The sequence below is a fragment of the Macaca fascicularis genome, chromosome 15 (assembly GCF_037993035.2).
Source record: "Macaca fascicularis isolate 582-1 chromosome 15, T2T-MFA8v1.1".
NCBI lineage: Eukaryota > Metazoa > Chordata > Mammalia > Primates > Cercopithecidae > Macaca > Macaca fascicularis.
The window spans coordinates 14,191,905-14,331,012 of NC_088389.1; the positions used below are offsets into that span (position 1 = coordinate 14,191,905).

General features: G+C 54.4%; 4 protein-coding genes across 15 annotated transcripts; 2 read left to right on the forward strand and 2 right to left on the reverse strand.

The window, feature by feature from the left end:
* Positions 1-6,213: 6,213 nt before the first annotated feature.
* On the reverse strand, positions 6,214-61,548 carry PRRX2 (paired related homeobox 2). 2 transcript variants are annotated; one of them, XM_045373898.2, is made up of 4 exons: positions 61,183-61,548; positions 9,280-9,467; positions 8,105-8,283; positions 6,214-6,671 (listed from the first exon to the last, which is right to left on the reverse strand). In XM_045373898.2, exons 1-4 carry the CDS (start codon positions 61,439-61,441, stop codon positions 6,536-6,538), a joined length of 762 nt encoding a protein of 253 aa, XP_045229833.1. In that variant the 5' UTR covers positions 61,442-61,548; the 3' UTR covers positions 6,214-6,535. The 2 variants fall into 2 exon arrangements, with proteins under 2 accessions (XP_045229833.1, XP_065386077.1); XM_065530005.1 differs by lacking the exon at positions 61,183-61,548 and adding an exon at positions 18,920-19,169 and having other exon boundaries at positions 6,222-6,671.
* A 24,206-nt stretch (positions 61,549-85,754) lies between these two features.
* On the forward strand, positions 85,755-93,274 carry ASB6 (ankyrin repeat and SOCS box containing 6). Of its 2 annotated transcripts, XM_005580652.4 has the most exons (6): positions 85,755-86,019; positions 87,172-87,353; positions 88,390-88,496; positions 88,588-88,696; positions 89,243-89,329; positions 89,445-93,274. In XM_005580652.4, the coding sequence occupies exons 1-6, from the start codon at positions 85,907-85,909 to the stop codon at positions 90,110-90,112; spliced, it is 1,266 nt and encodes a 421-aa protein (XP_005580709.1). In that variant the 5' UTR covers positions 85,755-85,906; the 3' UTR covers positions 90,113-93,274. The 2 variants fall into 2 exon arrangements, with proteins under 2 accessions (XP_005580709.1, XP_005580711.1); XM_005580654.5 differs by lacking the exon at positions 87,172-87,353.
* On the reverse strand, positions 92,303-102,219 carry NTMT1 (N-terminal Xaa-Pro-Lys N-methyltransferase 1). 6 transcript variants are annotated; one of them, XM_065530006.2, is made up of 4 exons: positions 102,087-102,219; positions 95,090-95,241; positions 93,573-93,825; positions 92,303-92,694 (listed from the first exon to the last, which is right to left on the reverse strand). In XM_065530006.2, the coding sequence occupies exons 3-4, from the start codon at positions 93,721-93,723 to the stop codon at positions 92,438-92,440; spliced, it is 408 nt and encodes a 135-aa protein (XP_065386078.1). In that variant the 5' UTR covers positions 93,724-93,825; positions 95,090-95,241; positions 102,087-102,219; the 3' UTR covers positions 92,303-92,437. The 6 variants fall into 6 exon arrangements, with proteins under 6 accessions (XP_065386078.1, XP_045229828.1, XP_073872407.1 ...); XM_045373893.3 differs by having other exon boundaries at positions 95,026-95,241; XM_074016306.1 differs by having other exon boundaries at positions 102,061-102,219.
* Positions 102,220-105,321: 3,102 nt separating this feature from the next.
* On the forward strand, positions 105,322-115,600 carry C15H9orf50 (chromosome 15 C9orf50 homolog). Of its 5 annotated transcripts, XM_015444444.4 has the most exons (8): positions 105,326-105,477; positions 107,805-108,508; positions 108,739-108,829; positions 108,933-109,049; positions 112,529-112,692; positions 114,265-114,406; positions 114,611-114,755; positions 115,387-115,600. In XM_015444444.4, the coding sequence occupies exons 2-8, from the start codon at positions 107,998-108,000 to the stop codon at positions 115,462-115,464; spliced, it is 1,248 nt and encodes a 415-aa protein (XP_015299930.3). In that variant the 5' UTR covers positions 105,326-105,477; positions 107,805-107,997; the 3' UTR covers positions 115,465-115,600. The 5 variants fall into 5 exon arrangements, 3 of the variants coding, with proteins under 3 accessions (XP_073872408.1, XP_073872409.1, XP_015299930.3); XM_074016307.1 differs by having other exon boundaries at positions 105,322-105,477; positions 114,265-114,766; XM_074016308.1 differs by having other exon boundaries at positions 105,322-105,477; positions 112,532-112,692; positions 114,265-114,766.
* The last annotated feature ends 23,508 nt before the right edge of the window (positions 115,601-139,108 follow it).

Genomic DNA, 139,108 nt, shown 5'->3' on the forward strand with positions numbered 1-139,108 from the left:
TCTTGGCTCACTGCAACCTCCACCTCCTGAGTTCAAGTGATTCTCCTGCCTCAGCCTCCCGAGTAGCTGGGATTACAGGTGTGCACCACCACGCCCGGCTAATTTTTTGTATTTTTAGTAGAGACGAGGTTTCACCATGTTGGCCAGGCTGATCTCAAACTCCTGACCTCAGGTGATCCGCCTACCTCGGCCTCCCAAAGTGCTGGGATTACAGGTGTGAGCCACTCACCGCACCCAGCTGGCAAGGCCACGTTAGAATTATATCTACCACACCGTCTCTCTTGTGAGTCCCCCTTCTGATTTCAAGGTGCACATTCCTGACTGCCTTATATCCCAAGCTCAATCCATTCCCACTTTTTCTAAGGTGTGAACTAAGAATTAGGAAGCTCTTGGAGAGCCATTATGCAGTGGCTCACATCCCAGCAGTTTGAGAGGCCAGAGCGAATCACTTGAGCCCAAAAGTTTGAGGTTATAGTGAGCAAGGATCTCACCACTGCACTCCAGCCTGGGAGACAGATGTTCTCAAATACACTGTTTCCAGTACCTCCACTGACCAACAAGTATCCAGGGGACACGTCCAGCTCTGTGAGAGGCACCAGGGGGACACAAAACATGGGGAAGGAAGCTTTTTTTTTTTTTTTGAGACAGAGTCTTACTCTGTTGCCCAGGCTGGAGTGCAGTGGCATGATCTCAGCTCACGGCCACCTCCGCCTCCCGGGTTCAAGCAATTCTCCTGCCTCAGCCTCCTGAGTGGCTGGGACTAGAGGTGTACACCACCACGCCGGCTAATTTTTGTATTTTTAGTAGAGATGGGGTTTAACCATGCTGGCCAAGCTGGTCTCAAAATCCTGACCTGTGATCAGCCTGCCTCGGCCTCCCAAAGTGTTGGGATTACAGGTGTGAGCCACCAGTCTCAGCTGAAAGCACATTTTTTTAACCTTTGAAGAGCTTATTACGTACTTGAGGCTGTTACATTGACCTGATTTCTTTTTAAAGATTGTTTATTTTTATATAAAGTTATTTTAAAAATATGGAGACTGGTGGATTGCGAGTCACCATAAAATTTAAGCTATTTGGCCTGGTGGGGTGGCTCACCCCTATAATCCCAGCACTTTGGGAGGCCCAGGCAGGTGGATTGCCTGAGGTCAGCAGTTTGAGATCAGCCTGGCCAACATGGTGAAACCTCGTCTCTACTAAAAATACAAAAAATTAGCCAGGCGTGGTGGTGCACACCTGTAATCCCAGCTACTCGGGAGGCTGAGGCAGGAGAATCACTTGAACTCAGGAGGTGGAGGTTGCAGTGAGCCGAGATCACACCACTGAACTCCAGCCTGTGTGGCAGAGCAAGACTCCATGTCAAAAAAAAAAAAAAAAAAAAAAAAAAGTTGACCCTGTGATCCCCACCCCAGGTGGCCCCACCTTTGTGTAATCCCTTCTCCTTGAGTGGAAACTGTGGCTTGTTTCTGACGAATAGAGTACGGCAAAGGTGAAAGGATTTTTCCTGGCCAACATGGTGAAACCCTGTCTCTACTAAAAATACAAAAAATTAGCCCGGTGTAGTGGTGCAGGCCTGTAGTTCCAGCTACTCGGGAGCCTGTGGCAGGAGAACCAATTGAACCAGGGAGGCGGAGGTTGCAGTGAGCCGAGATTGTGCCACATTCCAGCCTGGGCGACAGAGTGAGACTCAGTCTTCAAAAAAAAAAAAAAAAAAATTAAGCTATTCACATTTTGGCTTGTGTCTTTCCAGGTTTTTTACATTGCACATATAAAATATGTGATAGACATTGATGTGCACATTCCTTCCCCCGCCCCCCGATTTTGAGATTTTGATTATTTTTCAAAGTAGAGCTTAGAGATGGGTTTGCTGGGTGAAAAAGCATGCGAAAGGCTTCACCGCTCTTGGTTCCTGTTCCCTAACGCTTATGCTGATCTTTACGCTGGAACCCCTGCTGGTGGTTTGGGATTTGCTTGTTTCTTTGTCCTTCCAGAGGAGGCTGGGTCAGCAGCCCGCTGCCAGCCCTGGAGATCTTCCAGGAGAGCAGAGACGACGGGGTGTGTTCCGCCACATCGCGGGAACCCAGCCCAGGGCCCTGCAGCGGCCCCCACGGCGCCCTCCAGGGGCGAGAAGCAGAGGTGCAGGAGCCGGAGGTACCATGTTGATTTTGGTCCCCAACTGGGGCTCCTAAGGCGGGTGGGCATCAAAGGAACGGGGGAACAGCCTCTGGACCGGGTGTACCCCTTCTCTGGACAGAGAAAGTGCCATTTCACCCCAGGAAGGGGAGTACATACATTTCCTCAAACTCCATCCCTCACCCTGTGCTCCTCCACCGTAAACACTGAGGCACCCATTTATGGGGGGAAGCTCTGTGCCGACAGCCCTGTGCAGTGGGTTCTGTAATTATCCCCATTTTACAGACAAGGAAACCAAGGCCCAGAGAAGTGCCTTGTCCAGGGTCACAGGACCAGAAACGCTAGTCTTTATTTCTCTGGTTTGGGTTTTTGCAAGAGCTGACTGTCTTTCCTTCAATCTCTCTCTCTCCTTCCCCCTCCCTTTCTCTCTCAAGTTCTTTTATTTCATATAAAAAAATAAAAGCAGACACACGCAATACCCTCTCCCAAGCTCAAGCTCACTTAGCCAAATGGGCAAAGGCAGCAAGTTCTCCAGCCCGGGGCAGGGCCTTGGGTACCTTTGTCCTCACGGAAAAATGATATCCTGGGACGGGTGCCCAGGAAGCTGCCCACACAGCCCTGCAGTTAGGGCTACAATAGCGACAGCAGTGTTTGAATATTTTCTCTTTTATAGGGAGGGCCACCTCGACCCCTCCCTCAGCTTCCCGGAGCAGCATGTGTAAACGATTAAGCCAGTTTGTTTTCTCAAGAGCGCTCAGAGGAAGTGACATTGACATCCTCATGGTCCAACGGCAGGGCCAGTGCCTCCATGGGAAGGGCTCCGGCTTTTTCTGAAGCCAGCCTTCCTGGGATGGGCCTCCCACCTGGTGTGACCTCATCGCTGCACAGGTAGCCTCAGCCTGGCAGCTTCAGGGTGCCCTCCCTTTGGGTTGAAAAGTAGAAAGGCATGAGATGCCTGCACCAGGCCTGGAGCACTGGCCAGGGGCCTGGGTTGGGGGTGGTGCTGTCCACTCATGAGCTCCCAGGTTAGTGCTTCTTGGGGGAAACAGCCTGCTCTTCCTGGCTGCCCATGAGTGCTCTGCTCTGGGCCCCCATGCTCTGGACTAATTGCAGGTACAAATCCCCCAGATGGGGAAAGGGAGCAAGCTTTGTGCCTAGGAGGACACTCAAGCCAGGTTGGACCCCAGCTGTTGTCTGGGTGGGAAGACAAGCCTGCATCTTCCAGAGGCTTCCACCAGGCAGGTCCCATGGCCAGGGTCTGCTCTTCTTGGGCACTCCTGTGTTTCTAAGCCCAAACCGGCTTTTTTTTTTTTTTTTTTTTTTAAAGACAAAGTCTCACTCTATCAGGCTGGAGTGCAGTGGCCTGATCTTGGCTCACTGCAACTTTCGCCTCCCAGGTTCAAGTGATTCTCCTGCCTCAGCCTCTCAAGTAGCTGGGATTACAGGTGTGCCCCACCATGCCTCGCTTTTTTGTGTTTTTAGTAGAGACAGGGTTTCATCACGTTGGCCAGGCTGGTCTCGAACTCCTGATCTCAAGTGGTCTGCCCGCCTCGGCCTCCCAAAGTGCTGGGATTACAGATGTGAGCCAACATGCCCGGTCCCCAAACTGGCTTTGAAGGCTCCCAGTCTCCCCAGCCTATCACCAAGTCACCAGTTCCTGTTTTTTTTGTTTTTGTTTTTGCTGCATCTGAAACATCTTCCAGGTTTACCAGCTCTGTCCCCATCTGGCTCAGGCCACAGCCTCTCCCACCTAGACACCCGCCCTGGCCTCCGCAAGGGGCTCTCTCCTTCACTCTCAGCCCACAGTCCCTCTTCCACGTGGAGGCTCAGGGCACGGTCCTCCACCAAGCAAATCCCCTCCATGGCTCCCCATAGACAGGGTGACATCCAAACATCTAGTCCCGGCCACACAGACCTCGTTTGAGCCAGCTCCTGTTCCCCTGTTCCTTTCCACCTTCGCCTGGCACCACGAGATCCAGCCCGGGAACAGCTCTCACTTGCCCAGAGGGACAGCTTCTGGCCTGCCCCAGGGCTACACTCACACAGTCCCCTCAGCCAGAAACACTGTTGCCCCGCCCCCTCTTTGTCCATTGAACTCTTCATCCTCCCAGGCACACCTCCTCCAGGAAGCCTGCCCAGATGTCTTCAACAAGGTTTGAGGCCCCCTTTCTGTCCTCCCTGGGCCCCTGCAGCACCCCCTCATAGCCTTAGTGGTGCTGTAATTATTCCTTTGCCTTTGCTTACTCGTAGCGTGATGCAGCCTCTGTGGCCAGGAACCTTGTGTTTCATAATATTTTTTCAGTGCAAGAATGGCAAATGGAAGTCCAGAAAGCACTTACCCGAGGCAGAGGCCAAACTGAGTCAGAAAACACAAATCTGACTCCCCCTCCTCCCCGAGTCCAGGTCACAGGCCTCGCCCTCACAGTCGGGTGGGCCTGAGCAGCTGAAGACCTCAATAGAATCCCCCTCCCCTCCACCCCAGCCCCCACTGGTGCCCCAGGCTCTCCTGCTGGTCAGAGTCCCTGATGCGGCCAGGGAGGAAGCCGTCCAGCCACCAAAGGAGAAGAGAAGTCACACAGCGACCGGGCAGTCACTCTTCCCCAGGTGTATTTGCACATCTGAAGGGGTCAGGTCCTGTGGTGGAAATCCGGATGGAGTACGGGGAAGAGTATTCAGGGGTGTACTGGGGGCAGGTGGGAGGCGGTCCTCACTTTACTCACAAGTGTAGCTGCTATACCTTCTAACTAAAGTGGGGGCCAGGCATGGTGGCTCACACCTGTAATCCCAGCACTTTGGGAGGCTGAGGTGGGTGGATCAGGATCACCTGAGGTCAGGCGTTCGAAACCAGCCTGGCCAACATGGTGAAACCCTATCTCTACTAAAAATACAAAAAATTAGCTGGGTGTAGTGGCTGATGCCTATAATCCCAGCTACTTGGGAGGCTGAGGCAGAAGAATCGCTTGAACCCCTGGAGGTGGAGGTTGCAGTGAGCTGACTTCGCGCCTGGGCAACAGAGCAACACTCTGTCTCAAAAAAATAAAATAGATAAATAAATAAATAAAGGTGTCCCCGTGTGGGCTACTCATGTGTGGAGCCCCATGGCTGGTGCTTTAGGGGCACGGCGAAGCTGCGTGGGCAGGGTGGGGTATGGGAGAATCAGCCCAGCTCACTGACTTCATCGAGATTCCTTGCTGTGCCACCTGCCACCCCAGCACCCCAAGGGCCAGGGTTCTCACCCACCGCTGCCCAGGGCTGACTGTCTTTGTGCCCTCAGGGATGGGGGAGTGTTGTCCTACCTCCTGGGGGCTGGACTGGGGTGACTCTGAGCGGAAAGGCTCTCCTGACTTCCCTGGTGGATGTAGGGACAGGTAGAGGAGCTGGCTTCAGACCTTCCCTCACCCCGTTTTCTGCAGACTTCTCGTAAGTGGTGTCATTGGCTGGCGGCACCCCCAGTTACTGGCTGCAAATGGGTGGGTTGAGGGACTTGGATCTTCTACTGGCCTCAACTGTCATGGAGTACACCGCTGTCCTGGGAGGCTGGCTGGGACCTGCAGTCTGCACCTCAGTTTTCTGGGCCATTTCCCCAGCCCCTCCGTGGTCAAATGATCAGAGAGATCCCACACCTTCTGTATGCCCAGAAGCAAGGGACTGAATGTCGTTGCATATTTCCCACATACCGTCTGGCCAGTCTAGGAATCCATGATCACCGATCCTGCCCCGAAATAGGATGGGGAGACGCTCCCTGCCCAGGGTCACATAGCAAGGCTCTGCCCAAACATCTGGGTGTCCCCTTGGGGCTCAAGGTGGGAGATGGGGTCTAAGGTGGGTTTCTGTCCTCCTCTCCCAACCCCCACCCCCCAGCCCCCACTTCTGGGGGCTCTGCAGGGTGACCGAGGACTTTGTTCCCGGGAACAGTACAGATATGAGGGCGGTGGGCCTCCCATGGCTGCTGGTCTCAGCCAGGCCAGGGCAGTCCCCATGCCTGCTGCAGGGGGCCCGGGAAGGCCATCCAGCCCTGTGGGGTCCCAGCTCTCATCTCAGTCACCAATATTGTTTGCAGCCCTTACCCACCTTCCTGCAACCTTTTGGGGCTTTAAAAAATGGTTTTATTTCTTAAAGACAAAAGCTTTTTGGTTTTAATACACAAACTAAATGAGGTCCTTGGTAGGCTCTTCCACCTTCCGGCCCAACCCCTCCAAGGGTCGTGGGCTGTAGTCTCTGGCGGCCGAGGACAGAAGAGCTGGGCCCGGCTGTGGGGGCCTCAACAGCCTCGCGGGCTCGGGGGTCCAGGCTGGAGAGACGGGCCAGGAGAGCCCATCCAGGAGAAGGTCACTTCCTGGGCGTCTGCCCCCTTTTCTGTTGCTGTCCACCCAGGGAGGTGGCTGGGTCCTGGTGGGACTGGACGTCAGTTCACCGTAGGCACCTGGCTGTGGTGCAGGCTGAACTCCTTGGCCTTGAGACGGAGGCTGGCGATGCTGTTGGCCATGTTGACCCCCGGGGTTGCGGGGCCTGAGCTCCCAGGGCTGTAGGGTGGCACTGTGCTGAGGGTGACATGAGACACAGGACACATGGGTGCGGGTGGCTTCTGGGTGTCAGTGCTCGACCCCAGCCTCTGGTTCTGCCACCCCCCTCCTTAGCTTGCTCTCCTGGGCAGCCTTCACCCAGGATTGGGGGTGGTTTGGAGCTGCAGGGTTTGGGCAGGAGTCAGAAGTCCGCCCAGCTTGGTGCTGGGACACAGGAGCCTCCCTGTGAACCATGAGCTTCCTGAGGGTGGAGCCTGGGTGGGTCCTGTTGCCCCCCTCCATGAGTACCCCGGGCCTGGCTCACAGCAGGAGGGAGGTAGAAGGAACAGGCACCTGAATTTAAGGATGCCCCTTGGGGCCAAGCGTGGTGGCTCACGCCTGTAATCCCAACACTTTGGGAGGCCGAGGTGGATGGATCACCTGAGATCAGGAGTTCGAGACCAGCCTGGCCAACATGTTGAAACCCGGTCTCTACTAAAAATACAAACAATTAGCTGGGCGTGGTGATGGGCACTTGTAATCCCAGCTACCTGGGAGGCTGAGGCAGGAGAATTGCTTGAGCCCGGGAGGCGGAGGTTGCAGTGAGCCGAGACTGTACCACTGCACTCCAGCCTGGGTGACAGAGTGAGACTCTGTCTCAAAAATAAATAAATAAATAAATAAATAAATAAATAAATAAATAAATAAGGATGCCCGTTGGTTTTCCTGCCCCACGTAAGGATGAACAGGGAGGGAAGTCAGGAGGGCGGCGAAGGCTAAGATCCCTCAAGCCGACCCACGAAATTCCTGTCCCCCTGCAGGACTATGGCTCCAGCAGAGCCACCCTCACAGCCCAAGGAGCAGATGGTGCCTCTGGAGCTGTGGGTTATGGTGACCCGACCCTTGAGCACCTCCTGCCCACCTTGTCAGAGTCTTTCCAGCTTTGAGCCAGACAAAACTGCCCCAGAACTTGGCTCTGGGCCCCAGCCATGCCCACGGGCCAGGGAGATCATTTCCTCAGCCCTCCCAGCCTCAGTTTCTCTCCTGGAAGGTAGACACAGGGCGCTGGGGCCCCCGTGCCAGGCTAGGAATCTTTCTGCAGGTCTTCTGTTCCCCCAGGGTGATGCCTATACTTTGCTCCCCGTCCAGATAGGCCTGTTTTCTCCCAGCTCCAGGCACGCATGCTTGCACACTCCTTGGCATACGCAGGCACGTGCATGAACACTCACAGTCATGTGTGGACACATGCACATTGACACACACACGCAAACTCTTACAACATGAGCGTGCAGGTGCTCGTGAACACCCACTCATGGGCACACTTGCCACACATCACTTGGTGTGTTCCCCAGATCCCAGGGGCCGTGGACAACATTCAAGCTCTCTCCAGACCCTCAGAGTCCAGGCTGGAAAAGCTTCTCTGGAATTCCCCCAGCTGCCCGCTCCCGGCCTAAAGGTGTTCCCGCTCTCACCTGTAGGGGGACGAGGCTGTCCAGGAGAGATAATCCGGACTCAGGGCGGTGGGCCGGGGAGCCACGGGCTGCTCGATGGCGGCCTCCTGGCTGTAGGACTTGAGCAGTGAGGCGGAGCGGCTGGCCAGCATGGCCCTTTCGTTCCTGCGGAACTTGGCACGGCGGTTCTGAAACCAGACCTGCGGGTGGGAGGGTGAGCAGGGTGCAGCATGGACAGGGGGGACCCAAGTCCTTTTGGACCTGGGTGTGTGCCTGCTCTGTCACCAGCCCTGGGCTGGCGGCGTTACCTCTCTGAATCTCAGTTTTTTCATCTGTAGAATGGGGATGACAAATGACGCCTGCTGCTGGGTATGTGTTGGAGAATGAGAACACCAATAAAAGAAGGAACGAATGGAGGGGCATTCGGCCACTGGGAGTGAGGTGCTTGCTGAGCCCTCGGTGGGAGAGGTGCTTGCTGAGCACTTGGGGAGAGAGGTGCTTGCTGAGCACTTGGCTCAGTGCTGGCACAGAGGAAGAACTTGAAACTGGAAAAGGAGTTCTTTATCAGAACCCTTTGTGCTCTAAGCACTTTACGAAAACTTATTTTTATTTATTTGTTTATTTATTTATTGAAACAGGGTCTCGCTCTGTCACCCAGGCTGGAGTGCAGTGGCGCAATCTCGGCTTACTGCAACCTCTACCTCCCGAGTTAAAGCGATTCTCCTGCCTCAGCCACCCAAGTAGTTGGGATCACAGGTGCACGCCACCGCGCCCGGATAATTTTTGTACTTTTAGTAGAGATGGGGTTTCATCATGTTGACCAGGCTGGTCTCAAACTCCTAGCCTCAAGTGATCCACCCGCCTCAGCCTCCCAAAGTGCTGGGATTATAGGCATGAGCCACTGTGCCTGGCCGCTTTATGAAAATTTTAACTCTAATTCTTGAAGGACCCCTATAGCAAAGACCTACGTGATCCTTATTTTCCAGGGAGGCAGGAGCCTGCAGCACAGAGAGCTTAAGTTACTTGCTCAAGGTCACACAGCCAATAAGTGACAGGGCTGGGATTTGAACCCCCGTCCTCCTGGCCTCAGATGCTCCTGCTCTTAAACACCCCTCCTGGGCAGTTGTGTAATCCCGGGGTTCTCGCTCCCAGGCGCACGCTCCTACGGCAGGCCTTTCCCGGGACTGAGTGCTCACCTGGACGCGCGCCTCGCTGAGGTTGACGCGCCGGGCAAGCTCCTCGCGCACAAAGGCGTCGGGGTAGTGCGTGCGCTCGAACACGCGCTCCAGCGCCTGTAGTTGGCTGCTGTTGAACGTGGTACGGTTCCGTCGCTGCTTCTTCTTCCGCTTGGCGGCGCTACCGCGCCCCGGGCTAGGACACTCACCTAAGGAGGTCGAGGGGGCGGGGGATGGTCAGCAGGGCGGCCAGTGGCTACGTCACGGTTCAGCTCCCAACTCCGCAGTTTGCTCTGAGTGCTCTAGTGCCTCCCTCTGCAGACGGATGGTCCAGCCCCGCAGCCCGGAATGCATCCCTTTAATTCACTCCCTCATTCCTTCCGGCATCCACCCATCCATTCACTCTTCAACACATACTTACTGAGCACCTACTATGTGGCAGGCCCAGTGCCAGACTCCGGGGAGATAATGGTGAACAAAAGCAGCCACACCCCTGCCCTGTGGAAACCCCAGTCTGAGCCAACTGAGATGGGACCACGGCAAGAGCCCTGGGGACAGGTGTCCCCTCCACCAGGGACAAGTGACCCGCTCAAGGAGGGCCCAGGAGACACCTGACTGTCCTCAGCACCCAGCCCAGGCTGTGGGGCATGGCACATTCTGCATGGACACCTGTTGCTGACGTGTAATAATAATAATTAATATGTCATAAAGAGCAGTAGGAGTCAAGGCTCAGGACCCACAGATTCTAGGAAGCTCCCAGGAGCCCTAAAGATAGATGTCGCGATCCTCATCACTCCTAAGGAGGAAGAGTCAGAGAGGCTACGGTCTCGGGCCCAAGCTCAAGGGCCCAGTGGAGTCATTGTTGGGGGAGGGATCTGAACCCACCAATCGGGTACCAGAGTCCTCATCCTCTCCTATTTAGCCACTCAGGCAGCTGTTGAGAGCAGCGGTCCTTTCCAGAGGGCCTACTAAGCCAGAGGCTGTGCTGGGGCTGGGGAAGAGACGAACCAGACGGATTCATCAGCAGGGGAGGCAGACCCCGGATAAGCTTTGGTGGGGCCGTGAGGTGGGTCAGGGGCAGGTGTGGGCCAGGGCACGGGAGGATGCTCAGCTCTGGTGGGGATGAGGAGCTGGCCGCGAGGCCCCTCAGGAGAGGTGCAGCTTGCAGAGGGTTTGAAGGATCCCCAGGAGTTCTCCCATCAGCCAGAGAGTGAGGGAGGGTGTCCAGCCAAGGCCCAGCAGGGGTGGTGGAAGATCCCAGCAGCAGACCTGACCGAGGGTGGCGCTGGCCTGTGGTACAGAACTAGCAGTTCTGGTAAGGAGGGTCCAGCAGAACCCTGGGGAGGTCCTGGGGTGGCAGCCTCTGGGCCCAGCCTGTACCTTGGGGGATGGGGTGGGGCATCCAGCTACTATTTCCACATTTAAACTTTATCCAGGGGCCAAACGCCTGACCCTTCATCCTCTAGGGCCCAGCCCACTGTCCACTCCTCCAGGGTGCCCTCCCCGATCCCGAGTCCACGTGGAACCCCCTTCCCTCCAGCACTTAGAATCAACCAATGCTGCCGGGTCAGCACCTCCCTGTGTATCTGATTTTCTCATTAAAAATGTCTATTTTAATAACCAAGTAACCACACTGCTTGTCACAGTAACAGATTCAAACAGCACAGATGGGTATAAAGTAAAACAAAATACTTTCCCCTCCCCTATCCCACTCCCCACATTTTCTTTCTTTTTATTTTTTTATTTTTTTGGGGTGGAGTCTTGTTCTGTCCTCCAGACCGGAGTACAGTGGCACGATCTTGGCTCACTGCAAACTCTGCCTCCCGGGTTCAGGTGATTCTCATGCCTCAGCCTCTTGAGTAGCTGGTATTACAGGTGCCCACCACCACACCTGGCTAATTTGTGTATTTTTAGTGGAAACAGAGTTTCACTATGTTCGCCAGGCTGGTCTCGAACTCTTGGCCTCAAGCGATCTGCCCGCCTTGGCCTCCCAAAGTGCTGGGATTACAGGTGTGAGCCACCATGCCCAACCCCACTGCCCACATTTTCTAAGATTACAAATACAAGTTTAAAAAATGGCCAGGTGTGGTGGCTTACACCTGTAATCCCATCACTTTGGGACGCTGAGGCAGGTGGATCACTTGAAGCCAGGATTTTGAGACCAGCCTGGGCAACATAGTGAAACCCTATCTCTACTGGAAAAAAAAAAAAGAAAGAAAGAAAAGAAATTAGCCAGGCATGGTCGCAAGCATCTGAAATCCCAGCTACTCCAGAAGCTGAGGCACAAGAATCACTTAAACGCGGGAGGCGGAGGTTGCAGTGAGTCGAGATTACACCACTGCACTCCAGCCTGGGTGACAGAGCAATATTCTGTCTCAAAAATAAATAAATCAATAAAAGTTTAAAATAAAATAAAAAATTGACAAGCACACACTGGGGCTTCAACTTGCCTCTTTTTATTTAATAACATTCTGGATACTCTTCCATCTCAGTGAAACAAACCTAACCATCTTTATTGTGATTTTGTCATTGTTTTTCCAAAACGTATTTTCCCTCCTGTTTCCTCTCCCCTACTTTCAGGAACCATTTTAAGAGTGAGTTTTTCCTTTATCCCTCCAGCATTGCTTTTTGCAAATATAACAAAATATGTATAATATTTTCTCCCTTTCTTCTATCAAAAGAAAGCATAGCGGCCGGGCATGGTGGCTCACGCCTGTAATCCCAGCACTTCAGGAGGCCGAGGCAGGTGGATCACCTGAGGTCAGGAGTTCAAGACCAGCTCGGGCAACACGGTGAAACCCCATCTCTACTAAAAATACAAAATTAGCCAAGTGTGGTGGCTCAGGCCTGTAATCCCAGCTACTTGGGAGGCTGAGGCAGAAGACTCACTTGAACCTGGGGGTTGTAGGTTGCTGTGAACCAGTATCATACCAAAGCACTCCAGCCTGGGCGACAGAGTGGGACTCTGTCAAGAAGAGGAAAGAAAGAGAGAGAGAGAGAGGGAAAGGAAGGAAGGAGAGAAAGAGAGAGAGAGAGAGAGAGAGAGAGAGAAAATGGCATGTACAGTTCACTTTTTGCCTCACCTAAAGATATTTCCCAGGGATTCTACATTCAGCACACTGGAGCCCTCCATGTTCCTTTTCACAGCTGCATAGCAGTCTGCTGTGCCATTCTGCTGTTTATTCAACCAGAGCCCTATTGATGGGCATTTGGAGGGTTTCCAATCTCTTGGAACTAGAAGAATGCCACAATGCATAACCTCATGCAAATATGGTTTTCTATTTTTGCCAGTGCATATCTAGGACAGATTCCTAGAAGTGGAATTTCTGGGCCAATGAGTGAATGCTAGATGTGGCCAAACTCCCCCGTATGACTGGTCTTATTTTGCGTTCCCACGGCCAGGTTCGGGGCGATGTGTTTTGCCTACAGTTTGGCCAACAGAAGAGCTTTGGATTTTAGTCCATACCTTGTATTTGTGTTTCCCCAGTTACATGTTCCCATGTTACACCCGATGTTCTTTGCACAGTACTTGGGCATTTGTTCAGTGAACTGTTACTGAGCTTCTGGAACATGCCAAGCCCAGTGATGGGTACTGCTTAATATCTGCTTTTAATCAGTTCCCAGGTTAGGGGGGTTTAACTGACTCTTGAGCAATCAACTGATTTGATGTAAGGTTAAATTGTTCCATGAGACTGTAAATGAGTGTGTGTGTGTGTGTGTGTGTGTGTGTGTGTGTGTGTGTGTGTGTGTAGCGTTGTCAGGCAGGAATCAAGGAGGTGTCTGGGAGAAAGATGACCTGAAGCAGCATTTGGAACACTGCTTCTCAACCAAGGGCTATTTTGGCCCCATGAGACATTTATGATCGTTAGGACTGGGGAAGGGGTGCTACTAGGATCTAATGGTAAAGAGGCCAGGAATGCTGCTAAATATTTTATTTTTCGAGACAGGGTCTCCCTCTGTCACCCAAACTGGAGTGCGATGGTGCAATAGTAACACACTGCAGCCTCGACCTCCTGGGCTCAAGCAATTCCCCCACCTCGGCCTCCCAAGTAGCTGGGACTACAGGTGCCTGCCACCACGCCCAGCTAATTTTTCTTTTAATGTAGAGATGAGGTCTTACTATGTTGCCAAGGCTGGTCTTAAACTCCTGACCTCAATCCTCCTGCCACCACGCTTGGCCTTGCTAAATACTATATATATATATATATATATATATATATATATATATATTTTTTTTTTTTTTTTTTTTTTTTTTTTGAGACGGAGTCTCACTCTGTCGCCCAGGCTGGAGTGCAGTGGCCAGATCTCAGCTCACTGCAAGCTCCGCCTCCCGGGTTTATGCCATTCTCCTGCCTCAGCCTCCCGAGTAGCTGGGACTACAGGCGCCCGCCACCGGGCCCAGCTAATTTTTTGTACTTTTTTCTTTTAATAGAGACGGGGTTTCACCGTGTTAGCCAGGATGGTCTCGATCTCCTGACCTCGTGATCCGCCCGTCTCGGCCTCCCAAAGTGCTGGGATTACAGGCTTGAGCCACCGCGCCCGGCCTAAATACCTTTCAATACAGGCTCCCATGTCAATGAATTATCTTGTCCAAAATGTCAATAGTACTGAGGTTGAGAAACCCTGGTTTAGAGGGATGACTAGGAGGTTATGTTCAGAAGTTTCCCCCTTTGGGAAATACTTGCAAACACACGGGACCAGGTGGGGGCTGGGGGGGCCAGTGGTGAGGGAGCACGCAGTGGCCCTGTGCGAGCTGTTCTCATTGCCGGGACCGCTTCACTCTTCACTCCTCAAGCAAAGGTGAGGATGGATGAGAATGTCTGCTGCCTGTGAATGTCTTTCCACCCCCACCGCCTCGATGAGGAAGAAACTTTAAACCGAAACAAGAGCTCTTGCGCTGAAAACTGGGTGGTGATCAATAGCCTGAAAGCAGGGATGGAAGTTTCTGGAAAGCCCGTCATTGCAGGGGTGATTTCCACCCCCTTTCAGGCAATTCCTCTTGGGCACACACCCAACACAGGAGGCATTTCAGCCAAAAAAGGAGACATTTTCGGGAAGTTTCTGAGCAATTCAAACCTGGGGGTGTTTAAATGAAAACCATTTTGCAGCCTTCGCCTTGCCGAGCGAGCGCCTGAAGAAACAGCTCCACTTTCATGCCAGTTAAGCTGTGTGGCGACGTGGAGCCCAAACCCTCACGCAAAGGCATTTACCCCCACCCCAGCCAGCCCCAGACCGCCCCCAACACTGGCTGGCGTCCCCACTGCTTCCCAAGTCAGCTCTGCCCAGGGTCGTGCCAAGGCAGCTGTGATGTGATGCGTTCAGCCAGAGCCAGTTGGGCCAGGAGTGGTGCCAAGTGCTCCACGTGTGGCCACCCACCGTCCCCTGCATCCACCCTAGGAGGCACTGTGCCATTTTATTTTATTACTTTTTTTTATTTTATTTTTGAGACAGAGTCTCGCTCTGTCCCCCAGGCTAGAGTGCAGTGGCGCAATCTTGGCTCACTGCAACCTCTGCCTCCTGGGTTGAAGTGATTCTCCTACCCAGCCTCCCGAGCAGCTGGGATTATAGGCTGGAGTGCAGTAGCACGATCTCGGCTCACTGCAACCTCCGGCTCCCGGGTTCAAGCGATTCTCCTACCTCAGCCTCCCGAGTAGCTGGGAGTACAGGCGTCCGCCACATGCCTGGCTACTTTTTTTGTATTTTTAGTAGAGATGAGGTTTCACCATGTTGGCCAGGCTGGTCTCGAACTCCTGACCTCAGGTGATCCACCGGCCTTGGCCTCCCAAAGCGCTAGGATTACAGGCGTGAGCCACCAACTGCATCATTTTACACACAGGGAAACTGAAGCTGGGAGAGTGTCTTGCCCAAAGTCATACATCTGGAATTGAAATCAATGTCTATTGGCCATGCACAGTGGTGGGGACCTGTAATTCCAGCTACTTAGGAGGCCGAGGCAGGAGAATCACTTGAACCCAGGAGGCAGAGGTTGCAGTGAGCTGAGATCATGCCCCTGCACTCCAGTCTGGGCAACAAGAGTGAAATTCCGTCTAAAAAAGAAGAAATCAATGTCTGCTGGGAGGCTTGGCGAAGCCAAGGCTGTGAACCCCTCTTCACAGGGTTTCCTCCCTCTTCTACCTCGCTCCCAGGCTCCGAGGCGTAGGGGGCCTGTCACACGCTTGGTCCCAGCTCTCTGAACCCATGGGTGGGTGGGGTCAGGAGATGCCATGGTGGGAGGCCTCCAGCCTCACGTCACCCCTTCGATCTAAAGGAAGCCCTTACCCCTGGGAGGGTGTGGGACAGCAGCTTGCTGAAGGACACACCAAGCTGCTGTGAGGAGCTGAGTGTAGCTCAGTGCCAAGGACATAGTAATTGCTCAATAAATGGTCACTCCCCTTAACATGATTGCTTTTGTGCAGCCAGCTTTGTATGAGAAGACAAGGACATTTCTCCCAGCCTACAGCAGGAAGATGGGGCTGCACCCTGCCGTGGGCTGAGGCTGGGAAGGAACGCTGACGGGGAGAAGGACCCAGGCAGCACCTCCCCGGGGACCAGAACTCGAACCCACAGCTCTGGACTTAGCCGGGGGCTCTGGCGCTAGCCTCCGCCTCCGAGCGGATGTGCCGGATATGTCGCCCTAAGTTCCTGAACCACCTCCTGAGAAATGCATTGTGGTGGGCGTATGTGTTCCTCTGGGGACTCCAGGCTTGGGCTTAAAGCATTTAGGAAATAAATAAAATAAATACTCTGTAAGCCTCAGGCCATTGGCGCCGGGTCCCTGCCTTTTCACAGGGCCCCTCTCCTCCGGCCAGCAAGCCCTGGGTCTGCACTCTTCAAGGAGGGCTGTGCCCAGAGTTTCTTTTTGTTCAGGAAAAGTTCTGCTCTTCCCTGAGATTGAAACAAAGCATGAAAACGCCTCCCTTTGACCAGGCTGTTTAGCTGCTTTTGTGGAGGCCTGGATCCGGGAGAAGAGAAACGAGCTCAGATGGGGGAGGCCTGCCTCGTGCGCTCTCCTCCTTAAAACCAAAGCGACATCGTCCCCGATTACATTACGATGAAAAAATGACTGGTGCACAGTTTTCTGCCATTAAATTATTTCACACGTACCATTTATTTGGCTGACTGGGGGCTAAAGACATTTAAAAACTCTGCTCTCAGCCAAATGACCAACTGTTCCCACCGCCCTCCCCTGTGCCCATGGTTTTTCTTATTCCGTGTAATTTAAGGGTCTAAATAGTCTGGAGGGAATTAACTGCAAATTCTTCCTAAGACAAATAAACTCAGCCTCTTCGTTCCTGCCTTTCTCAAGCTGTTGAGAGACACACTCTGTTTGTTTTTGCTTCAAATAGTCAGTTTGCGCCTGACCCCAGGGCTGAGGTGAGCTCCAACCCAAATAAATAACTTTTATTAATTAGCATTTATTCTGACCAAATAAGCAGCCCTCCCCACCACCCCCAACGTGATCTCTGCCAACAGGATCACAAAAACAAACAACGGGTCCCTGGGACCTCGATGTGGATTTAACAAATTAACACTGGGCCTTCTCAGAGGAGCCTCAGAGCTGGAGAAATATTTACAGCTTGGAAACGTCTTAGGCAGGAAGTGGAGGTGGGGTAGGGTGGAGAGGCTGGGAGGCTTCAGTTTCCCCCTGGGATTTCTTGGTAGAGATTTGGGTTCCTTTGAAGGGCCCCTGGGAGAAGCGCTCAGGCAGGAACTCTGAAACCACATCCTTAGCCACTGCCTGGCAGCATCAGCAAGGACACAAGTGGCCCTGAGGGAGGCTTGAGGGACGATTCTTACCTCTCCCAGTAAGGAATGGAAGGCAGTACCGCCTAGTGGTTAAGGAGATGGCCGGTCTGGGTCTGGCTCTCAGGCAGGTTCCCTTCACTAGCAGAGCGCCGGGGGTGAACCTTTAACAGTTCCCAGCCTCAAGAATCTCACCTGAGGCCGGGCACGGTGGCTCACGCCTGTAATTCCAGCACTTTGGGAGGCCGAGGCAGGTGGAATGCCTGAGGTCAGGAGTTTGAAACCAGCCTGGCCAACATGGTGAAACCCCGTCTCTACTAAAAGTACAAAAAATTTAGCTGGGTGTGGTGGTGTGTGCCTGTAATCCCAGCTACTCGGGAGGCTGGGGCATGAGAATTCCTTAAACCCAGGAGGCGGAGGTTGCAGTGAGCCGAGATCTTGTCACTGCACTCCAGCCTGGGCAACGAAGCAAGACTGTCTCCAAAAAAAAAAAAAAAAAAAAAAAAAAAAAGGAGACAGAATCTCACCTGAAAAATGGGACTAACAGGAGCTACCTCATTTAACCCTCATAACAATCCGACACAGCTGGCCCCTAGTTCAATTTTACGTAGGAGGCACAGAGAGTTCAATGATGTGCTGATGCCACATGGCCAGGAAAGGCCAGAGCTGGGATTGAAACTCAGAGACCAGCACATAGTCCAGCGTCTTAGCCACTTCCCTACACTGCCGTCTGAGTCACCTCGGCATGGACAGCCAGCCCCAAGAATCCCCCTGCCCAAGATCCTCGCGGTGCTGGGATTCTGGGGGGGGTCTCCCTGGTGGCTTAAGGGTATATGGAACAATCAAAAGGAGGGAGGCTGAAGGCAACAGAAACATTCTTGGGGCTGCAGCACGCGGCTTCAGGCATGCAGACAGCAGGGCAGCGAGGATTAGAGACGCGTGCAGGCCTAGCCCCAAGCCCTTTGAGGGTAGGCCACAGTCAGGCCGGACACAGAGAGGGCTCAACAACATTTGAAGACAGAAAAGAAGGAAGGGAAGAAGGAAGGATAGAGAAGAAACATGGTCCCTGGGGCCTTATGGAGAAGGATGCTGGGGCTTCTAGACTATTCCAATCCCAGGAGTACAGCCCTGCCCTAGCCAGCACCCCGACCAAGGGACCCAAGAGCTGACTTTCGTTTGTTTTGTTTTGTTTTGTTTTTTGAGATGGAGTGTCGCTCTGTTGCCAGGCTGGAGTGCAGTGGTGCAGTCTCTGCTCACTGCAACCTCCCAGGTTCAAGCGATTCTCCTGCCTCAGCTCTCGAGTAGTTGGGACTACAGGTATCCACCACCACACCCAGCTAATTGTTTGTATTTTTAGTAGAGACGGGGTTTCACCATGTTGGCCAGGATGATCTCGATCTCTTGACCTTGTGGTCCACCCACCTCGGCCTCCCAAAGTGCTGGGATTACAAGTGTGAGCCACTGCACCCGGCCAAGCTGGCTTTCAATCAGGCCAAGAAATTCAGGGACCAGGGGTAAGGCACAAAGGAGGGTCTGAGGTCCTCTGGTGCGAGTTACAAGGCACAGGTCCATCTTCACCTCACTGGACCATTGCTGGATGGGGCCATCTAGGCCACTCCAGTAGGCAGAGCCAGGGCAGGTGGCCTCAGGGCTGCACAGCCGCTGTTCCAGGTCCCTGCCTCTTTGGGGTCACTGTTCGCATCACACACACCACGCCCTCTCACCATGGACCCCTGCCTGAGCTGGCAACGTCTCCTCCCTCTGTTGCTCACTTTCAGGTCTCAGCAGAGATGCTTCCTCCTCCCAGAAGCCATCCTGGACCCACAGCTCCCAGAAAGCCCTGTGCCTCTCCCATTGTAACTCTGTCACACTGTAGGGTAAGTGCGGGGTCATCGGTCCAGTAGGGGCTGGGACTTACTGTTTTCTGTCTCCTTGGAATGCATCACAGGGGCTGGCACAGGGAACCTCTCATCAATCTGCGTTGAGTGTTGAGTGTTGAGTGAAGGAGGAGGCATGGGAAGGGCCGGCTGAGCCTGCAGAGCCCGCCCTCCTGTGCAGGGGTCTAGGTTCCTCCCTCGGAGCCATGGAGGCCTGGCGAGGACACGTCCTCCGAGTGAGGAAGGGGCTGGAGGAGGCCAGCCACCACCAGCCATTGCCCTGCCACACTTTTAAGAATGTTTCACCTCATTAATTTTGAACAAAAACCCGTGACGCTGACACATTTTTATAGCTACCAGCCTGGAGAAGGAGAAACACATCCCGGGAAGGAAGGTGGTGATGGAAGCCGCAGTGGGGCCCGAGGACAGGTCCCCAGGGGGCCCCATCCTATGGCTTCCCCAGGTCTCTCCACAGCACACAAGAGCAAAAGGCATGGGCCACTCCACCTGGGACTGCCGTGCTCTGACCTGCTCCCAGTCCTGGGGGCCGGTGGCCAGGGTGGCTGCAAGAATGGTGGCTAGTGTGGCCTCCGCAGGCTCAGAATGACCCAGGAGTTTGGAGGAGTCTAGAGGAGGTTCCCTCATGTCCCCCACAAACCTCAGCAGAGCCTTGCTTGGAGACAGTTGCGGGGTATCTGGGTCTCTCTGGGATCGGGAGCCTCACCCCTAAATCCATGACATGCACACATTTCCATGGGGCCACCAGACCCGCAAGAAACCCTAGTGGAGGGGCCGGTGACCCAGCAGGAGCTGCCCCTGGCAGGGAGCACAAGCATCTTCCCACTTCTGGGCCTTGGTATCTGCTGTTCCCTCTAGCTAAGGCACCCTTCCCCCGTCCCCACCGCACCGGCTAAAGCTGACCCGGCCCTAGATTTCAGCCTCCATGCCCTGCCCTGAGAGGCCTTCCCGGCTCCCAGACAAGCACAGGTCTCCTTGTTATGGACTCCTAGGCCTTCTCCCTCTCCGGCACATCTGTAATTAACTAAAACAGAGAAATGACATGTTTCGGTTATCTGCTTCATGCCTGTCTATCCCACATTCGACTCCAAGATCGAGATGGGTAGGGACTGGGTTTTCCTTGTCAGTGCTGTATCCCCAGGACCAGGCAAGAAGTTTGGTTTCAAAAATATTTCTGAATGAATAACTATGTAAACGAAGGAGCGGCTCACTCCAGAAAAGAATCTGAAGTCTCAACTTCCAAAGCCAGATCCCTTTATCTTCAAAAGGGCCAGACGATGGCTGTTAGATGTGACACCAAAAACACAAGCAACTAAAGAAAAAAAGATAAATGGAACTTCATGAAAACTAAACAGTTTTGTAACTTTTATAACCATTAAGAAACTGAAAAGACAACCCACAGAATAGAAAGGTTATTTACACATTACATATTTGGTAAGGGACTTATGTTTAGAAAACATAAAGAACCCTTACAGCTCAATAAAAAGACAAATAACCCCATTTTAAAATGAGTGAAGGATTTGAATAGACATTTCTCTAAAGAAAATACACAAATGGGCCAGGCGCGGTGGCTCAAGCCTGTAATCCCGGCACTTTGGGAGGCCGAGACGGGCAGATCACGAGGTCAGGAGATCGAGACCATCCTGGCTAACACGGTGAAACCCCGTCTCTACTAAAAAAAATACAAAAAACTAGCCAGGCGAGGTGGCGGGTGCCTGTAGTCCCAGCTACTCGGGAGGCTGAGGCAGGAGAATGGCATGAACCCGGGAGGCAGAGTTTGCAGTGAGCTGAGATCGGGCCACTGCACTCCAGCCTGGGCCACAGAGCGAGACTCCGTCTCAAAAAAAAAAAAAAAAAGAAAATACACAAATGACCAATAGGCACAAAGATGCTCAAGATTATCAGCCAGCAGGGAAGTACAATTCAAAACCATGATGAGATAGACTTCACACCCACTAGGATGGTTAGAATCAAAAGACAGACAACAGCCGCACATGGTGGCTCAGGCCTGTAAGCCCAGCACTTTGGGAGGCCGAGGCAGGTGGATTGCTTGAGGTCAGGAGTTCGAGACCAGCCTGACCAACATGGTGAAACTCTGTCTCTACTAAAAATACAAAAATTAACCAGGCATTGGCAGGCTCCTGAAATCCCAGTTACTTCGGAGGCTGAGGCAGGAGAATGGCTTGAACCTGGGAGGTGGAGGTTGCACTGAGCTGAGATCACACCACTGCACTCCAGCCTGGGCAACAGAGCAAGACTCCAGTAGGCAGAGCCAGGGCAGGTGGCCTGGTAACACCAAGTGTTGGCCAGGAAGTGGAGAAACTGGAACCCTCATACACTGCTGGTGGGAACGCAAGGTACAGCTGCTGTGGAAAACAGTTTGGGAGTTGCTCACAAGGTGAAACACAGACTTACCATCTGACTCAGCAATTCTACTCTTAGGTACAGACGCAGGAGAAATGAAACATTTGTCCACACAAAAACCTGTACACAATGACATGTCCATAGCGGCCTTTTTTTTTTTTTTTTTTTTTGAGACAGAGTCTCGCTCTGTTGCCCAGGCTGCAGTGCAGTGGCCGGATCTCAGCTCACTGCAAGCTCCGCCTCCCGGGTTTACCCCATTCTCCTGCCTCAGCCTCCCGAGTAGCTGGGACTACAGGCGCCCGCCACCTCGCCCAGCTAGTTTTTTGTATTTTTTAGTAGAGACGGGGTTTCACCGTGTTAGCCAGGATGGTCTTGAACTCCTGACCTCAAATGAGCTGCCCGCCTTGGCCTCCCAAAGTGCTGGGATTACAGATGTGAGCCACCACATCCGGCCCTGGACTGTGCACTTTAAATGGGTGATTGTACAGTATGTGAAATACACGAAATAAAATCATTCCTAAGAACACACAGAAAAAGGAGGGGGGGTTGAGAGAAGCATTGAGATTGGAGAGAATGGCAAACAAAAGATATCTCCTGAGTCTCTGGGGGTGCCACAGGTAGTGGAGTGACAGGGGGTGAGGAGTGAGGTGGGCTGGGGTGCCAGGGAGGCCCCAGGAGGCCAGGGGCGTCTGGGCGAGGGTCTTTGGGGAACCCTCAGTGACACAGCCAGCAAGAGTGGCTCTTGAACTCCTGACCTCAGGTGATCCACCTGCCTCAGCCTCCCGAAGTGCTGGGATTACAGGCATGAGCCACCGCGCCCAGCCAGGAGTGGCTCTCGCACAGAATGTCCCCATGTGGCTCTGTCACAGCAGCAGGCTCACGGTAGGGGGGAACCAGAATTGGGGGCAAGTGCAGCCAAAAGTTCTTCTGAGCCCAGGAGCCTTGAGAAAAGGGGTCCTCAGGGCCAGGCACAGTGGCTTGCGCTTGTAATCTCAGCACTTTGGGAAGCTGAAGCAGGCAGATCACCTGAGGTCAGGAGTTCAAGACCAGCCTGTCCAACATGGTGAAACCCTGTCTCTACTAAAAATACAAAAAATAGCCGGGTGTGGTGGCACCTGCCTGTAATCCCATACTTGGGAAGCTGAGGCAGGAGAATCGCTTGAACCCGGGAGATGGAGGTTGCCGTGGGCCGGGATCGAGCCAGTGTACTCCATTTGCCTCCTGTTCACAGGCAATGAAAGGGTCAGCGGGGCTAAGGCCAGATGCAGCCAAGCGGCTCTGAGGCCCTGGCTCCCCAGCATTGCCCTAACAGGAGCCTCCCCTCATATCCCTCAGTCCCTGAGTTTTGGTGCCTGACTACCTCCCTCTGCACTAGGAGCCAGGGGTCCTAAGTCCAGCTCAGTCTCTCCTCTACTCCTGAGACCCCAAACCAAGCTCCAGAGAGTGGGGGCACCTGCTGGAATGGGGTACGGGGTGGGTGGGAGGCATGGAGTCACCCAGAAGGAAGGGGAGCAGCCCTCTGCTCGCGATTTGGTCTAAGAGAGGGGTTCGTGTCTGTTCTGTCTGGTTTTAATCTAAGGTTGATGGCCAAATGCCAGGTTTATTGTAAAGCCTACATTTTAATAAGGGGCTGGTATTGGGAGGAAAGCTGCCCTCGTTAACTGTTTCCAGACCACGATGAAGTTTTCTGCCCAGGGCCCAAGGTGGGTTTTTCTCTCTCATTTAAGAGCTCCTGGGCCTCCCAAAGCCTGCAGCCAGCTGGGAACCTGGGGTGAGGGCTGAGGCCCGGACACAAAGACCTTCCGATTTCATGTGGCTTGGGTTTGCAACAAACCTGCAAACAGCTCTGCGGTCTCAAACTTGTCATTCTTGTCCTCTCAAGGACTCAGGGTCTGAAGGGATCTTAGAGATCATCTGTCAAGGCCCCTCATTTTGCTGATAGGAAAACTGAGGCCTGGAGGAGCAGTGACTTGGCCATGCGCTCACAGCAAGGCAGTAGGTCCCCAAGATCTGACCGCTGAGATGTGATGCCTGCACATGCCCTTCCTTCCTGCTCCCATCTCTGTTCCCAGGTTTCCTGGGAGGATGCAGGAGAGAATATTCCCCACCCAGCAATTGGGTTACAGGGGCTACCAGCAGCCCGCCCAGACAGCAAACTCCTGCCTCCCCTGAGCATCTGAGAATGAGAAAAATTGCCCCGTGTGTCCTCAGACAAGAGGTGTCTCCTCTTGCGTTCTTGGTTTCACCATCTGTATTAGGACAAAACAGTATCTCTCCCTCCCTCTCAGGTGGCGCGGCGAGGATGGCACGGCCCAGGGCTCTGCCAAGGACATGCTCAACGTGGTGCTCCAGAAATGACAGCTAACCCCACTGTTATTTGTCCCAAATGAAGGCTAGGCTGGGCCTGGTGGTTCTTCCCCATTTTAATCACGAACCCCCCTCGAGAACTCGGAGGAACTCTACAAACCCTTCCCTAGAAAAACACAGGCGTGCATTCAAGTTTGCATGCAATGTTGTGGGGTGAGGTGGTTCACACACTCTGAATCCTGTCCACAGACCCCACCCTAAAGCGCCAGCCCCATGGAAGAGTTCTCTCTGCCCTGGAAGAACCTGCCCTTCTGCCCCATCTTGGGGTCCCCTGGCCAACCCTTCATGGCGAGCAACCCAGACAAGGGCAGTGCCTGAGAGGCTGACGGGACCTGCCGTGACCCTGGCTCTGGGCAGTGCTGCACTCCCAGAGAGGCTCAACTTTAAACATCGCCGGAGGTTTCTATGACCCATTTGTGAGTTCCGGGCAGTGCTGGAAAATGTGAGTCTGAGCCTCGCTCGGCGAAGCTCCAAGGGCGTCCCGAGTGTTTCTGCCGCGCCCCTCACCGCAGCGTGGGACTGTGGTGAGGCGAGAAGGGCTTCTTCTTGCACACCCTTAATTTTTTTTCTTTTTTGGTTTCCATTTACCCCACTTTATTATGCGCCTGGCACCGGGTTATGGAGCCCTGCCTCCTACAATGCGGAGGGCACTGTTATTAAGCCCTGTTCACAGTCAGGGGCAATGAGATTCAGAGAGGTAAAGTACCGAACCCAGGTCACACTGCCAGTGATCGGGGCGATTGATGTCCAGACTGTCTGTCCCCAAAGTGGCTGGTATCTGGATGAAAGCTGCCCTTGGAAAAGTTAACCATTTCCAGACCAGGTGAAGTTGCTGCTAAGGGTCCCGTGTGGGAGATGAGCTCTTCCCCATTTAAGAGCTCCTGGGCTGCTCAAAGTCTGCAGCCAGGACCTGCAGGGAAGCCAGGGTGAGTGCTGGTGGCCAGGCACGGAGACCATTCAGACTTCTGTGGCTTCACTGGCCACCCCTCTCTACATGAACAAGTCGGAATGCTCGGCCCACTCCCACCCACCTGGCTCCCCTGCTGTCTCAGCCTCCACCGGGTACCCACCAGCTGCTGTGCCCCGCCCAGGACAGCCTCACCAGTGGGGTGCACGCTCAGAGTCTGGGCACAGGGCCATCTTCGACATCTCCAACATGTTTCCAATCACATCGTTGCACAACAGCCAACCCTGGCTCTAGAAAATTCTCCATTACAGTGGGTCCTAGTCCGTCTCCCTGTGGTCCCCACGATATGCTGTGCTTACACTCTGAGGGGCAGCATACAGGACCCTCTTCCTGAAGACCACCTTGCTACTCTGAGGGCAGCTGTTCCGGCGCCTTTAGCCACAGCTCTGGGAGCTGACCTGCCCCCCTTGCCACACTTTGCCACGTGGAGATGTTGGCGCCATATCTTCCGCATTTCTTAAAGGGGAGTCCACTGACAATTTGCCTGGGAATTCCCCGGGAAATTTGTTAAAGACAGACATTCCCATCCCAAGGGTCCAGCTGGGAATGTGCAGTAGACACTCCCTTCCCCGCAAGTTTAGGAACCACAAGCTTCAGAGCAGACATCTGGGAATGACATGGCTCAGAATGAAAGACACCAATCCACACTCTAGCTCTGTACCATCCAACATGGAAGCAACGAGCTGCATGTGGCCATCTCAATGAAACTCTCATGGATTAAAATGAAATAAAAATACAAATTCCATTCCTCAGTTGAACAGGCCACATTTCAAGGGCTTAATATCCACACGTGGCCAGCGGCCGCCCCATTGGACAGCACAGACAGGAAACATTTCCATCATTACAGAGAGTTCTAGAAAGTTTTGAGACGGAGTTTCACTCTGTCGCCCAGGCTGGAGTGCAGTGGTGTGATCTTGGCTCACGGCAGCCTCTGCCTCCCAGGTTCAAGCGATTCTCCTGCCTCAGCCTCCTGAGTAGCTGGGATTACAGGCGCCCGTCACCAGGCCTGACTAATTTTTTTGTATTTTTAGTACGGATGGGGTTTCACCATGTTGGCCTGGCTGGTCTCAAACTCCTGACCTCAAGTGATCCGACCACCTTGGCCTCCCAAAGTGCTGGGATTACAGGCGTGAGCCACCTTGCCTGGCCTAAGGACATTTGAAAGGAAAAAAATCTCCTATAAATCCCACGACACCAGCATATCTGTTTAATTCTTTGCATACTTTTTGTTGCATGTCCACATGTATCTAGCTATTACATGAACCCATTTACAGTGTGCGTGAATATTATTTTCTGTTTTGGATGGGGCATGGATTAAGAGCCTAGGATTGTGATCAGACACACCCAGGCATGCTGCATATGGTTGCACAGGTTGTGCACTGCACAATTTCAGGAGTGCCATTCCCAGACTCCAGTGTGACTGGTGTCCTCTGCAGTTATGCAGTGGACAACCTGCCCAACCATATCCCACTTTCCTGGAAATAGCTGCATTCCAGTTCTGGCTTTCCATGCCAGTTCTGTAAGCTCTGTGAGGCTCAGGGTCCCCACTATAAGTGGGAACAGCGATACTAAAGTGCTTCGACAACACCTGGCACCCAGTCAGTGGTCAAGTAACATCAGCTATCGCATTGGTGACTGCCATGACCTCACCATTTTATGGAGCAGTCAATGTGACGGTGCAGGTAGAGTGCTTCTCGCTGTGAGCGACACACAGTGAACGATGGTCCCTCAAGCCCCATCCTAAACCCTCTGCTCTATTTCCGATCTTCTTCCTCACATCAGCGTGAGTGGCTGCATCACTTCCCCTAGTGGGGATGCCAAAACGGCCTCACCAGCCCTTCCCCTCTTGTGGGATAGTTAGGTCTCTTGCAATTTTCCGCTATTGTAAACACTGTGAAAAATGTCTGATTTCTTTGTCCTTCCGCTGGATTTCAAGACCCCAAATGCTTCACAGACGTTCTTCTAACAGTGCTCTCCTCTCCACAAGGAACCTTCTTGCCACCAAGTTGGTCAGAACAGGCCAGTCCACAAAAGAACACAAGGTGCCACAGCGGCTAAGCACTGTGGCTCACGCCTGTAATCCCAGCACTTTGGGAGGCTGAGGCAGGTGGATCGTTTCAGGACAGGAGTTTGGGACCAGCCTGGACAACATGGCAAAATCCCCATTTTTTAACAAAAAATACAAAATTAGCCGGGCATGGTGGCACGCACCTGTAGTCCCAGCTACTCAGGAGGCTGAAGTGGGAGGATCACTTGAGCCTGGGAGGTGGAAGTCACAGTGAGCCACAATTGTGCCACTGCACTCCAGCCTAGGTGACAGGTTGAGACCCTGTCTCAAAACAACAATACTGGCCGGGTGTAGTGGCTCTGAGATTATGGGAACATAATCTCAATGATCTGTAATCCCAGCACTTTGGGAGGCTGAGGTGGGCAGATCACTTGAGGGCAGGAGTTCGAGACCAGCCTGGCCAACATGGTAAAACCCCGTCACTACTAAAAATACAAAAATTAGCCAGGCTTGGTGGTGTGTGCCTGTAATCCCAGCTACTAGGGAGGCCGAGGCTGGAGAATCGCTTGAACCTGGGAGGTGGAGCGCCGAGATTAGGCCACTGCACTCCAGCCTGGGCGACAGAGCAAGGCTCCATCTGAAAAAAAAAAAAAAAAGAAGCCAACAACAACAAACCAAAAAAAAAGATACAGCACTGCAGTGAGGAAGAGCTGAATTCTGGCGGCAGGCTGCCCAAGTTCAACTCCCATCTTCACCGCTGTGTGACCCTGAGGAAGTTACAACCTCTCCATGCTTCAGTTATCCCATCTAGAAAATGGGGATAACCAGATCTTCCCCCCAGGGTTGTTGTGAAAATTAAATGAATGAATATATATATATAAGGTTCCTAAAGCAGCGCGTGGCACATAGTAAGTGCTAAATCACGTTAGCCATTAGTATATTTATCTGGAGTTAGATGCGTTTGCGTTCCCATCCCACACTTGCCACGTATTGGCTGTGCAGCCTTGGGGCAATTGACTTAACCTCTCTAGACCTCAGTTTGTAACCATCTAGGGGAGACTTGGGATGCTGAGAGGCAGAAGCAACCGTATGCCTGGCATGCTGAGGTCTCTCTGCTGAACAGCTGCTGTCGGTGCCTCAGAGACCAAGTTCTCTGCTCTCTGGGACACGTCCTCCCCAAAGCTCGCACTGACACACACAGAGCAGAGGCTGCCCTGAAGGTGCCCAAGGAAAGAGTTCATCCTTCAAGGATGCTTCCCAGAAGGCTGGGCTGGACCAGGCAGGAAGCCATAGCACAGTCACATACTGGAGATTCTTTATCTGGGCGGATGCATAGCAGGTCCTCAATAAATACTGAATGAATATGTACATGAATGAATGAATGAATGGATTTTGGCTCCTGATGGGAACATAATCTCAATTATCTGCTTGCCCAAACACCTGAAAGTCTGTATGCACTGTACGCCATTACAAGCCTTCTCCCTTCTGGACCCTCCTATCTGCAGAAACTAATATATTGATGTATATATGTACATACACACTATACACACACACACACACACACACACACACATATTTTTGTTTGTTTGTTTTGAGACAGAGTCTTGCCCTGTTGCCCAGGCTGGAGTGCAGTGGCGTGATCTGGGCTCACTGCAACCTCCGCCTCCTGGGTTCAAGTGTTTCTCCTACCTCAGCCTCCCAAGCAACCGGGATTACAGGCGCTCACCACCACGCCCAGCTAATTTTGTGTGTGTATATTTTAGATGAGATTTCACCATGTTGGCCAGGCTGGTCTAGAACCCCTGACCTCAAGTGATCCGCCCGCCTCGGCCTCTAAGTTCTGGGATGACGGGCGTGAGCCACTGTGCCCGGTCTATTGATGGCTTTTTGAAATGGACAGGCCAGAGCACGGGCTAGGGAACTCGCCTCCCACAGGGAGAGGCTTCAGCCTGGCTTTGCTGTGCTCATAGAGGAACAGACACAGCGGCCTTCCTGTGGGGAGGGGCCTCCAGCATGTCCTGGGAGGGAAGGGACAGTCAGGCTATCCTGATGGCCCTCCAGCTGGGCCAGCGTCCTCCCTCTACTTCCTAGAGTTTAGGGACGAACCACCTTGCTTCCTGAGCCCCCAGACGCCATAAGATTTGGTCCCAAGCCCAAGGTTTCATTTCTGGAGTCCAGCAGGCAGGGTGGACATCCTACCTTCTCCACATCCCCGCTCTGTGACTTTGAGCCTGTGACCGCTCCTCTCTGGGCCTGCTTCCCTGTGAAGTGGGCCCATGGGGACTCAGATGGGATGGTAGTGATGTGAGGGGGCGTCCACCCGGTTCTGACAAAAGGCCAAAGCTCTTGGCTGCCCAGTCTGGGTTGTCTCAACCTCTGCCCACACGCGCCTAGCAGGGATCAGTCTCTGCGTTGATGTGCATGGCTGACACCGCCCCCCCCGCCCCCCCCCCCCCGCACCACCCAGCATCCCAGCTCCCCTTTTCCAGCACAAGGAAAGCAGGCGTGGCGGGAAAAACCCGCTCTTGCCACGTGTGTTTTACCAAACACTGTCCTCCCAAGCATGAAGAAGGGCTGCATACCAGAGGGAACTCAGGGAACTGCTGAGTCCCAAGCCCTGGGCAGGCCCTCTTCTCTGCAGCCAGACTGCGTTGGCCTGGCCCAGCCCAGCCTGGCAGCACCACCGCCTGGTCCTACGCTTCCTTTTGGTGGAGAACCATGGAGGCAGAACCTAAGTGCCCCCTCCCCATCCAACCACCCCTTTTTTCTAAGCTCCCCTGCTGGAAGCTCCCAGCTCCACTGCTTACTTTATAGGCCCTGGGAGGGGGCCCAAAGAGCTGAAGGGGCTGGTCCAGAGAGGCAGTGCACCCCGAGGCTGCCTGGGGACGGGAAGGGTCGGTGCTGACAGCAGCCAGGGCCAGGGACCACCTTGTGCTTGAGGCATACTTGGTGCGGAGCTAGGACCGGCCTCAATGAAGCCCTTGTACTCACCCAGTGGGTGAAAAGCCCCCTTCCGAATCCCGGCGCTTAAAAACCCTCCAACCCCCAAGCTCCCCTCCCCCACCCACATTTTGGCGTTTCTCGCATGCCCCAAAGGCCTCATCTTAGGGGAAGCTCTGACTCAGAACTTTGAAAAATCTTACGCACAAACTTAGGAAAACAAACTTCGGGGGGCGGGGAAGCGTCCCCAGCCCTTTGTGGGGTGGAGACAGCGGGGGCGCTAGCAGGGGGGCAGGTTTCTGAGAAGCCATCTTTCCCTCCCCGGGGACAGGACCGAGGGGCCAGGCGGACCCCACCCGTCTAGTGGGTGGCTTTCCCATCTGGGCGGGGCGCTGGCTTGCTGGGCGGGGGTCTCCCCTCCGTACGCGCAGGTCTGGGGTCGGTCCGAAATCCGGGGGGTGCCGGGGCCGGCGCGCCAGCCGCCGCCGCCCAGCCCGGCCATGTGCGCGCCAGCCCGTGCGTGCGAGCGCGCCGCGCCGGTGGCGGCCAGAGCGGCGCCGCGGCACATCTGGTTCCAGGCGAGCCCCTGGCGCCTGCCTCGCCGCAGTCCCGCGGCCCAGACACACAGACGTTAATAGATCCCGCGCCCAGCCCCGCGCTGCCCGCGCCGCCGCCGCCCAGCTGCTCCGAGGGTGCGCGCCCCTACCGGGCGGGAGGGGGCGCGGCTTGGGGGAGGGGGAGCGGGGCGCAGCTCTCCCCCCCAGCCCAGCCGGCTCCCTCCTCGCCTTCCTTGCAGCTCAGACACCTCCCCCTTCACCCCCGCTCTCCAGGCAGGTCCCGGGTGGGAGCCAGGACTGACCGCTCTTTCCCATCCTGGCACCGAGTGCAGGGGAATCCAACCCCCGATTAGTGACAAAGGCAGTGCCCACGTGCCCAGCGCCGGCCAAGGCCAAGGCTAAGGGCCAGGCCGGGCCGGGCGCCTATGGGCGTGTCTTCAAACACGGTAACCCTATGAGGCAGGTACTGCTGCTACCATCCCCATTTCACAGCTGGGAAAATCGAGACTGGGGAGGGAGGTCAGTAGCCCAAGGTCACACAGCGAGAAAGTTGTAGAGCAGACATTCAGCTGGTCTACCGGACTCCGGCCCCAGGAGGGTCCGCGCTACACTCCCTCCTCAACTGCTAACGCACACACCTGGAACTCAAGGTCACCTTCACCCGGGGCGCCCCTCCCCTGCCCGCCCTCTGTCAGGGAGCCCCTCTGCACCTGCAACCCTGATCCCTTAGTGAGGGTCCTCCTACCCAAGCATCTGGGGGAAGTGAGGCTTTGTGGGGACTCTGCAGGAATTTGGGCAACTCCTTTCCTTTGGCAAGGCGGCAAGACAGCTGCTTATTTGGAATCCACCCCTTATCAAACCGGGAACCGAGGTTAGATTTGCTTTTTAAAATATATATCTATATATAAATTATTATTACTATTTTTGTTTTCGAGACGGGGTCTAACTCTGTGGCACAGGCTGGAGTGCTGCGGCGCGATCTGGGCTCCACTGCAGCCTTGAACTCTCAGGCTCAAGCGATCCTCCCAACTGAGCCTCTAGAGTAGCTGGGATGACAGGCGCCTGCTACCACGCCTGGCCAATTTTTGTATTTTTTTTAGAGATGGGGTTTCACCATGTTGCCCAGGCTGGTCCCCAACCCCTGGGCTCAAGCTATCCATCCGCCTCGGCCTCCCAAAGTGCTGGGATTCCAGGCGTGCGCCACCATGCGCAGCCAAGCTGCCCTGCTTTAGAAGTACCATTCTACTATTCAGGGGTGTGTGGCTTGTTTGGTTTTGAAAAGGGAGCTGTGAGCATTAGGACCCCCCACACTAGATTCCATGATAATACATCTGAGTCTTAGCCATTTGGTGAGTGGAGGTGGGTTTTGTCTTCCTCCCTCTCTTTCTGAGCCCCCTACCCTTTTTTTTTTTTTTTCATTTTCTTTCTTTTACTGTGGACTTTAGCCCCTATGGGCTAAGCATGTGTGCTTGCAAATTGCAAGTAATTTGTTGGCTCCAGATTAAACTTCAGCTTTCCGCCTTCTCAGAGGGGGCTTTATAAGGAAATGGGGCCACATCAAAGTGCCATGCTCACCCTTAAAACGGGAGAAGAGTGTTTTTTTCTGAGCTGCTTACATGACAGCAGCGGTTCTGTTTAGAACTTTCCTATTAATGCTCTCTGAATTCACTTGGGGGGGCTTGTTAACTTGGGCTGTCAGAAATTCTGGATTTTAGAAAAAAAAAACAAAACTCACTTTAAAACAGTTCCCAGCCTAAAGGTAATAAGGCTCATAATGGCCTAGTGAATGTGCCCAGGCGTCTGAAAGCAGCAGGAAAGTCCTTTTGACTTTCCAGCCACGTCTCCTGTTAAAGGTTTGGGGTGGCGGGGGCCTGGAGGAAGAGCAGCGTGGGGCAGGAAAGGGAGGTGCCTGCCAGCTGGGGGCTCCCGGTCCAGCTCCCAGCTCTGTGCCAGGCTAAGACTGGTCCCTTCCCCAGCAGGCCTGAAAAGGGGGTAAACCAACAAGGCTGTGGGGTGTAGAAAAACCAAACCAAACAAGCACATTGGTCAAGTGAAGCCCGGAGCAAGAGACCGGGAATTTGGAGGGAAGCTGATTCTCCAAGGCATCTGCCACTTCCGCAGCCTGTCTCTTTGAAAAGACAGTTTCCACTGGGGCTAAAGAGAGCTGGTGGCAATTTCGGGTCACAGAACTCTGTCCTCGTACCTTTCCTTCTCCTCCATGGCTTCTCCTCTGTCCCCCTTAGCCAGAAACCTCTGGAGGGGGTGTTGATTACAGGCCACCTATCCACACTCACAGACTGTGGGGTGGAGAAGGGAATAATCCTCCTAGAACTTCTAGAATGACCCTGAATCTTCATGAGGCCCTGGCCTTGGCCAGGTCCGGCCACCTGCCTGTGGGGTGTTGGGGTTCTCCCTGGACTGCTAGGTGACCCCAAAAGATTCATCAGTGGGTACTGGGACCCTGTCCCCAGACCTCTCTGAGCTGGCCTGCAGCTCACCCCATTCCTCCTCCATGGTGAGCCCTTTCATCTGGAAGCTGTAGGCAGGTGGGGCTTGGGGGGCTGGTGAGAGGGGAGCCGGTGGCTGAATCTCCCGGGCCAGAGGCCTGGCCCAGCCATGAAGCCTTCATTGGAACACCAGGGTCATGGCACACACCACAGTGTTTATCACTATTCTGTATGGGACTCCCTCCACTGCCCCCCATGGACTCCCCTATGTGCCAGGCACTTTAAACACACACACATGCACGCGTGCGCACACACACACACACACACAGAGCTTGGAGGAATCCTCACTCCTGCAAACCCAGGAAGCAAGTATCAACAAGAGGAAGAAACAGGATCTGTGGGGTCAAGTGACTTCTCTAAGGCCACACAGACAGTTTGGTGGAAGAACTGGGACTCATCCACATCCTGAAGCACCAGATTCCAGCACCCAAGCTCCTAAGCCCTGAACCACACTGCCTCCCTGCTGAGCACAAGACTCTGCCTTCACCTCCTCCCCAGGAGGCAGCCGGCACAGAATGTCAAAGTCAGAAGGGACTTCTGAAGGGCTGGACGCGGTGGCTCATGCCCATAATCCCAGCGCTTTGGGAGGCTGAGGCAGGCGGATCACTTGAGGTCAGGAGTTCGAGACCGGCCTGGCCAACATGGCAAAACCCCACCTCTACTAAAAATACATAAATTAGCCAGGCATGGTGGTGCACACCTGTAGTCCTGGCTACTTGGGAGGCTGAGGACAGGAGAATGGCTTGAATCCAGGAGGTGGAGGTTGCAGTGAGCCAAGATGGGGCCACTGCACTCCAGGCTGGGAGACAGACGGAGACTATGTCTTAAAAAATTACAGAGGGGAGGTGGGGTGTTTTTGAGTGCACTCAGGCCAGGGCTGGCTCACGGTGTCATCTCCCTGCCACTCCTGATCGCCTGCTAGTAGCTGCCTGGAACCCTGTGTTACGGAGGATTGGGAGAGTCTCTGGTTGGTGAGCTCTGTCTGCCATGGGCTCAGGAAGAGCTCCAGAAAAAGCCCAAGTGGGGACTCTGCCTTCACTCCCTGCTGGGGGCCCTTTCCACCTTCAAGGACACAGCAAACGATGTCACGTGTGGCATCGCCTTACCATCCCTTGTCCCTCGACATGCTCATTTTGGGAAGTTCCACATAGACCACAGAAGGACATTTGAAGAGAATGATGTTCAATTCTGCCTTTTAAAATAAACAAGCAGCAACCTGGCATTGCCAGGAGGCAAACCCTCGCCCCTCTTCCAAGGCCTTGGTGGTGGCAGGAAAAATTATCCAACCTCTCTGGACATATTTCCAATAGGGACAATATTCTGCCCCCTGCACATAAATACTGAATTAGCCAGTAATGATGGCAAGGTGAGTTTTGCCCCAAAAGAACAATCTTCTTTTTTTGTTGTTTGAGACAGAGTTTCGCTCCTGTCGCCCAGGCTGGAGTGCAATGGCGCAATCTCGGCTCACTGCAACCTCTGCCTCCCAGGTTCAAGCGATTCTCCAGCCTCAGCCTCCGGAGTAGCTGGGGTTACAGGCACCCACCACCATGCTCAGCTAATTTTTGTATTTTTAGTAGAGACGGGGTTTCACCGTGTTGGTCAGGCTGGGCTTGAACTCTTGACCTCAGGTGATCCGCCCGCCTTGGCCTCCCAAAGTGCTGGGATTACAGGCATGAGCCACTGCGCCCAGCTGAGAACAATCTATTTTTTTAAAGACTATTTACCATGAGAAAACTTTTTTAGCAAATTAAATTATAAACAACCTGATTTTAAAATGGAAGGAAGCCCTGAGCAGACACCTCATCAAAAAGGCAGACAGATGGCAAGCAAGCATATGAAAGATACACTGTATCGTGTATCACTTGGGAAATGCAAATTAAAACTACAGTGAGATACCACTACACGGCTATTAGAAGACCCAGAATTCAGAACACTGACAACCAGATACTGGCAAGGACATGGGGCAACAGAAATTCTCATCCACTGCTGGCGAGAATGCAAAATGGTACAGCCACTTTGGAAGCCAGTTTGGCAGTTTCTTACAAAACTAAACGCTTTTACCGGACGATGTGGCAATCACGCTCCTCGGTTCCTACTCAAATGAGATGGAAACTTCTGTCCACAAAAAGGCCTGCCCAGGGATGTTTATAGCAGCTCTGTTCATAATTGCCAACACTTAGAAGCAACTAACACGTCCTTCAGTAGGTGAATGGATAAACTGTGGTACATTCAGACAAAGGAATATTACTCAGCACTAAAAAAAAAAAAAAAAAAAAAAGGAGCTATGAAGCCATGAAAAAATGTGGAGGAAACTTACATGCATATTTACTAAGGGAAAGAAGCCAACCTCAAGAGGTTACATACTGTATGATTCCAACTATGTGACATTCTGATAAACTGTGGTACATTCAGACAAAGGAATATTACTCAGCACTAAAAAAAAAAAAAAAAAAAAGGAGCTATGAAGCCATGAAAAAATGTGGAGGAAACTTACATGCATATTTACTAAGGGAAAGAAGCCAACCTCAAGAGGTTACATACTGTATGATTCCAACTATGTGACATTCTGAAAAAGGCAAACCTTTGGAGATAGTTAAAGAATCAGTGGTTTTCAGAGCTGCGGGAGGGAGGAATGAAGAGGCAGAACCCAGGGGATTGTTAGGGCAGTGAAGCTACTCTGGGTGGTTTTGCAGTGGCGGATCCATGTCACTATGCATTTCTCCAAACCCACAGAATGAACAACACCGAGAGGGAACCCCAATGTTAACTATGGACTTTGAGTGATGACCGTATGCACTGTAGGCTCATTGACTGTAACAGATGTACCACTCTGGTGGGGGACGGTGGGGGTGGAGGTGGGGACAGAAGGTGGATGGGGAATCTCTGTACTTTCCACTCAATTTTGCTGTGAATCTAAAACTGCTTAAAAAATAAAAGTCTAGGCTAGGCGTGGTGGCTCATGCCTAGCACTTTAGGAGGCAGAGGAGAGTAGATCACTTTAGGTCAGGAGTTTGAGACCAGCCTGGTCAACAGAGCAAAACCTTGTCACTTCTAAAAAAAAAAAACAAAAACTAGCTGGGCGTGGTGGTGTGTACCTGTATAGTCCCAGCTACTTGGGAGGCTAAGGTGGAAGAATCGCTTGAACCCGGGAGGCGGAGATTGCAGTGAGCTGAGATCGCGCCACTGCACTCCAGCCTGGGCAAGAGCAAGACTCCGTCTCAAAAAAAGAGCTGGCACCGTAGTTGTGGTGCTAGTCATGTCTGTCCAAGGGCTAGCAGCCCCCAGAGCTGCTGCCTTTGGGAGGGCCCTCTCAGGCCCCCAGATCCTGGGTACCTTGATCAGGGTTCAGATCCTATCCATCGGTGTGATACAACCTGTGTGTCAACTCCATTACCCGTGCTGGGCAGCAGGGGCCTTTCTAAAATGAGTTGTTACCCTCAAAATTGTGCACAGAGGGCTGGAAAATCACATTGGAGAAAACTCGGGCCCCAACAATTAGGCCAACTCTCAGAGAGAGAATGATGCAGCCCTGAAAACAGAGGACCCCAGCAGAGAGGAGGACAGACTAGGTAAGGTGGGAGGGATGGAGGCAGCAGCATGGGATGGGGCCTCAGCCCTAGCTGCACAAGGCATCACTGGGTAGCAGTAGAGGGTGGAGCCTTTAAAAATAAGATGCCATTGACCGGGCACAGTGGCTCACGTCTATAATCCCAACACTTTGGGAGGCTGAGGCGGGTGGATCACAAGGTCAAGAGACTGAGACCACCCTGGCCAACATGGTGAAACCCCGTCTCTACTAAAACTACAAAAAACAGCCAGGCGTGGTGGTGCACGCCTGTAATCCCAGCTACTTGGGAGGCTGAGGCAGGAGAATTACTTGAACCCGGGAGATGGAGGTTGCAGTGAGCCAAGATCACACTACTGCACTCTAGCCTGGTGACAGGGCAAGCCTTTGTCTCAAAAAAAAAAAAAAAAAAAAAAAGGCCGGGTGCGGTGGCTCACATTTGTAATCCCAGCACTTTGGGAGGCTGAGGCAGGTGGATCACGAGATCAGGAGATCAAGACCATCCTGGCTAACACAGTGAAACCCCGTCTCTACTAAAAATACAAAAAATTAGCCAGGCGTGGCAGCGGGCACCTGTAATCCTAGCTACTTGGGAGGCTGAGGCAGCAGAATGGCATGAACCCGAGAGGCGGAGCTTGCAGTGAGCTGAGATCTCGCCACTGCACTCCAGCCTGGGCGACAGAGCGAGACTCCGTCTCAAATAAATAAATAAATAAATAAATAAATAAATAAATAAATAAAAATGCCATTAGCTGGACGAAGTGGCTCACGCCTATAATCCCAACACTTTAGGAGGCTGAGACAGGCGGATCGCCTGAGGTCAGCAGTTTGAGACCAGCCTGACTAACATGGCAAAACCCTGTCTGTAATAAAAATACAAAAATTAACTGGGTTTGGTGGCGCATGTCTGTAGTCCCAGCTACTCCGGAGACTGAGACAGGAGATAGCTTGAAGCCAGGAGACGGAGATTGCAGTGAGCCGAGACTGTGCCACTGCACTCCAGCCTGGGCGACACAGTGAGACTGCGTCTCAATAAATAAATAAATACATAAATAAGCAAAGTAAGATGCCAAGTCCCCGCCCCCACCCCGGAGAGTCAGACTCCACAGGTTCAGAGTGAGGCCTGGCCATCAGCATTCACTGAAAGCTCCCCAGCTCAGGCTACCGTGCAGCCAGGGCTGAGGGTCACTCACTGGTGCCACCAAGAGCAAGGCCTCTGGGCATCAGACCAGCCTAGAGTTGAGGCCCAGCCCTATGGCCAGGGACCACTTGTCCCAAATAAGCCTCAGTTTCTTCATCTGCAAAAGCGATACCTGCTTACAGGGTTGGTACTGGTGATAACTCCAGCAACCACGCACAGTGGGAGATGGGAGAATGGGAAATGACGATGGATGCCACTAACTCGCCTGGAGTGATTCCTTCAAGTGCGGCACTGAGCCAAATGCCTGGTCACACCGAAATCTGGCAGTCCTGGGAGACAAGCATTATCACTTATTCCCCTTTTCCAGATGAGGAAGCCCTGGCTCAGGGAGCATGGTGACTTGCGCAAGTGGCAGAGGCAGGACTCCAGCCGAAGCAGGCAGGCTTCTTACTGAAGACCCCTGTGCTCCGGGAGCTCAGAGAAGAGCTTAGGAGTGGAGAAGGCAGGGAAGCTTGAAGGAGGAGAGAAGTGCAGAGAAGACAGGAGTGTGTTCGGGAGCACAGGAGTGTCTCTCTGCGCCATGAAGCCAAACCAGCACCCCTAAGCCATATGAGCCTACCTGCAGCCAACGACACAGAGCATTCCTGGCCTTGTGCACACTTCACCTCTTTTCTGTGAGACCCAACCTGAAAATATTCTATTCTGTATGATTCCAGCAACAGGGCAGGCACTTTCCTTTCCATTCTATGAATGAGAAGCCTGAGGCTGCAGAGGAGAGGATGCTAGGCCTAGAGCCACCCAACCAGAGGGTGGTGCTGTGTGAACTGGTGAAGACAGTAAACAATGGGCTCCTATTCATCCTACAAGACCCAACTGGAAAAGCCCTCTCCTGATACCCAGAACCCCTATGCACGTCTGCTCCAGCCTCCTCACACTGGGTTCCAGGCTTGGTCTCCTGTCCTAGCTCTGCTAGGATCCCAGGTTTCAGGTGTCTTTTTGGGGCCCATGCCATTGAAAGGCAGGAGACAGAGTGACAGAAATGTGGACCCAGTGAGTCCTCCTGGCCATTCTCGTTCAGAGTCAAGAGACCTTGACCTGACATGGATGATGCTTCTTGGGAGAAACATGAGGTCGATACGCTACTGCGTGTGTTTGGGGGGTAGGGAAAAGAAGGCACCCAGAGCAGAGACTGTGGGACGGAGATCATGATCAGAGACCACACTGTAGACACAGGTCCAGAGTAGCTCTTCAAACAACCCCCATTACATCATGGGGCTCTACCCAGTCCTCAAAGCCATTTCTTGACCGGGCACGGTGACTCACACCTGTAATCCCAGCACTTTTAGGAGGCTGAGGTGGGAGGATTGCTTGAACCCAGGAGTTCAAGACCAGCTTGGGCAACGGAGTGAGATTCCCGTCTCTACAAAATAGACAAAAATTTCCCAGGCGTGGTAGTGGCATGTCTGTAGTCCCAGTTACTTGGAAGGCTGAGGTGGGAGAGGCAGAGATTGCCATGAGCCACGGTAGCACCACTGCACTCCAGCCTGGGTGACAGAGAGAGACCCTCTCCCCCCTACCTCCCGAAAAGCCCTTTCTCATCCACCCTCAGTCACTGTGCAAGGGGGGTACTGTCATCAGGTTGCTTTAGAAAAGGAGAAACTGAGGCTCAGAGAGCTGATGCTGCCTGCCTAGGCCTGCCCGAGGGTGTGAGCCAGTCTGTCTGCCTGCCCTTGTCTCCCGGGCCATGCTACCTTTCTATTCTCCAAATCTCGGGTGTGATGAGTTCCCACGCCAGCCAGGCTGCTAGGATTCCACGGAGTTGGCACAGCGACCAAAAGGGTGTAGTTTGTGAGTCACTCATTCATCCAGGCAGCATTTAGTGAGCACCGCCCTCGTGCCAGGCGCCACTGCTGACACAGCCCTGAGCGTGCAGAGGGAAGCTGGCTGGTGCCGCACAAGCAAGTTAAGTTAGTGACGGCGGAGTGGCTGCGGGCCCTCCCTCTGGCACTCGGCTCCTCCCCTCCATGCCTCAGTTTCCCAGCCACTCGTGGATCATTGTAAGGATTCTGAGATGATGTCTGGAAGGTGGTCAGGTGGTGGGACTCACAGGGGTCCCTGGGGCCTTCCACACCCCTCACCAACCCCAAGGGACCCACTAAACAGGCCAACACCCCTGCCAGGCCTCGAGGCCACTTTTGCCCCTTTCCTTCCACGAAGCATCTGTGCATGCTGAATGCAGCCCACTTCTTTTCTTCTTTAATGTTTTATAGAGTCAGCGGTCTCATTTTGTGGCCCAGGCTGGTCTTGAACTCCTGGCCTCAAGTGATCCTCCCACCTAAGCCTCCTGATGTGCTGGGATTACACCGTGCGGCCTGCAGCCTGCCTCTGCCAAAGAGGAGGAGGGCACCTGAAGAAGCAGATCTGACCCCTTCACTACTCCCCCACCCCCTCTGCAGGGGGCTGCCCTGTGGATGGCTGTCCCTCAGCCAGCGCCAATCAAATATGGAAAAGAACCTGCCTCCAATTGCTTAATTCTCCCCTGCCCAGGGCCTACCCCCACCCGGGCTCCTCTGATTTCATTAGCATTCTGCTTGAGCCCAGGAGCTCAAGAACAGCCTGGGCAGCCCAGTAAGACTCCTTTTAAAAAAATTAGCCAGTGTGGCACGTGCACCTGTGGCCAGCTACTTGGGAGGCTGAGGCGGAAGGATCACTTGAGCCCAGGACAGGCAGACTGCAGTGAGCTGAGATCGCACCACTGCACTCCAGCCTGGGTGACAGAGCGAGACCCCGTCTCAAAAACAAAACCAAAGTAAGGAGGCCTGTGTCCAGATACCTGCACTGCATGGGCCCAGCCCTAACCGCGGACGCCTCCTTGCCTCTGCTCCTGAGGCATCTCAGGGTTCCCCCAGGCTGGAAGACTTTTCCCACCTCTTCACAAAGCCCAACCCAGCCCTCACCTCTCTTCTTAGACAACACTTCCTGTAGAAACCCTTCCCTCACTGGCCCAGAAAGGCGCGGGGGTCTGGCTGCGTCTCCACCTTCACTAATTCAACCTGTTTACACTGCACCAAGAACCGCCCTCTGCACCCTCAGGGCTGTGTCACCAGTGGCGCCTGGCACATGGTAGGTGCTCAGTAAACACTGCATGGATGAATGAATGAATGACTCACAAACTACACCCTTAAGTCTTTGGGTGCACAATACCTAAGGCGCTGGGGCTTTTTAAAGGCCCAGGAAAATGGGAGACTGGAAATTGTTTTTAACTTAGCTCCCAAGTACAGTGAAGAAGGGAAACTGGCCAGGCGCAGTGAATCATGCCTGTAATCCCAGCACTTTGGGAGGCTGAGGTGGGAGGATTGCTTAAGTCCAGGAGTTCAAGACCCCCATCTCTACAAAAAATTTAAAGAATTAGCCAGGTGGGTGTGGTGGGACATGTCATCCAGCTACTCAGGAGGCTGAGGTGGGAGGATCAACAGCCCAGGAGGTCGAGGCTGTAGTGAGCTGTGATCGTGCCACTGCACTCCAGCCTGGGCAACAGAGACCCTGTCTCTAAATAAATAAATAAATAATAAATAAATAAATAAATAAAATGAACCAAGTGAGTGAAATGTGGACTGCCTGTGATGGCGCAGCAAGCGGACAACCACAGTCCACCCTGCTTTTGGCTCCAGCGTACTTGCCACAGTAACAAGTACTGTGTTAATGTAACGTGAGGAGGATGCTGCCACTGGTAGGGGGCCCTGGGTCCAGCCAGACCCCAACTTGCCCTGCTCCCTCGTCTGGGCAGTCCCTCCCAGGCCTGTGCTTGGGACCAGGTAGGGTGATGATTGACCCCTCCACAGCTTCCTGAGCACCACTAAGCCCACGGGGCTCACCCTGGCCAGAGTGATGCCCTGAGCCTAGGGAGAGGGCAGGAGGGGCGTCAGTGGCACACTGCCTGCCCTGGTAGAGGGGACAAGATGGTGGAAGGGTGGCCCAGTGCCAGCTGTCCAGGCCTCCTGGTTGCTTTGAGAGTCATGATTGACACAGGAACCCTGGAATGAGTTCCCTCAACTCCACCCCCAAGCTGAGTGACCTTGGAAAAGCTTCTTGGCCTCTCCGAGCCTTGGCTGCCTCGTCTATAAAGCAGGTACAATAACGGTCCCTCCGTGATTAGGTGAGACAATACATGAGATGTACTTGAAGCACTGCCTGTGCTGTTTAGAGAACTCTCTTTACAAATGTTGAGCTCTGTTACACCCAGGAGCACCACGTGGAGAGTAGTCTCCCTCCATCCTCCCTCCAAGGGGTGCCAGTGAGGCCCCACCCCACATAGCCCAGGCCTCAGCCAATCAGCCCTCTGCTTCTCTTGGCCACTATGATTGGTTCAAAAGTGGGCAGGTAGGCCGGGTGCAGTGGCTCAAGCCTGTAATCCCAGCACTTTGGGAGGCCGAGATGGGCGGATCACGAGGTCAGAAGATCGAGACCATCCTGGCTAACGCAGTGAAACCCCGTCTCTACTAAAAAAAAAATACAAAAAACTAGCCGGGCGAGGTGGCGGGCGCCTGTAGTCCCAGCTACTCAGGAGGCTGAGGCAGGAGAATAGTGTGAACCCGGGAGGCGGAGCTTGCAGTGAGCCGAGATCCGGCCACTGCACTCCAGCCTGGGCGACAGAGTGAGACTCCGTCTCAAAAAAAAAAAAAAAAAGTGGGCAGGGACCTAATCATGGCACAGCGAGACTTTTTCGGAGATTTCTGGTTTCTTTTCTGTTGGCTGTGTGTGTGTGTGTGTTGTGACTGTGTCTGTGTGTGTCTCTCTGTGTGTGTGTGTGTCTCCTCTATAGGAAAGGGTGAAGCCAGAGAGAGAGAGAACTGAGGGCCCAGTGCCATTGCTTAAGCCTGGATCCAGCAGTGCCTGAAGTCCCACCCTGGATTTCTAAATTAGGCTAATGAATATATCCTAGTTTTGCTTAAGCTAGCTGGGACCAGTCTTCTACCCACCATAGGTGACAGCCTTGACTGATACGATGCCAAAGCCCAACTATACCTGTACCCTTGTCCTCACCTGGCAGAACTAGAGTAGTGTCACTCCCACTCTGGGAACCCCTCACCCTCAGGTCTTCGGAGAGCACAGTGCCAGAGGGACTTGTGGACCTGCCTCAGGAACCTTCCCTCCTCTCCTCCCATCGCTGCCTCCACCACACGGGGTCCAGGGTCATGGGTCCCTCTCTGGGCGAATTTGGGATGTGAGTCTCTGCAGCCTGTTGGGAGGGGGCTCCCGTTAGCCACAGCCTTGTACAGTAAGAGGGTAGGGATGGGAGGGCTCTGAAGTCTGATCCTGGGCTTTAGCCTTCCCTCCGCAGGTGCTGGCTGTGCAGCCTGGGGGTGGCGCTCCCGTCTCTGAGCCCCAGAGGCCCCTGTGCTTCCCTTCGGTGGAACTTACCAGCACTGTAGTAAATTACCTGCCTGTGTATTTGTCAGTTACCTGCAAGCTCCCTAAGGGCTGGCAGGTGGATGTCTGCCCAGAGCCTGCACAGAGCAGGGGCCTCTCAAGAAATACGTGCTGCAGGAAGGAGCCTCCGTTTCTCGTATGTAAAACGGAAATGCCAATATCCGTCTACAAAGATGAGGGGAGATGAGATCGTGTGTGTCATATGCTTAGTCCATAGTAGGGGCCTCCTAAAAGGGAGATGATTAATTACTGCTATGAAGGGGGTCCCAGCAGGGGTTCCTGGTGGGCAGTGAATTCACCCAAGTAAGACTTAATGGTGGCCTGGCAGGAACTGGCATAGCCAGTGGAGGGAAAGATTTTTTATTTTTATTATTTTTTTAAGACAGAGTCTCACTCTGTCGCCCAGGCTGGAGTGCAGTGGCACCATCTCAGCTCACTGCAACCTTCGCCTCCCGGGTTCTAGCAATTCTCCTGCCTCAGCCTCCCGAGTAGCTGGGACTACAGGTGCACGCCACCATGCCAGATTAATTTTTGTATTTTTAGTAGAGACGGGGGTTTCACCATGTTGGTCAGGCTGGTCTCAAACTCCTGACCTCAGGTGATCTGCCCGCCTCGGCCTCCTAAAGTGCTGGGATTACAGGCGTGAGCCGCCGCGCCCGGCTGAGGAGGGGAGGATTGAGGGATGGGTCTGGGGTTTCCATGGTGGCGATGGAGGACCTCTGACCCCGCCACAGGCCCAGGCTTTTGTCTGTTGTGCCAAAGACTGGGTAGGGCCAAAGATACCTGAGCTGTTTCCGCGATGGGGCAAAGCCATTGCTGAGAGGGGGTGGAGACACTCCCTGTCCTCCTCCCTCCAGCTTCACCCTGGATCAGTCAAGAGACAAGAGAATAAACAAGTCCCTACTCTCGCCGCCGCACCCCAGGGTGGGGCTGGGGCCGGAGGGATGGAGCTTTTGCCTTAATATGGAGCTAGTTTGGGTTGGGACAGTTCTCCAACCCCATGCTAGAGAGATGAGCGTCCTTGGGGGCCTGCGGTTGCCAGGGGTATGGCTGGATCCTCAGCCCCTCCTCTCTCAGGGACCCTCACAGGAGTCGCGAACAATAGCGATGGCAGTAATAATAACATCGGCAGCACAGCGGCAGCGGCGGGGCCAGCTGTGCCAGGACTTTGTGAAGTGCTTCCCACGTCTCTGCATCCTCACCACCCACGCCTCTGAGTAGGTGCTGTCACCGTCCCCACCTCAAAGACGAAGAAACTGAGGTTGAGAGAAAAGAAGTCCCTTGCCCCGGGGAGCCAAGTGGGATCCATGTGACATCCTGGCCCCACTCTGGACCTCCTCTCCCTGGGGTACCTTGGGCACAGGAGGCGGCTACGGGCGTTTGGCCAACAGCTCCCCAGAGCTGCTTTCCTCCTAAGACCCGCGCCTCCTCCTCAGGGACCAGCCTGTGCCGTGGGAAGGTGGAGGGAGGAAAATTCTCGGCGCCACGGGCAGCCCTAAGCTTCCAGTCACTGCTGTGGTTCCCCATTTTTTTTTTTTTTTTTTTTTTTTTGAGACGGAGTCTCGCTCTGCCGCCCAGGCTGGAGTGCAGTGGCCGGATCTCAGCTCACTGCAAGCTCCGCCTCCCGGGTTCACGCCATTCTCCTGCCTCAGCCTCCGGAGTAGCTGGGACTACAGGCGCCCGCCACCGCGCCCGGCTAGTTTTTTGTATTTTTTAGTAGAGACGGGGTTTCACCGTGTTAGCCAGGATGGTCTCGATCTCCTGACCTCGTGATCCGCCCATCTCGGCCTCCCAAAGTGCTGGGATTACAGGCTTGAGCCACCGCGCCCGGCCTGTTCCCCATTTTGAATGAAGCAGCAAACATGTGCCCGTGATCCCCAGGGAGCCCAGAGGCCACCAGAACCTGGATTTCTTCTGCAGTGGGCTCCAAGCTGTCCCTGTGCTGAAGGAGACACATTGGCCTTTAGTGTTTCTGGAATGGGGCGCACTCCCCACATCGGGGCTCCCATCCCACACCATCCATCCTCCGCTCAGACCCATATTCACTTGGGTTTCCATCTGGTTCTGGTTTTCGGGGGTGGAGGGAGGGCGGGTTTAGGGAGGAGCAGAGAGCGGGCACCGGATGGAGGCAAAATCAAGACATTCACAACTTTTCTGGGTGCCCCACACACTGGCATCTCCCCACCTGCTGCCACATCCACAACCCCCAGGGCTGCTTTATCATCAGGGAACCTGCTTTCTTTTTTTTTTGAAACAGAGTCTTGCTCTGTCGCCCAGGCTGGAGTACAGTGGCATGATCCTGGCTCACTGCAACCTCCACCTCCCGGGTTCAAGCAATTCTCCTGCCTCAGCCCCCCGAGTAGCTGGGATTACAGGTGCACACCACCATGCCTGGCTAATTTTTGTATTTTTAGTAGAGACGGGGTTTTGCCACGTTGGCCAGGCTGGCCTTGAACTCCTGACCTCAGGTGATCCACCTGCCTTGGCCTCCCAAAGTGCTGGGATTACAGGCACGAGCCACCACACCTGACCAGGGAACCTGCTCTCTGATGGCTGCTTGGACCTCAGTGTCCTAGGCAGAAAAAGAGCCAGCACTGAAGCCAGCTCTCCCAGGGATGCCAATGCCACATCGAACTCAGCTTTGCCGGAGCCCGGGGACTGGCTCAGAGAGTGGGTGCGAGTGGGTGTGCATGCTCTAGGCATGCAGGGAGAACCCACCTGCAGTGCTCCAGGCTGCAAATCTGAACGTGTCAGCCTTCCTCCCCAAAGTCGTCTTAGCCACAGACCTTCTAGACGTTGTAATTAATCTCTAATTTGAATTTTTAACCTCAAACACCACATTATAAAAATAGTTGTGTTTTATAGATGGTATCTGCCACTATGTATGGTTACAATTTGTGCTGTGGAAAATAAAGCAAGATGCTTCCTTCTGCACAGGAGTGGCGGTCACATCCAGCCAGAAGCCAGGTTCAGTGCGGTGGATCAGCACTGTCCTTCCAGAGAGGGGATCCCAGGTCGCCAGGTAGGGCTGGGCAGGGGAGAGGGATCTGGGTCCTGTGTGCGGGCTGGGGGCGGGGTGCTGGGCTGGGTAACTTATCTCCCTTTTGGAAAGCATAGTTAGGCACCAGCAAAGCCATGAGGCAAGCTCCCGACACCCAGAACTCTGTTCCTAATCTCAGCTCTCCTTCCTGTGGGGCTTGGGGAAACCTCTCCCTCAGTTTTTCCATCTGTGAAGGGAACGTGATGGTCCTAAATGGGACATCTGCCCTTCCTCCCAGGTGTCAAGAAGGAGGGAGGGAAGGAGGGAGGGAGGGAGAGAGAAAAAATTTTTTTTTTCTTTTTTTTTTTTTTTTTTTGAGATGGAATCTCGCTCTGTCAGCCAGGCTGGAGTGCAGTGGCATGATCTCAGCTCTCTGCAATCTCTGCCTCCCAGGTTCAAGCAATTCTCCTGCATCAGCCTCCCGAGTAGCCGGGATTACAGGTGCATGCCACCACACCCAGCTAATTTTCGTATTTTTAGTAGAGACGGGGTTTCACCATGTTGGCCAGCTGGTCTCGAACTCCTGACCTCAGGTGATCCCCCCTTCTTGACCTCCCAAAGTGCTGAGATTACAGGTATGAGCCACCGTGCCTGGCTAAATTGGTGTTTACTGAGCACTCTTCAGGGGCGAGGCAGGCGTAAAGCTAAGCCCCTGCCTGCCTGGTCTCATCAACTCCTCTGCGCAGCCCAAACCCCAGGTACTATTATGATGATCATTTGGCAGGTGAGGAATTTGAGGAATCTGAGGCTCAGAGACATGAGTGCTTTGCCAAGATCACCCAGCAAGTGGAGCTGAGGTTGGGGCCAGAATCTCCACGGCAGAGCTGGGCCATTCCCCAGCACGTCCTGTCCCTGGAGAGAGGAGGCCCTGGAGGGGTGCCCTTGGGAGCTCTCTGGAGCTGGCTCTACCTTTCTCTGCCTGCATCACCACTGAGCTGCATGGGGGACAACAGGGGCTGCCCCGGCCCTAGCCTGCCTGTCTGGGTCAGGGAGCAGCTGTGGTTTCGTTCAGCAGCGTTATGGAACCTTCTCACCTTTCCCTTCCTAAACTGGCCTGCAGTGGCTGGGTGAGGTCGCAGTCAGCCCAATCCAGGGACTCGAGGTCGGCACAGTCAAGGGCCCAAGGCCTGCTGCCCCCATGTACTCACTGTGTAACTTGCCTTCCTGTGCCTCAGTTTCCTCAACTGGAAAATTGGGTCATAAAACTGCCTGCCTTCGAGAGGGTTCGGGAGGATTTAATGAGATGATCCATGCAGAGGGTGTAGCACTTAGCAGGTGCACAATAAATGGTCCTGTTGGATCACGGGGCTGACGATGATGGAGGTGGGCCGTCACAGCCACCTCCCCGCTGCCACCATCACCCAGCTTAACTGTCCCGACTCTGCGGCAGCACCCCCGACTCCCTCCATTTCTTGCGGAATACAGGATTCAAGGTCAGATAGCCTGGGATGGCATTCCTTCCTCATCTTGTGAACAAAGCTTCCGCCCCAGGGTCATCACGTGCCTGGGACACACAGCCCTGGTCCTGGGTCCCTGACACCATGAATTCATCATCAGCCATGGCTGCCCAGTGCCTGGCTGCCTGCACCCCCTTCCCCACCTCCCCGATTGGTGCTGCCATCCTGCACGCAGTGGACTATGACATGGGGCATGGCCACCTGCCCCGCCTCTGGCTCTAAATGGCTCCTGGAGCTTTCCCCCGCTGGCTCAGGATCTGGGCTTCTCAGGCAGTGCAGGTCTCACAGCAGCTGGGCCAGAGGCAGCCAGTTAGGGGCTTGTGGTCAGCTCCTTTGGAGACTGGGGCAGCCCAGCAAGCTCTGGGCAACTGAGACACAACTGTCATCCCCATGTCAGACACTGGCTTCCCATGTGACTGGAAGAGATGCTCACTGAGAGAGCCCCCAGAGAGGGCCGGAGTGAGTGGCCACTCTGGACACTCACAGACACACAGAACGCATCCCCACTGCTCTTAATACCAAAGTCACAAATCTCAAACGAGGTCTGCCAGATCGCAGGCCCCCACCGTGCTCTCCCACACTTTCTGCTCCAGAACGGCCATGTTCTTTCCAACTCGGAGCCTTTCCGTCTGCTGTTTCCTCCACCCGGCGTGCCCTCCCTGACCTCCTCTTCTGGACAACTCCACTCATTCTTGAGGTCCTTTCTGAAATTCTGCTTCCTCCAGGAAGCCTTCCCTGAACCTCCAGACAATGTAGGGGCCCATCGTCTGTCGTCATAGCATCCAGCATGTCTTCCTTCACACCAAGGACCACAGCTCCCTTGTTTCCTACAGGGGCCCCTGTGCCTGGCCAGGGCCTGGCGTGCAGTAGGTGCTCAACAATACTTGTGGAAGGAGAGAAGGGTTCACAGAATGCCTCCCCAACTTTTCCTCCCTTGACAGAGAAACCAGACCCTTGAAAAAGCCGTCCCCTAGGCTGGGGGCAGTGGCTCACACCTGTAACCCCAGCATTTTGGGAGGCCTTGGCAGGCAGATCACTTGAGGTCAGGAGTCCGAGTCCAGCCTGGCTAACACGACGAAACCCCATCTCTACTAAAAATACAAAAATTTGCCGGGTATGGTGGTGCGTGCCTGTAATTCCAGCTACTCAAGAGGCTGAGGCAGGACAATCACCTGAACCCGGGAGGTGGAGGTTGCAGTGAGCCGAGATTGCACCACTGCACTCCAGCCTGGGTGACGGAGTGAGACTCCATCTCAAAAAAACAAAAAAAGAAAAAAAAAATTGAAAAAAAAAAAAAAAAGAAAAGAAAAAGCAGCCCCAGCCTTGAATTTGCTGCAACAGCAACAGTTTTATTTAAACAGCAACCCTGCTTTCAGCTGGTATTAGATCTTTGCCTTTTCTTTCTTCCTTCCCAGTGAAACCAGAGTAGTCCGTTTTTACTTCTTGTCTCTAGCAATTTCCCGCTTTGAGCCCTGACACTCTCCTCCCCCAGGGATGTGGTGGTGGGGCGGCCGGCTCTGTGGGAGAGGCTGGCCTTCCAATTAAAACATGATGTCTCTAGGAAACATGAGCTTCCCTAAGGCAAGGGCCCCTCCCTGGCCACCCCCCTCCCCATCACAGCGAGGCCTGCAGCCTCCCCGCCTGACCATGCCACGGACCAGTGTCTGCATGGGTGTGTTCCTGGAAACGGGGGGCCTGGAGGGGGGCCTTCCTCAGGACACTGCAGAGGTCTCCAGGTGGGAACCAGGAGCTGGGAAGGAATCCCCCATCCCTCCTGGGCCTCCCCCAGAGGCAGAGCCTAGGCTGCTTTTAGCAAGAGAACCCTGCACGGCTCCTTGGCCATCTGAGGCACCGGCGTGGGGCGGCCAGTGTGATACCTGCGCTCTGGGGATCACTGCGTTATTTCCTAGGTCAAGTCGCTTTATCCTTCCGAGCCTCAGTTTCCTCACCTGTAAGATGAGGATGAAACTTCACCTCTCTCGTGAGACTGCTGAGTGATTCAGTGGGAGGCTCTGCATAAATCCGAGAGCTCAGAGACTGGTAGATGGAAAGAATGGGATCGCTGGGGGCGCTTTGTGCTGAGATTATGCCCTTTGGGACCAGGGCTGGCCTGTTCACTGGGATTTTCCCAGCACCATGCCTCAAAACAACACGCATGCGCGCTGAACAAACGAGCAAAGGAGGAGAATCCTATGCAGTTTCCTTGCAACCAAAATGCAGAGCAGGATCGTGGTGGGGAGTGGGGAGGCACCGAGTTTAACATACGGTCTCTTAGAAGGAAGGCAAAGGGGTCTCTTTACTGTGGCTTCATCATGAGGGGAAATGAAACAAAATGCCCATTTGTCTTTCTTCCCAACTTAGGGAGGTTTTCTCTGGATTTTTCTCCCTAGCCTAGGATGCAGCCCTTCCTTCTCCAGGTTTGAGGACAGAGCCCCTCTGAGCTGCGGGGATCACGCTTCGGGTTCTGGGGAGGCCCCGAGTCTCCCAGCACCCACACTTGGAATGATGGCTGCATCTGGAGGCCCCTCTGGCTTCCAAGCCCGCAGGGTTAGTGGTGGGGGCCTCGAGGGGTTGCCTGGCCTCAGTGAGGGCTGGGGAGCTCACCCTCTGCATCAGCTGTGGACTGGAAGCCCTCTGAGGGCAGGGGCTGGTTCACACCCACTTCTGAATGCCTCAGTCCCTGCTTCACAGTGTCCTGAAAGCACATGGGCTCTGGCTTCTCCACCCCTTGTGTGATCTTGGGCAAGTCACTTAGCTTCTCTGAGCGCTGGGTTCCCCAGCTGTAACCACGATTGCAGACACTCTTTATTCTGAGCACTGTCTGGCTGTCTGCTGAGCACTCCACTTCCATCATCTCCGAAATCCTTAAAACCTCCCTGCAAGAAGGTGTGACTCTTGTCCTCCCCAGATGACAAATGAGGAGCTTGGAGAGAAAGTGGCCACGGTCCCTTAGCGGGCCAGAGGCGGGGCTGGAGCTCAAGATCCGGCCATTGCTTCCCATGTTCTTGGCTATGTCACCCCTGATTCCCACCGTCCCAGGGCCCAACCCCTTGCAAACAGACCCTCAGACATGAGGTCTCAACAAGGAGCGGGGTGAATGACTTGAGCAGGAGGAAGGACAGAAGGAGAAGGAGGCTCCCAGGTCCGAGAGGGTGCAGATGGAGGCCTGGAAAAACGGGAGGGTGCCAGGCATTCCACACCCACCTGGGGTGGGGGTAGCCTCCACCTGAGGCTGGGTTACCCACCGGCTGCCCACTGGCTGGACCGGCTGCCTGAAGCACCATCTTGAGAGCATTAGGGGCTGCTGTTAACAGCTGTTTTCTGTTACGTGTTATTTGTTAGTCTAATGAAAGGAGGTGCACTGGCTTTCAAGACTTCGGCGTTCTGCGGGGTTTTATATGGGAGGCCCGCGCAGAGCTCTGGCGGCGAGAGAGGCCGCGAGGCCCCTGCCAGGCGCGCCCGCCCGGCGGCTCCCGCTTTGATTCCGAGGTTTGCAGCCATCCGCGTGGTTAATTCCAGCTCTGGTTAAATGTCATTTTTAATAACGCCATCTCTGGCGTGTAAACGTCTGCGCCCACGGCAAGAGGGGAGGCCAGCGAGGGGGAGACCAGCAGTGGGGGAGGACAGACAGGGAGGCGGGGGTGGGGGCAAGGCAGCTGCCCCCTGGGGGTAGTGGATCCCCATCCCCAAGGGAGCCCTTTGAGGGGAGCCCATGGAGGAGCAAGGGTAGCAGGGGGCAGGAGGGGCTGGGAGGATGGCAGGAGGGAGCTTGTCCAGTGGCTCCCGCTCAGCAGGGGGGCTTCTGACTGCCGCCCCCCCCACACCCTGACCCTGGCCACCGAAGCTAGAGGGGGTCAGGATGCTGGTGAGGAAGAGACAGGAATTGTCCCTATCATATCACCCCTGCATTCCAATCCCCTGGGCTGCCTTGGGCTGGTACTCAGTAGGTGCTCAATGGATGCTGGTGGATGGTCAAGAGCAAATGCTTCCTCCTAGACCCGGCAGTGCAGCTTCGGCACAAAATCCAGTCCCTGGGGATGCTAGGGCTCAGCCTCAGTGCAGCCCCCTCCCTCTCCCGTATGCTGGACACTTCCGAGCCCTTCCAGGTCCAGAGCCAGCCTTACGCATCCTGCGCAGCTCTGCCCAGCCCCTCCGTCCCCTCGAGAGGACCGCTTTCCACTCGGGTAAACTGAGGAGGGTGATGGAGGTAGAGTCAGCTCTGGAGGAAGCCCACAGCAGGGTGCAAGAATCACCAGGCAGGGGTGCTACTGAATGCAGATGCACAGGCCCAGGCTCCAAGTCCGATCCGGTGGGTCAGGGTGGGGCCTAGGAACACGCACCAGCTCCCTGGGTGATTCTAACGTAGGGACTCCTGGGACCACAAGAAATATGCCCGTAAACAAATGTCCAACCTTCTTGTCTTGCAGATGGGGACGCGGAGGCTCAGACCAGCGACAGGGTGTGTCTCAAGCTGTAGAGCTGGGCAAGGTGAGGCCAGAATCCCATGTCCTGAGTCCTAGGCTGGGGCCCCCCTCACTGCCTCTTGGGCAGCAGAGTTACGGGAGGTCACCTGCCCTCACCTTGTCAAATCTCAAGCAACTGAGGTATTCGCTCAGCTCTGGGGGGAGGGTCCCTCTGTGGAAGTCTCCAGGCCTCACAGCCTGGGCCTCCTTCTCTGTCACTGTCTCACTCCCAAGCCTTCTCCAAAGACTGCAAGTTTTGCAGCTCGCAGCCTGTTGCCCGGTCTCCAATTCTACAGGCCTCAGCTCCTTGGCTGCTCCATGACCCGTCGCCCCCACTCCCTCCTAGCCCCTCCCACCACCCCCAAACCGGAAGGTCCAGGCTGCCCATCCCACGCGCAGAAAAGCAGAATCGATCACAGAGATAAACCAAAATAGTATCTTCCAGAGCCTGCTTCATTTTTAGGACACAAGAAAAGATATCATTAGCCATCAAGGGCCCCATGTGGACCCATCCTGTCATCTTGGTGGCCCCCCAGAGCCTGGCTGGGCACAAACAGCTTCCGTGATGTGGAAGGGACACAGAGCAGGGCGGCTACACCCGGGCTCAGGGCAGCGAGAGCAACTGGGGACCCAGTACTTTCTGGGTCTCCTAACAACCTTTGCTTCCAGGACTTGGTGTGATTCCGTGGCTCCCGGGTTCTGGCCACAGCAGGGTGTCCCGGCAAGCCCATGCTCCTTGGGAGGGTCAGCCGTGGCCAGCTCTGCCTCTCCCAGGCTGGGCATGCTCTGCCACCTGCTCCGCTGCCCGTGTCACCTCCCTACCTGCCGGATGCTGACCACCGGGCATCCCATCTCTTCGTCTGTTCAGTGTGAGAGCCTGCGAGGTAACTTCCCCAACCTCCCTCTGTCTAAACAGGAAGCTCCCACAGCTCTCTCCTACTCACCACCTCGCAAAAGGCACTTAACCCTTGGCCCACACGGGTGCAGATGCGTCTGCCCATCTACTCTCCAGCCGCTGTAACCGCCCTGACCACTAACAGCCAGGGCTCCATCGGGGGCCAGGCTGGAGCCCTCATGATGGCGGGGGGTGTGGGTCTGTGTGTGTCTTTGTGTCTGGGGGTCCGGGAAAGCCAGACCATGTGGTTCCCAAATGCCAGCCTAGAACAAAGTTTTCACCAACAAAATGAGAAAAATAGGGGCAACGAGTGAGCTTTTTGTGAAGCTAAATGAAGTCAATTTTGGGAACCTTTGTTTGTTTAGTTTTTTTTTTTATTTTTTTGAGACAGGGTCTTGTTGTGTTGCCCAGGCTGGAGTGCAGTGGTGTGCAGCTGACTGCAGCCTCAAACTCCTGGGCTCAAGGGATCCACCTGTCTCAGCATCCCGAGTAGTAGCCGGGGCCACAGGTGCATACTACCATGCCCACCTAATTGTTTTTAATTTTTATTTTTTGTAGAGACAAGGTCTTGCTACATTGCTCAAGCTGGTGTTGAACTTTGGTCTTAAGTAATCCTCCGGCCTCAGCCTCCCAAAGTGCTAGGATTCCAGGCCTGAGCCACCTTGCCCAGCCAAGAACCGTTCTTTACTCAGAGATGAAGATACTAAAAGGTTCTTTCTCGGATGAAAGGGTGGGGACATCAGGGCTGTGAGTAAATGGCTCTTCTTGGCAAACCTTTAACACTGTCCACTGTCTGCCAGTTCCTCTCAGTTACTGGGAATTTTACTGGACTTGAAAACTGGAAGTCTGGGAACCACAGGCCGGCAGTGGAACTCAAGGATTGACACACTACAGGTGTTCGGAAAATGACTGTAGAATGAATGAGTGAATGAACGACCAAGTGCGGGAGCTGGGGACGGAGGGGGAAGGGAACCTGTCCTATTGCTGCTCCACAGAGACAGGGACCCTCCACGGCTCTCGTGCATCCGGGCAGCTGGAGACAGGTGACGGAGGCCATTCCAGTTGTTTCTGGGCAGGAGGGGAAGGGCATCCCCCCTACACTCCCACTTCAAACACTCCAGCCCCGGGCAGTCCCCACTCTCCAGGCCTGACCCATCTCCCTCACGCCTGGGACGTGGCCCAGGCCAGGTTGCTGGAGATATTGAGAAGAACCCTAGCCAACCCTGGGCCACCCCACGGCCCCCTGAATGCAGGCTGCACCTGCCTGGGGGTGGACATCGCCGGTCAGGCCACCCCAGCATTCCCCTGAGCCAGGGGCAGCTTCGGGCAGTGGTGGCGATCAGGGGCTTTGGACCAGGAAGGCCAGGCTGGAATCTTAAAGGAATGGGAACAGTGACCTTGACTTCTCTGAGCCTCGGTTTCCCTCTTCATAAAATGGGGATAATTGGCCGGGCGCGGTGGCTCAAGCCTGTAATCCCAGCACTTTGGGAGGCCGAGACGGGTGGATCACGAGGTCAGGAGACCGAGACCATCCTGGCTAACACGGTGAAACCCCGTCTCCACTAAAAAATACAAAAAACTAGCCGGGCGAGGTGGCGGGCGCCTGTAGTCCCAGCTACTCGGGAGGCTGAGGCAGGAGAATGGTGTAAACCTGGGAGGCAGAGCTTGCAGTGAACTGAGATTCAGCCGCTGCACTCCAGCCCGGTCGACAGAGCGAGACTCCATCTCAAGAAAAAAAAAATGGGGATAATCACAGGACCTTCTTCACATGGCTCGCAGGAGGACAACTCCAGTGAGGCCTGTGACACCCCAGCTGACACGCAGAGCACATGAGACTTCCTGGTCACTCTCACCACGTCCCCTCACACCTTTCTTCAGCCCCACCATGGCCACCCACTTCTGCTCCACTGGCACAGCCTCTGGCCCAGGTTGGCACATTGCTGTAGGGTGTGTTCAGGAAAGCACTGGGTCCCCTTAAATCACCCCCAAGGTCCCCTTCCACCCTGGGTGAGCCACTCTCCTTTAGGATCTAGGAAACCATGGAAGTGCCCCAAGTTCTGCCACGTCCAGCCTGACCCCACATCCTTGCCCAGGACAAGCCACCCCAAACCTTCCTTCCTGCCCCTACCCACTCAGAAACGCCTAACATATGCACAGGTCCGTCCCAGAGCCCTGTTCTGTGCCGCCCCTCTGGGCCTGTCCCTCCCACCCGCTTTAGTCCCCAACAAGCCTCAGCCAGAATCTCCCCAACAGCCAGGCGGGCTCCCCTTCCCTGACTCCTCCAGCCCAAGGAGTGTGCAGGAGAGGGAGGCCTGGACTTGCGATCCAAAACCAAATCCCTCCCCCGCTTTCACAGCTGTGAGGCCTCAGACAGGTTGCTTTGCCTCTCTGGGCCTCCAAAATATAGGGATGGCATCACCCGTCTCGCCAGACTCACAGGCCCTCAGAGAGCATTTCCAGGAGCTGCGGTGGAGACGCTTTACTGAGCAGATACTATGAACTAGGTACCCAGGACCCTCATCCACTCAGGGCTCACCAGACCCTACGAGGGATACCACAGCCCTCGTTCCTATCCCACAGATGGCAACACTGACTCTCCGGGTTATTCTCAGGCGTCAAGGGTAGTGTGTAAGCCGGCACTGTCACTACTGCTCCAAGCTACTTTTCTGGAGTTTTCTGGGAGGGGACAGTGGTGGCTCCAGCCTGTTGAGCTTCTGCCCACAGAGAAGGGCAAGCTGGTCTAAGCCTCCTGTGCCAGGCCCCCAAGCTCCTCCCAGATGATCTACTGGACAGAGGAGCAAGACATCCTGGAACCACGAACAATTAACCAACCCTCCCTGGCCAAAAGGAGGCCGAGATGCAGGCCACTGTCCCATCCCAGCCACGCTGGGAGGCCTAGCAGCTCCCAAACGGAAAGCCCCCTGGACACTCAGCCTCTCGCTCACTCCTCCTCCCTCCCTGCTCCCGGGCTCCTGCTGAGACACGGTCACCTGTCTAAGGGTCCAGGCACCAGGCCCAGCTCAGACCCAGGCTCAGAGACCCCACATCCTGGGGAGACATGTCCATCATGGGGTTCCCAAGCCTGGGTCAAATCATCATTTGTCGGGAGGGCCTCCCAACCCTTGTACGCCATCTCCCATTGTTCAGGTGGTGAGCGAGGCACACAGAGGGGACATGACACCCCCAAGGTCACACACGGAGAGGACGGCAAAAGCAAGGACCCCAACTGCAGCATCCCAGCCCCCCAACCAGTGCTCACTGACTGCATGACTCCCCTTGTCCCAGGAAACAGAGAAAGGGGAAGCAAGAGGAGAGGGGAGGGGGAGGAACACAAGCTGTCTTTCAAAGGCTGGGCTCTGAAGGGACCCCTTTGTCTCTTCCTCTGAAGTCTGGCTCTGGTCTTGTGATGACGCCCTGTTTCAGCATCAGTCACAGGGAGGCCAGTTAAAAACCGAAGTCAGCCGTAGAAAACAGTATTATGGTCCCTTACGGTGGCTCACGCCTGTAATCCCAGCACTTTGGGAGGCCGAGGTGGGTGGATCACCTGAGGTCAGGAGTTCGAGACCAGCCTAGCCAACAGGGCGAAACCCTATCTCTACTAAAAATACAAAAATTAGGCTGGGCGCGGTGGCTCATGCCTGTAATCCCAGCACTTTGGGAGGCCGAGTCCGGCGGATCAAGAGGTCAGGAGATCAAGACCATCCTGGCTAACAGAGTGAAACCCCGTCTCTACTAAAAATACAAAAAAAAATTAGCCGAGCATGGTGGCAGGCACCTGTAGTCCCAGCTACTTGGGAGGCTGAGGCAGGAGAATGGCGTGAACCGGGGAGGCGGAGGTTGCAGTGAGCCAAGATCGCACCACTGCACTCTAGCCTGGTCAACAGAGCAAGACTAAGTCAAAAAATAAAAAATTAAAAAATTAAAGGTAGAACTACCATAGGATGTAGCCATTCCAATGCTGAGTAGATACCCCAAATCATTAAAAGCCGGGACTTGAACAGATAATTGTACACCCGTGTCTACAGCGGTGCTGTTCACAGTAGATGGGAACAACCCACACGTCTGTAGGTGGGTGAACGGATACAATGTGGTCCATCCGTACACTGGAATGTGATTCAGCCTTCAGAAGGAAGGAGACTCTGATGCATGCTACATGGGTGAGCCCCGTAGACGTCACTTTAAGTGAAATAAGACGATCACAGAGGGGCAAATACTGTAGGATTCCACTTATATACGAGATCCCTAGGGTAGTCAAATCCACAGAGACAGGAAGCGGACTGCTGGGTGCCAGGGGCTGGGGGAGGGGGAATGAGTGTTCAAGGGGGTGCAGTTTCAGTTTGGGAAGATGAGAAAGTTCTGGAGATGGATGGTGGTGGCGGGTGCACGACAATGTGAACAGACTTAATGCCACCGGACAGCATTCTTGTAAATGGTGAAAATGGCCAATCTGATCTTAGGCATCTTTTACCGCAATAAAAAATAATTGAAGGTAGATCTGCCCGTCTCTTAACTCAGGGATCCCTTCAGACCCCGTGCTGAGCCCTGGGGACCCCCACCACAGACCAGACTCACCCCTATTAACAGATGCACCGACAGCCCCCCCGAGGGCTCCCACCTCACCCTGCCTTGTCCCGTGCCTTAGATGCAAGCACTTCATCTTCCCGAATCTATGGAAAGTGAATCCACGTGGGATCCCAAGGTTTCTCCTGCAGTGAATCCTGGGGTTTTCCAAAGCAGGTAGCAGCCCTGAGCACTGGCTGCCCAGCCTTCCCTGGCCAGAGGCCTCACCCCTGCCTGGCTCTAGGGACTTTGTTTATTTTCCCAGTGTGTCCACGTCCCTGTTTCCGCCCTGCCCACAGGAGGGAATGCTTTAAAGAAAATCTCAGTTATTAATGTGGTTTCTTTTGTTGTAAGTCATTGCAAAGGCAGCAAACCAGGGTTTGTTTTCCTAACGTGCTTGGCATAGCTCAGCGCCTGGTGCGGCCCTCAGCGCTGGACTGGGGAGGAAGGAACCCGCGACTCTGGTTTGTTCTGAGTCACCGTCGAAGCCACAGTCTTCCCGGCCATTTCTGGAGGGAGCCTGGTCTTAGAAAGTCATCGGCAGTGGCGGGCTTTATCTACTGGTGGCTTTGTGCAAACAAAAACTTTTAAATAAAAAAAAAAGTTTGAGCCTGCTATCCCACATATTAATTCCTAACTCATTGGTGTCCCCCATTAACCCTTATTTTTTTTCTTTCGTTTTTTCTTTTTTTTTTTTTTGAGACGGAGTCTCACTCTATTGCCCAGGCTGGAGTGCAGTGGTACAATCTCAGCTCACTGCAACCTCTGCCGCCCAGGTTCAAGCAATTCTCCTGCCTCAGTCTCCCAAGTAGCTGGGATTATAGGCACCTGCCACCACACCTGGCTAATAGTTTTAGTAGAGACGGAGTTTCACTATCTTGGCCAGGCTGATCTTGAACTCCTGACCTTGTGATCCAACTGCCTCAGCTCCCCAAAGTGCTGGGATTACAGGCGTGAGCCACCGCGCCTGGCTAACCCTTATTTTTCTTTTCTTTCTTTCAATTTTTTTTGAGAATGAGTCTCGCTCTGTGGCCCAGGCTGGAGTACAGTGGTGCAACCTTGGCTCACTGCAAGCTCTGCCTCCCAGGTTCATGCCTTTCTCTTGCCTCAGTTTCCCAAGTAGCTGGGACTACAGGTGCCCACCACCACGCCTGGCTAATTTTTTGTATTTTCAGTAGAGATGGGGTTTCACTGTGTTGGCCAGTATGGTCTCAATCTCCTGACTTCATGATCCACCCATCTCAGCCTCCCAAAGGGCTGGGATTGCAAGTGTGAGCCACTGTGCGCCCAGCCAAACCCTTATTTTTCTAATGGGGGCACTCTCTCTTTGGTGCAATCTCTTTTTTTTTTTTTTTTTTTTTTTGAGATGCAGTCTCATTCTGTTGCCCAGGCTGGAGTGTGCAGTGGTGCAATCTTGGCTCACTGCAACCTCCACCTCCCGGGTTCAAGCGATTCTCCTGTCTCAGCTTCTCCAGTAGCTGAGATTACAGGCATGCACCACCACGCCTGGCTAATTTTGTATTTTCAGTAGAGATGGGGTTTCACCATGTTAGCCAGACTGGTCCCAAACTCCTGACCTCTAGTGATCCACCCACCTCAGCCTCCAAAAGCACTGGGGTTACAGGTGTGAGCCACCACCACCGGCCAGACCATCTCTTTCTTTGGACCTGAAAACAACTCCAAGAGCCAGCGGAAAATCCACCTCCAAGCATGTCTGGATCTCTGGTGAGGGGCTGGGCTCTTCTTGTATGTCTGGGACTGGAGGATGACGCCACAGCCCAAGACCCAGCCCACTAGCCTGGGGTCTGCAGTCCCGGCAAGCCCAGCGAGGTTTGGCTGCCCACTTTCAAAGGGTCCAGGATGGGGAAAGAGGGATCCCATCTCCCCCACCTTTGGAGCCTTCAGGACTTGGGAGTCCACAGCAAGTGGCAGTGGTGCGGTCGCCTGACCCAGAGGGATGAGTGGGAAACTAGCGCCTGTCCCGCAGTCCCCTTTCTCCACCTTCTGCCTGCAGGCCCAGATCCAGACCACACCCCTGGCGGAGCCCAGGGACTCTCCCTGCCAGGCCTCCATCGTCCTCAGGGCAGAGCTAGGTAGCGTCCAAGACAGGGGCCAGCCCAAGAGCGCCTCCTGGAGCCTGGCTCAGATGCTATCCCACCTGATCCCACACCCAGTGTGTCCCAAGCATGCCTGAGTACCCCCAGTGTGCCCATGTCCCTTCTTAGGAGAAGGCCTGGAGGCCTCACGGGCTCTCCAGGAGGGTGGCTAGCCCCAGGTGGCTAACCGACTGCACACCCAGCTGCCCGGAGGCTGCCAAGGGCCTTGTCTAGGCGCCCACATCCCTAGCTGACACTAGTCGTTCTGGGATCCCCGGGGAAACCCGCCACCGGAGACCTTCTACACTGTGTCCAGGAAAATCACGGCCTTCCCTGTCTGTCCCCACAGCAGGGGTAGGGCAGAAATGGGCATCCCATCCCCTGGCCAGGACTGGAGTACAAGACACCCTTGGCCCCCCTTCATTCCCTCCTCACCCCCTCTCCTCTCCTTTCCTTCCTCTTCCTCTGTCTCTCCTCCTTCTCTCCCTCCTTTCCATGTCTTCCCCCTTCCTTCTTTCCCTTCACCTTCAAGTTGTTCCTCCTTCTCTTCCCAACCCCTGGAGTCTCCCTTCATCAGGATAAAACTGGGACCTCTCCTCTGTCCTGGGGTTGCAGGGCCGGCTGAGAGCCGCTGAGGTCCTCAAATGACCTTGGGCTGGCAGGGCATTCCCCCAGCACAAACCAGAGGGCACCTGCTTTCCTCCGGGCCAGAGTCAACATCTCCCTCCCCTTTTCCACTGGGGAGTTAAACCCCAACTCCTGGGAGGTCTGCTGGCTTCACACTCACCCCAGAGGGTGCAGCCAGCGGCCAGTCCACTGTGGCCGGTAAGTGGTGGCCACTGCCGTGAGGGAACCAGTGGCTTCATCTCAGCCATAGGCTGGCAGCAGCTGGGTGCACTCAGAAGGTGCCCCGTGAAAGGCAGGCGTGTCGCAGGCGTCCTCGTGGACGCACATAGTTTCAGACTAGGTTGCAGCCACCTCTGTTTTCCCTGCACCTCCTGTATCTGAAAAGCCGAGGAACGCAGCCACCAGCCTGGACACCCTGAGACCCGGAGGCTGTTGCGGGGAACAGGGTTCCCAGGAGCGGGTGGGAGGGCTGCTGGAATCAGGCGGGCACACTTCAGGGACCCAGAGCCCCCAGCAGGCCGGCCCAGCCCCAGAGCTAGGGGACAGGGGCCTGGTTTCGGATCACCCGGCCCCCATCCTCAGTATGTGTTGAGCTGCGAGGACTCCGGTCCTCCCCTCCCCCGCTGAACCGTCCAGGGCTGGGGCCTTTGCTTTTTCTCCATCTTCTCCCCGTCCCTCCCCTTCTTACCAAGGGCTCAGGACCCTGCCATCCTGTGTCACTTTTTGAAAAAGGCCACTTGGGTGGGTTGTTTGTTTTTAAAGCTCCTTCCTGATGACCTTTGACCTCCGCAGGGGAAGAGAGGCCTGGCTGGGCCGTTCCACCGAGGCAGCTGCTCCCGGGGCAAACTGGAGGGTGGGGGGTAGGCAGGCACCCTCGCCCCACAAAGAGCCCGACTTAAGACCGAGGAGGAGCTGGGGCGGCGCTCGCTCGTGCCAGAGGGGGCGGGTTTGAAACCCCAACGTGCAGCTCAGCGGCTTTGCCCGACTCAGGTCCCAGTTTCCCTAGTTGTAACGCGGCAGCAGCCACACCCACTTCCCAGGCTGTTGGGGAGCCGAGCACTGGGGAGCGAAGGCAGCGCACTTCCCCGTGGGGACGCACCCCAAGACCCGAAGAGGGTCCCCCTCCCCCAGCCCCGAGTGCTGGTTAACCGCCGCCCACCGTCACTTACACGCGCCCCCGGAGGTCCCGCCGCAGACCACGCGCCCTGCATCTTCGCCCGCCCCGCGCCGGCTCCCCGGGCCCCGCGCCCCGGCCCCACCGCCCCGGCCCCACCGCCCCGTTCCCTGGCTGGCCGCACTCACCGTCCTGCGGCGCCGCCTCGCTGCCGCTGCTGCCCCCGGACGGCTCCCGTGCTGCGCCCTCCCGCGCCTCGGCCCTGGCCCCGGGGCGTGCCGCCAACCGCCCGGCCGCCGCCACCTCCTCCAGGTCCAGGAGGTGGCTCACCGAGAAGTTCTTGCGTGCCTGAGCGCAGTCGCCCGGCCCCAGCGCGGGTGGCGGCGGCGGCGGCCCCGGGCCCAGCGCCGGCTTGTCCAGGGCGAAGGCGGCGGCCGCGCTGTCCATGCCCGCGAGCGGCCCCGGGGGGGCCGGCGGGGGTCTCGGGCGCGGGTCGGAGCGAGCGCCCCGGCCGCCCCGCGCTCTGCCCAGCTCCCGCCGCCTCCTGGCTCCGCGGCCCGCCCGGCGCTGACGTCGGGGAAACAAACTTTCCGCCCTCCCCTTCTTAGCCACGGCCGCTGGCTCGGGAGCCGCTGGTGCACGCGCTGCGCCGGCCACACGCCCCTTCTTGAAGCAAACCTCGCCCTCCGTCCTCTCCTCCGCCCCCTCCTCCCCGCGCGCCTCGCCCGCCCCCACCCCGGCTGCTGGCGCTGGGGGCGGGGAAGGGGTGTCCTCCCTTCACCCTCCCCACCCACTTTTTAGGGAGTGGGAGGTTCCGTGTTTTGTCGTTTTCCATCCCCCAAGTGTCTGGGAGGTGATGGCAGAGGGATTCCCCCCTCCATTTACAATCGCCTCCGCAGGTGGAGGGGGTGGCCCAGAGACAACGGGGAAGAGCCCCCAACTCCCAGCTCCAGCCTCACTCCCCCCAGCGCCCCCAACAACGGCCCCGCCCGCCCGCGCTGGCCAAGAGAGCTCTGTGCACTCCACCCGGCCCAAGGCCGTCTCTCCCAGCAAGCAGCGCATCCTCAAGCTCCTGGGGTGTACGCGACCCCCGCCCACCCCGCCTCTCCCCCGCTGCTCCCTGACAGGTCCCCCCACACACCCACACACCCGGTGCCCACCCCCCAGGAGGCCCCGGGCCCTTCCCCAAGGAAAACCAAGCGGGAAGGCAGGCGCTTCGCTGCAGATTCCTAGCGCACACACGGAGGACAGCCGGCTTGAGACGGGTGACAGGAAAGAAAGAGGCAGATTGGGTGTCCGCTCTTGTTTTTGTTTTGTTTTTCAGTGAAAGCACAGAAAAGATGTGCGGAGTGAGCAGAGCTGAGACCCTAAGCCCCCGGATGCCACAGCTCTTTCTCCAGGGCAGCCGCTCACCGGCCCATCCCTCTGTCACCCTCACTACCAGGCATAAAGTCACATCAGCCAAAGTCGCCACCGGAGGAAGCCTTCAGGACATCCCTTCCCGGCTCCCACATGGAAAACCGGCCCACACACATCCCTGAAAGCCTGTGGACCATTATTTTTTATTTTTATTTTTATGTATTATTTATTTACTTATTTATTTATTTATTTTTGAGACAAGAGTCAGGCTCTGTCCCCCAGGCTGGAGTGCAGTGGCGCGATCTCTGCTCACTGCAACCTCCGCCTCCTGAGTTCAAGTGATTTTCCTGCCTCAGCCTCCCCGAGTAGCTGGGATTACAGGCGTGCATCACCATGGCCGGCTAATTTTTGTATTTTTAGTAGAGGAGGGGTTTCGCCGTGTTGGCCAGGCTGGTTTCCAACGTCTGACCTCAGGTGATCCACCTGCCTCGGCCTCCCACAGTGCTGGGATTACAGGCGTGAACCTCGGCGCCCATCCGAAACACTATTTTTAAGGAAAGCCTAGCAATACGTTAATCCTCACAGCGTGACTCGCTTGTGTTCCCCCCCACTCCGGAAAGGAATCGCCCTCAAAATGAGGTCAAGTAGGCCGGGCACAGTGGCTCACGCCTCTAATGCCGGCACTGTGGGTGGCCGAGGGGGGAGTGGATTACCTGAGGTCAGGAGTTCGAGACCAGCCTGACCAACATGATGAAACCCTGTCTTTTCTAAAGATAATAATTTTAAAAAATTAGCTGGGCATGGTGGCAGGCGCCTGTAATCCCAGCTACTGGGGAGGTTGAGGCAGGAGAATCGCTTGAACCTGGGAGGTGAAGGTTGCAGTGAGCCAAGATCACGCCATTGCACTCCAGCCTGGGCAACAAGAGTGAAACTCCCTCTCAAAAATATATATAAATTAATTAAATGAAAGAAAAAATAATAATTTAAAATGTGAGGCGGAGTGTCCCCAAAGTGTCTTTAGCCACAGCAATCCGTGCAGGCGCACACATGGGTAGGGAGGGTTTGGAGATGACGGGGTTCTCCTTCCTTGGACCTCTGCCCCAAGGAGTGTCCAGCAAGAAAGGCCGGCAAAGAGACCAGTCTCCCTCATCCTAGGCGGCTGGCAGGAGCCCAGTCTGGGCACCAGGGCATACCCTGTGCTGCCCACAGTGTGTGTGGCTGAACCACTTTCTGAGGAACTGAGCAGAGCGGGGCCACTACTGGGCTCAGGGTGTCTGGGAGGACCCTGCCCCTGCACCCAGCAAAACATGCAGAGTGAAGGGGTCTTACCCAGGAAAAGGACAGCCCACCGATTGGAGGCTTCATCCCAGAGGCAGAACAGCTTTGTGTTGGAGATGAGGTTCCAGCCCCAGCTATGTCCCGTAATGCCATGTGGCCTCAAATTCAGCACCTTGGCCGGGCACGGTGCCTCACGTCTGTAAACCCAACACTTTGGGAGGCTGAGGTAGGTGGATCACCCGAGGTCAGGAGTTCAAGACCAGCCTGGCCAACATGGCAAAACCCCATCTCTACTAAAAGTACAAAAATTAGCTGGGCATGGTGGCATGCACTTGTAATCCCAGCTACTCGGGAGGCTGAGGCAGGAGAATCGCTTGAACCCAGGAGGCAGAGGTTGCAGTTAGCCGAGATGGTGCCACTGCACTCCAGCCTGGGCAACAAGGGCAAAGTTCCATCTCAAAAAAAAAAAAAAAAAAAAATTGGCACCTCCCCTCTCCAAGCCCCAGCTCCCTACCAGTAGAAAAGGCATAACGGGCCGGGCGCGGTGGCTCAAGCCTGTAATCCCAGCACTTTGGGAGGCTGAGGCGGGCGGATCACAAGGTCAGGAGATCGAGACCACAGTGAAACCCCGTCTCTACTAAAAATACAAAAAATTAGCCGGGCGCGGTGGCGGGCGCCTGTAGTCCCAGCTACTCAGGAGGCTGAGGCAGGAGAATGGCGGGAACCCGGGAGGCGGAGCTTGCAGTGAGCCGAGATCGCGCCACTGCACTCCAGCCTGGGCAACAGCGTGAGACTCCGTCTCAAAAAAAAAAAAAAGAAAAGGCATAACGAAGAGCCTGTCTCCTGGGCACAATGGGGACTCCATAGTAGGTGAACTCCTGGGCCCATGGCCTGGAACACACGGAGGATGACAGATGGGAAAACTGAGGCCAAAAAGAAGGTGAAAGCTCTTCTAGAGCTGGGAGAACCATGGAAATAGTTTGGTCTAAGCCCTTTTGTTTTACAGGTGGGCAATGCGAGGCCCAGAGCCAGGAAGTGCCGTGTTTCGATCTCTCGGCATGGCCAGTGGCCACATTGGCTTCTTCCACTCACTCCTGCAGTTACTCATCCTACACATGTTGAGAGGTAACTCTGTCTCTGAAGCATGATGGCTGTCTAGCACCAGCCTGCTGGGTGTAGATCAAGACCTTGCCTGATCTTTGAGCAATCTACTTAGCCTCTTTCTCTTAGGGGCCTCAAATGTAAAATGAGCTGACTGGGTGTGGTGGCTCAGGCCTATAATCCCAGCACTTTGGGAGGCTGAGGTAGGAGGATCATTTAAGCCCAGGAGTACAAGACCAGCCTGGGCAACACAGTGGGACCCTTATCTCTAGGAAAAAAAAAAAAATTGCTGGCATGTAGTCTCCAGCTACTTGGAGGCTGAGATTGGAGGATTGCTTGAGCCTGGGAGGTTGAGGCTACAGTGAGCTGTGATGGCACCACTGCACTCCAGCCTGGGCATCAGAGTGAGACCCTATCTCAAAAAAAGAAAAAAAGAAAATGAGCTGTTAGGAGGATTAAATAAGCTGATGTATAAATAAAGGATACCTGGTACCTAGTGAACATTTAATACATGTTAACAATGATTATTTTTTCAACATCTGGCTGGGTGTGGTGGCTCATGCCTGCAATCCCAGCACTTTGGGAGGCTGAGGCGGGCAGATCACCTGAGGTCAGGAGTTTGAGACCAGCCTGGCCAACATGGTGAAACCCCGTCTCTACTAAAAATACAAAAAATTAGCTGGGCATGGTGGCGGGTGCCTGTAATCCCAGCTACCCGGGAGACTGAGGCAGGAAAATCTCTTGAACCCGGGAGGCAGAGGTTGCAGTGATGCAAGCTCTCACCATTGCACTCCAGCCTGGGCAACAAGAGTGAAACTCCGTCTTAAAAAATAAATACATACATACATAAATACATAAAATAGATAAAATAAAAAACATATGTTCTGAGAAGTAGACAGGGCAGGGATGGTGAACTCAGACTCTGCAGCTGAGGGGCATGGGTGTGAGTCTACCCACTGCCATTTACTGGCTGCGTGGCCTTGAATGTGTCCCTTGCTCATCCTCTCTGAGTCTGTCCCATTGTCTGTAAAATAGGGATAGTAGAAGAACCAATCCAAAGCGTTCTTGTGGATTTGCCATCATTATTGTTGCTGCCCATTCCCTTGCCCAGCCTGGGGATGAGAGCTGGGGTTGGAGCAGGGATGGCAGGGTGGGGCAAGGGGCATAGGCTGTTGCACTATGCAATAAGACAAAGCAGTAAGACAAGAAAAATGAATGAACTAAAAAGAATTCAAATATATCTTTGTAGCTTATCTCTATATATCTAGATAGATGAAGAAAGTCCTATAGTATACAGTCCTACATATAGTTTTATGTTTAGGATTGTATACTATAGTCCTATGTTATAAAGGTGGAAGTATGTTTACCACCTGTTTTATAACCTGCTGAGCATGAGCGTCAGCTCTGATCCAGCCTGGGAATACACCCAAGGAAACTTCAGAGAACCCCAGGAGGGCAGAACTCAGGGACTCATCACCCCAAAGGGATATGGATAAAAATAAATCATTTAATAATGATTTTGATACATCTGAGAGGCTAACACGGAAGAGAAAATGGAGGGCAAATAGGATTCCCATTCGGAACCTCTCAGATCAACTTGTGGTTACTGAGCTGAGCACTGCAGCCAGCCGGGGAGAAAGGGAAGGGAAACCAAGAGGGCCCCTGCTCACCAGACGGGATTCATGGAGAAGGAGCTGATTATTTACTGGTGGTTCCATCTGAGGCTAAGTTCTAGGTCTGACCTTCAGTGAAAACTCATATTTGCCTCAAAAGCTCACATGTTAAAAATGAAAAGGTAACTTTTCTTATTGCAGAAGTAATATGTTATGGTTGAAATTTTAGAAAGCATCATTAGGATTAAGAGAATAAAAATCACCTATAACCCATTCCTAAAGGGCCTTAACACACACAGGAGGCATTCAAGACTTTTTCTTTCTTTCTTTCTTTCTTTTTTTTTTTTTGAGATGGAGTTTTCTCTTGTTGCCCAGGCTGGAGTGCAGTGGCGCAATCTCGGCAAACTGCAACCTCTGCCTCCCGGGTTCAAGCGATTCTCCTACCTCAGCCTCCCGAGTAGCTGAGATTATGGGCATACACCACCATGTCCAGCTAATTTTTGTATTTTTTACTAGAGACAGGGTTTCTCCATGTTGATCAGGCTGGTCTTGAACTCCTGACCTCAGGTGATCTGCCCACCTCGTCTTCCCAAAGTGCTGAGATTACAGGTGTGAGCCACCACGCCCAGTCACTGTGGGCTTCCATTAAGGCTCCTAAACTCTTTTTTTTTTTTTTTTTTTTTTTTTTGAGACGGAGTCTTGCTCTGCCGCCCAGGCTGGGGTGCAGTGGCCGGATCTCAGCTCACTGCAAGCTCCGCCTCCCGGGTTCACGCCATTCTCCGGCCTCAGCCTCCCGAGTAGCTGGGACTACAGGCGCCCGCCACCTCGCCCGGCTACTTTTTTGTATTTTTTAGTAGAGAGGGGTTTCACCGTGTTAGCCAGGATGGTCTCGATCTCCTGACCTCGTGATCCGCCCGCCTCGGCCTCCCAAAGTGCTGGGATTACAGGCTTGAGCCACCGCGCCCGGCCAAGGCTCCTAAACTCTTTAGACTTCAGTTTCCCCATTTTCTTTTTCCTTTTCTTTTCTTCTTCTTTTTTTTTTTTTTTTTTTTTTCTTGAGCAGGCTCTCACTCTGTCTCTGTCACCCAGGCTGGAGTGCGATGGCGCCATCTCAGCTCACTGCAACATCTGCCTCCCCATTTCAAGTGATTCTCCTGCCTCAGCCTCCCGAGTAGCTGAGATTATGGGCATACACTACCACGCACGACTAATTTTTATATTTTTTAGTAGAGACGGGGTTTCTCCATGTTGGTCAGGCTGGTCTCGAACTCTGACCTCAGGTGATCTGCCCACCTCGGCCACTCAAAGTGCTTGGATTACAGGCATGAGCCACCACGCCCAGCTTCAAGACATATTTTTAAATTTGGTTTAATGAAAGGGGTTGGAGATAATCATCTTACTTATTCAATATTGAATTGAAGGCCTAGAAAAGGCAATAAGACAAGAAAAAGGAATGAGCTAAAAGCAATTTGAGTCTAACTTTGTAGTTTATCTCTATATATCTCGATAGATGAAGAAAGATAGTCCTATAGTATAAAGTCCTAAATATAGGATTGGTACTACAGGAATTATGTTTACCTCCTGTTTTCTTTCCTTGTCCTCAAATTCACCACTATTTTTAATGAAAGCCTAGCAATACATTATTCCTTATTGCTATACATGCACAGTTATTTTCTTAAGAATAAATACCTAGAATAGGGTGTGGTGGGCAAATAATGACCTTCCAAAGGTGTTTATATCATAATCCCTGGGACCCGTGAATGTGTTAAAGGGGAGTTAAGGTAACAGATGGAATTAAGGCTGCCTATTGGCTGACTTTAATACTGGGAGATTGTTTTGGATTATCTAGCTGGTGGGCCCCATGTAGTAATCACAAGTGGAAAAGGGAGGCAGCAGAGTTGGTGTCAGAGTGATGTAATGTGAGAAAGACTCTGTTGGCTGTTGCTGGCTTTGAAGATGGAGGAAGGCAGCCACAAGCCAAGGAATGCAGGCAGCCTCCAGGAGCTGGAAAAAACAGGAAACAGGATCCAGAAGGAGCAGCCCTGCTAGCACCTGGATCGTAGCCCGGGACTTCTGACCCCAAGAAAGCTAAGATAATCAATATGTGATTGATTGATTGATTGATTGATTGATTGATTTTTGAGACACAGCGAGCGCTCTGTTGCCCAGGCTTGAGTGCAGTGGCATGATCTCGGCTCACTGTAACCTCTGCCTCCTGGGTTCCAGGGATTCTTGTGCCTCAGCCTGCCCGGTAGCTGGGATTACAGGCGTGCGTCACCATGCCTGGATAATTTTTGTATTTTTAGTAGAGACAGGGTTTCACCATGTTGTCCAGGCTGGTCTCGAACTCCTGACCTCAAATGATCCACCCGCCTCGGCCTCCCAAAGTGCTGGGATTACACGCATGAGCCACCACGCCTGGCCCAATTTGTGTTTTTAAAATCATAGGTTTGTGATAAGTTGTTGTTTTGTTTTGTTTTGAGACGAAGTCTCATTTCATTGCTCAGGCTGGAGTGCAGTGGTGTGATCATACCTCACTGCAGCCTTGACTTCCCAGGGCCCAGGCCATCCTCCCACCTCAGCCTCCAGAGTAGCTGGGACTAAGGTGCAGGCCCCCACACCTGACTAATTTTTTGTAGGGATAGGGTTTCACCACGTTGCCCAGGCTGATCTCAAGCTCCTGGTCTCAAGTAATGCACCCACCTCGGCCTCCCAAAGTGCTGAGATTACAGTTGTGAGCCACCTCGCCAGCCTGTGATATGTTGTAACAACAAATAGAAAACTAACACACTGGGCTGGGTGCGGTGGCTCACGCCTGTAATCCCAGCACTTTGGGAGGCTGAGGCGGGCGGATTGCCTGAGCTCAGGAGTTCAAGAACAGCCTGGGCTACATGGTGAAACCCTGTCTCCGCTAAAAATACAAAAAATTAGCCGGGCGTGGAGGCGTGAACCTGTCATCCCAGCTACTCAGGAGGCTGAGGCAAGAGAATTGCTTGAACCTGGGAGGCGGAGGTTGAAGTGAGCCAAGATTGCGCCACTGCACTCCAATCTGGTGACAGAGCAAGACTCTATCTGAAAAAAAACAAAAAACAAACAAACAAACAAAAAAACACGAACACACTCCGTCAAAGATTCTGCACAGATTGAAGACTTTTGATAATATTACCACTTTGTCTTCAGAAAGGTTGTATCAACTTCTTTTTTTTTTTTTTTTTGAGACGGAGTCTGGCTCTGTCACCCGGGCTGGAGTGCAGTGGCCGGATCTCAGCTCACTGCAAGCTCCGCCCCCCGGGTTTATGCCATTCTCCTGCCTCAGCCTCCCGAGTAGCTGGGACTACAGGCGCCCGCCGCCTCGCCCGGCTAGTTTTTTGTATTTTTTTTTTTTAGTAGAGACGGGGTTTCACCGTGTTCGCCAGGATGGTCTCGATCTCCTGACCTCGTGATCCGCCCGTCTCGGCCTCCCAAAGTGCTGGGATTACAGGCTTGAGCCACCGCGCCCGGCCGGTTGTATCAACTTCTATTCCTGGCAGCTTCTCTGTATCCTTGCTAGCACGAGCTACTACAATTTACTTTAAATTTCAAAAGGTATTTCTCTGTTTCAATCTGCATATCCGGAGTTATTGCTAAAGGTAAGTGTCTGATATTTAATGGCCACTTGCGTTTCTCACTTGTGAAATGTCTGTTTATATTCACTACCCATTTTATTTTATTTTATTGAGATGGAGTCTCACTCTGTTACCCAGGCTGGAGGGCAGAAGGGAAATCTCAGCTCCTGAAACCTCCGCCTCCTGGGTTCAAGCGACTATTGTGCCTCAGCCTCCTGAGTAGCTGGGCTTACAGGCACACACCACCACCACACCTGGCTATTTTTTTTTTTAGTACAGACAGGGTATCGCCATGTTGGCCAGGCTGGTCTTGAACTCCTGACCTCAAGTGATCCATCTGCCTTGGCCTCCCAAAGTGCTGGGATTACAGGTGTGAGACACCACACCCGACCTCACTACTGATTTTCCACTGGAACAATTCTCTATTTCTCACTGAGTTATATTAGTGTCATTCTTTAACCATCACAACCTCTGCAAGACACTTGATTGTCAATGACTCAAGGACTAGGCCCATTTCACAGATGGGGAAACAGAGACCAAGGACAAGATGGAATCCTGCAGCCCTTCTGGTTCAGTTGATCAGCCCCTGCGGCCACAGACCTAAGATCCTGTTCTGAAGAAGGCAGTTGAGCAGGGATGGGGCACAAAGGCACACAGGCGAAGTCGTGCTCACTGCTGTGTGTCTGGAGAATCGTAAACACCGCAGGCTGATGTGACTCAGACGTGACCAGGCGTGACCGTGACGGATCACAGCGTTCTGTAAATATTGTGTCAGGCTGAGATTACAGCAGGGCTCCCTGCTCATCCCAGACCCACAGGCTACCCCCTGGGAAGCGGAGGCTGAGCCCAGTGGGGCAGAATATCTGGCTATCTCTCTTGGCTCGCTGCCCAACCTTTCCTAGCCTTGGTTTCCTTCCTGAGGATCTCCTGACTGGGATACCCTGCTGAAGTAAGTGACGGGCGCTCAGCTCTTGGTGAGCGTCAAAATAGTACAAACCTTTGAAAAAGGTTCTGACCTACTTGCAAATTCGAAGATAAAGATGTGCTCCATAATAGCAAGGTCCCACTTAAGGAGCCTTACTGTAAGCCCGGCAATGTATTCACACTAAGACACTTGATCGTCAATGACTCAAGGACCAGGCCTGTTTCACAGATGGGGAAACAGAGACCACTTGTCTCAAAGCCTCCTTATGACTCTCATGCAAGGAAGGGAAACTGAGGCTCAGAGAGCTTAAGTTCTGTGTCCCAGTAAGTTTGTCAGGCTCTCAACCATCACGCCAAGTTGTTCCATGAGAATTAAGGACCAGGAAGTTATCTTTTTTCTTGAAGAATTACAGTCTCTCCTTTAAAAAAAAAAAAAAAAAAGAACCAAATAATGAAACCTGGTTAACCTGGTGTATTCCCCTTTTTGCCTTGGCTACCGGGAAACCCAGAGCTAGTGTTACGACGTAATCACAGTAGCTCTATCTGTCCAGATGGCAAGTCAGTATATTAGCCCTCCTTTTCTTCTTCTCTCACATGGTTCTTTGTTTTCCTGTTTCTGTTTTCAATCTTTTGTAGGTGCTGGCCCTGCATCCGACATTCTCCCGCTGCTGGAGATTGAGTGGGTCACTTCACCTCTCTGGGTTTCAGTTTCCACCCCTGTGAAGCCATAGGTAATAATAGCACCTACCTGCTAGGGTTCTGAGAATCAAATGAAATGATTCACATAAATAAAAAGCCTAGCAAGAGCCCCTATGTTGAAAATACTCAGTGAACATCACCTATGGATGGGAAGAAAGGCTTCGAGAAAGCCAACATAGAGGGAGAACCTGTCCTAAGTGGGAAGATCCTGCTGGGTTCAAGGCCGGTCCCACTGTGGGCTTGCTGTGTGACTTTGGGTGACTCACTTCCCTCTCTGAGCCTCAGCTTCCTCACTGTAAGCTGCTTGCTGTGCCCTCTTGATGCTGTAGCTGAGAGTCCAGAGACTTTGTGTGTCCTTTTCACCATGAAGTCCCCCAAGCCTCACACAGGAGAAGCCGCTACAGGAGGCGGGGGCAGTTGGCACATAGCAGGGCTCCCTACACGGCGTGCCCAAGAGCGAGCATCTGGTTGAATGGTGGTGGTCAGAATCTCCACTGCCCACCTGGCAGGAAATGCCTGGCACCAGGGTGATAGACTGCACTTTGGCCAATGCTGTGGGGGCTATTAGGTGGGTTGGAATCCTGAGGACCCAGCAGAGCAAGGACAGGCCCAGATCTGGGTGTGGAAACAAATGACAAGCTACTTTTGGGCGCCTACTTGGTGCAGGGCTCCAGGAGAGCATGGCTATAGTCCAGGCAACCCCCTTGCTATCCCTCAGGGGCTGCAAGCTTCACAGGGAGCCCAATGGGAAACAATCCTGAATGATTCACACCACAGTGATTTATTGAGCACCTACTATACACTGAGGCATCCCGGGTGTGCACCGGGCCATGAACCCCAGTGGGCCTCTTGAGGAAACGCTATGGCCCAGCTGCAGCAGCCTGGCTACTGCAGACTGAACTCGGACGTGCTTGACCACTCTTCCAACAAAGACGTCTTCCAAACTGTGGGCTTTGGGTTTCTGGGACAGACACAGCTCCCAGGATGACCCTTGCTGGAGAACTCCCTCCAGTTACAAATGGGGAAACTGAGGCTCGGAGAAGAAAGGACTAACCGCAAATCCAGGACCCACCCCCAACCACTGTTCTCCAAACTATCTCCTGGCAAACCTTCCCCACTCTCCCCTGTCGTTCCTTCCCTGGGAGTCAGGGGAAGGATGCCTGAGGCGAGGGGCACAGGCTGAGGCCTGGCCAAGCCTTCCCAAAGCCTTCCGGAGCCCTCGGGCCCTGCCCTCCTCCTTCCCTGGGCCCTGCAACATCTTGCTGTGATTACCCTGTGGTGCAGTGGAGCTGTGTGAGGCTGTCCGCTGCACACAGCATGGGGGGCGTGTGATGATGGGGAGCACGGCGGCTGAGGACCAGGCGGGGCTGAGGATTGGGACCAGGCTCTCAGCTCACGGGCTTAATTGGGGATATAATAGTTATTATTATTTATAACTTACTCTTGAACCCTCGCCAGGAGGGTGTGTTCACAGCCTGCACGATCCAGGCAGGCGTTAAATAATTAAACCAAGGGCCTAATCGGCGGCGAAACTCCCCGTGGGCTCCCACTTCCTTAGTCCACTGATTGCTGATATTTTGGGGGTGAAATATGACCATGTTTACGATCAAAGAGATCAGAGTTCCAAAGGAAAGAAACGGAAAAAAGGAGGAGGGGGTGCGGACTCTTCCAGTTTTCTTTTCCTCTGACTTAGTGGTCTGGTAAAGTTTCTTTAGACATGCAAAGATTTACACACCTTTCTGCAGGGAGCCTTAAATTACTCCCCCATCCCTCACACATTTCCCCGAGCAGCGCAGGAACAGTAAGTCATTGAGAAAGGAATGGGCCTCCCCGTAATGACTCCGGCAGCCTTTGAGAAAGAGAATGTCTAATGACTTTTTTTGAAGTCGAGGTCAAGGTTTTTTAAATAAAACAATCTGTATTAATGCAATTTCCTTTTTAGCTGTGGCATTGGATTTTTTTTTTTTTTTTTTTGGAAATGGGAGGCAAGGCGGGGAAGGACATCATTTTTCTCTCACCAGACAATGCGTCCCTAATGAGATACATTTATTTAAAAATCTGTATATCATCACCCTGTCAGGGCCTCCAAGCGGGACCCTGAGCCTCCCCCTTGGTTTGTTTCAGATTAGCGGGACGTGTGAATGGTCCTGCAGTCTGGCTGGCTGTCCCGGCCACTGGTCTTCCCTCTCCCTCTCCCTCCCGAGTTCAGTGCAGAGAGCTGTGTTTTATGTCCCACCATACCCTGCCCCGTCAGATCACCCAGATCTCAGTACAGCAAGTTTGGCCTCGGGTCCCGGCCTCGGGTCTTCCACCCTCCCACCCACACCCCACCTGCCACCCGCTGCTCAGCCCTGAATCCTCAGATTCCTGGAGGCCTCCCTCCTTTGCCCCAGGAGGAAATAGTGCCAGTGACTCCGCCCCACACAGAACTGAGTTCAAGTCCCAGCTCTGCCTCTCACCAACCCACTCACTGAGCCAGCCCCCAGTTTCCTCAAACCTTCGTGTCTTGACAACAAGAGTGGGGTCCACTAAACAGCAGCGGCCACTATCTGGGACTGGGTGGGGCCCTAGGGATAAAGCTGTGATCAGATGGCCCAGACATGCGGGGAAGTCACTGAGCCAATATTGATAGAGAACGTAGGAGCAAGAAGATCAGGGACCATAAGGGAGGGCGAGAGAGGGGTATCAGGGAGGGCTTCCCTGAGGAAGAGGTATTCAGCCCACTGTTTTTGTTTGTTTTTTGAGACAGAGTCTCACTCTGTCGCCCAGGCTAAAATGCGGTGGTGCAATCTTGGCTCACTGCAACCTCCACCTCCCAGGTTCAAGCGATTCTTGTGCCTCAGCCTCCCGAGTAGCTGGGATTACAGACATGCGCCATCATGCCCAACTAATTTTTGTATTTTTAGTAGAGACAGGGTTTCACCATGTTGGCCAGGTTGGTCTCGAACTCCTGACCTCAGGTGATCCATGCGCCTTGGTCTCCCAAAGTGCTAGAACTACAGGCATGAGTCACTGCACCCGGCCTGTTTCTTCTTTTCTTTTCTTTCTTTCTTTTTTTTTTTTTTTTTTTTTTTTTTTTTTTGAGACAGAGTCTCACTCAGTTACCCAGACTGGAGTGCAGTGGTACAATCACAGCTCACTGCAACCTCCATCTCCCAGACTCAAGCGATTCTCCCACCTCAGCCTCCCTAGTGGCTGGAACTACAGCACACACCACACCTGGCTAACTTTTTTTTTTTATTTTATTTTATTTCATTTTATTTTATTTTATTTTATTTTATTTTTTGAGACAGAGTCTCTCTCTGTCGCCCAGGTTGGAGTGCAGTGGTCAGATCTCAGCTCACTGCAAGCTCCGTATCCCAGGTTTACGCCATTCTCCTGCCTCAGCCTCCCGAGTAGCTGGGACTACAGGTACCCACCACCTCGCCCGGCTAGTTTTTTGTATTTTTTAGTAGAGACGGGGTTTCACCATGTTAGCCAGGATGGTCTCGATCTCCTGACCTCGTGATCCACCCGTCTCGGCCTCCCAAAGTGCTGGGATTATAGGCTTGAGCCACCGTGCCCGGCCTATTTTCTATTTTTAGTAGAGATGAGGTCTGCTGTGTTGCTCAGGCTGGTCTCCAACTCCTAAGCTCAAACAATCCTCCCACCTCGGCCTCCCAAAGTGCTGGGATTACAGGCATGAGCCACCGTGCCCATCCAAGCCCACTCTTGCAGGTGGAGCTGCATTCAGTAGGTGTAGGAGGGCCAGGTCTAGAGGTGGCCAAGCAGGAGACCTAGCATGTGCAAAGGATCCTCAGAGCACCCGGCCTTACCTGTTTCCAGGGACTGCAACCCACAGTAGCATTTTTGGTCTCACTGTGCCTCACTTTCCCCTGCATGCCCAAGAGCTCAAGTTTTATATATTTTATATATATATATAAAAATTGATATATATTTTCTATTAAAATTCTGTATTTTTATATATAAATTTTATATATAATATATATATATATATATATATATTTTTTTTTTTTTTGAGACACAGAATATCACTCTGTCACCCAGGCTGGAGTGCAGTGGCATGATCTTGGCTCACTGCAACCTCTGCCTCTCAGGTTCAAGTGATTCTTCTGCCTCAGCCTCCCGAGTAGCTGGGACTACAGGTGTGCGCCACCATGTCCCGCTAATTTTTGTATTTTTAGTAGAGATGGGGTTTCACCATGTTGGCCAGGCTGGTCTCAAACTCCTGACCTCAGGTGATCTGCCCGCCTCAGCCTCCCAAAGTCCTGGGATTACAGTGAGCCACCGCGCCTGGCCTCAAGTTATATTTTGAAACTCTGCACGCACCAAGGTTATGGGACATCCTTTCCACAAATACGTACCAAGCTCCTTCCTCTGCTCACCCTGGGCTGGACACTGGGGACCAGGTGGAGTGGCCTCTGCCCTTGGGGCCACAGCCAAGAGAGGAAGACTGAAGTCGGCTGTTCCACTAGCACAGTGGAGGAGAATACAGGTGCCACGGTGGAAGCAGGATTGGACGTCAGTCACCCTGGCAGGATGGGAGCAGGAAAGGGTCCCCTGGCTGTCCGGGGACAAGGGCTCCTCTTGGGGCAAGTCTCTGCAGGGGCTGAAGCCAGCTTTGAAGCAGGTAGCAGGGCGCTGGAGTTGGGTTTTAGGAGCCGGTGTTGGGTCTTAGAGGGGAGAAGGTTACCCCAGAGGTTGCTTGCCCAGGCCAGAGGCCACGTTCACCGCCTGCAGGCCTGGCTGAAAGGCCTTTGGGAACCTCGTGTGGGCCTGGGCGCTCTGGAACCTGGGAGGAAACGGTACGCTTGGAGACCAGGGACAGATGGCTCATGTCATATGCTGGAAACTGGCTGAAAGAGGGGACCAGGACAGTGTCAGATAGCTTGGCCTTGGGGGTTAAGGTGAGAAAACCATCTACCTTTCCCAGGGCATGAACACCCACCCTGGCCCAGCCCAGTGCTGGGGCCTGGGGCCGGGAGGGTTCCCCCTCCAGAGGGGCAGAGAGAGAGGCCCCATTGCCTCTGCCCCCACCTCCTCTCTCAGTTCACTCCTGCCCAGGTGGAGGGCCCACTTCAACCACTGTAGACTGCCCAGGTGGGGCCGCCTTGCCCTGGCTCCCACTAGTACTCGGCACCTAGCACACCCCACACTTGCTGGAAGCTTCGGGCCCAACAGCCACACTGCTGCCTCCCTAGAGCCTAGCCCAGTGCCTGGCACCAGCAAGCACGAACCCCACAGCTGCCAAATGACATCATCACAATCCAAGCGACCCGTGCAGCATGTCTAGACAATACCCAGACAGACTGAGGACCAGATCCCCGCACTGCCACTCCTGGGCCTTGTCATCTTGGGCTAGTCACATCCCCGCTCACCTGCAAACAGGGATAATGACAGTATCTACACCCTAGGTGTGTCCGAGCGTTCACCCCACGAGGCATGTACCAAGCAACGTAGGGGCTGGATCAATGCTGGCCACCCAAGGGATTCTTGGCCTGGGATGTTGGTTTCTGCAGTTCTCCAGGACTTGACTTACTTTGTCTGTCTGTAAAATGGGTCTTTAACCGTTGTCATCGCTTACACCTTCATAACCAAATCCCAAAGCCCAGCCTGGCCCCACCTCCCCCCTCCTTCCTGCCTCTGCCTGTCTCGGTGCTTCTTGATCTGTTTTTCTGCCTCTCTCTGTGTCCCTCGCGGTTTCACTGTCTTTCATTTTTGGTTTCTGTCGGCCTTGTCTCTCTCCCTCTCAATCTGCCTGGAATTCTGTCCCAGAGGAACCGATACTCCAAGGCTCGACTACGTTCCCTTTTACAGCAATGCGATGGGAAGAGGGAGAGAGAGAGAAAGAGAAGGGGAAAAAAAAAATCAAAGCCCACATATTGGTTCCAGATGTGGCCCTCTCTCTCAGCCTTCTCCAGCAATTTAATTAAATTCCCCCAGACAGCCAGGAGAGTTTCTTAATGATCAAATTTCCCCAGTTCTCCTCCTTGAACAGCCCTCGTTCGGGCCCACTCCGTCTCCCTGACGGATGGCTGACCGGATTCTTCCTGCCGTCGGCTCTGCCGAGCTGGGCCAGTGGGGGTGGAGTGGGGGGCTTCCCAGGGAGCACAAAGGACTGTGGCCCTTGCCATTTCCAAAGGGGTCTGAGTGCTCCTGACCCCGCCCTGGGTCAGGCTGCAGTGGCTGGAGGGGTCCCCAGCGGCCCCTGCCACAGAGCTCTGACCTTGGGGCTGGACTGCCCGTGACTGATGCCAAGTGGGTGCCAGCAGGGGTGAGATGGGGGACTCTTTGGGATCAGGACTCTGGGCCCACTTACCAGCCAGAGCTGGGGCAGGCTCAGACCTACTGGGCACCCTCCCTGGCCTCCACGGGGCAGAATGAGCAAGGTTTAGAGAAGGCGGGCCCGAGCTAGGATCACTCGCCGGGCTGGGGAGAAGCGGGGGCAGGCTGACCCGCGTTTAGAAGGCGAAAGTCTGCCCCTGGGATAGGCCAAGGCGATATTTCTTGGAAGGCTTCCTGCTAGGCTCTCAGTAGTCCCCTTGACTTCCGGGGTGGAAGAAATTTAGGGGAACCCTGAGCCCACCCCTTCGTGTGCAGATGGGCAGTGAGGCTGAGAGCGAGCTAGGCCAGAGCCCAGGCCCCAGACTCCCTCCAGACGCAGGGCGAGACCCCCGGGGCGTTCAGCACCTTCCCACCCTGCCCTGGGCTGCTGACTTACCTCACCTGGGAGAGGAGGGTTCCATGTGGGCACGGGGGAAGAGCAGAGAAAGCGGGGTCCTGTGGCATCCCATCCCAGGTTCTGGGCTGCCCACCTGGGGGCTTCACCAGGGCCTGGCTCCACCCTTACCTGGCTGTCACAGGCCCCATCCTCGGACCAAGCACCGGGAACCGCCTGGCAGTGTCTGTGCCAGGAGTAGGGGGCTCTGGTCGGCAGGGCGGGCTTCCTGGTGGGGGCGGGTAGGGAGGGGAAGGCAAGTCCGGCCATCAGAAGTACAGAGGTCTCTGGGGCTTGTCGCCCTGGGGGTTGGGGCCCCCGAAATGCTTCCTGGTGATTCTTAGGATAGTAATCAGAATAAGGGAGGGGACAGAAAAGCCCTTCACTGGCCTAGCCACTGTCCTGCCACACAGTCCCTGCTCCAGCCCCTGCTACCTCAGTTTCTCCCCTGAGCCAACAGACACTGAGGCCTCTGGGAGCCCAGGAATCCAGCCCTGCCCCTCCAGCCTGAGGACTGTGGCAGGAACAGGCAGGCTGGGCCTCCTGCAGGGACACTCCTGGGTCATGAGGGTCGGGGGTCAGGGTGGGGTCAGGGTGTGGGGGGAGGAGGAAAGGAAAGGAGGGGGGAGCCAGGCAGGAGGAGAAGGGCAGAAGGGAGGGAAGCGGAGGGCGGCACTTCCATGACCACACTTCAGAAATATGCCCGGCCCTCGTCTGTCCTGGTGCCCTGGGGACCCGCCCGGGGGCTGAAGTTGGAGGCTCTGAAATGGTCCTTGTGGTGATGGTTACGTTTCTAAATATCTCACTTTATGGAAATGCCACCAATCGAAAAAAAAAAGAGAAGAAATAAAAGGGGGGGTTTCCCTAATTCTCCCCCTCCAGGGCCTTCTAAGGGACAGGACTGGCGGCCGACAGCCCCTCCTGGGGAGACAGCAGGCACCGTGGAGGGTGAACATCCTGGGATGGGGCCAGACCACTTCTCCCCGGAGCTGCCCAGCCTGGCACGTACGTGTGTGTGTGTGAGTGAATGGTATGATTACGTGCCTGAGAAAGTGGGTGTGTGAGAGTATGTGTGAGAGAGGGTGTGCATTTGTGAGGGTGTCAGAGTGTGTGTGTGTGAGAATATCTGAGTGTGAATGTGTGTGCAACTGGGTGAGAGTGTGTATGTGTTTATGAGCGAACATGAAAGGGTGAGAGCCAGTACATGTGTGAGTGTGTGTGTGTGTGTATGTGTGTGTGGTATGAGTGGTGTGTGTGAGTGGTGTGTGTGAGTGGTGTGTGTGTGAGTGGTGTGTGTGTGGTTTGTGAGTGGTGCGTATGAGTGGTGTGTGTGCTAGTGTGTGTGAGTGGTGTGTGTGTGTGTGTGAGTGGTGTGTGTGTGTATGTGTGTGTGAGTGGTGTGTGTGTGTGAGTGGTGTGTGTGTGAGTGGTGTGTGTGCTATGTGTGTGAGTGTATGTGAGTGGTGTGTGTGCTATGTGTGTGAGTGTATGTGAGTGGTGTGTGTGCTGTGTGTGAGTGTATTTGGTGTGTGTGCTATGTGTGTGAGTGTATTCGAGTGGTGTGTGTGCTGTGTGTGTGAGTGTATTTGGTGTGTGTGCTATGTGTGTGAGTGTATCTGAGTGGTGTGTGTGCTATGTGTGTGAGTGTATCTGAGTAGTGTGTGTGCTATGTGTGTGAGTGTATCTGAGTGGTGTGTGTGCTATGTGTGTGAGTGTATCTGAGTGGTGTGTGTGCTATGTGTGTGAGTGTATCTGAGTGGTGTGTGTGCTATGTGTGTGAGTGTATTTGAGTGGTGTGTGTGCTGTGTGTGAGTGGCGTGTGTGGAAGTGTGGGTGAGTATGACAGACACACGCACGCAGGACAGGGGCCGGGCAGGTGGTGGCTTCAGTAGGGGGCTCCAGTAGGGGTTGGAAGCCAGGCCCTGGGTGTGAAGCCCCCTCCCTGGGCCGCTCACTCGCTGACCTTGGCTTGGTCAGCTGTCTCTCCCAGACCATGACACAGGCGTCCTGGGGTCACTTCCTGGGGTGTCGTGATGAGCTGATGAGACTTGTTGAGCTTCTTATTGAATGCATGGGACTGGGACACACTCGGGCAGAGGCCACAGTTGCTGCTGATTGGCCATTCCTGCAGCCAGCCCAGGCGGGCAGGTGGGTGGACTCACGGCCACTCAGGAGGGAAGTGAGTGAAGCACTAGTCCAGGCTGGGGGACCTCTAGGGTGAGTGGCCTGCGTGCTGAGGAGGAGGCTGTCACTCCATGGGCTGGGAGAGGGAGAAAGCTTTATGGACAGGCCTGGGTCCCCCCCTGGTGTTCAGGGCCTGCCTTCAATCCCAGGAGGGGTGTCAGGGCCTAATTCTCTGCCCTGGGCTTACATAATAAGTCTCAGGTAAGACACACTCATTGGAGAAAAAAAGAGGAAATATATCCATGCACAAAGAAGAGTAAAAAGTCCCAGATCCCAACACCCAAAACAATCACCATTAACATCTCAGCATGGGGCCTTCAAGAATGATTCCTGCACACACACACACACACACACACACGTTTTCCTAAATGGGACCATATGGTACCTGCTATTCTGTAATGGGCTCTGTTGGATTGTTCTAGAGAAGGACCCCACGTGTTACCAGCTACCATCATTGTTGGACAACAGGAGAGGCTGAGTGTCTATCTCTGTTTTTTGACCATTTTTCATCCTTTGTGACTCACCTGTGCATGTCCTTTGCCTGTGTTTCTATTGGTGTTTTTGCCTTCTTGTTGTTGATTTTTAGCAGCTCTTTATATATTAAGGTCATCCCCCTCTGTATATTGGTGAGTCAGAGTGACTCCCAAACTCCCTGAGGACTAGGAGGCAGGGACAGGGCTGAGCTCTGGGTCCTTGTCCCCAGGACCCTCATCCTGCTGAAGATCCCTGGAGGTGGGTGGCAGGAAGGGGCTGGCCTGGCCAGGCAGTGAGCGGCAGTGGCAAGGAAAAGAGAGAGAAGTGGAGAGCTGGAACCAGAGGCTCTGAGTGACAGAGCCCTAACGGGAGGCAGATGGAGGAAAGACGGCTGCCCCTGCTGACAGGAGGGAGGTCAGGGGGCACGAAGCCCTCTAACGTTAGGAGCCTGGGCGGCAGGCAGGCAGCAGGGCCAGCTCCACAGGGTGGTGCCCCAGGGCTGTGAGAGGGTGGGGGTCACAGGATTTAGGGAGATCAGTGCACCAAATATTCAGCATATCTAGTGCCTGGCATACACAAGGGTCTCTGCACATACAAGTGGACTCGTGTTATTGTTAGTATAATGGTCCCCTCACTCCTTCTCTGTCGGCAGAGCCCACCAGCCACGTCAAGGAGTTCGTTATTGGCTCCAAGACTGTCAGAGCTGGGAGGGCCCTCAGGTTATAGGTGAGGAAACTGAGGCCCAGAGACCAGAAAGGTCATGCCTGGGGTCACTCGTGATAGTGGGTTTACATGTGCTCCCCAAAAAGATATGTTCCAGTCCTAGCCCTGGAGCCTGGAACATGACCTGGTTCAGAAAAAGCGGTTTTGCAGATGTAATCAAATTAAGACGTGGCCATAATGGATTTGGGTGGGCCCTATAAATCCGGGGACCCATGCCCGCTTAGAAAGGAGAGGGGGAGGCTGGGTGCAGTGGCTCATGCCTGAATTTGACCTTTCAGCCTCCAGAACTGTAAAGAAGTGAATTTCTGTTGTTTTAAGCCATCAGGTTTGTAGCCCCTTGTGACAGCGGCCCCAGGGCAAAAGTAGGGCTCAGACGAAGTCATCCCACCCAGCTCTGCCGGGACCCCACGAGACTACACCTCCCGAGTTGCTCACCATGCGCCCTTGGGTAAGTCAGGTCTCCGTCTCCTGAGGGCTGAGGGCCATCACACAGGTGAGGAGACCAAGGCCTGACTCAACACGGGCACGGTGTCATGTGATCAAATGTGTTGTGTGATCAACCAAGAGAGGGGCTGTGAAGACCTGGGTCTCCTGAGAGCGGCTGTACCGTTCAGGGCCTTGTGATCCATTGAGAGGGTGGGGGACCCTTCAAGCAGGGGGCAGACACTTCCAAACCCTCAGAGTCATGCCCAGACAGGTGCAACCAGGTCAAGTGTCCCATCCGGATGCTCATGGCTGTCTGGTGAGAATTTGGGCCCTTCTGATTTTTACAAGGCAAGTTGGAAATCTCCATTTCCGTGTGAGCAAAATGTCCCGATTTCACTCAGGAAGATAACTTCTTTCCCTCAGCAAGAATCAAGGCAGATGTGTGCGGGGAGCGGTGGACCCTTGTAGTCTGCAGTTGCTTCTGGGAGGCCCAAGCTAGTGGGTCTTGAACCCAGCTGCCCACCCCCACCCTTCCTTCCTGCTCCTTTAGGTAATGGAAGAGGAAGCAAACTGAGGCACTCTGAATGCCCGGCGTCAGGGGTGGTTTTCCGAGAGCCTGTCATTGGATCTGACAATGGCTTCCACGACCAGAGCCAGCAGTTACTAGCCACTGCTGCCGCACCCTCAACCTTGCTGGTCGAGCCTCGTTGCTGGACCTGGACATGCTTTGGGTTTCCTTGTACAGTTTGTTTTGCTCGTGGTAGAGGGCTTACTCTGCCCATTTAAAAATGTTTCATCTGGCTGGGCGTGGTGGTTCACGTCTGTAAGCCCAGTATTTTGGGAGGCTGAGGCGGGTGGATGACCTGAGGTCAGGAGTTCGAGAACAGCCTGGCCAACATGGTGAAATCCCGTCTCTACTAAAAATACAAAAATTAGCCTGGCGTGGTGGCATATGCCTGTAATTCCAGCTACCTGGTAGGCTTGAACCCAGTCGGGGGAGGTTGCAGTGAGCTGAGATCCTGCCACTGCACTCCAGCCTGGGCAACAGAGTGAGACTCTGTCTGAAAAGTAATAATAATAATAAATAAATAAATATAAAAATGTTTACTCCTGGCCGGGCCTGGTGGCTCAAGCCTGTAATCCCAGCACTTTGGGAGGCTAAGGCGGGCAGATCACAAGGTCAGGAGATCAAGACCATCCTGGCTAACACGGTGAAACCCTGTCTCTACTAAAAAATACAAAAAAACTAGCTGGGCGAGGTGGCGGTCACCTGTTGTCCCAGCTACTCGGGAGGCTGAGGCAGGAGAATGGCATAAACCTGAGAGGCGGAGCTTGCAGTGAGCTGAGGTCCCGCCACTGCCCTCCAGCCTGGGCGACAGAGCGAGACTCCATCTCAAAAAAAAAAAAAAAAAGTTTACTCCTAAGACGATTGTCTTGAAATGTGCCTTTAAATGTTTTTTCCTGGGCTGGGCAACTCTCGCTGTCTGGCAGGTGCCAGGGAGAGGGGCCCAACTTGGCAGAGCCAGGCCCGGGAGGCCAACGCTGTGATGTAGACTGCTGGGGTGGGAAACCCCTCTTCATCTTCAGCTTCCCAGAACCAAGAAAGGCATCAAGGCTCCCCCTCCAGGTGGGAGAGGAAGCTCAAATGCATGGCCCAAGGGGAGGTGCCTTGACTCCAGAAAAGTGGTTTTTCCAAGGCAAGCTGGAAATGTCCATTTCTATCTGAGCAGAATTTCCCGATTTCACTCAGGGAGAAGATATTTCTTTCCTGTAGCGAGAACCAAGGCAGAAATGTGCTGGCAGCTGTGGACTCTGTGACCTGGAGCTGCTTCTAGGCAGCCCAAGTTGGTGTTGTCCTAAAGGGGCTTAAATCTGGCTGCCCACTCCACCCCTCCTTCCTGAACCAGAGGGTTTTGGTTCCTTCCCACTGAATTCCACTTCCACCGACACAGCACGCTGGCTCCAGCATCTCAGGTGAGTGTGATTATACCTTTTTTTTTTTTTTTTTTTTGAGACAGAGTTTTATTCTTTTTTTATTTTTTTTTTTGAGATGGAGTCTCGCTCTGTTGCCCAGGCTGGAGTGCAGTGGCACAATCTCGGCTCACTGCAAGCTTTGCCTCCTGGGTTCACGCCATTCTCCTGCCTCAGCCTCCCAAGTAGCTGGGACTACAGGCGCCTGCCACCACGCCCGGCTAATTTTTTGTGTTTTTAGTAGAGACAGGGTTTCACAGTGTTAGCCAGGATGGTCTCGATCTCCTGACCTCGTGATCTACCCGCCTCGGCCTCCCAAAGTGCTGGGATTACAGGCGTGAGCCACCGCGCTCGGCCCGGAGTTTTATTCTTATCACCCAGGCTGGAGTGCAATGGTGCGATCTCCACTCACTGCAACCTCCGCCTCCTAGGTTCAAGCGATTCTCCTGCCTCAGCCTCCCAAGTAGCTGGGATTACAGGTGCCCGCCACCATGCCCGGCTAATTTTTGTATTTTTAGTAGAGACAGGGTTTCATCATACTGGCCAGGCTGGTCTGCAGCTTCGAACTCCTGACTTCAGGTGATCCGCCTGCCTCAGCCTCCCAAAGTGCTGGGGATTATACCCATTTTACAGATGAGGAAATCCAAGTTCAGAGCCAGGCAGTAGCACACTCCTGTGTTCCCAGCTTCTCAGGAGGCTGAGGTGGGAGGATCACCTGAGCCCAGGAGTTCGAAGCTGCGGTGAGTTGTGATCACTACACTCCAGCCTGGGAGACAGAGTGAGACCCTGTCTCTAAAAAATACACATGATTCGGGCCGGGCGGCTGGCCTGTAATCCTAGCACTTTGGGAGGCCGAGGTGGGCAGATCACGAGGTCAGGAGTTTGAGACCAGCCTGGCCAATATGGTGAAACTCTGTTTCTACTAAAAATACAAAAATTAGCCGGGCGTGGTGGCCGGCACCTGTAGTCCCAGCTACTCGGGAGGTTGAGGTAGGAGAATCACTTGAACCCAGGAGGCGGAGGTTGCAGTGAGCCAAGATCACGCCACTGCACTCCAGCCTGGGCGACAGAGCGAGACTACGTCTCGAAAAAAATAAAATTAAATTAAAAAATACACAAGATTCATTGAGTCCATCAAGGCAGAGGTGGAGAGAGCTGGCAGCTGTCCTGGCCAGGTGCTCCCTGGGACAGATAATAAGAAACTGAGGAGGGGACGTGCGAGGACCCTGGTCCTCATCATTCCAGTCAGCGGGCTGGGTGGTGACAGAGGTGGCCCAGCCCCTCTTCAGGGAAGGCGAGGGCCAGGCCGAGCCGGAAGGGGCAGTTGTCTGATGAGCTCAGCGCTCAGGGGCGCCCAGCGCAAGTGGGGCAGCGGCTGAGCTGGGGAGCACGACCGGCGGAACTCGGATGGCGCCCAGCGGTCGCGGGCAGGATCGCAGGGCGAAGCCGAGCCGGGCCCAGCCCTGGCAGGGAGGGGCAGGCCCGCCTGAGTCTCGGATCTGGCGGGCTCGATCCCCCACTCCCCCACTCCGCTGGGGCCGCCTACTGGACATCGCCCCAGTCGGCCTGGCAGTCGTGCCCTGGGACGCGCCGAGGTCCTCCGAGCCCGCAGGGGGCGCTGTCGCCATGCGGGCCACCCTCAGTCGGCGCGGGCAGGAAGTACGAGGGTCACTTCCGGCGGGGGCGCGGCTTGGGCTGAGGAGCGGACCCGGCCGGGCGCAAGGGCTGGTCCAAGGGAGCAGGTGGGTTCCGCGGCCGCCGGAGCGCTCCGGTCGGCGTCTGGGCATCTCGGCCTCGGCGGAAAGCGCGACCGCCCTGCTGCGCGGGGCCTGCGGCGATGCCGTTCCTGCACGGCTTCCGGAGGATCATCTTCGAGTACCAGCCGCTGGTGGATGCGATTCTGGGCTCCCTGGGGATCCAGGACCCCGAGCGGCAGGAGTCTCTGGACCGGTAAGTCGCCCCCTCCCGTGAGCTGGCCGAGGCCGCTCCGACCCTGCGGCGTCCCACTTTATCACCACAAGCCGGGCGGGGTGGATGCGTCCCCCTTGACAGAGGAAGGGACGGGCGGAAGCCGGGGTTGCGTGGCTCCGAGCTCGCGCTGCCCCGCGCGGATCGCACTCCCGCCCCTTGCATGGCGGAGGCGAAGGGCAGGGAGGGCCCGAGGGCGGAGGCTCGCGGGGTGTCGCAGGGCCTGCGCCTCGGCCCCACCCTGTCGCCTGCCTGTGCTGTGCCACCCCCCGGCGTGGCAGGGGAGCAGGGTGGAATCCGTGAGGCCTCAGATGTTACCCCAGAGCAGTGTGAAGGTGGGCTTTTGTAGCAGAGTTTGCGTTTTTATAGACAAGAGCTGGTCTGTCGTGGACCTGCAGGAAAGGTGTCGGGAGCGAATCCGCATTCACTGCCCATGGTACTAGGCGCCTGGGGTCCATCACTGGCTCAGCAAAATCCCCGCCTTGGCGCGTGTGCTCCAGAGGAGAGACTGACAAGTAATTGTGCGGCGGCACGCGAGGTGGAAGGGAGGAGAGAGCACAGGGAAGGGGCTCAGGTGTTTGCGGGGGTTGTCAGTTGGAATTTACAACGCGTGGTGATGAGTCGTCTCCCCATCCAGGGACTCGGGTGGAAACGTAGGCTTTCTTCATCATTTCAGCTAAAGGCCTCCATGTGAGAGGAGCGGGGAGGCTGTGTTGCTGTCCTGGCTGCAGGGGTTGCGGGGGCTGGGGTCCTACAGCTTTGAGGGTGAAGGGCTTTCTGAGGAAGGAGCATCAAAGTCGGGCTTGGGCTCTTGGCCTCCAGGGTTCCCTTCAGTCCCAGCAGCCCAGGTGTGTGAGGCTTTGTACCCAAGTCTGCGACCAAACTCTGGGCAACGCGGGAGGAGAGCGCAGACAGACCCAGCCCATTCTCCGCAAATCCGAGTCTGCTCCCGTCTTAAGAGATGCAGCCTGGCCCTCTCTCTAGTTCAGAGGTTCTGCCAAGCCTCTGTGACCCACAGAGCCAGGGCCCTGCTTGCGGATGATTCTAGCAGGACACTAAGGCCCACCAACCCACAGGCTGCCCGATCAGCCGGTCCCACAGCTGTGCCTACCCTCAGCCTCTCTTCTGCCCCAGGCCCAGTTATGTCGCCAGCGAGGAGAACCGAATCCTTGTTCTCACTGAGCTGCTGGAGAGGAAAGCCCACTCTCCTTTTTACCAGGAAGGTGTGAGCAACGCCCTGCTCAAGATGGCTGAGCTGGGGCTGACCCAGGCGGCCGACGTTCTCTTGCGGCATGGGGCCAATCTCAACTTTGAAGGTCAGCGAGAGCCCCGGGGGTGGGCAGGCGACTTAAACGTGGCTCTGCGCCGGGTGGGCGTCCATGTCCCCAGCCTTGGCTTTTACCATCCTCTGAGGAGTGACTTCCCCCCGCTTTATTTCCTGGGTGGCTGTGACTAAGGAATCTCCCATTGGGTGGCCTCCCAAATCCTGCGGGTTTTCACATGGCTCTCCCCACCTCTGTTCCAAGGGCGGGCGAGTGTTGCTGCTTCTACCATGTGATTGATTAGCAAACTTTCCCCAGCTCCCAGAGTAATCCCCACTTCCATTAATGCGAAAATGCAGCTACTGGCATTGTGCCCAGAGCTAAGGGAAGGTAATTTTCTGCCACTTACTCTGAGCCAATTTGTGTTTTTTTCCTCATGCCATAGGGAGAGGGGAAAACAGGCCGCATTAGGCATAAATCACCACAGAACACGCTGGCTTCCAGCTTCTGAGTGCGAGGGATGGAGATGGAGCCATGCTCCTTTCTCTCTGTTTTTCACCCCAGGGAGGGCAGGGTTAGTAGGGGGACAGGCAGGGCTGCCTTGTGACCTAATGGGGGCCTGAGACAGCCAGGCATGTCTCCTTTCCCCATCCAAAGACAGGCTTGGAGGCTGCTGGGCTCCTGGAGCCCAAGGAGCTGAGACGGGAGGGCCAGTTCTGAAGCCAGTGACTTGGAGACCAGCTTGGAGAACGTGGCTGTTACCACCAGGCCTACAGAGCGGAGCAGCCATGGAGGTGCTGTGTAGTGCGGCCTCCCAGCCATTCTGAGAGTGCGCGCCCCATTTTATGGTCCCTTCTTACAGAAGAGGAAATTAAAGCCCCAACAGCTTCAGTAGTGTGCCCACTAGAACACCCCGAGGGCCCTCTAGTATCTGGTGAGGACAGCTCTGTCCTAACCCTTGATGGTGACAGGAGGCTGGGCCTCTGCTTCTGGACACTTTAGGTGGGAGTTTGGGGCTGGGCTCTGGGTCCAGGGGCCCCATGAGAATACGGATAGGCAGGACCCACACGAGCTGCATCTGTGCCTTCAGATCCAGTCACCTACTACACGGCCTTGCACATCGCCGTCCTGCGGAACCAGCCGGACATGGTGGAGCTGCTGGTGCATCACGGCGCTGACATTAATCGGAGGGACCGGGTAAGTGCCAGGTCCAGCTTGTTTTGAAGCAGCGTTGGGCAGGGGCCTGAGCAGCTTCCCAAGCCAACCTGGCTGTGCTTGCTTGGCTCAGATCCACGAGAGTAGCCCCTTGGACCTGGCCAGCGAGGAGCCTGAGCGCCTGCCCTGCCTGCAGCGCCTCCTGGATCTTGGAGCTGACGTTAATGCCGCTGACAAGCATGGTGGGTGCCTCCTGCAGGAAAGCAGGACAGCTGGGCCCCCAGGCAGCGTTGGGGGGGACACCCAGGGTGCCCCAGGACAACAGCCAGGTGGGCTGACTGGATGCTGGCCCTGGCTGGTGGCACAGCATGGCTGGGCACACAGGGGTTCTGCTGACTTGCTGAGCTCAGAGGCTTGAGACAGACAGTGCAGTCACTGCCCCTGTGCTGGCCCTCAAGGGCCTTCCATAGGAAGAAATAGGGCACGTATGCACTCGGCTTCCAAGAAACAATGGCTTCCCATTGGGAGAGGCCTAGCCAACATTTCAGGTAGCATCCTGGGATCCAGAGAAATCCTGCTTTTCTGCTGGGGGCCTTTCTGCTCTCAGTTCTCTGGGTGGAAAGGGAATGACCAGAAGCCCATCACCCTCAGCCCTCACCCGAGCTGAGAGCTGTCTCTGAAAGTTCATCTTCTGATCCTGAGTGTCTGGATTTCTGCCACCTCCTCTGGGTTGCCCTGACCTGGGCTTCCTGGCCTCCTGCTCCTCCTCGCTCTCCCTCCCTCCCTAGGAAAGACTGCTCTGCTCCATGCTCTGGCCAGCAGCGATGGGGTACAGATCCACAATACTGAGAACATCCGGCTCCTGCTGGAAGGAGGTGAGGCTGGCGCGCTCCTGGGCCTTGTCCTCTCACCCGCCCCTTCAATGTGTGCCGTTGCTTTGCCGGGGTTGAAGACCTTCTCCCAGTGTCTCTTGTTCTATGGCTCTTCTAGGGGCAGACGTCAAGGCCACCACCAAGGATGGGGACACAGTGTTCACCTGCATCATCTTCCTACTTGGTGAGACTGTGGGAGGGGACAAAGAGGAGGCCCAGATGATCAACCGCTTCTGCTTCCAAGTCACACGGCTGCTGCTGGCGCATGGGGCCGACCCCAGCGAGTGCCCGGCCCACGAGTCCCTCACCCACATCTGCCTCAAGAGCTTTAAACTGCATTTCCCTCTCCTGCGCTTCCTGCTGGAGTCCGGAGCCGCCTACAACTGCTCCCTGCATGGCGCGTCCTGCTGGTCTGGCTTTCACATCATCTTTGAGAGGCTCTGTTCCCACCCAGGCTGCACAGAAGACGAGAGCCATGCGGACCTCCTGCGCAAAGCCGAGACCGTCCTGGATCTCATGGTGACCAACTCTCAGAAACTCCAGCTGCCCGAAAACTTCGATATCCACCCTGTGGGCAGCCTGGCGGAAAAGATCCAGGCCCTCCACTTCTCCTTGAGGCAGCTGGAGAGCTATCCCCCGCCCCTCAAACACCTGTGCCGTGTGTCCATCCGGCTCTACCTTCAGCCGTGGCCTGTGGATGTGAAGGTCAAAGCCCTGCCTCTGCCTGACAGGCTGAAGTGGTACCTCCTTAGTGAGCACAGTGGCTCCATGGAAGACGACATCTGACGGGTCTCAGGCTACAGGAACAGGGGACATGGGCAGCTTAGGTCAGCCTGTTGGTAGAACCTGGGACAGCCTTAGAGGAGGGTCTTTTTGATCTGGGAGATGAGACGGGATCCTTCATGAGAAAAGCCAGCCAGGTAGAGCCTGAAGCTGTGATCACTCCAGTGGTGAAGGGTGTGGCTCTGTGTCTTCCAGAGAGACTGCTCCCTTCCCTCCAGCAGCACTCCAGGTCCCACCCATGTTGGACAAAGGAACAGGGCTTGGACTGAAGTCATGTTTATACCCTCTGAATTGGAGGGCAGTGCCAGGGCATTTACAGAAGCTGGGAAGGACCAAGCCTCAACATCCCCAGGGCTGCGGGGGTCTTGTTTGCTGCACGTGGCAGTATAGCTGGAGAGGAAGCCTGGGGCGTGTCCTGTGTGGTGCCAAGACCCCACCCCTGCCCCTTTTCCTTCCAGGTTCTGTTGCAGCAGTGTTTCTGGTGGGCTCGGGGGGAGGAGACACTAAGGGCCCCACAGGCTTGTCTTCATGGTGTTGCAAGCCAAGCTGGCCCCTGCCTGTTCCTGTAGCTTTGGGGCCAGGTCAGCCATGGCCCCACCTACCAGAACTGTGCTCTGCCGGCAGCTGTGCTTGTGCCAAACCCAGGGCCTCAGCGACCATGACTTCTGCTAAAAAGCAATCATGAGTGCGCAGCTGGGGACAGACCTCTCTGTTGTCTCCTGTTGAGGGGCTCTCTTTGGAGCAACCTAAGAGCCGACTGTACCACCCAACTGTGAGCCCTCAGTCCCTTCCAGGATGCATCGGTCATTGTGAATTGTGGAAACGCCTCTGGGGATAAGCTGAGGTGACTAAATGATATATTTATAAGATTAAACTGACTTTCTTGGCCTTAACGGTCCTTGTATAAAATTTCTGCCCCAGCCCTCCACAGTTCAGGATAGAGGCTCCCACAGCAGCTGGTAAGGAAGGGGGTGGCAGGTGTGAGGAGATGCTGTGTTTGGGGGATTGCTTCCAAGTCCCTGCAAAGAAGCACCACTCTAGACTAGCGAGGTCCTCCACAGTGTTGAGGTCCCATTTTATTATTATTTTTTTCGAGACAGTCTGTCACCCAGGTTGGAGTGCAATGGTGCAATCTCGGCTCACTGGGACTTTTGCCTCCCAGGTTCAGGCAGTTCTCCTGCCTCAGCCTCCTGAGTAGCTGGCATTACAGGTGCCCGCCACCATGCCTGACTGATTTTTGTATTTTAGTAGAAACGGGGTTTCGCCATGTTGGCCAGGCTGGTCTCAAATTCCTGACTTCAGGTGATTCACCTGCCTTGGCCTTCCAAAGTGCTGGGATTACAAAGGCATGAGCTACTGTGCCCGGGCCCCATTTTATTTTATTTTTAATTTTTGGGATGGAGTCTCACTCTGTCACCTAGGCTGCAGTGCAGTGGCGCAGTGTCGGCTCACTGCAAGCTCCGCCTCCTGGGTTCACACCATTCTCCTGCCTCAGCCTCCCAAGTAGCTAGCTGGGACTACAGGCGGCCCACCACCACGCCCGGCTTTTTTTTTTTTTTTTTTGTATTTTTAGTAGAGACGGGGTTTCACTGTGTCAGCCAGGATGGTCTCAATCTCCTGACCTTGTGATCTGCCCGCCTCAGCCTCCCAAAGTGTTGGGATTACAGGCGTGAGCCACCGCGCCTGCCCCATTTTATTTTTTAATTTAATGCCTGCCAAGGAGCAGCCTCAAGCCCAGAGAAGAACAAGGGTTCAGGGAGCTTCCCTGCTGCAGGCTGTTGTCACGCTTTAAGGGTCCCAGGCTTCCACTGCCAAGCAGGACTTGGCACGTGAGCACCCCCAACCACAGCACCATCAGGCAGCACCCATGGGTTCCACCAGCCCAGCTCTGTCCCTCCCCTAGGTAAAGACCACACTGAAGTCTTCAAGTTCCCAACAACCAGGTTGGGGGTGGTTTCCTTCCTCTTCAGGCAGCCAGGCCCATGGCTGGAAGGCTACGCTGGAGGCCCAGGGAATCGGCTACTGATGTGACCACCGTATTCCCACATGGGGAGCCCTGGAGCCCCTTCCACCCCATCCCATCCCATCTCATCTCACAGGGCAGCAGGGTCTGGGCTCCTGCCTCACCGCTGGTTCAGCAGCACCCTCCCCCCACAGGGTCCCACCTTGCCTTTTGAAGAAGAATCTGCATAATGAGTGGACGGCAGACAGCTATATTTAGTGGTGCCTTGACACTCACGAACCGCCAGTGTGGCGCCTGGATCTTGCCCAGCTGCCAGTTCCCCCCACCCGGACTGTGGTTCCTCAGTTTCTCCTGCCAGCCCTGGCTCATCTCAGGGCAAAGCTATAGACGTGGTAGATCTCATCGGGGAGGTTCTCCTGCCTCTCCTCAGCCAGGAGGCTGAGGCCTGCGCTGCAGATGATCCTGCGGACCACATCAAGGTCCCGGCACACGCTGCTGTCCACGTCATCCAGAATCACGCCCTCCTGGGCCATGTTGTCTTTGATGACAATGATACCGTTGGGGCGGAGGCTGCCCTTGCAGCGCCGCAGGAACTCGGCCAGGTGCTGATCGGTGAGGTGGCCTGGGGAGGGCAGAAGCAAGGTTACCAGTGCACAATGCAAGGGGATGCTGGCCACCAGATGGGATGTATTTCTCAGCCCTGCTGAGCCCTTCATTTGTGCCCAGCATTTTGTGTGGCATTTAGTAAATCCCGACAGATTTACTAAACCCCATTTCATAGAAGAGGAAACTGTGGCTCTAAAGACACATTAAGCCAGAATTTAACTTGACGGGGTGACTTCCAAGTCCTGCCTGATACCTACACACCATGATGCCCCACCCCTGCCAGACTTGGATCAGAGGAGTGAACCTGGGCTAAGAGTTTGGCACTGCAGGAGCTTCTGGACAGACTGCCTTCCCCACACCAGAAGTCCCCACAGAGGCTTCTGAGACCACAAAATACAAGGCCAGACCTAGCGTGTCCACAGCAGGCCTGTGCTGCCCACCTCAGGAGGTGGCCAACTGCTGCTAGTGGCCTGCCACCAGGTCAGCAGCCCAGGGCACAGCGCTTGAGGTGTACTGTTAGGCTAAGAGGGTGCAGGGCTAGACACAAAGCTTAAACTTTTCATCTTATTAAAAATAAAACCCTTATAAAACTCTCACTTTGAATGCAGTAAGTTATTGGCCATTAAAATTTAACAAAAAACTGCACCCAAATGGATGGTAGCAGGTATTCAACTGAAACAAAACCTGGAAGAAATCGACCTTTTAGGCTGAGCCTGTCCCTCAGTCCTGGGAAGCACGGGGTGGGGGTGGGCGTGGGTGTGGGCGTGGGGGGATTGGAGAATCCTCACTGGCTTACTTGCTGCAAGAGCGCAAAGCCCTGGTCCTGACACCTTATGGGGAACCCGAGTGGCAGGAGACGTACAGGTGGGCAGGGAAGGGCGGCGGGACCCTCACCTATCACCCACTGGATCCAGATGACGTCGTAAGAGTCCGGCTCTGGGGTGAAGTCCTGGAGCCCACAACAGAAGTAGTTCCTCACCCTCTTGCCCTCCTCCCCCAGGTAGGTCTTGGCTTGAACCAGGAAGTCCTCCGTTATGTCGACCATATCCACCTCTCTGAACAGCGGCAGGAGCAGCCGCTTGGTGATCCTCCCAATGCCAGCTCCACAGTCCAGGGCACAGGACGTTCCTGTCTTGTTCGGGCCTTCCTGAAAAGCAGAGGCATGTAACCTATCAGAGAGACCCTGTCGCCGCACGTGGGGGCCCTTCCTCATGAGCCCTGGGACTTAGACTCAAGTCAGGATTCCAGGGCTCTGCACAAGCTGAGCACTGGTGGGGAGGTCTGTGCTGGCTGCCAGCTTGTACAGAGTCCTGATTCAAGGGGGTAAGCGTGGAAGGACACCCTGCTGGGCCACATATTCCTTTATCTTTGAAAGTTTTTGTAGAGACAGGATCTCATTCTGTTGTCCAGGCTGGAATGCAGTAGTGGGATCACGGCTCACTGTAGCCTCGGACCCCTGGGCTCAAGCCATCCTCCATCTTCCCGCCTCAGCCTCCCACGTAGCTGGGACTACAGGCATGTGCCACCATGCCCAACTCTTTATTTTTATTTATTTTTTGTAGAGACAGGGCCTCAGTCTGTTGCCCAGGCTGGTCTCAAATTCCTGGGCTCAAGCAGTCCTCCCACCTTGAAATCCCAAAGAGCTGGATTACAGGAGTGAGCCGCTGCCCCAGCCCTGGGCCACACATTTCTAAAATGAAAGCCAATTTCCACTTAAAGGTGATAACTTGAACAGGTACGCTAATCTCTCCTGAGTCTCCAAGTAAACAACGGCAGAGAGGAGCAGGGAGAATGGAAGTAGGACAATGGGTGAACAAGGGTGCGGAGAGGGAACGCGGAGGGAGGGGAGGCGCTGGATGGAGCAGGTGGCCAACAGCAGCCTCCAGTGCCAGCCATGAGAGACAAGAAGGTGGGGGGCTCCAGGCCCGGGGGTCCCAGCCTAGTACAGAAAAGGCTGGGGGTGGAGCAGAGGGTAGAAACCATGGCATGTAACTAGGAGTTTTCATCCAGAATGGCCAACACCCTCAGCCCAAACACCCATGGGCATGGCAGGAGAGCAAGGGTTTTGTCCCTGGCAAAACCCAACAGTTGAAGAGAAGTTTGCCCAATTCGGGCACCTCAGTTCTGCCTAACAGCCAGCTCCTGTCTGGTAACCTTGAGGCTAAGTCCACAATCTAGAAGTTACCCCACTGTGCCCACCCAGCCCAGCTCCTCAAGGCTTTGGGGTAGGTACCAAGAGACAGCCAACGAGCCTGCAGTGTTACATGTAAAAGGTGGCACCCCACATGGACTCGGCAGTGCCACCAGAGCCACAGCCTCTCCTGGAGAGCACGCCAGACCTGCCTACCCTCAAAAACCTCTGCAGAAACTTCCGGGAGCTGTTGATGTCGATGCTGGAGATGTGGCCATACCCCCCAAGCATGCCGTCCACCGTGGGTGGGATTTGTTTCCAGTAGGTCTTGGCCTTGGAATAGAATTGCTTCTCGTCTTCTATCACCTCGCTCGTCATGCTGTCACCAACCACGGCTCTGCTCAAGCACCAAGATCAGCACCCGCAACTCTCCTGGGTAAGGAAGGGGGTGTGAGTCAGCGGGCCGGGGACCTGGCAGAAAGGTCCCCGGGGCAGAGGGCCAGTCTCACTCCAGGCTTCACAAGTCACACATGCTGCTGAGTGCAGAGGGAAGTCCAGGGTCCCCAAATCTGCTTCTACCCCTTGGATAACAGCATCTTCTGTCTTTTGCACTGAGAGCGCCCGCCCCAAGTCCTAGCTTCACGTTCTTTTACATTTTCATTTTTTCTGGAGTGCAGTGGTGTGATCATAGCTCAATGCAGCCTCCAACTCCAGAACTCAAGAGACCCTCCCAACTCCTCCGGAGCAGCTAGGACTACAGTTGTGTGCCACCATGCCTGGCTAATTATTTTTTGTAGAGATGGGGTCTCACTACATTACAAAGGTTGGTCTCGAACTCCTGACCTCAAGAGATTCTCCCACCTTGGCCTCCCAAAGCACTGGGATTACGGGTATGAGCCACTGTGCCTGGACTGGCTTCAAGTTCTTGACATGCTTTATATGACACCTGACGCAGTGGCTTCTGGGCACAGAAAACCCTGATCAATAAAGAGAAAAGACCGCAAAGCAGAGAACACCAGCAGACCCTGGAGGGCCAGGGAAGTTTCCACGCCTCCCTGCCTCTGGCTCAGAGCACAGCAACAACTCACGGTGGGGTCCAGTCCTCCGTTAATGAGGAGTGGGGACTCTGTGCCAGGCACCAGGCTGTGAACCAGGCAGACAGCCAGGCAGAAAACAATTCTACAGACACAACCACACCTGCAGGGAGGGCTGCAGAGGAGAAGCACCAGTGCCAGCAGAGCACGGAGAGAGGAAGTGGACTCAGATGCGGGGACCAGGGAAGGCAACCCTGAGGAGGGGACTCGGAAGCTGAAACCGATGGATGGGCAAGAATAAATGCAGCCAGTGGAGGGCGACAGCTCTGCTCCCGGAGGGAAGGACAGACAGCCCTCGTGGCTGCCAGTTCCTGGTCTCACAGTCAACTCTAGCAATTTCGACTGCATCCTACAGAGCAACGAGTGTGAACCACCCTGAGGCCCAGCAGACAGTGGCCCGGGAAGACCGGTGCTTCCAAAGACTGCTGGCAGCAGTGGAGACGGCAGGGGGATGAGGAGACTGCTGCCACAGCAGAAGGAGAGGGAACTAGAGAGCCTCAGCTGGGTCCTGGCAGCAGAGCCCAGGCCCACCTTGCCCTTCAGGACAGGGATGACAGCTCAGCGGCTCCACGCTCCAAGGGGGGCCAGCCTGCCATAAGCTTCCCATAGGCACAGTGCTGTCACCAAGGCACACCACGCTTAGGGGCTGTTCTAGTTGCTGTGAGGCTTGCCAAGACCTCAGAGAGCTCTAGCCCAGGAGGACAGGCAAAGAACAAAGGGAACGAAAATACGCAGCAGAAAAATAAGATTCTCATGGAACCATAAAGTGCTAAGGAAACTCAAAGGGCAGAAGAATCCTTTCTGAACAGCAGACAGGGGCAGTGGCCTGGAGGAGGCAGCCCGAGCTGGGCATCTAAAGACAGGGAGTGCTGGAGGGGTGAGGCACAGACAGAGGGAGCAGCTGTGGGACAGCACGGGCCATCAGAGGGCGGAGAGTGGAGGCGGGGAACACAGTGTGGAAGGTGAGCTGGGAAAGGCAGACGGGGCCTGGATGAGGGCGGCCCCGAGTGCATGCTGGCACCAGCTCTCAGCTGATGTGCTTCCCACACTGCCAGGGCCTACCCTGAAGGGAGGCAGAGTGAGAATGGCAGTGGCCGTGCTGGCTGTCACAGGACAAACAGCAACAGTGGGAGGCAGGAATCCCAGCAGCAGCTGCTGCTACATCCTGATAAACCCATGATAAAGGGAAAATCTCCTCGGTGCAAAACGCGCAGCTGACTGGGAGCTGCAGCTCACCACCTCGCACGTGCCGCCTCCACACAAGGAGAGCAGGGGGCTTCTAGCAAATGCCTGTCGCCAAAGTTGACAAATCGTAGGTCCAAGACCGTCTGCCTGACCCCTGGAGCTACAGGGTCAACACGTAAGAGTCCACATGTGGAACTTGGGCACAGTCCTCAAACACAACTCAAAGCTTAAAACCCTAAGACCCAGGAATGCTCTAGGGGCTTCAAGAGAAGTGGTCAGAGGGAAACAGGAAAACGCCCTGAGAAGGAGCATGAGGCCTTCGGGAAGCAACTATGAGGAAAGAGAAGAGAAACTAAACACAAGACAAGCTGGAGAATTTTCTTTTCTTCTTTGTTTTTTGAGAAAGGGTCTCAGTGTCACCAGACTAGAGTATGGCTCAGGTGACCCTCCCATCTTGGCCTCCAGGGTAGCTGGGACTACAGGCACACGCCGCCACACCTGCCTAACTTTTGTATTTTCTGTACAGACGGAGTTTTGCCATGTTGCCCAGGCTGGTCTCAAACACCTGGCTGCAAGTGATCCACCTGCCTTGGCCTCCCAAGGTGTTGGGGTTACAGGCGGAAGTCACTGCACTCAGCCAAGATTTTTCATTGGTCAAATTTGTTATTGGCCCCCAGTACTATCTTCTGCACTACTATATTCTGAACCTGACCTGAAAGAGAAGGAACTTTCCAGAAGCAGCAGGCCCACCCCAGCCAGTCAGCTCAAGAATACTTCTAACGAGGCAGGGCGCCATGGCTCACGCCTGTAATCCCAGCACTTTGGGAGGCCGAGGCAGGCGGATCATGAGGTCAGGAGATCGAGATCATCCTGGCTAACACAGTGAAACTCTGTTTCTACTAAAAATACAAAAAAATTGGCCGGGCACGGTGGCGCGCACCTGTAGTCCCAGCTACTCGGGAGGCTGAGGCAGGAGAATGGCCTGAACACAGGAGGTGGAGCTTGCCATGAGCCAAGATCGCGCCACTGCATTCCAGCCTGGGCGACAGAGCAAGACTCCGTATCCAAAAAAAAAAAAAAAAGACGACTTCTAACGGATGCAATTCTCCTTCTGTAACTGGTCAGCCTTTTCCGGAGACCCAGCCAGCCAGCGGGGGCAACAGGGAAAGGCCTGTTGTGGCTGCTGAGAACAGAGGGGATGGGGTCCCTCCTCTCCAACACCGTGCCTGACTCCTTCAGCAGATTTGAGCTTTCTTCACTGACAAAGCCACACGCCAGCTTTCTGAGGGTCCAGAGAGAGCTGACAAGACCCATGTGCTCTACCGGGGCCCGGTTCTTCTTAGATCCGTGATTGGGTCTTTTCACCCTCAGCAGAACCCTTTGGCTGTGCCTAGAGAAGTCTACTTAAACCTCTCTTCAGATTCTTGTTTTTTTGAGATGGGGTCTTGCTATGTGGCCCAGGCTGGCCTCAAACTCCCGGGCTCAGGCCATCCTCCCTATTCAGCCTCCCAAGTAGCTGAGATTACAGGCGTATGACACTGGGCCTGGCTTCCCTCTTCAGATTCTTGAATCCACTCGCAGACTGACCCCTCACTTTACCGTTCACACACAGGGTTTGGGCCACAATGAAGAAAGGCAGCCATCACTGCACCAATCAGGGAGTCCTTTGGGGTAACAGGCTGGGGAGGACCTTAGTTCTACTTATTGCACATAACACCTTCCCCGCAAGCTGACCACAGAGCTCCCACACTGGTCTCCCAGCACTGGGAACAACACTGCTGGAAGAAGAAAGCAGCCTATGGCTCAGAAACCCGTCTCTATCAAAAACACACACATTCTAGTACCTCCCAGCTACTAGGGAGGCTGAGGTGGGAGGATCACTTGAGCCTGGGAGGTCAAGGCTGCAGTGAGCCATGATCCTGCCTCTGCATTCCAGTCTGGGCAACAGAGTGAGACAGTGTGTCAAAAAAAGAAGAAGAATTAATTCTTGTTCCCACCAGACCTGCCAATCCTCAAGACTGCTAGATCTGCCATGGTGGCTGACGGGGAAAAGGGCCACCAACCTGAATGTCACCATGTAGCTGGGTTTGGTGGCTGCTATGGTCTGACGGGGTAAGGACCAGGTCAGGTGGGCTGCCTGCCCCTCTGCCAGCAGGCACCAGAGCAACCATGTCACAGCCCTCCATCAGTCACTCAGAGAGGATGGCATTCAAAACTACAGCTGGGTGCAGTGGCTCATGCCTATAATCTGAGCACTTTGGGAGGCTGAGGTGGGAAGACTGCTTGAGCACAGGAGTTTGAGTCCAGCCTAGACAAGAGCGAGACCCTGTCTCAAAAAATAAAAAACACTTGGTGGCTGGGAAAATTAAAGACAAAGGTTAAAAAACGAAATACTACTCTTCCACACCATGCTAGCACAACTCCCATTCAGACTGGAGCACGGCGAGAGCAAGCCCGTCTCCCTCTCACCACCCACCAGTCTTGGTAAACTGAAGGTTTTGTATCCAGTTCTATCTCTCGCCTGGCCTGGGAGCTCCTAGAGAGCAATGGCAACATTTGAGATTTATCACTATGCTTCTCTTGCATCCCACGAAACACAGATATTCAACAGAAAGTTAATCTCTGATCAAATGAACAGAATAAATCTGAGGGCAAACGCGTATCGATTAGACCAGTGCCTGACACCAGGTGGGCACTGACTAATTGGTTGCCAAATAATACAATGGGCTTTGTGCAGCTATAGCCATTTTCCACTTCTAAGAAAATCCTACAGACAAAAGTCCAACCATTCAAAACTGGTAATACTGAAGGCTGTTACCGACAACATAATTTTGTGCTTTACCAAAAGCCTTGTAACATGATTCCTTTAAATGTCAGGGTCCCCCAAATAATCTAATTTACAAGAATTCCACCTACACGCAAATTCTAGGAAAAAGCCAGGGGAGGCACATATTGGCAGGGAAATAGCGAGCCTGACTTTGACATTTGTCCTAACAGCTGATTCATTAATAAATGGGATTCCTAGGGTCCTGGCTACATTCTGTCCAGATTGGAGTGGGGCAGGAGGAGGTCCCTAAGAGTCCGAGGGAACAGCAAGGTCGGTCGGCCAACAGCAGGAGGTCCTGCTACACTCTGCTCCAGAGGACAGATGCCATGTGGCTGCAGGGCCTGGGAGGAGGCCAGGAGCACCCTGGCTTTGTGTGAACTCTAGGCTAGCTCAGAGAGGAAGAGAAACCCCTCACGCCTGGTAAATGCCTGCTCAGCCAGTAAATGTGATCCTACATCCTTCACGGTCACCTAGCTGCTGCCTCCTCCTCCCCGCCAAGGTGTTCAGACCCACGCAGCTGCCCCAGTTACTGTGTCTCTTCTCCCACGACCCATGGAAGAAAACGGTGCTGAAACTGTCACCGGCAGACTTTTGCAGTCATCTCATCCTACTCATGTTAAGTCTCTACGGAAAAGCCTGCCTAAAAGTGACCTCCACCCTCTAGCAGCCTACAGGACAGAACCCATCCTCCCTGGATCTTTGTGGACAGCAGCAGGCCACATGCAAATGGCAGAGTGCTCTAAGAAAAGGAAAGAAGGGAGAAAGGGAGGGAAGAAGACAAAACAGGGGATACATTTAAAAACTAACAAAGACTCTGATGGAGTCGGATGAACCAGATCTGAATCTTGGCTCTGCTCACCAGCTGTGTAAGCTCAGATAAGACATCAAACCTCACCATTCCTCAGTTCATCTATAAAATGGAGCAGTAATACCGACTTTACAGAAAGCCTGTGATTAAAAGTGCACACGAAAAGCTTAAAGTGCTTTGCACAGTGCCAGGCACATATTCTCTCTTGAGCTTAGAAATTCTCCGTCAAACGAGATTCTTGTCAACTCTGCGCACTATGAGGATCAAATGGGAAAAGTGCCTTAGAATGCCATAGAAGCTGTACTGTTGGACACACCTAGGGGACTGTTACTGGTATGCTGGGCGGCCAATCCAGCAGACTCAAACAGCTCTGCAAATCAGCCAGAGTGAGGAGTGAGCTTCCTCTGTCTGTAAGCACAGAACCCCCACCGAGATTTTTTAGATGCTATCTTTGTGATCCCAGGGCTTCCGGCCTCCACCAAAACACTCCATGCGTTACTTCCAACCCCCACGCAGTCCTCAGTTTACAGAGAGAAAAACCAGCACACTAAAAGAAACGATGTGTCTTTAAACATACAAACAGGAAGCCTAGAACAGAATTAAGGAGGGATTCCAGGCTCCTTATCCCAGCCCTGGTTCCTCCCAGAGGCTCATCCCATCTCACTGGGCAATCATTCTACACACCACAACCACCGGTTACACTGTCCCTCCCCGCTGTCAGGGCCTCTGACACCAGCTGTGGCAATCACTTAACAATAGAGAGGAGAAACCGAAGTCCAGAGAGAGAGATCACACAGTTGGTGGGCAGCAAAGCCTGGGCTTTTCGATATGGCAGCCTCCCTGCAGACAGGCTGACCTTGGCCGCAAGGGTTCTGGGGGTGTCTTTTTTGAGCTGCACCTGTGTCGGGCTGGCGCTGGGGCGGGACCCAAGGTTAAATACGACGGCAACTTCTGTGCAACGGGCACTTCACTGTGCCAGGCTCTGAACTGGGCATTTTACCGATTCCTCCCATCCATCCTCCGAGTGGGCGCTCTCCATATCCCTGTTTCTCGGAGGGGAAACAGGCTCAGAGAAAGGGATTTGCTGCGGTCTGGGGACCCGGGTGGGGGAGTGCCCTGCCTGGGCTTTGAGTGCCTTGACTTTCCTCCTGTACCCCAACCCATGGACTGACTGCTCCGTAGTCCCTGCCCAGGTCCGGCCCGTGGACCGCTTGGGAACGCGCACGTGGGGCCCGTGCCGGCCCTCGCGCACGCGCCGGGTCACGTGACGAGCCGGGGCCCACAGGGCGCCGAAGCAGTTAGGGGTCGCGGCCTCCCCTCTCCCGGCGGCTGCCTACCCTTCGCACCGCCTCGCGCTACTCACTCCGCGCGGGGGCTCCCGGGACCGAGAGAAGAAGATGGGGAAGAGGAAGGGAGGGCGGCAGCGGCGGAGACCCCACAAGGTAACCGCAGCTCCGCCACACCACGACCAGACGCGACAGCTCGCGGCGCGCGCTGCCTTTGTCCGCTAACGTCACTTCCGGGCGTTTAGGGGCGGGGCCACGGCTGGCCCCACCTCCTCGTTCAGCTCGCCCCCCTCCCGCGGGCTCCGGATTTAGCCTGACTTCTTTTGAAAAATAATTTAACTTAATTTTTTTTTTTTTTAAATTGAGACAGAATCTTGCTCTGTCAACCAGGCTGGAGTGCAGTGGCGCGATCTTGGCTCACTGCAACCTCCGCCTCCCAGGTTCCAGCGATTCTCCTGCCTCTGCCTCCAGAGTAGCTGGGACTACAGGTGTGAGCTACCACACCCAGCTAATTTTTGTATTTTTAGTAGAGACGGGTTTTCACCATGTTGGCCAGGCTGGTTGCGAACTCCTGACTTCAAGTCATCCTCCCGCCTCTGCCTTCCGAAGTATTGGGATTATAGGCGTAAGCCACTGCGCCCAGCCTAATTTGACTGACTGCCTTCCTTCCTTCCTTCCTTCCTCCCTTCCTCCCTCCCTCCTTTCCTTCCTTCCTTTCCTTCCTTCCCTTCCCTTCCTTCCTTCCTTCCCTCCCTCCCTCCCTCCTTCCTTCCTTCCCTCCCTCCCTCCTTCCTTCCTTCCTTCCTTCCTTCCCTCCCTCCCTCCCTCCTTCCTTCCTTCCTTCCTTCCGAGACGGAGGCTCGCTCTGTTGCCCAGGCTGGAGTGCAGTGGCCTATCTCAGCTCACTGCAAGCTCAGTCTCCCGGGTTCCCACCATTCTCCTCCCTCAGCCTCCCAAGTAGCTGGGACTACAGGCGCCCGCCACCACGCCCAGCTAATTTTTTTTGTATTTTTAAAGTAGAGATGGGGTTTCACCGTGTTAGTCAGGATGGTCTCGATCTTCTGACCTCGTCATCCGCCCGCCCCGGCCTCCCAGAATGCTAGGATTACAGGCGTGAGCCACCGCGCCCGGCCTAATTTGACTTCTTTAAAAAAAAAATTAGAGACGGGGTCTCACCCTGTTGCCCAGGCTGATCTTGAATCCTGGCCTCAAGCAAGGCTTCCACTTTGGCCTCCCAGACTGCTGGGATTACAAGCGTGAGCCACCGCGCCCAACACAGGTTACAGCTCAAAACTTGACTAAATTGACTTTTGGGAATCTGGAAGGACCTCCCGAACTGAAAAGAGCCGCGGCGTTGCCCTCTCTTCATCCCCATCACGAACAACAGTTCGTTTGGAGGCTGCAGGCTGGGCTTTGAGTAAGAAGGGGAAAAAAGCCATTGGTCCTCAAATCCACCCATCTCCATTAGCATCTTAAAATAATACCGACCCCCCAAAAATAAAATAAAAAATACTCTTGGCAGTGCCATGGGATTCCCACCCAAATAAGCAGAACAAGCCCATGAAATTTCCATTCCAAAAGCATGGCCCTTCCCTCGGCTCCTCCCATGCAAAGAAATTCTGGAGCTATCTCCGAGGCAGCAGTGATGGAAACACGAGCTTGCAGGTGGGTAGAGCCTGTTAACATCTCCGAGCTTCAGTCTCCTGCCAGAAGAAGTGGAGCAATGTAATCATTACTCAACTTCTGATGCTCTGAGAGGATTAAACTTGTGGGACACTGCACACCAGACCTTCAGCTCAGCACCTGCAGTGGGTTCTCAGGAAATGGAAGCTATTATAATGACAATATTCACCCTAAGGTCATTTTTCCTAAACTATTAATAACATCCTGGTTTTGGCAGGGTGCAGTGGTGCACAACTGTAACCCCAGCATTCTGGGATGCCAAGGCGGGCAGATCACCTGAGGTCAGGAGTTTGAAACCAGCCTGGCCAACATGGCAAAACCCCGTCTCTACTAAAAATACAAAATTAGCCAGACGTGGTGGTGCATGCCTGCAGTCCCAGCTACTCGGGAGGCTGAAGCAGGAGAATCGCCTGAACCTGGGAGGTGGAGGTTGCAATGAGCCTAGATCACACCATTGCTTTCCAGCCTGGGTGACAAGAGCAAAACTCCATCTCAAAAATAAATAAAATAATAATATTCTGGTGTTAGGTTTCCAATGCCTTCCTCTGAGCAGTGCACACAGAAGGTGCTTAAAGTGTGTTTGCTCTAAATGTACTGAAAGCTACGGGAGAAAGGGGATGCCAAAAAGCCACATCTGCATTGAGTCCGCAGAACGTGTGTATGTGCATATTATTTGGCATCCCTTCTAGACTATTCTAGGTCCTAACTGCTACCCCTGGTCTGAGCAAGCTTCATTTTCTGTGTCTCTACGCAAAGGAATTGATCCTGGGCAATTTCAATTGCTGGGGGTGTCTGGAATCCTCCACCAGGGGGCAGCTCTGGTCCAAACTCTGCATGCCTAAAAATCCAGCCCTATCTTATTTCCTGTCAACAGAAGAGCAAGCCCCTTCCCCACACCCAGACTCCAAGGCCTTCCCAGGGCTGGCCAGCTCCCTGACCTCAAAGCCTCTGGCATCTCTGAATTCCCAAGCCTAGCACATAGTAGTTGCTTGATAAATGATTGCAGAGTGCAAGGTCTGGAGGGCTCTTTAGAAACATCTAGTTAGGCCGGGTGTGGTGGCTCATGCCTGTAATCCCAGCACTTTGGGAGACCGAGGCGGGTGGATCACGAGGTCAGGAGATTGAGACAGGAGATTGAGACCATCCTGACTAACACGGTGAAACCCCATCTCTACTAAAAATACAAAAAAATTAGCTGGGTGTGGTGGCGGGCACCTGTAATCCCAGCTACTCGGGAGGCTGAGGCAGGAGAATGGCGTGAACCTGGGAGGCAGAGCTTGCAGTGAGCCAAGATCACGCCACTGCACTCCAGCCTGGCTGACGGAGCGAGACTCCGTCTCAAAAAAAAACAAAAACAAAAAACCATCTAGTTAATCTGGTGTTTCTCAGCCATTAAAAAAAGTCACATACCCTTTAAATAAATACAAAAATATCTCCCTCCCCCACTCAATATTGTAGCTCTCCAAGAAAGTATGTCCCTCCATCCCTGGTGAGAAGCATTGACAGAAAATAGAATACATCTTTGGCGATGTGTCCTCTAGTGAGTCACTCTGTTATTTGAATTACAAAGTCGTTTCTTCATTTTCAAATTATGAAACTATGCCATGCCAGTGAAATACTCATGTAAATGACCTTTGTCTCCCACCCCAGCTTCACAATACTCTATGAGCTTCCTCTCGGCCCTCTCCCAGCCAAGACTCAGAGATAAGGCCCAGGGAGTCCTGAGAAAAAAGACACTTCTCCAGTATCACACAGCAAAACAGCAGACCATGGACTTGAAAGTGGGTATGTTAATTTCTTTCTTCTCTTCTCTTCTCTTCTCTTCTCTTCTCTTCTCTTCTCTTCTCTTCTCTTCTCTTTTCCTTTCTGGAGATGGAGTCTCACTCTGTAGGCTGGAGTGCAGTGGCGCGATCTCAGCTCACTGCAACCTCTGCCTCCCGGGTTCAAGCAATTCTCCTGCCTCAGCCCCCCAAGTAGCTGGGACTACAGGCACACGCTGCCACACCTGGCTAATTTTTTTGTATTTTAGTAGAGACGGGGTTTCACCATGTGGCCCAGGCTGGTTACGAACTCCCAAGCTCAGGCAATCCGCCTGCCTTGGCCTCCCAAAGTGCTAGGATTACAGGCATTAGCCAGTGCAACCTGGCCTCTTTTTTTTTTTTTTTTTTTGAGACAGAGTCTCAAATGATCCGTGTAATGGATTAGAGTTGGAGATGTCAGCATGAGCTCATGTTTAGCTTAATATAAGTACAGATGGTTACCTATAGAAATATTTATAGATCTGTGTGTGTAATAGTAAACACGCACATTTCTTTGTCTGCCAGCTGAGACTGCCTGAAACAAATGACATCTCAATAGCAAGAAGCACACCTAGCACCCAGGCCTTGAATCATTATTATTATTACTGTTTTTGAGATGGAGTCTCTGTCACCCAGGCTGGAGTGCAGTGGCATGATCTCAGCTCACTGCAATCTCCGCCTCCCAGGGTCAAGCGATTCTCCTGTCTCAGCCTCCCAAGTAGCTGGGATTATAGGTGCACACCACCACGCCCGGCAAATTTTTGTATTTTTAGTAGAGACGAGGTTTCATCATGTTGGCCGGGCTGGTCTTGAACTCCTGACCTCAGGTGATCTGCCCGCCTCGGCCTCCCAAAGTGCTGGGATTACAGGCATGAGCCACCGTGCCTGTAATTTCTAGGTCCATTGTATTCTGACTGCCTGCTCTTGGGGTGGAAGTTCTACTTCCAGAGCCACCCAGCCTGCGCCTCCCAGATCTGGAAGGCCTGGCTGCCCTGGTCAGAGTCCCAGTGCCCTGGGTGGTTACGGCCAGGGCATCTAGGACACAATAGCCTCACCCTCAGTCCCCAGGCCTTGGTGCCTACTGCTCTTCAGGTGCCCAGGGGTGAGGCGCGGATCACAATGACCCTGAAACAGCCCAGAGGCAGCAGGGAGGGGCTGGGAGAGGCACCAGGCAGGGATGATGGGCTCTCCCAAGGGCTAGCCTGCCTGTAGAGAGCTCTAAACTCACAGGACCTTCTCAGGCCCTGCCCAGAAGCCCACCAGGGTGAGTGTGACACTGCCCAGGAGCCAGCTCAGAGCTGACAACAATCTGGGAGTGGGGTATGGTGGGGAGGAAGCAGGCTCAGAGACCCCTCAGTGTCAGAGCTGGGAGTAGGACTGGGGCTCTGCCTCCCAAAGCGGAGTTTGTTAGAAGTCTGTGTCTTGGCCAGAAGTGGGGGCTCATGCCTGTGATCCCAGCACTTTGGGAGGCCAAGGCAGGTGGATCACTTGAGCCCAGCAGTTCAAGACCAGCCCGCGCAACATAAATACAAAAAATTTCCACCCCATTTCTACAAAAAATACAAAAATTAGCCGACTGTGGTGGCGTGTGCCTGTAGTCCCAGCTACTCAGGAGGCTGAGGCGGGAGGATCGCTTGAGCCCAAGAATTTGAGGCTGCAGTGAGCTATGATGGTGCTACTGCACTCCAGCATGGGCGACAGCAGGACTCCATCTCTTAGCAAGACCCCATCTCTTTAACAACAACAACAAAAAAGTGTCTTGGTTCCAGCAGAGACTTACTGAATCAGAATGGGGGCTGGGGGTAAGTCATCTGTACTTTCAACAGGCTCCCCACCCAGGGGTCTCTGAGGCATCACCAGGGCTGGGAGGCTGCTGGTCAGGTCTTTCTTCCCTCAAGCTGGTTCCAGGTTTCCTAATTCCCAGTAGAGCACTAATGACGGTAACAGCTTCCACGATCTGAACACTGCAAGGCAGGCTAAGTGCTCTCTCTACCAGTGGTGATGCCATTTCACGGCTGCAAAGAGGCAGGTGCTGCTATTATCCCCATTCTGCAGACCAGAGCCCCCAGGGAAGGCAGAGGGAAAGTTAATTGGCTTGGCCAAGGTTACAAAGCTAGTAAGTGGTGGAGCTGGGACTAAATCTTAAATAGTAAGAACTTTTAAATACTAAGAACGGCAGCTAGTCTATGTGTAAGCTTGGCCAGCGTGCCTGGCACTGTTCCGAGCTCGCTGTTCTAAGACTGGCATGTACGTGCTCATTTAAACGTCACAGCAACCCCAAAGCTGGCCACTCTTGCTGTCACCATTTTTCAGGTGAGGAAACAGAGGCTCTGGGAGCTCTCGCCTGAAGCCATTCGCTGTCCGCTGGGCCGGTGGCGCTCACCCTGCACCGCGCTGCCCTGCCCGGGGCACTATGGCCTGGGGCTGGACTATGCCCTCCCCACCTCACCCGGCGCCCCCCACCCACGCGCGCTGAGGGTGCGGTGAGCTGAGCGCGGGGCCAAGCATGTTCCGGCGTCGACCTCGCCCAGGGGCCCAGGAGGTGGCGCCCAAGGGGCTCCCTGGCGACGGCGACTTCCAACGCAGCAGCGACCCGCGGCTGCCCAAGCTGACCCCGCCTGCGCTCCGAGCGGCCCTGGGCGCGCGGGGCTCCGGGGGCTCGAGGATCCCGGGAGGCGGCGCTGCGTGGTGGCCGGAAGGGGACGCCGAGCCCGGGGTGGGCTTCGGACGCCTCCCGCCGCCGCGCCTGCCCGCCCTGCTCACTGCGAGCCGGCGGGCGGTGCGGAAGCGGGGGCTGCTGCGGTCCCTGCTGCTACCTCCCCTGCTCTCGGCCGGCGCGTCCCAGGAATCGGCGCCCAGGAAGCCCGGGCCTGGAGAGCGTGAGCGCCCCCGGAGGGGCGTGGCCAGGGAAGACCCCGACTTCTTGGGCGCCTTCCTAGGAGAGCTCCTCCCCAGCAGGTTCCGTGAGTTCCTGCACCACCTCCAGCAGAAGTGCGCCGAGGAGCCCGAGCCACTGAGTGAGGCCCCGGGGGGCGGGCCCGAGTCATTCCTGGTGGGGGGGTGGTCTCTTGTGTCCCCGCACCCAACACCCTCACCACACCGGCTCAGAAGGATGCTAATGTTAGCTGAGTATCTCAGAGCCGTCGTAACCCCTCCTTGAAGGCTGGCCTGCCATCACCCCGAGGCCATATGACTAGGAAGGACCGTCCCCCAGCCAAGGCTCACAAGTGTTTCCTCCTGGCTCCAGCATCCCCAGCACCACAACATCAAAGTGGTGTGTTAGAGCACTGCCCAGGGTCTCCGCAGTGTCCCAACTGTTCATTCCTTCCAGACCTATGGTAAGCGTCAGTTCCCTTCTTGGTGGGGACGGGGTTGCCATCGATGTTTCCAGAGAGGGACAGCCTGGTCACTCATGCCTGATGTGGCCTGTTTGTCTTTAAGGGGCCAGTCATCGCACCTCCAGGATAGTCTTACGAAGATTTCGCTCCATCAGACACCTACTCTGGGGTCCCTGAAGGGTCATCACTCACAATTCACCACTGTCAAAAAGGCCAACCAGTGAGTGATGGGAGGGATAGGGTAGGGTAGTGGAGGAAAGGGGCATTTCTTTCCTCCTTTCTTTCCTCTTTTGCCCATGAATGTATTCATCCATCCTTACATACATCTGTCCATGAATCAGATCTTCTATCAACCCATTCAAGATTCATTCGCCAGTTCATGTATGAATCAACCCATCCATTAATGAGGTCTTCTACCAACACATAATTCATCCATGAATCCATTCATATATTCATTTTCCCATTCACCCATCCATCCTTGCATCCATCTTATCCATGAACCAGATCTTCTACCACCTGTTCATGAATCTCTCCATCTATCCATCTTATCTTTCTATCCACCCATTCATCTATCATGAACCCATGACTCCATCCATACATATTTTCACTCACCCACCCACCCATGAATCAGGTGTCTTGTGGATCCATTCATCTACCTGGCCAACCAGCTAGCCAGTCATCCGTCTAAAACTCCCACACTTGTATCCATCTATCCATTGATCAATCATCCATCCATTGATCATCCATCCATTGATCAACCATCTACAAATCCTTCCATCCACTTGTAAACCTAGGACACTGTCCATTGCTAATCTAGTCATAAAGCCATCCACAAACCTACATACCCATCTACATAAAAAGCCAGCCACCCATCTGTCCATCTACCCATACATTCATACTTCAGTTCTATTCAGGCCCTTTCATTAACTCACCCCACAGTCCATCCACCCATCAACCCACCCACCCAGTCTTCCATCTTTTTACCCATCCCACCATCATTTGTCCATTTCTTACTCTAACTTTTATTAGGTTTTACTGTATGTTGAATATTGGGAGAAAAATAGGGATGGAGGTAAGAGAAGAGCCTAGGCATTGGAACCTACCTGGGCCTAGATACCACAGTTTTAACAGAGGGGGAAAAGAAGACAGAAACAGTTCCTCCAGGTTAAAATTCCCCCAGGCCTAAGCAGGAGTGAAGGGTGAATGACACTGCCCATGAGTTTAAAGACCAGGGAGAGTAAATATATCACATACATATCATTCCTCCTCATCTGATACCCATGGCAGACAAAACTAATGGATCATATTTCCCCACTGAGCCTCAGAACCCTTCCTTGCACAATACTCCAGGTAGACACGACTGATGGATCAGAGTAGGAACTAGAAATGGATCACATGGCCAAGCATAGTGGCTCATGCCTATAATCCCAGTGCTTTGGGAGGCTGAGGCAGGAGGATCGCTTGAGCCCAGGAGTTTGAGATCAGCCTGAGTAACATGGTGAAACCCTGTCTCTACAAAACTTACAAACGTAAGCTGGGCGTGGTGGTGCATACCTGTGGTTCCAGCTACTCGGGAGGCTGAGGTAGAAGGATTGCTTGAGTCTGGGAGGTTGAGGCTGCAGTGAGCCAAGATTGTGCCACTGCAGTCCAGCCTGGGTGACAGAGCAAGACCCTGTCTCAAAAAAAAAAAAAAAAAAAAAGTGAAACACATTTATCAACCTCAGAACTTTCAACCAATCAGGCCAAATATACACATGACTTCTCACAAGATATAATAAATAAAAGTTTGGAATTCATTCTCTCAAATGTGAGCAAAAGCAGAGACAGACACAGTTACAGACTTTCATATTCAAGAGCAAATACTTGAGCACCTTACTGTGTGTGAGATTCCCTGGTGGGCCCTGCAGGGGACACTGGGGTGCCTCAGAACAGGCTCCAGTGGCCCTCAAGGGGAGATGCTGAGATTTCAGGCAGGCAGGCAGAGCTGGGTTATGCCTTTGCCTGGCCCTGCAGCCAGCAGAGAGCAGGGGTTCCTGAGCACACAACTGTTGGATGACTAGGTCCCAAGGCATGTGACCAGGCACTGTCCTGACACCTCCTGACTGCTTGGCTCTTTGGGGGTTGATGAAAAACATTCCCTCCACATCTACACAGACATACAGATGTGGTCTGATGAACGGATGCAGACATATAAATACGTGCATTCCAACAGCCAGCCATGACCTTCCTCAATAACAGAGCTATAGGTGGGTCAAGCAGGCCTTCCTGCAGCCTTGCCCTTGAGGCTTTTTTTTTTTTTTTTTTTTTGAGACGGAGTCTTACTCTGTCGCTAGGCTGGAGTGCAATGGCGCAATCTGGGCTCACTGCAACCTCTGCCTCCTGGGTTCAAGTGATTCTCAGCCTCTCGAGTAGCTGGAACTACAGGCGCACGCCACCGTGCCCAGCTAATTTTTTTGTATTTTTGGTAGAGACGGGGTTTCACCATGTTGGCCAGGATGGTCTCGATCTCTTGACCTTGTGATCTGCCTGCCTTGGCCTCCCAAAGTGCTGGGATTACAGGCGTGAGCCACCTCACCCGGTTGAGGCTGAAATTAACAACAATAAATGGAACAATATTATCTATGAAATATACATATAACAGATACCCTTGATTAAGGCCAAACCCTGTGCCAGCCATGTCCTAGATGTCTCATGTAAGTCATCTGATACTCATCAAACCCAGGAGGATGGTATTATTGTGCCTATAATTTAAAGGGAAAAAAACTGCAAAAAAAAAATGTGGCTGGGATGGGGCATGATTGAGATAGACAGTTACAGTAACAGCTCAGCGGGTGGGGGGCGGTGGCTCACACCTGTAATCCCAGCACTTAGGAAGGCCTAGGAGGGTGGATCACTTGAGATCAGGCGTCTGAGACCATCCTGGCCAATAAGGTGAAACCCTGTTTCTACTAAAAATACAAAAATTAGCCGGGTGTGGTGGCGCACTCCTGTAGTCTCAGCCACTCGGGAGGCTGAGGCAGGAGAATAGCGTGAACCCGGGAGGCGGAGCTTGCAGTGAGCTGAGACCGTGCCACTGCACTCCAGCCTGGGCAACAGAGCGAGACTGTCTCAAAAAAAAAAAGAAAACAAACAAAAAAACCCAGCTCCCAGTTAGTGATGTTTCCTCTGGGCCCCACAGACCCTGGGCTGGATGCTTCTACGGCCCATTTCCTTTCTTCACAACACGGTAAAGTGGGCACAATATTCCCATTTTACAGATAAGAAAACTGAGGCTCAAAAGGGTCAGGACTGAAACCCAGGACTGCATGACTCCTGGGCTGGCATTCTTATCCTCTCTGCTAAATTGCTTTACGTGCGAGGGTGCCAGCTCTGGAACCAGGGTGCAGGTCTTGGCTCCACGCCTTACAGCTGCATGACTTTGGAATAGTCTCTGTGCCTCTGTTTCAACTATAAAATGAGAATGATAACAGCATTTCGTGGGGGCCATGTGCATTTGGTGGGATGGTGTACCTCCATGCTTGAGCCTGCCTGGCAGGTAGGAAGTGCTCCATTAAGGCTGGCTTCTGTGATAGGCGTTATCCATTTTTACAGACCAGTGTAGGGCACTTGTCCAGAATCTCACAGCGAGTCTGGGGTTGGTGGGTGTGTGCTGGGGTACGGCGGGGGGCTGTGAGCACAGGCTTCTTTCCCCTCTCTCAGCAGGCCCCACGGTGCACAGGTCCCCAAGCTCAAGGCTGCACTGACCCACAACCCCTCGGGGGAAGGCTCTAAGCCCCGCAAGCGGCGTTGCCCTTTCCGGGTGCGATTCGCTGACGAGACCCTGCAGGACACAACGCTCCGCTACTGGGAGCGCAGATGCTCAGGTAAGCGGACGGGATGGGGAGCCTCGAGACTCCAGAAAGTTCCAGCCAGGAGGGCAGAGAGGCTGTAGCTCTGGGCCCCTGGAGTGAGGAACTGGCTTGCAAAGGCCAAGAGATCAGTGACCCTGCAGAGGATGTGCCTGAACTGGCCACCCTGGAGGATGTCAGGGTGACCTTCGAGGACCAAGTAGAGGGTCCGAAGTCCAGTGGAGGTATTCCAACGTGGGCGGCACCTTGGACTGCTTGCTGCCAAGGGGTCCTCATACGCTGTATCTGCCCACCTTGAAATCCGTAGCCAGAGCCTCTGGAGCCTACACTTGCTCCCCTCCGCAGCCCCCATGGCCTACAGGGGCTGGAGGAGGTCCAGATGCCATTGGAAGCATCTTCCTTCGACATCCATGAAGGCAGCCCTCGAAGGCTGCCTGAGGAGGTACCCGGAAGAGCCGGAAGAGGAGACTTTCTCTCTCCTGGAGACAGCTGGCACTGCCTGGTCCAGCAAGGAAGCTAAGAGCCACCAGGCCCTGGATGTAATGGTGTCTGGTTTGCAGTTCCCAGTGAGCTTTCTGAAGTGTGTTTCGAGAAGCAGGCGAGAAGTCCCTGTTCTTACTCTGGTATAACCTTGACCAGGCTCCACCTTTTCCCGTGTACCCAGCCTCTTGTCTTCTCAGGATCCAGCAGCCCCCAGGGCCCCCAACAGTCAACTTCCTCTAGTTATTTATTGAGCACCTACTATGTGCAGTTTCAGGAAATGTCTGCCTCAAGGTCTAGCTGTGGGCGATGCCCTACAAACCTAGGACCTTCGCTGATTTGGGAGGATCTGACGCAGTCGCCTTAGCATCACAGGAAGCTGGAGTTAGAAGCTGTGATTTTTGCCCAACTTCTGTGTGTTTGGTGGGGAAACCAAGGCCCCAGAAGCAGAATGGGCTTGTGTGGGTGACACAGAGCCACAAATAGAAGCCAGAGTGCCCCCGGGCCCCTCTTGGGAATATAAGGCCAGGACAAGCCCAGGAGAAACAATTTCATGTGAATGGCAGCTGGTGCATACGGGAGATGATTCTGTGTCAGCCACTGGCCATAAGGAGCTATCATGGTGTCCAGGGCAGCAGGGTGCCCAGGATATGTGGGGGCCAGCCTGCTGCTTCCCAGCCCTTTCCATCCTGCGGCAGCCATTGGGGAATTCAGGGTCCTTGGACCATCTCACATGGCTGCTGTTGGACGGGAAGAGCCCCCAGCCCTGAGACAGCCCTCCCTAAAGCCCTCAGCACTCTCAGCATGGTTTCTGGGATTTCTATGATGGGGTAAGCAGTCTCCCCGCTGCGAGAAAGGGGGCACGCTTTTGGCTGCAGCACGAGTGGGGATGCGCAGGGGCACAGCTTGGGTATAACAGCAACAGTCACGCAAGGTGGTTTTAAAACCCAAGCCTTCTCCGGAGGCAGCCAGAAGGCACTGGGGAGCCTGGGGTTGCCATGGAGACAGGGCTCTGACTGGCCTTGCCTGCCAGAGGGAGGAAAAGAGGGTGGGGGCACCAGTGCCCTCCTCCTGGGCAGGGATCTCACCCTGCCCTCTCTCCTGCAGTCCAACAGAGCGTCATTGTGAACCAGAAGGCTGCCCTGCCAGTGGCGTCGGAGCGGGTGTTTGGGAGTGTCGGAAAACGGCTGGAGAGTTTGCCCAAAGCCCTGTACCCTGAGGCCAAGGAGGAGACCCTGGCCAGCTCCTGGTGCTGGGACTGTGCTGGCCTGTGTGGCTCTGGGGAAGGGGATGGGACTCGCCGACATTGCCAGGGCTCCCCACCCCGCTTGCTTACAGACCTCCCCACCCGGCAACAGGCGGGTTGTCAGTGTGGGTCCTCAAGGGCCCTGCCAGCCATGGGTGGGCCGGGGACTCAGAGTCCAGGAAGCTCATGGGGTCCTGTCTCCCCCAGGTCCACCCAGAAGACACAGGGCTATCTTTCTGAGGACACCTCCATGAACAGCAGCGTGCCCTTCTGTTCAGGGAAGAAGGGCGCTGCTCAGAGACCGCGAAGCGGCCTCCGAGCCTTCTTGGACCCGTACGGCAACCTGGAGCAGGTGGGCAAATGGTGAGCCCCTGCTGGCAGCTGGCCCCGGGAGCAGCCCTGTTTGGTGGGGTGGCTGGGGCTGGGAGTGGATCCTCCCTGCGAGCCAAGTCACCGTGGGGGCTTGCAGTGGCCACGCTGTGTTCCTGCATCTCCCTCAAAGTGCAGCAGTCAAGGGGCGGCTGTAAGCCAGGTGCCTGGGTTCCGATCACAGTTCCTTTCTGCATCTCCCCTTCCTTCCCCTCCCCTCCCCTCCCCTCTCCTTTTTTGAGACAGAGTGTTGCTCTGTGGCCCAGGCTGGAGTGCAGTGGCACAATCTTGGCTCACTGCAACCTCCACAATGGGGACACCCACCACCACTCCCAGCTAATTTTTGTATTTTTAGTAGAGACGGGGTTTCACTATGCTGCCCAGGCTGGTCTGGAACTCCCGACCTCAGGTGATCCGCCCGCCTTGGCCTCCCAAAGCACTGGGATGACAGGCGTGAGCCACCGTGCTCAACCTTGCATCTGTTTCCTCATCTTTTAAAATGGGCCTGGCAGCACTACCTGCCCGACAGGGCTTCAGCGTAGAATCCTGCTGGGAGCCCAGTCCCCTGCCCTGAGGTCCCAGTAGCAGCCAGCTGGTCCTCTGTCTCACTGCAGTCGGTCCTGAAGCAAGGCCGCCCTAAGGGGTACCATCTCCTCCTGGCCTCCACAACACTGCAGCCAGATCAGAGGTGAACACCCGCGAGCCCAAGGCCAGGGACACACATGGGCCAGGCAATGAGGAGCGTCCTTCCTTGCCCACAAATAAAGGCACATCCCAGGTGGCTGGGACCTGCCAGTAGGTCTCACACAAGCCTTTCTGGGTACCTGATTGCTGGTCTCTGGGGGTTCCTGGAAGGAAGGGGATGGAGACACAGCCAGGATGAGGCTGAGGGGTGGGGACAGGGTATCCCTGGGGTTCAGGACTTGTACCAAGTGAACCCCTCTTCTGGAAGGTGGGAGACCCTGCCACACACCTCAAACCTGGGAACATGCTGGGCACGATGGTCCACGCCTGTAATCCCAGCACTTTGGAAGGCCAAGGTAGGAGGATGGCTTCAGCCCAGGAGTTTGAGACCAGCCTGAGCAACATAGACCCTGCCTCTTAAAAAAACAAAACAAAACAAAAAACCTGGGTGTGGTGGTCCACGCCTCTAGCCTCAGGTACTTGGGAGGCTGAGGCGGGCAGATCACTTGAGCCCAGGAGGCTGAGGCTGCAGTGAGCTGTGATCGCGCCACTGCACTCCAGCCTGCGCGAGAGAGTGAGACCTTGTCTCAAAAATCAAACAACAACAAAACCCAAAAACCTTGGGACCAAGCCTTTGTCGACCTAGATCAGCCCACACCTGAAGCAGGCACCTGCTGGAAACTCAGCCTAGGGGTGGAGAACCCCCGCCCCAAGCTTCTGTCCTCCCCCTCCAAGCCTCCATCTTGACATCCACTGTGGAGTGAGGGCGTCCAGACTCCAGCCCAGGGAAAAGAGCCCTGTGTTAGTTTCCTGGAGGGGTTGGTACCCTCTGGTCCTGGAACGCAAAGCACCTGGGTGGGACGGGCTGGGGCCCGCCGTTTCTCTCCTAGTCTGGGGATGAGGGAGTGGATGTTCAAATCCATATCAGGAAGTGGCGAAAGACAAGGTGGCAGGCACTGACCCAGCACCCCCAGGCCACCGCCAAGCCCCTGCCCACCAGGTTTGCCCCTGCCGGTGGCCCCCAGCCCCGCGCCATTACCCAGGATCCGGGTCTTTCTCGCCACCTCCTGGTCGCTGAGGAAACAGCAGGGAATCCACACCCTGGCGCCTTAAGGGCAAAGGAATGGGCTGCAAACGGTGGGACTGGGCTGGGCGGTGGCTGGTGTGGGTCCTTAGGGCCCGGATGGGTTGTGTATCGGGGAGGCCTTTTGGGAGAGGCGCCCTGACTCCAGAAGGGCAACAGAGCTAGACAGTTTAGACAAACTCTGCGGGGATAGGAAGAAGACAGCGCTGCCACCGCCCCTCCACCGGGTACCTGACTGCTGGACTCGGGGGGTTCCTGGAAGGAAGGGGGTGGAGACACAGCCAGGACGAGGAGTGGCATTCTGTCCCTGGGACGTCCCCTCCCCTCTGTCTCCCTTTCTGGACTTTCACGCCCCGTCCCCTGACCCAGACTCTTTATTTCCTGGAGAGCCGGGGGGTCTCAGCAGGCCTGATTCTACCGCCCCTCCTCCAGGTGGCCTTGCGCAACCCACCTCGCCCTCTCTGAGCCTCAGTTTCCCCCAAGGGTCGCGGCAGGCCCCGGCCCCTGCTCCGGCTGCAGCGCCCCAACGCGCCCACGCGGGGGCAGTGTTGGCCTGGCTTTGGCTACGCCTGGCGCGGCCGAAACTTCTCAGCCTCTCGCTCCAGGGTCGGAAACTTTTCCCCTCGCGCGGCGCTGGCGCTCGCGCCCGCCGGCCTCCGCCTCCGCGCTGCTGGCTCCGCACAGCCCAGCTCTGGCCGCGCGACCTCCTGGCAGCTGCTACGAGCCCGCGGCCGGCCCTGGCGGGTGGGAGGAAACGCTCCGCCCCCGCCCCCCAACTTCCCTCTCTCTGGCTTTTGTTGTTCAGCCCAAAATTGCTAGGCTTGCAGCCGTGCAGCACCGCCGAGCACTGAAGCCGGAGTCCGCGTGGAGAGCCCTGGGCGGGTCTCGGCGCCCCCGCGGGCCCCCGCGACCCCGGACTCCACGCCCTTGCCCGCGCCGGGGGGCACCACGCTGGGGGGGGGGGGGGCTGTCGCTGGGCGGGGCTTTCAGGGAGACCTCCCCCCGCCCGCTTACGCTTACCCTTCCCCTTCCCCCCTTTCTCCTCCCCCACCCTCCTCCTCCCTTTCCCCTCCACCTCTCCCCTGTGGCTCGGCACGCAAGGCCCCGGGATCCCGCAGCGCTCCTGTCCTCTCCCTGCGCTGCCCACTCCCTCCCCGCAGACCACAGACGGAGGATGGGAGCCTCAGTCCCGCCGCTTTTGGCACTTACACCCACCACCGAGATAAGCAACCCGAGACACACACGGGCACACCACAGGGCCACACCCACATGGTACACAGACACAACACCCCACAGACACCCCCTTCAGACACACACACCACACAGGTACACGGACTCCTGCCCCACAAACAGACCGTGCACACAGGCCGACCTCACACATACACGGCCTCTCGCGGGGTCTCCCAGGGCCGCAGCCCCCACATTCGGGGTCACCTGCTGCCCTGGAGGCCCAGACGCCTCCCCCTGGCCCTCTGTAGCCCCTTGTCTGTACACCAGCATGTCCCCTACCATGAACTTAGGGTGACCAAGGACGGGATGAGGAAGAGAGGGAGCGAGGCATTCAGGGGATGGACCCATTCCCAGCTGTTCCCCGGGGACCCTCGGGGGCCCATCTCTCACCCTCTTTGGCAGTGACCCCAGACTGGTGGCCTCCCCAGGGGCCCCAACAGGGCCCTTTTCCGTGGGGCATTTCCACTCAGGGCTGGTGGGAGTGGGGGGGTTGTGGTGTGGAGGGCTGCCCCTCCTGGGCTTCAGGAAGCAGCATGTCGGGGAGGCCAGGAAAGCTCTGCTCCCCGCAACTCAGACCCATCTGAGCAGCTGGGATCAAGGCAGGCGCAAGCCCCAACCCCACCCCTGCCATTGGCCATGGGCAGTCCTGTGCCCAGCCAGGACAGGGGAGAATGGGAGCTGGGTCTATTTGGGTGGAGGGGGAGGAATGAGTCTGACCCAAAGCAGAGGGCAGAGCTGGGAGAGGCAGGAGGTCACTGTCCCTTTCTAGGTGTCCCCACCTCCCCACGCCTCTGCACCCCTGCAAGGTGGCTCCTTAGCCCTGTTTGCAAATAAGGACACTGAAACCCTGAGGGCTCAGGGGGTCTCACCTGGGTGTGCTGGTGGTGCCGACTGGAGCTGGAACTGGTCCTACAGATGTCCTGCGCCAGCAAGGCCTTCGGCCGCATGCACAGGAGCTCTCTCCTAAGCCGCTTTCTACAACCTTTGGCTGTTGGGGAAGCCAGGGCCCAGAGAGGCTCAACTCTTTCTCAAGATCACACAGTGACCAGGTGTTGGAGTGGGGATTCGCACTCAGCACCTCTTCACGGGGAAGCCCTGTCTCCCGCTGAACGTGGTCCTCTGGGGGCTGCTGCTTCCTCCCGCACACGGGGCCCCTCGGAGGAGGTAGGATCAGGGCAAGGTCAAGGAAGGAGAGGCGTTTATTTAGAGAGGGTGGAACTGGGCAGGTGCACAGGGTCTGGAAGGAGCTGGAAGCCTCAAGGCTGGTGGGCAGGACCCATGACTGAAGTGGAGAAGAGGGCGCTGGCTCCAGGCAGGAGCCTGGTGGGAGGGAGAGGAGGGAGCCAGGAATGAGCCATTCTGCAGGTGGCTCATTCAGCTCTGTTATGGACTGAACGTGTCCCCCCAAAATTCATATGCTGGAACCCCAGGTCTAATGTGATGGTATGAGGAGGTGGGGCCATTGACAGGTGATCAGGTCATGAAGGTGGAGCCCTCACACGTGGGATTCCTGCCCTTATAAGAGAGGCCAGAGGTCGAGTGCTGTGACTCACGCCTGTAATCCCAGCACTTTGGGAGGCCGAGGCGGGTGGATCACCTGAGGTCAGGGGTTCGAGACCAGCCTGGCCAACATGGTGAAAACCCATCTCTACTAAAAATGAAAAAATTAGCCTCACATGGTGGTGGACACCTGTGATCCTAGCTACTGGGGAGGCTGAAGCAGGGGAATCACTTGAGCCCAAGATGCGGAGGCTGCAGTGAGCTGAGATCATGCCACTGCACGCCAGCCTGGGCAACAGAGCAAGATTTCGTCTCAAAAAAAAAAAAAGATAAAGAAAAGAAAAAGAGGCCCCAGAAAGGCCTTGCCCCTTCCTCCTTGTGTGGATACAGCAAGAGGCCAGCAGTGTGCAACCTGGAGGAGGGCTGTCACTGGAACCCGACCATGCCGGCACCCTGATCTCGGACTGCCAGCCTGCAGCCTGGGAGGAATACATTCTGTTGCTTCGAAGCCGCCACCCAGGCTTTGGTCATCTGTTAAGCAGCCCAAAGAGACTCAGCCAAGTACCACACCCATGCTGGGCCCTAAGTGGGTACCTGCCCGGGCAGCCCCGCCCCCGGGAGCCTAGAGTCATGGGGAACGTCGCTCAGACTGGGCATTTCCAGGACACAGTGACAAGTGCTGGGATGAGAGGCCTTGGGAGCAGAGAGCAGAGACTCAATCCTCTATGCAGGGGATGGGGTGGACACCTGGGCTTTCTGACAGCAACCAGGTGGGGGCATGGTCAGAACTGACCAGAGGAACGCACGGAAAGGCAGGTGACTGCTACTGCCTTTCCGGTCCCACAGGAAGGCTGGTGATGCAATTCTCGTGGACCGGGGAGGAAACCGACATGGGAGAGCTGTTGAGCAGGCAGAGGGAAGGGCTGGTGTTCCCCTAGCCAAGATACACATATACACATACACACACACACACACCCCCTGCTTCACAGCCGTGTGGGGCTGCCTAGCGCTCATTCCGGCTGTTCTGCCTTTATCGGGGCCATTTTTTCGACCCCACCCCACCACTTGCCTGCCCTCTCCCATCATTTCTGCCTCTCTGGGTCGTTCTGTCTTCCCTCCCAAATACACCGTAAGCGACAGATGGTCTGCACCTTCCTGTTGGAGGCAGTGAAACCCTTCCATGGAGACATGTGACACCACCTCCGGGCAGCCCCACAAGCCTCAACATTCCCCTATGAACAGCACCAAGAAGGGGGATGCTCACTGCTGTTTCAACCCATCGGAGCCAGCTTTGGATGCTGGATGGTGGCTGGGCCAGAAGCAGGGATTGGACTCACCAGACTGGGCCAGGTGTCTCTAGGGCTCTGGAATTCTCCCAAACAGTCAGACTCGGACCCCAAGCACGGCGGCCTGGAGCAGCTCCTCTGCCTCTGCCATCATGGAGCCCAGGGATCCTTAAAGACTCACCCACCTATGTTTCCCTGGCTTATTTACTGCACCTGGCAGCTGAGGGGGCTTCAGTGTGATGCCCCCCAAACTCCCAGGGAGCCCCCCTGCCTGGCTCTGGGAAGACTTCTAACTCTCATGGCTGAAGAGTGTAGCAAACCCCAAAAGAATCTTCCTATAGGAACATCCTGGCCCATTCACTTCCCAGCCATCTCAATGACCCGAAGCATGTTCTCCAGGGGACGTCACCTCCCCCAGGCCGGCCACAAGTAACTTCTAGTAACTTCTAACACAGCCCACAGCTGTTCTGGTCATATTGATTATCTGGCCACGTTAATCAGGGCAACCAGGAATCTGTGAGAGCAAGATGAACCCGCGGCCTGACCTCATGGAGCTCAGAGTCCAGCAGGAAATCACAGAGGAATCATGATGAACGCTATGGAGCAAGTGCTATTTGCAGATGCTGCTCTAAACACTCCCGTGCTTAAAGCTTACCTCCCCTTGAAGGAGGGCACGACTCGGGAGTAGGCCCAACCCCTGCAGATCAAGAAACCAGGCCACAGAGAGGTTAAGTACCTTGACCAGGGTCACACAGCTGAGCTCCAGATAAGAAATCGTGTAAGAAAGGGAGGCCCAGGCACCTGTGCAGGGGAGCACAGAGCAGCTGCCTTCTCTGAGGCTGAGGTTTCCTCCTCTAGGAAGCTGGCCTAGATTTCCACTAGCCCAGCAAGGCCATGGACAGCAGGGCCATAGCCAGTATGTCCAGGCTGGCTATCCTGGCAAACTCTGTCCCAGGGAGCTTGTGTCTGGACTGGGGAGATACAGATGGGCCGGCTGCACAGGTGTGTGACCCCTGCAGGTGCACAGGGCCCCAGGCTTAGAAGGGCCCTGCACAGGCTTCCTGCTGTGCGGTTGCCATCTTGAAATTTGCAATACATCAGGAACAAGAGGTCCTGCTTTTCATTTTGCCCTGGGTCCCACAGATTTAACTGCCCCATACACAGGCACTAAACTACGGCAATGCTGAGCTGCGGCTGGGCGGAGGGCTGGCGGGAGGGTTGCAGAGGGTCTCCTGGAAGAATCGGCCAGGCAGAGAGGCCGAGGGGCTGGAGTGAGGCTGGTCAGATGGGCAGCTCCCTGGAGAGGACAGTCAGGAGTGAGCTTTGTCCTGCCTGACCCCAAAACCCTGCCGTGGCTCCCCAGGACACCTCAGCGCAGCTCCCTGGGAGCTGGGCCAGCACCAGGCAGGTCAGGAGCAGCAAAGCTCTGAGAGGACTTTTATTTTTATTTTTGAGACACTCTCGCACTGTGCAGAGTGCAGTGGTGCGATCTCGGCTCACTGCGTCCTCCACCTTACAGGTTCAAGCGATTCTCCTGTCTCAGCCTCCCAAGTAGCTGGGATTACAGGCATGTGCCACCACGTTTGGAAATTTTTGTATTTTCGGTAGAGACAGGGTTTCACCATGTTGGCCAGGCTGGTCTTGAACTCCTGACTTCAAGTGATCCGCCTGCCTCAGCCTCCCAAAGTGCTGGGATTACAGGCGTGCGCCACCGTGCCTGACCAGAGGCCTTTAAAAATACCCCTACACCTGAATATTGACTAGATAGCATACTTGTGCACAGCATTTGGAAGGCACAAACGAGAAACCAGTGGGAAGAAAGCCCCTCCCTGCTGGTCTCTCACCTAACCCTGGTCCCTCCCACTGGGTAACCCAGTTTCCTGTGTACCTCCCAGAGGTATTCTGTGCACACACAAGGAGGCCTGCGCATGCGTGGTTTTCGTATTTTCGTGAGGATTTCACGTACATTCTGTATTGTACACACTCTTCTGCACTTAGCTTCTCACTTCACAGTCCGACCAGGAAATCATACAAGGCTCTCTCAAGGCCACTGAATTGTATAGATGGAGAAACGGGAGCCCAGAGTGTCACACGGCAAGTGTGGGTGTTCTGGTGGTCCGGGCGTAGAGCGGGGCCTTGGCACAGTGGAATCCACGTCCTTCCGCGTGCTCACCAAACCCCCTCAGCCTCCTCACAGCTTCTCTCCTGCCCTAATTGCAAGGGCTGCCAAGGAGGGAGCCACAAAGGTACTGTGATGATTTCCATTTCCACACGAGGCTCCGAGAGGTGCAGCCACTGTCCTGAGGCCACACAGCAGAACCAGGGTGGGAACTCACCAAGCTGCAGTGGCCCCCCCAGGAGCAGGCTCATGTTTCCCCAGGTGGGCACTGCCCCTCAGCACAGACTTACAATCTCCCTGATGCCAGATGGAGAAGCCCCCAACTTCAGCAGGTGAGGTTTGGGCAATGGAGTCTCTCAGCCTGACAGAGCCACAGGATGGAGCTGGCAGGAGTCCCCGCTAGGCCTGGAGGATGGGTCGGGCTAGGTGGCTCGCTGGGGGCGTGGGGCAGATTTGGGGGCCTGGTCTCCTAGGCTCCAGCTGTACCACTGAGGCTCCTGGAGTGCCCCCTGGGCCTGTCTGGTCGCCAGGCAGGGCCAGCATCAGCTGGCTGAACGTGCCTGGGGCTGCTGCTCTGTTCACCATTTGGGTTTGAAGCATTATTTTAATTGTGTTTGTTTATCCAAAGCTCGCCTTTGAAATCTGGTTTTGTGCCTCCCTATCCTGGAGAAGGGCGCTGGTTTAGATACAAAGTGTGTTGCTGTCTCAGCCTTTAAAGAATTCCCGAGTGAAGGGGCTCACTTTCTCTGAGCACGTGTGGCCCCACTTGTGGGCGACTGTGGCAGGTCTGCAGGACAACTTGGGTCCTGTCCTGACTAGCCACAGGCAAGTGACAGCAGCCCCTCAAAAACTGTGTGTGGCTCACACCTGTAACCCCAGCACTTTGGGAGGCTAAGGCAGGAAGATCGCTTGAAGCCAGGAACTTGAGACCAGACTGATCCACAAGGTGAGACCCTCCCCACCCCCCGGCCCCAGCACCATCTCTTTAAAAAATAAATTAATTAATTAAAAATAAATAAAAAAATAAAAAGTTGTGTGGCATGAAACCTCCAAAGTACTGGAGGTGCCATCCACCCTGGTGCAAGGGACACAACCTTAGGGTGTCATGAGAATGCTGTAAGCTCAGGACCTGCTTTGTCCAGAAAAACACCCACCCCACAACAAAAACTTTACAACCAGTTCTAGGCCCTTCTAGAACCTTCTGAGACCCATCCTCGAACCCCTCCCTCCAGTTTAGAGCCCATTCCTAAAGAAATCTCATGGTCAGCCCTTTTGGAATAATAATCATAGTAGATAAAGTTGAACACAGCACTGTGCTGTGGGATTTCTCTGATTAACTCCATTACTCCTCACACTTGAGGCACAGAGAGGTTGGGTCACTCACCCAAGGTCACACAGCCAGGAAGTGGCAAAGCTAGGATCCAAGCCCAGCCAGTCCTGCCCAGTTCTGCACACCTAACCACACACGCACGCTTGCATACACACTCAGAGCACACGCATGGATGCATGGACACGCATGGCACCTGGCTCCTGAGTCAACCCGTGGGTTAGGCCCAGGGAGGGCCTGGGGTGGAAGACCTCAGGCGAGCTGCCCAGGCTTGGGGTCTGGTGAGCTGGGTGACTGAGGTCAAGTCCTTTGTGAGGATTAGGTGGGCGCCACCTGGAGATCCCTGGCCCAAGGCCAGCAGCGGGGAGGAGCTGATACCATTATGAGGGAAGTGACAGACAGTGGGGACACCCCTCCCCAGTGACTGCCACTCAGCACAGCTTCCTCCCCCTTCCTTCTTCCTCTCCCCCTCCCCTCCTCCCCTCCCTCATTCTCCCCTCCATCATTCTCCCCCTCCTCCTCTCATTTCTCCCCTCCCTCCACATTCTTGCCCCCTTCCTTCTACCCCCTAATTTTCTTCTTCCTCCCTTCTTACCCTTCCTTCCTCCCTCCCTTCTCTCTCCTTTGCTTTCTCCTCTTGTTCCCTCCCTCCCCCTTAACTCCCTCATGTCTCCCTCCCTCCCCTCCTTCCTTCCTCCCTCCTTCCTTTCTCTCTTCCCTTCCCCCTTCCTCTCTTCTCCCTTCTCTCCCTCCCTTCTGCTTGCCTCCTGTCTCCCTGTCTTCTCTCTGTTTTTCCCCCTCTCTTTCCTCCTCCTTCCCGCTTTCTTCTCCTCTGACTCCCTCCTCCTTCCTGTCCTTCCTCTCCCTTCACTCTCCTTCCCTCCTTCCCTAGACAAGGAGTAAGAATTGCTCACCCCTGGCCAGCTCGGTGGCTCAGGCCTGTAATCCCAGCACTTTGGCAGACCGAGGCGAGCAGATCACTTGAGCTCAGGAGTTTGAGACCAGCCTGGCCAACATGGTGAAACCCCATCTGTACTAAAAATATATTTTTTAAATTAGCCAGGTGTGGTGGCGCATGCCTGTAATCCCAGCTACTTGGGAGGCTGAGGTGAGAGGATCGCTTGAACCCGGGAGGCAGAGGTTGCAATGAACTGAGATTGTGCCATTGTACTCCAGCCTGGGCAACTGAGCAAGACTCCCTCTCAAAAAAAAAAAAAAAAAAAAAAAAGAGACGCTCACCCCCTTCCTCCAAGCAGCTGTCCATCCTACCAGAGGAACAGCCCATCCCTGTAAACAGCGCACTCTGAGAAGGACCAGACCACACCTGGGGGCCTGCCCAAGAAGGATGGGGAGGGGCCCACTGGCTGAACAGATACGGCTAGACCTTCCCACCCAGAGCCTCTTGGCTTCCCTCCCCCATCCCCAATGCTGGGAGGACAGGGAATGGTCTCTATGGGCCTTCCAGGCTGAAATTTCTAGCGTTCGTGAAGTTAAGACCCTAACATTATGAGCCGGGCATGGTAGCTCATGCCTGTAATCCTAGCACTTTGGGAGGCCAAGGCAGGTGGATCACCTAAGGTCAGGAGTTGGAGACCAGTGTGGCCAACATGGTGAAACCCCATCTCTACTAAAAATACAAAAACTAGCCAAGCGTGGTGGTGCACGCCTGTAATCCCAGCACTTTGGGAGGCTGAAGCGGGCGGATCATCTGAGGTCAGGGGTTCGAGACCATCCTGACCAACATGGAGAAACCCCATCTCTTCTAAAAATGCAAAATTAGCTGGGTGTGGTGGTGCACGCCTGTAATCCCAGCTACTTGGGAGGCCGAGGCAGGAGAATCGCTTGAACCTGGGAGACGGAGGTTGCAGTGAGCCGAGATCATGCTACTGCACTCCAGCCTGGGTGACAGAGCAAGACTCCATCTCAAAAAGAAAAAAAATACCTTAATATTATTTTCCGACAGTTTTTGGTGGTTTAATAGAATTAAGGGTAAATCTAACTTGCAGATTTTCCTTTTGATCTGCTTTTTCTTTTAGGAGAGAACAGAGCAGGCTTTAGAGCAAGGCTGGAGGCTGCTCCCTCTGCTCTCTTGCTCCCAGTAAGGACTCTCCTGGGGTTTGCAGTCCTGGGGTGTCCCTGAGCACGTCCGGCAGGATTCCTGGTTGCCAGCCTTGACTCTCCCTGCTTGTCCCTCCCTGGCCCTCCAGCACTGAAGTCCTGGGGACTCTTCTGAGCCCAAAGGCCCTGGCCTGTCTGCCTCCTTCCTCCTCTCTCTTTCTTCCCCCTCCATGCTTCCCCTCACACTCTGCAGCAGGCCTCTGGCTTCTCCTTTAGCTCCTGAGCCAAACTCCTTCACACCCCAGGGCCTTTGCACGTGCCCTCCTCGCTACCCAGAATGCTTTTCTACCAGCTTCATGGGTTCCCACTTAACATCAGGTCTCAGATGTCACCTCCTCAGGGAAGCCCTCCCAAATGAAGCCAGCTCCCCACAGTTCTCCTTCTGTGGCACTTACCACAATCAGGATGGAACAGCGGTGGCATTGCTGGCACACACGGACCATACTCAGTAGCCCCTGAGCTCCAAGAATGCGGAGACTGGACAGGTCCCTAACAGAGACTGCCACAGAGAAGGCCCCGAATGAACGTTGTGCAAAGGGGTGGGGGTCCTATCTGTGAGCATCTCCCTGCCGCATACTGTGCCTCAGTTTCCCTGCCGATACGGCAAGGGGGAGGGTCCCGTGCCTGCACTTGCCATGCAGTGCTTCTCAGATGTTCCCTCTGGGCTTCTGGCAAGGATCACATTCATTTCACGGTATTTGACTTCTTTGATTATCTGATTTTCCAGGGAGGAATTTTAAATCTCTGGGCTGGGCTGGCATCTGCTAGATACCTGGGCACCTGTCCCAGCCCACCAGCCTGGGTACATTCAGCATCTTGCTGGAGGCCCTTTAAAATTGCCCCCCTCTTGGCAGATTAGGCCCCATGCAGAGACACCCTTCCAGGGCCCTGGAACCATGCGATGTTTGGTGCGGTGGGTAAGCAGTACAGCTGTCTTTGGGCAAAGCTCTAAATCAAGTGCAGGGGCATAGGAGCCAGAGAGGCTGGGTTCCAATTCTGACTCAGTCACTTCTGGTGAGACTGGGGCCCGCCATTTACTTTTTATTTGAGATAGAGTCTCTTTCTGTTGCCCAGGCTGGAGTGCAGTGATGCGGTCTCAGCTCACTGCAACCGCCACCTCCCAGGTTCAAGCGATTCTCCTGCCTCAGCCTCCAGAGTAGCTGGGATTACAGGTGTCTGCCAACACGATGGGCTGATTTTTGTATTTTCAGCAGAGACAGAGTTTCACCATGCTGGCCAGGCTGGTCTTGAACTCCTGACCTCAGGTGATTCACCTGCTTTGGCCTCCCAAAGTGCTGGGATTACAGGCATGAGCCACCGCGCCTGGCCTAATTTTTGTATTCTTAGTAGAGATGGGGTTTCACCATGTTGCCCAGGCTGGTCTCGAACCACTGTTCTCAGGTGATCCGCCCGCCTCAGCCTCCCAAAGTTCTGGGATTACAGGCATGAGCCACCGTGCCTGGCCTCACCATTCACTTCTCTGTGTCTCAGTCCCAGGCCTGCACAATGGTCATATCACTGTCAGAGGTGTCTGAACCAGGGCAATTCCATGTTGAATGGGGCTGGGCAAAATGAGGCTGAGACCTACTGGACTGCTGCATTCCCAGACAGTGAAGGCATTCTAAGTCACAGGATGGGATAAAGGCTGGCACAAAATACAGGCCATAGAGACCTTGCTGATAAAACAGGTTGCAGTTAAGAGGCTGGCCAAGACCCACCAAAACCAAGATGAGCAACCAGAGTGACCTCTGGTTGTCCTCATTTCTAGACTCCCACCAGCTCCATGACAGTTTACAAATACCATGACAATGACAGGAAGTTACCCTCTAGGGTCTAAAAAGGGGAGGCATGAATAATCCACTCCTTGTTTAGCATATCATCAAGAAATAACCATAAACATGGGCAACCAGCAGCCCGCAGTGCTGCTCTATGGTGTAGCCATTCTTTTATTCCTTTACTTTCTTTTTTTTTTTTGAGACAGAGTCTTGCTCTGTTGCCCAGGCTGGAGTGCAATGGTGTGATCTCAGCTCTGCCTCCTGGGCTCAAGCGATTCTTCTGCCTCCTGAGTAGCTGGGATTACAGGCGCATGCAACCACGCCTGGCTAATTTTTGTATTTTTTTTTTTTTTTTGAGACGGAGTCTTGCTCTGTCGCCCAGGCTGAAGTGCAATGGCCAGATCGCGGCTCACTACAAGCTCCGCCTCCCGGGTTCACGCCATTCTCCTGCCTCAGCCTCCCAAGTAACTGGGACTACAGGCGCCCGCCACCTCACCTTGCTAGTTTTTTTTTATTTTTTAGTAGAGACGGGGTTTCACCGGGTTAGCCAGGATGGTCTCGATCTCCTGACCTTGTGATCCGCCCGTCTCGGCCTCCCAGAGTGCTGGGATTACAGACTTAAGCCACCGCGCCCAGCAATTTTTGTATTTTTAGTAGAGATGGGGTTGGCCAGGCTGATCTCGAACTCCTGACCTCAGGTGATCTGCCCACCTCAACCTCCCAAAGTTCTGGGATTACAGGGGTGAGCCACCATGCCTGGCCTATTCCTTTACTTTCTTTTTTTTCTTCTTCTTCTTTTTTCTTCTCACTCTGTTGCCGGACTGGAGTCCAGTGGTGTGATCTTGGCTCCCTGCAACCTCCACCTCCTGGGTTCAAGCGATTCTCCTGCCTCAGCCTCCCAAGTAGCTGGGACTACAGGCATGCACCACCAGGCCCAGCTAATTTTTGTATTTTTAGTAGAGATGGGTTTTCATCATGTTGGCCAGGATGATCTCGATCTCTTGATCCGCACGCCTTGGCCTCCTAAAGTGCTGGGATTACAGGCATGAGCCACCACGCCCAGCCTCCCTTTACTTTCTTAATAAACTTGCTTTTACTTTACTCTATGGACTCACCCTGAATTCTTTCTTGCCAGAGACCCAAGAACCCTTTCTTGGGGTCTGGATCTGGACCCCTTTCCTACAATGCCACCTCCCAGCTGGGGTTCTTGTGCTGATCAAAATGCTTCCCAGCCTGGGCCTGACACACAGTAAGTGCCCTGCCCCTCTCACTCCGGAGGCAGTGGCTAAACCTCAAGTCTCTGGGGCCTCCAAAATCTGGGTCAATACCCAGTTCTGTCCCTTGGCTGGCTTCACAACCTCCCGGTGTCTCTTTCTGGGTCCGTAAAGCCGGGGGGATACTACTCCTGCCCTTGCACACCACATTATGTCAATGTCCGCTTTCCAAATTCCCAGCCCGGACTCACCTCCCCTGTGACTGTTTTGCAATCAGCGGGGACCGTCGGCAGGGAGGAAGGTTGGAGGAAAGCCCAAGGAACTTTGTGTCAGGTCCCAGTTTCTGCCAGCTGAGACCTGGGGCAAGCGACACCGCCTCTGCCTCAGCTGTTCACCTAAAAAAAAGGATGTCCTTCATCTACGCATGGGGCTCTGTGGGGCTTGGGTGGGGCACGCGGACGGCTACAGAACGTCAGGCAGCCACTTCCTTATGGTTACACCAGAAAGGGAGAGTATTTCCCTCCACCCTTACTTTACCGACCGGGAAACAGGACGACAAGTGCGCTGCACCTCAACCCGGAGCGAGGGCATTCAGCCGCCACCCCCTCAGCATTCTAGGAAGCTGAGGCGCAGAGAGGGCCAGGCTGGACCACAGGTTACACTGCGGGCAGGGCTTGGCTGATGCAGGAAGCGGTTCCTCCCCAGTGGGATGAGTGGGATCAGGGGCAGGTACCCCAAGGAGAGCCCGGGCTCCCAGCTTAGCTTCCTGTTCCTATCGCAGCTGTCCAAGGGCCACTGAATGTTCCCAAATGCCCCTCCCCAGAAAGGTCCCGTGCCAGGGCTTCCTGGGCAGGGAGCAGGGCATTTAGGAAAGCTGAGGCCCAGCGACAGGCAGGGGCTGGCCTGAGGTCCCACAGCTCAGGCGGGCGAGGCCCCCAGTCTGGGCTCAGCCCTCCCCCGCTCAGCGGCGCGGCCTCGTGGCGCTCTCAGCCCTCCCTTCCCGGTCGCGGCCCTGCAGGGACTTGCCCAGCGGGGACGCGCCGGGCCTCCCCGAGGTCTGCGCCCGGCTGCAGCCGCGGGATGAAAGGGGAATCCGCCGAAACCTGCCTCCCTCCTCAGCTCGCCCGCCCCTCCCTCAGCCGGATCTGGCTGGGGGCGGCGGGCTTTGAAGTCTGCGCCCGCGGCCCCCGCGCTCGGACGGCTCCGGAGACTCCGGGAGGCCGACTTGAAAGCGGGAGCCGCGGGCCGGTCCAGCCTTCCCGGGACAGGGCCGGGGAGAGCGGGGAGGAGGAGGGTAGGGGCGGGAGGAGGAGAAGAGGGAGAGGGAAAGGGAGGGGGCGGAGGGAGGGACAAATGATCCTGCCTGATGCCCTCCCCAGGGGCCCAAGGGCGGCCCAGCCCCGCGCTAGGAGCGATGAATGAGTTATCCGGGCATTCAAGGCCCTGCCATGGGTGCCCTGCTGCGCCACCCGTTCCTTCCTCCCTCTCGGCCCCTTGGCCAGACACAACTGGTTCTCAGCTACTGCCTCACTCCGGCCTTAGCACTCCGGCCTTAGCACACGCTGTTCCTTCTGCCACGAGCGCCTTTCCCATCTTCCCCTCCCAGGCTCCAGCCTCAGCTCCTCCCTGCGGGGGATGGGAGGGAAGGGCGTCCTCTCTTCCTGTGGGGCCTCCCATAAACCGCCTCCCCACCAGCTTTCCAGGTGCCCTCCTCCCCGGTCCCCTGCCTCAGCGTCCCCAAGGCTGCTCAGACTCTGGTAATCTCTGGCCCAGAACCCCAGCTGTGAACACCTGGAGGGAATCCTCGCATCCCCCAGGCTGGACAGCTGTGGGTGGGCGCAGGAGACAGGGAGAGGGGGTCCTTCAATAATAGCGATCACAATACTAATAAGCCTTGGGTACTGGCCAGTGTGAGGGCGGCTGCTGAGAGAATTCCAGGGTCCTAGAGCCCATCGGCCCTGCGCACTAGAGCCTTATAGCTTCCAATGCACCCATGCACGCGCACCATAGCCTCTTTCTCCTCCCTGCCCATCAGATTGCAAAGCCAGGTGACCCGTCTCCCCACCTCCAGCTGGGACCTCTTCCTCACAGCAGAGGGCCCCCAGCTGCTGCCTCGGCCCTTGGGCTCAACCACTGGCAGCCCCTAGAAAGCTCCAGCCCCACCCCCAGGGTTCTCTGTTCTCAGAGTTCCAGGAAGCTTTGCAACTGTCTCCTGGAACCCTCTCCTCTGCCCACCTGTTGGTCTGATTGCCTGGTTTCTCCCAGCTCCCCAGAGCTGCTGGCTGAGGACTGAGTTTTTGTTCCAAGTTGCAGATGAGGACACTGAGGCCCACACAGAAGTCGAGGTCTCAAAGCTGGTGGGATTGAGGTGGCCATGCCGGCCCCTGAGGAGCCAAGAGAGAGGGGCCTCCAACAGGCTATGTCTGATAGGACAAGAGCCCCGCCATCTTCACAAGACTCCACCATCTTCAAGTATCGTTTCCATGTCTCAAAACTGTCCGCAAATGTCAACCCCGCCCATAGCTTCAACAGAGCATAAGGCTGTAACTGCAATAGAGCCTCACACAGTCCCCCATAGTCACAACCAGCCAGCACTTCCTCAACTCCTCCCCATAGAATCTTTCCTCAAATCACACTTCCAGGCCGGATGCGGTGGTTCACGCCTGTAATCCCAGCACTTTGGGAGGCTGCGGTGGGCAGATCATCTGAGGTCAGGAGTTCAAGACCAGCCTGGCCAACATGGTGAAACCCGGTCTCTACTAAAAATACAAAAAATTAGCTGGCTGTGGTGGCAGGCGCCTGTAATCCCAGCTACTCGGGAGGCTGAGGCAGGAGAATTGCTTGAATCCGGGAGGTGGAGGTTGCAGTGAGCTGAGATCCCACTATTGCACTCCAGCCTGGGCAACAGGAGTGAAACTCCGTCTCAAAAACAAAACAAAACAAAAAGCACACTTCCCCCTCCAGGCCCTTTAAAAAGCCTCAGGCTATATGAGAAGCTTGCTCCCTAGCCTGCTGGCCAGAAACCCTTCTCAGGTTTACTCTTAATAAATCCATCTCCAGGCCGGCGCGCGGTGGCTCACGCCTGTAATCCCAGCACTTTGGGAGGCCAAGGTGGGTGGATCACGAGGTCAGGAGATTGAGACCATCTTGGCTAACACGGTGAAACCCCGTCTCTACTAAAAAATATAAAAAATTAGCCGGGCGTGGTGGCGGGCACCTGTAGTTCCAGCTACTCGGGAGGCCGAGGCAGGAGAATGGTGTGAACCCGGGAGGCAGAGCTTGCAGTGAGCCGAGATTGCGCCACTGCACTCCAGCCTGGGTGAAAGAGTGAGACTCCTTCTCAAAAATAAATAAATAAATAAATAAATAAATAAATAAATAAATAAAAATAAATAAATCCATCTCCACTGTAGAGCTGCCTTCTTGCCTCTTCTTTCCTTCATCTTTCTATTCCAACACTTGCTGCTAAAACCCAGGATGAGTGTTGGGGCAGAGAACTCTCCTGCAACCCAGGAAGCAGTGGGCCCCGACAGCTCATCCTGGGCTAATTCTTGGATCCTGAGGGTTCTCTGGCTTCTCGCCTCGTCCTTCCACCCTTTGTCTTTTTTTTTTTTTGAGACGGAGTCTCGCTTTGTTGCCCAGGCTGGAGTGCAGTGGTCAGATCTCGGCTCACTGCAAGTTCCGCCTCCTGGGTTTATGCCATTCTCCTGCCTCAGCCTCCCGAGTAGCTGGGACTACAGGCGCCCGCCACCTCATCTGGCTAGTTTTTTTGCATTTTTTTAGTAGAGACAGGGTTTCACCATGTTAGCCAGGATGGTCTCGATCTCCTGACCTCGTGATCCGCCCGTCTCGGCCTCCCAAAGTGCTGGGATTACAGGCGTGAGCCACCGCGCCCGGCCCCCTTTGTCTTTTTTTAAAGTGATTTGCCTGGGTAATTGACTGACAGAACAGGACTTCGAGGCTCTGGCCAGGGATACCCCCGGATGGGTTCTCAAAATTCCGAGACCCAGAATTTTGCCTCCAACTGCTGGATCTGAGCAATTTACTTTCTGTTTCTCCCCCACGGCTCCAGTTTGAGAGGTCCTTTGCCAGTTCCTTCTACACCAGACACTAATTGGTAAGGTTTACCCCTACTTGTCTGTCCTGTGCTACCCAGGAAACTCAGGTCCGCAGTTCCGGTCCCCTGGGGACAATCAGGACCATCAGGGACCTTGGGAGGGTGATGTTCAGGGATGCCTGACCTCTCCCCTCAGTCTACCTCCTCTTGAGAGGATCTCCCATCTCTGCCCTTTTTCTGGGGATGCCTAGTCCAATGGCAGACACCCCTGACCTTCCCTTGTCAAATCTCAATGGGCTCCAATCAATCTCAAATTCCTCCTTCCTCCCCTCTAGGTTTCCTGATTTGTAAACTTTCTAAACTTGGTATAAAGGGGGACATTAAAGTGAAGTGTCTTATATTCTTTTGCAATACTGCCTGGCCTCAGTACAAATTGGACAAGGGCAACCACTGGCCTGAAAACGGTACATTCGACCACCAAGTTTTAAGGGATTTAGATAACTTCATTTATCGAAATAGCAAACGGCAAGAAGTTCCTTCATTTACCTTTGCTCACGTCTTTCCCTCTGCCAAGATTGTTCCCCACAGCTCTAATTCGTTCCTCAATCTCTGTTGTTGGCATAAAGGGCATTCAGAAAACTCCCTTCCAAACACCCCCCTTATATTGTTCCTTTTGGGACGTCACCCCATACATTCCTTCCTGTTAATCCCACATTGCCCTGTGCCTCTTCTAAGTAGAGACCTGTTGTACAAATGAGTGGCTTCCTCCACCTTAGGGCTCTTGGCCAAAGCCATCCTCACTTACTTTTATGCCAGGAACCAAAATTCTCCCTACCTGAAGATAAGGAGCCAACACCTGACCTTAGCATTATCACTCAAACCAATCCTATTGTTTGGGACACAAATTATCCAATCGTGGCGGCCCACCGCTCCCCAATAAAATTTCATTAAAGGATCCTTCTCATTAGATTACAGTCTGACAGTATTCCCTCAGCCCTGAGAAGCTTCGGGGACTCACGCCCATCGTCTCCCAACTGTTAACTGCCAACATCCTCATTCCAACCCATTCCCCTCATAACACCCCTACTCTCCCCATCTGGAAACTGGACGGGTCCTACCGGCTTCTCCAGGACCTTCATCAAATCAATTCTGCTGTCATCCCTACACACCCAGTCATTCCTAATCCCTATACACTCCTCTCCAGAATCACCCCTCATACCAGCCATTTTTCAGTACTAGACCTTAAAGATGCCTTTTTCGCTATACCTCTACACCCTTCCTCCCAAAACCTGTTTGCTTTTACCCGATGGATCCAGATACCAACATTTCTCAACAGCTCATATGGACTGTCCTCCCCCAGGGTTTCAGGTACAGCCCCCCAACTTTTTTGGACAAGCCCTTCAAGCAGACCTCTCTAAGCTTTGCCAAACACCTCGCATCCTCCTTCACTATGTCGATGACCTGCTGCTCTGTTCCCCTTCAGAGGAACTCTCTATTCAGCATACTGTCACCCTTTTAAACTCCCTCACCCAGTACAGCTACCAGGTGTCCAAAAAAAAAAAAGGCCCAATTAGCTTCCTCCAGAGTTTCATACCTGGGCCTCATGATTACCCGTGCCACTTGGGAAATTCCCTCAGCACACAAGCAGATGGTCCAGAGCATCCCATTCCCTCATACCAAAAGAGACTGTCTGTCTTTCTTGGGACTCATCGGGTATTTCCAGCTATGAATTGCCAATTTTGTAGTTATTGCCAAGTCATTATAGGAGGCCTCAAAGGGAAACCTTGCTGAGCTTATTGTCCCTACCCCTGAACTTCATCATGCTTTGTCCCACCTAAAAGAAGCTCTAACCCGGGCCCCTGCTTTGGGTCTCCTTAACCCCAGCTGACCTTTCCATTTATACTTACACAGCTCCCAAAACTGAGCGTTAGGCCTTTTGGCCCAGTCCACAGGGGACTCTCTTCAACCTGTTGCATACTTCTCCAAGCAGCTAGATGTTATCTATAAAAGTTGGCCTCTTTGCCTGAAAATTTTAGCCACAGCCTCTTTAATTATCCCAGAGGCGCAAAAGTTCACCTTCTATAAACCCCGGCAAGTTTATTCATCACATGACTTGCAAGATATGCTCAGCCACAGGGCACTTCAAACAGTATCCCCTTCCTGCATCCAGACCCAGCACTCAACCATTCTCCAATCCTTTCTCTCCCTCCGTAGATGCTCCCCTCCCAACCCCACCACCCTTGTACCCTCAACACCCCTCTTAGAGTCATCCCTGCACTCCTGCACCAATATCACTGATGACTCCCTTATCACGTTCCATCATTTAACCAACACACCTATAAAGGGAGCTCCAGGCTGGTTTCTAGACAGCAGTGTGTCCAGAGTTCCTCCTTTCTCAGCAGGGTATGCTATCATGGAAGGATGCAGTGATGACATCCCCGTCCTCCCTCCCTAAAGAGTCGTAGAAGCCTCTACCTTACCAGCAGGCACATCTTCCCAGCAGGCAGAGCTAATAGCCATAACCAGGGCCCTAACCCTAGCAGCAGGAAAACAGGTCAATATTTACACCGACTCCAAATATGCATAGGACATCATTCATTCCAGTGCCCAAATTTGGAGTGAATGCAGTTTCCTCACCACAAAGTGAACCCCGTTTGTTAATGGAAAGCTCATTCACCATTTGTTACAGGCTGCCTTGCTCCCAAAATGTGGCAATAATTCACTGCAGGCAACACCAATCAAATGAGGGTCATATTTCCTTAGGAAATCACAAGGCTGACAAATGAGCCACAATGGCCTCAGCAAATCAAGAAATTCCCCAATATCTTTTTTTTTTTTTTTTGAGATGGAGTCTCGCTCTGTCCTCTGTCACCCAGGCTGGAATGCAGTGGGGCGATCTTGGCTCACTGCAACCCTCTGCCTCCCAGGTTCACCTGCCTCAGCCTCCCTAGTAGCTGGGAATACAGGCGCCCGCCACCATGCCCAACTAATTTTTTGTATTTTTAGTAGAGAGGGGGTTTCACTATGTTTGCCAGGCGGGTCTCAATCTCCTGACCTCAGGTGATTTGCCCGCCTCAGCCTCCCAAAGTGCTGGGATTACAGGCGTGAGGCCAGTATATTTTTCCTTTAACCTGGAACAACCCTCTCTTTTACCTGCTTCAACAAACACAATAATTGGCTGCTGCTGGGGCACTTTTTTTTTTTTGAGATGGAGCCTCACTCTTGTCACCCAGGCTGGAGTGCAGTGGCATGATCTCAGCCCATTGCAGCCTCCGCCTCCTGGGTTCAAGCAATTATCCTGCCTCAGCCTCCCGAGTAGCTGGGATTACAGGTGCCTACCACCATGCCCGGCTAATGTTTTGTACTTTTAGTAGAGATGGGTTTTTGCCATGTTGGGCAGGCTGGTCTCGAACTCCTGACCTCAGGTGATCCGATCCGCCTGCCTCAGCCACATTACAGGCGTGAGCCACTGCGGCCAGGGCACTTTTTTAAGCTCCCTATTGCTTCATCAGTAATAAGCTGCTCCTCCCAGAAGCAGACAGGAACGCCATCCTCCAGGACATTCATGACAATTTCATGCCAATCAGTTCTCTATCCAACAATTCCTGGACATCCACATCTACAAGACCCCAGAAATAAAAGCACAGCTTAAACCATTTCTCAACAATGCCCCATATGTCAAAGGGTCTCCCCTCAATCAAATTTAAAACCCCCTCTTTTCCAACCCATCAAACCCGAGGACATCTGCCAGGACAAGATTGGCAGGTTAACTTCACCCATATGCCCCCTGTGAGGAGGCTCCGATTTCTCCTTGTGTTAGTAAATGCCTTTTCAGGACGTGTTGAGGCTTTCCCTACCACCAATCAAAGAGCCTCTACTGTGGCCACCAAACTACTCACAGAAATCGTCCCCAGATTCGGGGTCCCCTCTTCATTGCAATCTGGTAATGGTCTCGAATTCACCATCCAAATCACCTCAAATATATATACATATTTGAGACCGAGTTTTGCTCTTGTTGCCCAGGTTGGAGTGCAATGGTATAATCTCAGCTCACTGCAACCTCTGCCTCCCGGGTTCAAGCAATTCTCCTGCCTCAACCTCTTGAGTAGGTGGGATTACAGGTGCCCACCACCACGCCCAGATAATTTTTTGTATTTTTAATAGAGAAGGGGTTTCACCATATTGGCCAGGCTGGTCTCGAACTCCTGACCTCAGGTGATCCACCCGCCTTGGCCTCCCAAAGTGCTGGGATTACAGGCATGAGCCACCAGGCCCGGCCTCCCCAAATCTTATAAAAGCCCTTCATATTACCTAGAAATTCCATATTCCTTACTGACCTCCATCTTCTGGGAAGGTAGAAAGGATGAATGGTATTCTAAAAAATACTCTCACAAAATTCTCCTTACAAACCCACAAAGACTGGACCACCTTATTGCCCTTCGTCCTTCTCAAAATTAGGGCTCTCCCTCGCAAACCCCTAATGATTAGCGCATTTAATTCATGTCCGGGAGACTTCTGGCCTCTTTTACGCCATCTCAAAAATCCCCTTCACCGCCCGATTCCCTCGTTACTCCGCTCCTACAGGCAGTCCGAAGTTTCATTTGGAAATATGTGAACCATACCTTACCCCAATCACTCCCAAGCATAGATGACCCCTCTCTCCATCAGGGAGACTAGGTTCTCCAAACCCCAAGAGAAATCCCCGGCAACCCTCTTAACCCAAGCGGGACGGCCCTTATTAGATTATTCTAGCTACCCCATGGCCACTAAGCTCAAGGGAATTCCTAATCGGTTCCACCCCTGATCCCTCAAAAAACCATCCAGCCCCCCACCAACTCAGAGTAAAACCCTCTCAATCTTTTCCTGTGTTTCCACGGGGCCTACATCTGTCTGCCTAACCAGGATTCCCAAAGAAGAAACTTCCACCTAAACCTCTCTATTAAAAGCCTATCACCTGGGCGCAGTGGCTCATGCCTGTAATCCCAACACTTTGGGAGGCCGAGGCAGGTGGATCACGAGATCAGGAGCTCGAGACCAGCCTGACCAACATGGTGAAACCCCATCTCTACTAAAAATACAAAACTTAGCCAGTCATGGTGGTCCGCGCCTGTAATCTCAGCTACTCAGGGGGCTGAGACAGGAGAATTGCTTGAACCCGGGAGATGGAGGTTGCGGTGAGCTGAGATCGTGCCACTGCACTCCAGCCTGGTGACAGAGACGGACTCCATCTCAAATATAAAAATAAATAAAAGCCTATCAATCTTCTATGTCGCTTTGTCCCTACAATTTTCGCCTCTTCCTCACGCTCCTTAGCTCAGATGTTACCTTGTCCCCTCACAAGGAGCCTCTAGTTTCCCCTAATCAAATCTTTAACCTTCTGTGGGACTTATGGCTTCAAGGTACCTCCTAGGATCTCTCCCCCACCCAAATAACTTTCTTTTCCTTCTGCCTGATGTTCCTTCTCCCCTAAGTTTACTTTTCCTCACTACAATGGGATCTTCAGCCCGCATCAAGTCACTCCTCATCGCTAAGCCTCTGGAACGTTCTTTGAATCTCACTCAGCTCCTGCTGGGGCAAGCTAATACTTCCTATGCCCATAATTGTTGGACGTGCCTATCGCTCTCCTCGTTGTGGGCACCTACAGCCCTACCGGCTCTTCTCCCTACAACGTTAACTCAAAAAACGTTCCTGACTTATAAACTCCAAAAGCGGTCTTCCTTCTTTGAAAGGGCAGACACTCTACTTGGCAATTACCCTACCCAATTTGCTAACCAAGCCAACAAACTGTTCCAAACATATTATAACTCTGTAACAAAATATGCCCACGGCCAGGTGCTGTGGCTCATGCCTGTAATCCCAACACTTTGGGAGGCGAGGTGGGCAGATGGTTTGAGGTCGGGAGTTCAGGAGCAGCCTGACCAACATGGTGAAACCCCATCTCT

Excerpts from the sequence above, each read along its gene's own strand:
- PRRX2 (XM_045373898.2), bottom strand. The coding sequence starts at position 61,441 with ATGGACAGCGCGGCCGCCGCCTTCGCCCTGGACAAGCCGGCGCTGGGC. Across the intron at positions 9,468-61,182 it reads CGAGGCGGCGCCGCAGGACG|GTGAGTGTCCTAGCCCGGGG; the intron begins GTGAGTGCGGCC and ends CGACCTCCTTAG. Across the intron at positions 8,284-9,279 it reads TCAGCGAGGCGCGCGTCCAG|GTCTGGTTTCAGAACCGCCG; the intron begins GTGAGCACTCAG and ends TCCCACCCGCAG.
- NTMT1 (XM_045373893.3), bottom strand. The coding sequence starts at position 95,187 with ATGACGAGCGAGGTGATAGAAGACGAGAAGCAATTCTATTCCAAGGCC. Across the intron at positions 93,826-95,025 it reads TTCTGCAGAGGTTTTTGAGG|GAAGGCCCGAACAAGACAGG; the intron begins GTAGGCAGGTCT and ends TCTGCTTTTCAG. Across the intron at positions 92,695-93,572 it reads CTGGATCCAGTGGGTGATAG|GCCACCTCACCGATCAGCAC; the intron begins GTGAGGGTCCCG and ends TGCCCTCCCCAG.
- ASB6 (XM_005580652.4), top strand. The coding sequence starts at position 85,907 with ATGCCGTTCCTGCACGGCTTCCGGAGGATCATCTTCGAGTACCAGCCG. Across the intron at positions 86,020-87,171 it reads CGGCAGGAGTCTCTGGACCG|GCCCAGTTATGTCGCCAGCG; the intron begins GTAAGTCGCCCC and ends CTTCTGCCCCAG. Across the intron at positions 87,354-88,389 it reads GGCCAATCTCAACTTTGAAG|ATCCAGTCACCTACTACACG; the intron begins GTCAGCGAGAGC and ends CTGTGCCTTCAG.
- C15H9orf50 (XM_074016307.1), top strand. The coding sequence starts at position 107,998 with ATGTTCCGGCGTCGACCTCGCCCAGGGGCCCAGGAGGTGGCGCCCAAG. Across the intron at positions 108,509-108,738 it reads CGAGGAGCCCGAGCCACTGA|CATCCCCAGCACCACAACAT; the intron begins GTGAGGCCCCGG and ends TCCTGGCTCCAG. Across the intron at positions 109,050-112,528 it reads ACTGTCAAAAAGGCCAACCA|CAGGCCCCACGGTGCACAGG; the intron begins GTGAGTGATGGG and ends CCCCTCTCTCAG.